The sequence below is a fragment of the Ananas comosus genome, linkage group 13 (genome assembly GCF_001540865.1).
Source record: "Ananas comosus cultivar F153 linkage group 13, ASM154086v1, whole genome shotgun sequence".
NCBI classification, from domain to species: Eukaryota; Viridiplantae; Streptophyta; class Magnoliopsida; order Poales; family Bromeliaceae; genus Ananas; species Ananas comosus.
The window spans coordinates 206,401-313,769 of record NC_033633.1 but is presented as its reverse complement, the minus strand read 5'-3'; the positions used below and the strand labels follow the sequence as shown (position 1 = coordinate 313,769).

The window sequence follows — 107,369 nt, the reverse complement described above, 5'->3', positions numbered from 1 at the left end:
AAGCCAAAATTATTACAACATGTATAGGACAACCAACGAAGACAGAGACCGCATTTAGTTATGTCCCTTAACCAATTAGACTTTCTATGTATGATATAAATAACAAAATATGCTACCCTGCTTTTTCAAACCAAAAGAACACAAAATATGTTATCTTGTATAGCTACTATCATCATGGCGTTGGGACTTGGGCATTGAGTAAGGCTCGCATTTATGGCTGTTTACAGCTAAAAGGCTTGCACACCACGTGGGCATGGGGGCTGAGCTTCATAATCTCCATGCCTTGTTGTTCCCTTGCTTGCTGCTGCATCTCCATCTTTAGGGACAGAAGCAAACATACCCCATGAGTCCTTTTTTTTTTTTTTTTTTTAAGTGTTCTTGCCTATTAATTAGTTCTACAAGCCCTTATTCACAGGTTATCTTATATATATAGACCAACATTACAGTGTGCAGATGCTGCAGTTAATAGGAATAAGATTGCTAAGATCTTAATTAATTGCCAGAACCCCACTAGTCCCCTCCTCCAACATCTTTTCTTCTCCACTAAAAAGGTGAGGGAAAGAAAGGGCCATGTATTAATCATCTTTCTTGCGGTGCTCTAACTATATATTGCTTGTCCAGCAATGTTGTAGGGTGCGCCGTTGTTTAATAAGATACTGTCTGATAAAATCTTTTTTTTAAAAGAAAAGAATTACATTAATTAGAGTACTTCCAAATACAGCTCTCAATTGCAGTAAAAAAAAAGAAAAAAAGAAGCATTAAATTAGAACTTCTACATTCTATCAAAATCTAAGATCACTGCCAACAAAGAAACTATTTTCTATTCTCTTATTCTTGACGTACGTGCTGCAGTTAAAAACGGAAGGAAACTAAATAGAGTACTTGAACAAGGTTTTTATGCAATATCCTTTCTCATGCTCTTTTGAAAAATTTACTACTCTCGGGCCCATTCATGGTGAGCCATGGTGGGCGGACCGCGAGACCATTAACACTTAGAATAAATTAATAAATGTGTAGTTATTAAACTGCTGCACATATGTACAGCTCGTCACGCTTTATTCCTTCCTTTCCATTATTATTGCCAAGTATTAATTATCAGTACAGTGTACGTACCTTTCCATATTGAAGGCTACACAAAGTGATTTGTAGTAGTCCACATTTATACGTGACATTTATTATAACAGGAGAGGCCTCGTGGGGACGATGAAATCGTCCGTGTGTGTGTGTATATATATTTAACGAGTATAAGGAATAAAACCACACGATGGATCTAGGGAAAAGTTATCCACATACATATAAGCATGCACCTAATTGAATTAATGTAGAGAGAATAAGTACGTAACGGAGAAATTGGCGTGAGTGGGCTTTTATTAAGGAAGCTCACGAGTTATACGTGCTCTCTTGTCACGAGGTAATAGTGACTCTTGTGTATGGATAGAATTAATAAACATCCTCAATATTTACACTTTGATTGTGATCCACTCCACATGAATGATTCAAACGATCAATCCAAAATGTGGAATTCGTGATCGACGTTGTGAAAATGTGCTTGGAAGTAGATAAGAATATATTATGAAGCAGGATTAAGGACACAAATTTAACTCACTTATAATTAATGTTTGATTAGTTTTTCTAAAATCAATATCTCTTAATTGGCAAAACTTTTTATTTTACTTTTTCATGAAATGATTCCTCAGCAAACTTGTGATGATGAGCACATATACGTACACCAAAATTGTTGCTTTTAATGAGAGTAATTAATCACACTTTGCAATTAACCCAAAAGAAAAACTAATATACATTACCCAAAACAAAAAGACCTTACTTATAGACTAAACAACTACTCTTTTGCAAAATCCCCTCTTTCATATATATACTAGTAAAATACCCGCGCGATACTGCAGATATAAAAATATTTTTATAATAAATTTTAGTTTTTTTAATATTTTTATATAGTTTTATAAATCTAATTATTAATTAAATAAAAGTTATATAAAAATAATTTAATAGTTAAATCTATTTAAATAAAAGTCATTAAAATTGGTATATGCGCAAAGTAATTTATACAATAGTTTATTTTATAAAAAATTATATGAAAAGGATTTGAGATAAATCTATCAAAATAATTTTAAAAAAATCAATAAATAGAAGGAAGAAAAATTGTTAAAAGATAATTGTTATAAGAATTAATGTTATATATTACACACATACATCTATATTTTTAAGAACTTTAAAATTCGCGTTTAAAAAATTTTTTTTTTATTATACAAGAAATTTACGTGATTAACATCTTCATCTATTGCAAATTAAGATTTTAAATTATGCGATTTATATGTTATTTTATAAATTAATTAATTATATTGTAATAATGAAACTAAATTAATTAATAAATTAATTAATTAATTAATTTCATAGAGTTTAGAGATTTAAAATTTAAAACATTTGAAGCTTAAAAGTTAGAAATAAATAATATAACGTAAAACATAAAGATTTAAAATTTAATATAATGAAATAGAGAGAATTGAGAGATTGAAAAAATTTGGAGTTTAAAAAGCTTAAAATTTAGAAAATAAATATTATAAGTAAAATTAAAATTTAAAATTTAAATAAAAAATATAAAATTAGAATTTAAAACTTTAAATTTGGATGTAGTCAAATTTTAATATTTTGATACAAAAAATTAACTTTATATATATATATATATATATAATATTATATATATATATAGAGGTGCAGAGAGAAGGGGGTTTGGTGGGGGCACCAGCCGTGTCACCGTTGTTGGTCCCCCAAAACCCTCCTTTAAATTAGCTAGATATATATATATTTATAATATGTACATATATATTATTATATATTATATAATATATAATATATATATATATGTATGAGCTAGAATTTCAAATATATGCAATCCTGTGCTTTGAGTTTATAGCCACTTTAGATCTACTGCTTGAATTACCTAATAACATTTTGGATCAAACCTATTGATTCCACTCTGCTATCCACTTACCACCATCATACGTCAACCTACATTGTTCATCCAATGGCTAAAAAAAACTAAACAGCACCTAAACCCCTTGTACTTCTTGAGATATTCTAGCTTCAGTTCTCCTCTCTCTCTCTCTCTCTCCTCAGTCTCCTCATCTCTATAGTATATATATATATATATATAGTTGAGCTGGAATGCTATCAGTAGAAAACGAGTTCTGTTGCTACCTATTTGTTTTCGATGATGGAGCCTTCAAATCAACGATCGACATCATTGAATATGATGTATATTACTTAAAGTATTTAAAAACCAAATTTCATATTTTTTTGATATTATTTTCTTGTCCATTAAGTGGACGTAAAAATGAATGGTTGAAAATGAATATCTTCTAAAAAATGATGATAGAAATTTTGTAATCAAGATCGAGAATATAAATCTTATTCTAAATAGTTTAAAAAATTTTCTAACCAAAATTTAATTAATTTGGATAGTTTTATATCGTTAAACGAAAAAACGTTTCATATCTAATATTAAATTTATAAATTTTGAAACTTTTTTATTATAATTAGGTCAATGATGCCGAAAAAAATTGAAAATTTGTTTCTAAATGCTTCAAATGGTATATATTATGTTCAATGATGCCGATCGTCTATTTAAAAACTCTATCATAAAATATAATTGAGTGGTAACAAAACTCGTTTACTATCGGTAGTACTCCAGCTAAACTATATATATATATATATATATATATATATATATATATATATAATATATATATTATATATAATGTGAAACACTGAAATTGCCAAAAAGGGTAAAAAAAGATGGTGCCTTAAAAAAAAAAAAAAAAAAACATATCCTGCTCCTTGTAATCAAATAATTGTTCTCGCCATTATGTGAAAAGATAATTTAGGTACACCTACTACTATTGAAAATCAACAATAAAGTATAAAAGATTTTACATACGTCTAACGTCTTATTCTTAGCCATCATATCCTAGTCTCCTTGTGATTCGATTGGCTAGTGAAATTGATGACATGGTAAACTCGGTGTAATTATTAATTTAGTTTTAAGTTAATGCGCTTGGACCTAACTAGATTTAGTCACGCATTCGAGTTGCTAATAATTTATTTATTTATTTATTTATTTTTGGAGTTTTCTTAATTGGTGGCCGTATTTTTACGAAATGAGCCGTGGCGATTCAAAGCGCATGAGCCGGGACGCTTAGAAACGTAACTTTGGGATCTCGTGGATTCCCTGCAAGAGGGATTGACTGTTGATGTTCGACCATCCAAATACGTGGCTTTGCCTTTGTAACTTAAATTTTGTGCTCTCAACTTGTGAAATAACTGTTGTACTATAAAAGTTTAAGCTCCCCCTCACATCTGGGCTCGCCACTTTTTAGTCGGCCCATGACGTGGGCTTGATAAATGGGAGAAAATTAATTATACTAGGGGTCTGGTATGACTTGAACTCAGGACCTCCTGTTCTGATACCTGTGAAATAACCGTTGTACTCTAAAAGCTTAAGCTATTAGAGAACGGTATTTAAACATTTTTATATTTAACACAACTTCTTCGGCCTTTGATTAATTTAAATACGTAGTAATAGGAAGTGTAATTAGGCCTACTGGGAGATTTTTTTTTTAAAAAGTATTATAATTTGATTGTAAATTAAATTTGATAAAACTAAAAATATTAGTTTTATTGTCCACCCCAATAATTTTAAGCATGTATGTAGTTTATCAATATGTATATATATATACATATATAAGTATTTATTATTTTTATTAGGGTTAAATAAATATTTTGTTGTGGGTAACAATGGAATTAACAGTTTTACTGATATCAAATTTAGTTTATAATTATGTCAATTGGAATATCTTGTACTAGATATCACACTAGTAAGTAATTTTGCCGTAATAAAATATATACTTATATCTATGTATGACATTAANTTTTTTTTTTTTTTTTTTTTTTTTTTTTTTGGGTCTGGTAATAGACTACTAATAGTAGCAAGGAGAAATACTGCTGCACCGACAGTTTCATACTTACGACCGAGACTGTAGAGAATCCCCTGCTGCTTCGTTCTTCGAATCGTCGTATGCTTCTGTTTCAACCTACCAGTGGTCCTTTCGCCAGGTGTTATGGAGAAAGAAAGAACCACACAAGACAAAGAGAGAATGCAACGGTAATATATATATATATATATTATATATAAATATAATACGTACACGCACACATAACAGTAACATACAGAGAGCAAAAGGAGAGAAGCAGAATACAAATAAAAAGAAAAAGCAGAGCACAGCAAGCTAGCCAGCAAAAGGGGGGAAAAAAAAAGAGAAAAAAAAGAAAAAGCAGCAGCTGCAGCAGCAAAGAAAGCAGAAAAGTTAAGTAAGAAAGGTTGCAGCAGGAAAAAGGGAAGAAACCTTGGATCTGCAGAACACATACATACATACATACATACATGTCCCCCTCTTTTTCTCTGTCTCTCTACTTCATCATTATTTGAGCTGTAATTTGCTCGCTCGCTTTTTGCTCGTTTTAAAATCCTTTGCTCGGGTAATTAAGTAAGGAAGGAAGGAAGGAGGACGCTCGTGTTATTGTTGGCTTGTTTTTGTGAACGAATTCGGCTACGAATGGGAGCTCGCTGCTCCAAATTCTCGCTCTGTTGGTGGCCTCCCCACTTCAAATCCTCCGTTCTCGAATCCACCGATCTCGGTACTGATCTCTCCTCTCTCCGTTTTGGTATATCATCATCTGATGGTGATGATGATGATGATGATTTTTTTTATTTTTTTTTTATTGTTTGGGTGTGGGGTGGGGTGCAGAGAATGGGGGAGAGGGCGATGCGGCGGCGGCGGCGGCGTTCGCGGAGTTCGGGTTGGACGAGCTCCGGGCGGCGACGGACGGGTTCTCGCCGGAGCGAATAGTGTCGGAGCACGGCGAGAAGGCGCCCAACGTCGTCTACCGCGGCACGCTCTTCCACACCGGCCGCGTCGTCGCCATCAAGCGCTTCAACCGCGCCGCCTGGCCCGACGCGCGCCAGTTCCTCGTACGGCAAACCCTAGCACCGATCCTTCTCTTTCTCACCTTGTTTTGGATTTTGATTTTGATTTTTTTTTTTTTTGAAATTTTTTTGTGGTTTCGATTTGGTGGCAGGAGGAGGCGAGATCGGTGGGGCAGCTGAGGAGCGAGAGGTTGGCGAACCTAATTGGATGCTGCTGCGAGGGGAATGAGCGGCTCCTCGTCGCCGAGTTCATGCCCCATGAAACCCTAGCTAAGCACCTGTTCCACTGTACGAACCCTGCGTTTCCCCAGTTCTTTGTTTCCTTCCCATTTCGCCTAATTGTCTGTTTGATGATCCATTTTGAGTATCATGCTCCCGATTATTATGTAAGAGAATTTTATTGCGTCTGTCCTTCTATGATGCTGCTGATTTATATCAGAGTTGTCTTAGCACTTGCGGTTTGCATTCTAATTAATCGTCCGCTTAGTCGTTGGAAAATGGTAATCGGTGGTTTAAGGATGGTCTTCGGCGGAAGTGGCCGGTGTATATGACGTTCTGAAATGTGGGAACTGAATAGTGGTAGGTTTAGAATGTAATTTGATGGGGTTTTCATCGTCATGATTATATATGATTTATGGCAGGGGATACTCAGCCTCTGAGTTGGGCGATGAGGATAAGGGTTGCGCTGTACTTGGCGCAGGCGTTGGACTATTGCAGCAGCAGAGGGAAAGCTCTCTATCACGATCTCAATGCGTACAGAGTGCTCTTCGATCAGGTTAAGAATTTGTCACTGTTCAGGGGAAATTTTGGAGTTTTTTCTTAATGGGCTTTCTCCATTCATGTTGAATTGTATCAAATTTGGACAGGATGGTAATCCCAGGTTGTCCTGTTTCGGCCTCATGAAGAACAGCAGGGATGGGAAGAGTTATAGCACTAATTTGGCCTTCACGCCTCCAGAGTACCTTAGAACAGGTATTCCTTAAGAAATTCATAGTGTAGTTATTCTTTAGTTTTTTATAGTTTTGTTTCTCACTCGATCTAATTCGCAGGGAGAGTGACACCAGAGAGTGTTGTGTACAGCTTTGGGACTCTTTTGCTTGATCTTCTAAGTGGAAAGCACATTCCACCAAGTCATGTGAGTTTCTTCTTGATCTTCAATTAATGTACTTTTCCAACTATTGTTACCTTTGTTCTATTTTTTCTAGGAGAGCTGAAACATTGGTATACGAGATTTTCTAGATCACATCCTTGCTCAGCAGTAGTAGTAATGGATTATAGTTCTTGTTCAAATTTTCTGGTAACTCACTTTTAATGTAAGAGTGCTTTTGCATATATAAGTGCTGTATTGTACTACTGCACTACATGTAGTTTCCCTCGTGCACTTACATCATGAATTAACTAGATGTTTCTCAGAAATTGTATTTCGCCTGTAAACACTTTCATGGTAAGGATAGTTATCCTAACTGAATTCTCTGCTTTAGCAAGTATTTTCTTTCCTCTGAAGGACACGGTTGGTCAGACTTGTCACTGATTTTTGGTGTGCTTTCTTTGTTAAATTCAGTTCTAGTTTAGGACATCATTAATGATTTGGATGCTGTTACCTTCTTAGACTTGATCTTTCATGGTATCGTTGTTTTGCCAAATCTGTTTTGAATAGTATGTGTGCAATAACACTGGGAATACGTCGAAGCAAAATGGTATGTTCACTGATTTCATCACAAAGAAAAAAGAGAGGAAAAAAAAGGACCCGTCCTTGTTTGCTAAAGCTTCATTCATTATATAACGAGAACACCATTTTCTCTATGACGTGATTTGAGCATTATCACACTTGTATTTTGTTTATCATTAAATTGGCTTGAATTGTTTCTCTGCAGGCTCTTGATTTGATCCGTGGTAAGAACTTTCTTGTACTGATGGATTCTTGTTTGGAGGGGCATTTCTCCAGCACCGATGGAACTGAGGTGGTGCGATTAGCTTCTCGCTGTTTGCAAATCGAACCTCGTGAGAGGCCAAATGTAAAGTCGTTGGTGACTGCTCTCACATCTCTTCAGAAAGATGCAGCGGTAATCGCTTACCACCTAGCTGCTTGTTTAGGAATACTAAGGATCTCCTTGCTGTCGCATAAATAAAAGATCTCGAAGCTTTCCTGTAGATGTAAACTTGATATGTAATGCAGTTCACTTCATGTTGTATGTTGTTTGTTGTCTTGTTGTGCTGATTCTGATTTCTTTATAGTTGAAACTTTGATGATGCCATAGAACTTAATTTTTAAATAATAAAAATTTGTTTAGACCTTTATAAGAATAACCCAGGATTAAGACTTCTTAAATTTATTGGGTAATATATTATCCTTTTCACAGCAGGCTTATTGCATTTCTCTATTTCTGTCTATGTTGTTTCTCATTGCCAGTGGACAATCCAATTCTCAGTCAATTTTATTGAGCAGGTTCCTTCATATGTAATGATGGGAATTGAACGTGCACCTGCCACCACAGTGCAAAGGCTTTCGGTATCTCCTCTTGGCGAAGCTTGTTCCAGAGTGGACCTTACTGCCATACATGAAATGCTGGAGAAAGTTGGATACAAGGATGATGAGGGAGTCGCCAATGAGGTAAGATAAGATAGTGCCTCTATCTCATTTCTCAAATTTTTATAGATTATTCTTGCCTCATAAAGTAATGTGAGATCCTCCTGATATTTCCTAGCTTGCCTGAAAGGATACATGATGACTAAAGGCAGAACAGCTCATATTTGTAGATACACGCAAAATGCATAGCATTTTCTGCAACACTTGTTCTTCTTTTAAATTTTATTATCCACAGTATCGACAGCAAAGTAATCTCTTTCGTTTTGAAGAACATACAACTGTAAATAATCAGATTAGTATATGCACATTTCTGAACTATACTGGGTCAAGTACGCCAAGGTTGGGGTTTGCATCATGTCGGGTTTTCAATTCCGCTGGACAATGTTACCACTAAGCTAAGCCAAAGAATTCTTTACCTATATTACAAGACGACTGGATGAGATTCTTGTAGAGAATAAAAGGGGGTAAAAAAAAAAAAGTCAATGCATTCATTGCTGTTGGCCTTAACTTCATTCATTAATCAGGTCTAGTTTGGCTTGAAAATGAAGTGCCACTGGGTACTGGCTTCCTAAATGCATGAGAAAACATTGATTTCCTGGAATGCAAGTGTACAGTTACTCTCTTCATTTTATTTTTTTACACAAAATTTAGAAGTGAAAATGGATTTCCTTCCAATTGATGCTACTATTTTTATGCCACTTGTTTCATTATCTGATTTATGTCTAAAGTTTGCGCTACATGCATCATTCCAATTGCAGCTATCTTTCCAGATGTGGACCAACCAAATGCAGGAGACTCTGAATAGCAAGAAACATGGAGATTCTGCTTTCCGAGCTAAAGATTTTGGAACTGCAATTGAGTACTACACTCAGGTTTGTAAAGGCCAACATTGAGATTTATCTTCATGACTGACTGAATATAGTTGACAACTTGTTATTGGCTTATCCTGTTTTTCTGTTGACGATAGGGATGCTGATGGCCAAGGCCTGCGTTTCCTAACACAGGAAACTTTAGATGATTATGATTGCCTGTTTTACTTACCTCTTAACCTTTTTTAGTCTCATATGAACTGACGAAAATGTAAATTGTTTCTTTTCTCAACTAGCTTTTAAGTGCTGACTTCAATCACTTCTTTACCCTGTTGGCCCTGGCCCTCTTCATCTTATGCATAGAATTGGTAATACAAATGTTTGTTTGGTTTTTTTTTTTGGTTTGTTGCAGTTTATTGATACTGGCACGATGATTTCTCCGACTGTATTAGCTCGTCGCTGCTTGTCTTACCTAATGAGCAACATGCTTCAAGAAGCCCTAGGAGATGCAATGCAAGCACAAGTGGTATCGCCCGAGTGGCCGACTGCTTACTATCTACAGGCGGCGGCGCTTCTCAGCCTCGGAATGGAGAGTGATGCCCAAGAAATACTAAAAGATGGTGCTACTTTGGAAGCCAAATTCAACAGCAGGAACAGAACTGTATAGCTCTGAATGGTAGATTTTTTTTTTTTTTTTTTTTTTTTTTTGGGTTTATATCAGCCCTCTTTTGGGTTTTTCCATGGGTTTGCCACCATGTAGGGCTGTTTATGGGTTCTCCTTTTTGCTTTATTTCCTGTTGATTTGTCTTCAAGGTGATTTCAGCTTTTGCTAAATGAGCTTGGTATTCTAACACACATCCCTTGTATGCAAAGTTCTACAGTGATCAGTAAAACTTATCTCCACTATGCATTTGGGTCCAACACCGTACAGATTAAATGCTCGCCCCTTGTGGAATCTATAACTCTATATGAATTCCCAATAAAAATGATGACACGGCAAATCCTCCTTTTTTTAGATTTTTTATATTTTTTTGCTCTCTTTGAACCGACCTCTCCTCTTCCTTCAACCGTTTCTCTTTTTAATATGACATTTTATCTTTTGCTCTCTTTGAACCGACCTCTCCTCTTCCTTCAACCGTTTTTCTATTTCATATGACATTTTATCTTTCCAATGTTACTGTTTCTCTTTTCCATATGGAAGTTATCTTCTCCATGCGACTATTTCTCTTTTCCATATGATAATTTATTTTTCCGGCCATGCAACCGTTTCTCTTTACCATAATTTCATATAATATTTTATCTTTTCAATGTGACTGTTTCTCTTTCCCATATGAAAGTTATCTTCTCGACCGTTTCTCTTTTTCATATGACAATTTATTTTTCCGGCATGCAACCATTTCTCTTCACCATAAGATATGGTTTCTTCTCCTGCTTCTTCATTGCCATTTTCTTTACCACCTTGCCTTTTTTAGTACAGATTAACCAATTCCCTACTTTTATTTATCTATAGAATTCTTCAGCATATTTAATAATATAATCTGTACATTCTTTCATGTTGGATTTGCACAATTGTATTGATTTTTATTTTTTATTTTTTCAGTACCATCTTGATGTCGATAAACAGCCTGGAGTTACTAAAAAAGTTCAAGATGATAAGCGTGCGGCGGGTATATATATATATATATATATATATATATATATATATACATGTTTTATGATATGAAATTTTTTATTAAAAAAATTATTTCGTTTTTTGATTTTTTTTGTTTTTTAGTTTTTCAAGCTGTCTTAGTGCCTCCTTTTACATGAAAACTTTTTACTCTTTGGAGACAAGATTTAATAGTCATGTTGAAGACCATTAAATATCTCAATGCAAGTTGTTGTTCATTATGAATATGATTTTCTTTTTCTCTAAAATTATTTATCAATTATTGTTTGCAAGTTTTGAATTAGATTCGATAATATTCAATATCGGAGAAAGATCATTTTTAATTTAGTTGTTTCACTTAGAGAATGAAAAATAATTCTTTTTATTACTATTCTTATTACATTATTCCTTATTATTAATTATTATTAAAATTAAATATATATATATATATATAATATATATATATATATATACTATATATAATTATATATATATATAATCTAATTGTTTTTGTGATAAGTTTTATTTTCTTTTTTTTTATTGATGGATACTTTTTATTTTTCATTGGTATCTTTTATAGTTTCCGTTTGCTGCGGAGCGGCGGGTGTCTTCACTAGTTTATATTATTAGCTATTAGTCAATTAGTGCTCCACCTCTATTGTTCCATCTGGTAAAAACAGCGATGCGTTAAATCTAAATTTCTACAACCTAAAGTGTGGGATCAAAGTTTGCAGATCCAATCCCAGAAAAAAAAAAAAAAAAAAAAAAAAAAAAGTAAGTCAACTATGGCCTTTTTGTGAATTTTGGGACCACAAATATGAACACGGGTCACAGGTCTTAAGGGTGCCAATTCGTGCGTGGGTCTTATGGGCCCATTTCTATGGGATGGCACCGCCCAATTAATTCGTTTGTTGGGCCCTAAAAGATTTATTGGGCCGAGTTTGGTTTCAGTTTCAGGCCCGGCTTTCCCGTTGAAAAGTCCACTTTTGGTCTGTTTCGTTTCGTTTTTTTACCAAAAAAGGTAAAGTCTACTTTTGCTATGTTTCGTTTTTTACCCAAAAAGGAAAGTTTTCAGTTTTTGACGGTCTCACTCTAAGTTTTGGGGGGGCGTGGGCCCAATTTGGGGCCCCCGCATCGGTGGGTCCCACACAAGGTTCATAGTACGACGAAGCCCCTTTATAAATACTAAAGCCCGGCCCAACTCTATCTTTAAAACTCTCCATTAAAAAACGACATGCTTGCACATGTTGTACCCAGAGAAACGGGGCTCTCTTGGGCCTTCGTACGAATATATAAAAATAATGGCATGATGATGCCAAGCACGTAAAGGAGAAAATACTACGCAACAGTAGAGACCAGTCATCTAAAACAACGATTGGATTCATAAACCCTTGATAATTATATATATCTTAACACACATGACTAATTTTTCTAGTTCAAACTAAAATCCAAGTCAGGTCCAGATTGATGCCTAACCACTACTGATTTCGCCAACAGTTAACGCCAAATACGAAATGAAACATTTTAATTTTACAACGCAGATTAAAACGAACAAAATTTGAGGTGAGTGCCACCAAAGGACAGATGAAGTTTAGGAACGCTATTGCAAAATCAACTGTAGATGAGGGGGGCTACATGCATTTTTGAGAAACAATCAAATCAGTTACATCTTGGATCATTTCATTTCATTGTGTAGTCTCCAGTCGGAAGCCCGACCGGTTCGTGTCGCGAGGAACAGTGATCAGAAACGCCAATTGTTAAGAAGAGAAGGTAACAATCTGCTATGACGCTGCAGCAGCGACTTCACAGCGGTGGCCGATTGGAGCCAAGCAATTGCCCAATTAGATTGGTCACCTGAAAAAAATAAACTCAAGGAAAATTAAGTCCCTTCAATTAGAATGGCACATTAAAAACAAGTTCCGATATGTGAGAACACATGATGACTATATTTTGTTTCCGACAAAAGACGGCAGCTAGATAACAACTCTACAAGCAGAAAGAGCACTGCCAAGTTTCAAAAGTTAACTTCTGATTATGTTTTTCCAGCTATAATATCCAAACGACTATTCCATTAACAAAAACACACATAGGAAAAGGAGAAAGAGAGCTGCTAAGAGGAGTAGCAAGAATAATATAATGGCATTTCGTATGCGGTATAAACAAATCTTGCAGAACTTGTATCCTTTTCACCTAAATCTATACGTTGAAAAAGTGAGCAATGCTAATTATATATAGCTTGATACCAAGAACTTCTTATCGATGTTAATGCACTAATCCTCAATCCTTTGATCAGTCAAATAGGAAGCCGAATTTCTTATATCAAACAATTTATAATGCACCAAGCATCATGCTTGACGATTACAAACATGGATATATGATTCCCAACTATGAATTTCATGAGAAGAAATTTCCAATGACTTGCCTGCCAATATTTTGAAACACAGCGATCAATGCAACTGTTTTCACCCATATTAAGCTCAGATTCCTTATACCTAAAGGGGGAGAAAAAGGAGATATAAGATGAGTTCTCCGATTTGTATCCGTAAATTAAAAAAAAATCTTCAAAAGATAGGTCCATCTTATCAAAATCAGTATAAGCTCGGGCACATAAGCCATATAATATGTCCTAAAAATGATCTGAAATCAATCTAATGCAACTCTCCATATCTTAAACAAGGAAATAGAGTTAAAAGAATGAGGAAACTTCGACAAACCTTTTATCAATACATTTATCGAAACAGATCTTTGTAAGCCTGCATAAAATTTTAAAGTAAGAACTATTTGTCAGCTTAGTTATACATGTAATCCTGCCAATTAACTATAATACACTTCTATTTTTCATAGCAGAAGAGCGAAAAAAGCATGGAGGTCTTTTTTTGCGGCAAATCACGAGCTTATTTGAACTCTAACAAGAAACACTTCTGAAAACAATCCCAGCACAAGTTTACGACGCAAAAGGCAACTAAAAGGCAAGCTACTTAAGATCAACAGACCACAGAAGAAAAGTCCAATATATTAGATCTACACATGAGAAAATCGCCAAAACATGCATTACTGCTTGCAACAAACATCATCACCCTCACAATTATCCAACTTTAGTAAAGAATGCACGATAATTTGCTACCACAGAAGCCATGAGTTTGATAAAATCATATGATCTCGCTTTCGTACGCCCAGCACAAGGGGAGAAAAGGTCTTACCCCACCCTCTTTTGAAATTAAAGACCTCTTCAAGAACATTGCAACCTGCACTGTTTTCCATGGCAGAATTTCATATCTTATAGAGATTGCTTTTGCGAATAAATTGTGCAATCATGTGTATTTTGTGGAGTTTTAAGCTATCTACAGGTGGAAGAGCCTGAGGAAAAAAGGGAGACCCCATGAAATATATTAATAGCAGGTTTGTCCCGGCTGTAAGGTTTTAGTGCTGTTCGAGTAATGCTGTTAGGAGAAGCAGTAGTAGCCTCAAAAGCCCAACAACCAATGACAGATATAGTCCTCATAAATCAAAGTGAACTTACCTGTTGAAGAGATCAACCCTGTACTCCATCTCTTTCTCCGCCATCCCAAAAACCTGCTTAGAGTTCACGGAAAAGTCAATTATAAGGCATCAAAAAGGAATGAACAGAAAAAGCAATGTGAGCCAAAATCTACACAAAGATCATAAATAGAAAACCCAGTGACAATAGTACTCAAACTACGACAGATTCAAAGAGAGATTAGAGGAGATATTCAAATTATGCTGTAATTTTTCCGCAAGTTTTGTAAATTGTACTCGCAACTACAGATCTTCGACGCATTTTGAAATAAGAGATACGCATGTGCAAACTAAAGCATTATATACAAGGAAGAATTATTCGATCCAATGAAAATTGTTTAATTTAGGTTTAAACTCTCTCAAATTGGTGCTTAATATCTCCAAAAAAAAAAAAAATGATGCTTACAGTAATTACCTGCTCTTTTTCAATATCCGTCGGGCCATTTTTAGCCGCCATTGCTACAAGTCACCTGGAAAAACAAAAAAAAAAAAAGGAAAAAAAGACGAAAAATATTTAGCACCTAATAAGGGATGAAATTCTCATGCGAGTGGTTCCTAAAAACCAAAAATATAGAAAAATCAAAAAAAGATACATCGAATGTACGGGATTATTACGAACACAAATAACAAGAGAAATTACGACATGTTTTAGGTGGCAAAAAAGAAGAAGAAACAAACGAAAAAGAAAAAAAAAATCATACCACGAAGAAATTGCAGAGGGATAAAAAGCGGAAAAATTGAGAAGAGAGTCGAAAAACAGTGAGAGGTTTTTAATTCTAGGGTTTAACAGAGGAGCGTGGCGTGGAGATCGGGGACCCCGTGCGGGGACCGGTATTGCCTATTGGGCTGGAAACGGGTCCACATAATTGGGCCGTAGAAAAAGTTGCGAGGCCCAGTAGTAGACCGCATCATGGGCTTTGCAACCCAATTAGACCCATATACGGTCCATTATGTATAAACAAAACAATATAAACGCACAAGGCTAATGTAGGTGATCTGGAAACAAATCCCTCAAGTTTATTTTTATGAATTGCAAATCTCCAAAAAGTTCTACCTTTTGATTTCAAAATATTCCGACCTATTTGGAATAGAATACTCTGTAAATTAACGAGATGTTCTGCAATTATTTAATGAAAATCTAAGTTGATCAAAATAATATTAGTTCAAGAACCTGTTTCGAAATAACCCATAATTCGAGATTCTCCATGCATTCTTTGCTTATGAACAAAAGAAAGGATCCAAAAAAAAGGCGGCCTCTCGGTTTCCTTGTCTCTGTAATGTTTCAACAATTTAGCATTGAAACCACTCATTTTGCTAGCAACAGAGCATGAAGTATTATTGCTCAGAGAGAAACACAGTCACAGTACTGAGGAAGACATGGAAAGAAGAACAAATTTATGCCGAACAATTAAGTTAACAAAGATGTGTCATAAGCACTCCTACATTCAGAAGCAAACAAATTGAAGGCTCGAGTTCGGCTCCATTTCTCATGCTCATCTCCAGCTTGATCACGTCTCTTTTGCCTCATCTTCTCTCTTTCCGTAAGAACTATTTGATTAAAAGATGCCTCCGCTGTCGATTGAGGCGCCTGATTTTCTATTGAAGCTTTTTCCAACCAGTGAAGGTGGTTATTAAAAGAAGGGAACGCTCCACCAAAATTCTCCAAATTTAGCCTGGGACATTGAAATGAAAGAGCCAGGAGATTATAAAGGCGAAGACCAAGCAAGCGAGGAGGAAGTTGAGGAATCGGTGGCCTTGCCAAAAGGGGCGCGCTTCAGTTGTTGATGCAGGTGTAGCCGTGGCATTATTTGATTCATTCCACTGCTCGATAAACTCGGTCTCGCCCGAACCGACTACATTGCGAGCAATTGTCCCACAAATTTCGCAGGTTCTAGAATTGGAAAACAGAAAAAAGGATCAGATAAAACTTTCTAGAAAGTTAGAAGTTGTAGTGATGTTATTCCAAATAGAATACAAAAGAGGAGTAAATGGCATCCACTTTTAATTAGAACTAAGCACAAAAATTATTGACCACAGTAAATCAGTCCTAGATTCACTGATTTATAGATCATCAACACCCCATGAAGGCAGAAATACCAAACAACTTCTTGAAAAATTAATACCAACACACATCCTCGTATTCATATCCTACAAATCTAGGTTTCATATCAAGAAAGACAGCTTGCAAGCGTCAAACTGATGTTCGAACTGACCCAAGTACTGAGCAAAAATTGTATCAACTTTCAAAAAAGCTACGTAAACGTGAACGACGACAGGAATTTGGATAACAAGGTTTTTCACAATCAACAATAGTCCTTCATAGAAATTTAGGGGCCCCAGAAATATCTTCTCTTAGACATGGACCAAGAGATTGATTTTCATTACAAATGAATTATAAAGGTCAGTGTCGAAACTAGGAGTTCAATTACAACCGGCCAAAACAAGTTGACGGCCTCATCCTTAGTGTTTATAGAATTATACCAAGGTAAAAATGATGCTTTCACGATTTTAAGCTCCGTGAGTGTGAAGAAAATTCTTTCTTCGATGATTTATGATTAGAACAAAAAAATAAATAAATAAATAAATAAATAAAGCAGGGCTTGTTAAAAAGACCAGCCAATGCTAATTTTAGCTTATCTCCACTTCCCACGACTACAAATAAGTTATAGTCATGCGATGAAAATTGTCAAGCCAACATCAGACTGACATATAAGTAATGGCCATGCAATGAGATATTAACCATGCTCGGCAGTCCGCACGCACTCCCTTCATGTCTAGTAGTCATGACAGATCCAGTGAATATACTCATTTGCATGAAATCATGGCCGACGAAGGCACCAAACTCCTCACAAAACAAACAAAATAAGAAACCAAACCCACAAATATGATCCATATATCTTCATATTGCAGGACGGATGACTTTTCCAATCAATGAGTAATCTTATATTCTTTGGAGCAGGTGAGATGGCGGTAAACAAATTGGCTCAGTATATTCAGGGAGATGCTAAACAAGAAGAAACTGCTATTACTAGTCCATACTAAATGATGCAACGACATCGCTCGGATAAGTTATTCCTAAGAATCCGAGAACAAAATCAAACGAAAGGAGGCGACGACACTACTCAGCATAATCTTCCTTTATTTTTATCAGTTCTCGCAACTTTTCCACATTTAAGAAAAAGAATGTGCACTCTTATTTCGGCTCCACGACCATTCGTGCTTTTTAATTCTAGACCATAAGCTAACAACTCACCAACTTAGAACTGGAGCAATTATCTAATTATTAAACCTAACGCCAACTGAGATAACGCGCACGACATGTAAAACAACAAACAACATCGAAACACTGGTAGTTTCGACAAAATTGAGAGAAACAAATGGCCCGATTGAAATTATACTGCGGCTTACTTATTTCCTCTGATCTTGAACCAAGTCTCGGCGCATTGCCTGTGGGCCGCGCCCAAATCATCCTTGCAAGAGCAACCCAACTCGATCGCCAAACCCGATTCCGGGGAAGCGCTTTCCAAGCCGAGGTGGCAGATCCTACAATCTCTCTCCGCCGCCGCCTTACTCGGCTTTCCCTTATCGGGCTTCTCGCCGCCGCCGCCGCCGCCGCGCTTCTGGTCGATCTCGGAGAGGGCCCCTATCTCCAAATCCTCCGCGTCGAGGGAGCCCTCGGAGACGCAGCGTTTCGGAGAACCCTCCTCAACTCCGGCGGGCGAGCCGGGGAACCGGCCGACCTCGTGACCGGAGCCGGACCGGGAGCCGTCGCTCTCCGACGACGCATCGGCGCGAGGCTTTTCGCCCTTCGTTACCATTTTGGCTGAGAAATTTAGGCGTAAAAGCCACCCCGAAGATGCGATCTTTTCGATGATGGTTTTTCAAAGGGCTTCGAAAATAGGAAATGCCCATAAAAATGGTGCTCCTCCAAAGAAGCCCTAATTGAGCTTCTCCTCAGCGATTTCTACTCGAAAAAGCTCTTGGAATGGGAAATGGGAGCAATAAAAAGTTTAATTTATGTAGCGATTGGGAAGTTTGTAAAAGAGAGAGGAGAGGAGAGGAGTGAGGATTTTTAGGAGTAGGTGCCGAGGTGGTTTCTTTTCTCCCTCTTTATGTCTCTCTTTATGGGTCCAGGTCCACTGATGTGGCCTATCTTAATGTGACTAATTTGCATCAGGTTTGTAATGAAAAGATAAAATAATAATAATAATAATAATAATAATAATAATACTAGTTAATATTTACATAGGATAGGATCACCTAATTTTGTTCTTTTGTGAATAGCTATTTGAATTTTTAAAAGTTAACTTGAAAAATATATGAATTTTGTTTTATTCTAAATGCTGTATTAGATTTTTTATATCAGTTTATAAAGACAAACACGTGTTAAGTTTTAGAAAAGAAATTTTGAAAAAAAAAAATGGAGATGAAATTGTTAGAGGATGTAAGGGAAAAGGTTGCGAAATTGTCATTTTGAAAGGTTGTTTTACCTAACCATTTAAAGTCAAATTTGGTGGAACCTTATAACCTCCCTCCGCCGATAAAAAACAAAAAGAGAAAAAAATATATATTATCTCTAACAAAACAAAAAAAACGATGACTTTAATTGATTTATTAAAAGTTCATAATTATCTGTAAACATGATAAAGTTTGATTGCGTCCTAGAGAATTACGCCTATATATGTTTTTTTTCAAAAAAAAATAGAAGCCTGATGCGTTGCCGTACAATTGGAGCTGTCCACGAGGAACTTGTATTTATTTATTTTTTAAAAAAACATTGGGAGAAGATAAGAGAGTGCTATAGTCCTTAACTCTGTTAATTGCTACTTAAATTCTAAGGAAAGGAACTACATTATTGTACGCTATCACAACGAGCCAGATAAGCTACCAATTTGACCTGAGAGGACCTTAGAGCTTACACATGTTGGGAACTAGAAGATTGGAAGAGAATTAAATAAAAGGCAAATTGCACCAACCATGCTTGTTACCATTTACTGTATTATTAAATAAATAGCTTAAAGGGAGGTGTTTAATTGCTCTTTTATTATGTGTTTGCGTCCTTCATAAGCATAAGCATCGCCATTTACGCAAAACACATGAATGAGAAACTGAGATGTTCTTCTTTTTTTTTTCGCACTTCATTTATTTTAAAAATGAACTTAGCTAAAAAATTAAGACTACTAAACCTCAAAAGAGGGAGAAAGATAGAGAGAGAGATAAAAAAAAAAAAAAGTTCTACTCAATATCAACAACTTTCTGTCCATTGCTTCACCAACTCCTTACAAATTCTAGCAGCCTCCAATAGATCTCCTCTAATAGATCTGAGCTCAAATTTTTGAAAATAATATTATTTCATTGTCTCAGGAACAACTAAGATGTTCTTGTTAAAACGACTTCAGTATCATTATAAACTGACTGTCCTACGAGATCTCTTTCATTACTTTCTTTCGTATTAAAACTATTTTCGATTAAACTGTCTCGTTTGTCCATCCCTTATCCTATTACTTTGATCAAATCACACAAATTTAAAATAAAAAGAAACTTGATAGATGAGCATCGAAATTAACATATGAGATGACGATACAAGGATATTTTAGATTCGAATGTACCAAACAAATCCAATAAATTTTGCGAAAGGAGAAGATCCAATCAACCCTCGTGATTCATACTTTTGATTTTTGCGTGAGATTCACGTAAAGTGCACGAATCACTGGGCGGACAAGATTTAATTGGATCCTCTTAATATATGCAAATTATTATCTTTTAAATGGATCAACAATTTGCAAAATTATTTTCAAAATTCCTCAAAAGAGAGATTAGCTCTCTTCTGTTTTTTCCTTTTTGGCATTGTGACAGAAAATACAAGATTCCTCGATACAAGACCATTTTCACTTCTACATCGCTTTGCCTAACAATTCCACCTTTTCTAAGTATCATTTTTTTTTTTTTTGAGAAAAAAAAAAACACGCTATCCGCTTCATTTATTTAGCAAATAAATTTAAGAGTTGAGGTAACACAACCTCAAAAAATATTAAAGACAACCAAAGCAAAAAAGAGAAATAAAAAAAATTTATAGAAAAATTGATAATTCTATTTTTCACTCAAAATCAAGTCACTAAAGTGCTGGTTTTGAGCGTCGCTGTTAGCTTTATCTAAATAGCCAAGATGAGAACTTAATTTAAGCCCCTGGAACGGAGAATCTTTTTGTAGTAGCAAACTATAAATTTAAAGCGGCAAAATTCTTTATGGTATATGTACAATATTCTAATCTCCCACTACAATGTTTATAACCAATGAAATAACTAATGATCCGAAACTAAAGGATTTATTTTCATTTATTTTAGTCGAAGAGCACCACTATATCTATTAATTTGGTTGATGCAAAGTGGGACGTAGCACCTATAATTATGTTATTTGATGGGAAACATGGACTAGTTTTCACCCTCAACTATACTCAGATGTTAAATCCCAACCACATAATGTTGCCTAATAAATAACTAGGTCTCCTTCACCAAACAACAGATTAAATAGAAAGGAGAAGCCAAGATGGTGAAAGAAATAACTGTTAAACATTAACTTTTTTTTGTGTGTGTGTGGGGGGGTTAATACGGATTCAATTAATTTGCTGTTACCTAAAGGACCAAATAAAATTCACACGATTACGTACCATAGGCTACTTACAAGGAGATTTACCTATTTAATAAATGAGTTCAAAGGCGCCATGGAATTAGTAGGAAATAATAATCTACGTAATCCAGAAAAAGACACCCTAATCTCTACTTGGAAATAACAGCACCATAAACAATAAGCACCAGAAAACGAATGTTGATAATGAAAAATTTTCTAGTAGTGTAGGAGAGTTTGTCCTATACACTAATAAATTGTAAAGGTTAGATGAAAATGCAATCTAGCTAATATGAAAACCACTAGGAGCCAAGAACAACAAAGATCTTAATACACCGAAGCTACTATCACTCTAGGAAATTGATGATCCTCAAAAAAATTTCCAAAGTGATGATCATATCAAAAAAAAAAAAAATCGGAAGAACAGTAGATCCGCGAATAGAAAACAAAGATCAATTCCATCAGTATCAAGCAATCGAATGCTATAAATTTTGAGGCTCAGAAAGGCAGAAGGCAAGTAAAATGTGAAAATTGCCAAAAGGGTAGTCGCTATTACAATACTACTACATGGAATTAAAACAAAAAAAAAAAAAATGCAAACACAAGTGGATTCGAGAATTTCTAAGTTCAGAAATTAACCAACAAATCACAAATTGACAAAAATATGAACAGAACTTGATTACTTTCAAACCTATCTGCAACTTCAAACTTGGTTAAGTCCCTTGTCCTCATGTTATTATCTAGAAATTTAAGTATCTAAATAGCCAACTAACTCTTAGAGGGTAGGATGATCGACTGCCAGATGTAATGCTGCTTATCTTTCTTTGGAAACTGTACTGATCATGACTACCAAATGACTATGAAACTATAGCTCGCACGCTAGCACACAACCATCGTACCATTAACCAACATTATCAGTATGCATTTCAGGGATCTATATAAGATAACTAATGGTTTGTGCCACACCAAGATACAGTAATCTAAAAAAGAAGTCATCATCTTCATTTATCTTTTCTATATCAATTAGTTCTATTGTTTCGAATCTTAAACATGACACACTACATGTTCATGCTAGCTTTTGCCCTTGCTTTCCTCGGATCCTTGGTCGATGCTGCAATCGTCGAACGCACTTTCCATGTAACCAAGTCCAATATAAGCTCATTAATTTTCAGTTCTTTCTTTAACAAAGTTCAATTATTTTTCATTTCAATCATTACAAGTGTCTCGTGCATGGGTGGTAGAAATATGAGAATAGTTTGCATCCTTGTTCCTAGCTTCACATGTAAGCCCTGTTTCTTACGTTAACATATATGATTCTCACAGAATAAACCAGAATAGTGAACTCCATGCATTGTTCTTTTCATTTGGTAGGTGTCCAAACTTCAACTGTTCTGACAGTAATGAATCATAAGTTGGACATTTTACTTTAAAGGTCCACACAACCTTACCATTTCACATATAGTTTTACTATCTCAGATTGTGATCCAAGTAGTCGCTCCTATGCATTTACGAGATTCTTATAGCTACGGAAACGTCATTAGCATAATGGTCAGTAAATCTGTTGATCCAACAAGCTAATTTAATAATATTTCGTGCTATGTGTAGGTCGGAAACATGACAATAACCAAGCTATGTCAAACCAGAGTTATCACAGCCGTAAACCAACAAATGCCAGGTCCCACACTAGAGGTTAGTGAGGGTGATAAAGTGATAATTCATGTCCTCAACCACTCACCCTACAACATGACAATCCACTGGTAATATAGATTAATTATTTCTCAGTACTCATTTCCACACTAATATGCTATCTTTTAAAAAGTATTAACCATTGGTGGGCCACAGGCATGGGGTTTTTCAGAAACTAAGCGGATGGGCCGATGGGCCCAACATGATAACCCAATGCCCGATACAACCTGGAAACAAATACACATATAAGTTCAACATTATAGGTCAAGAGGGCACACTCTGGTGGCATGCCCATGTCTCCTTCCACCGAGCCACCGTCTATGGAGTGCTCATCATCCTGCCAAGAGAAGGCCCTCATACTTACCCTTTCCCCAAGCCCCACCATGAAGTCCCAATCTTACTAGGTAATAATAATTTGGAACTATTTATTGATCAAATTATCAAATAATAGACATTAAGAAAATAATTTATTTATGCAGGTGAGTGGTGGAATGCTAATGTGGTCGATTTGGCTGATGAGGCTTACGTGAAAGGTGGCGCTCCAAACAAATCTGATGTGTTCACTATTAATGGAAAACCTGGTGACTTCTACAATTGCTCAGAAAAAGGTACATACCTATAAGCTATTTTTGGAAAAAGGAAATAGTAGTAGAACAAGATCTATAGGACAATGGACACGAAATACCGAATAGCACTTCAAACCAAACTCAAAGTGTGAGTGCTATTCAATGTGCTATACCCAGCTCTCCTCCAGGATGAATCCTCCTGCTTTTTTTTTTCGGTCTCATATCACTGTTAATAAGTCCTACACTGACAGTATATGGTTTTCCCACAGACATGTACAAGTTGAAAGTAGAGTATGGAAAGAAATACATGTTCCGGATCATCAACGCTGCCCTCAATAGCGAACTCTTCTTCAAGGTAGCCGGTCACAACTTCACTGTGATGGCTGTGGATGCGAGCTACACAAACCCTTACAAGACCGATGTCATCGTGATCGCGCCTGGACAGACAGTTGACGCCCTAATGGCAGCCGATGCCGCTCCAGACAAATACTACATGGCGGCTCTCCGGTATGAAGCGAGTGGTGGCGTCTCCTTCGACAACACCACCACAAGAGGCATTGTCGAGTACTACAACACCTCACCAACTTCGCAGCCGGTGATGCCCACCATGCCGGCCTACAAGGACACCCTTACCGCAAACAGGTTCTACACCAACTTAACCGGCCTTCTCAGACCGGGCAAACCCACTGTTCCTCTCACTGTTAACCACCGCATGTTCGTCACCTTTGGGTTCGGACGTGTAAAATGCGAGTCGGACCAATTACTGTGCAATCAGACCACAGGAGCGCTCGCCGCGAGCATGAACAACGTCTCTTTCCAATTCCCTTCTAGCGCCTCGCTACTTGCGGCGCACTACAAAAATTTGAAGGGAATTTATATGCGGGGTTTTCCGGATAAGCCCCCAGTATTCTTCGATTTCACGAACGAATCCATGAACACTGACCCCGCTTTGACACCGTTAGTGCACACATTGAAAGGGACCAAGGTGACGAAGGTGAAGTACAACTCAACTGTTGAGATGGTGCTGCAGAACACAGCGATTGTGGTAGCAGAGAACCACCCGCTGCACCTTCACGGATTCAATTTCTACGTGCTGGCACAGGGTTTGGGGAACTACAACAAATCAGAAGCGGTGGAGAAGTACAACTTGGTGGATCCGCAGATGCGGAACACCATCGCCGTGCCGGGCGGCGGATGGGCAGTGATCCGATTCAAGGCTAATAATCCCGGGGTTTGGATCATGCATTGCCACCTCGACGCCCACTTGCAGTTTGGGTTGGCCACGGCTTTCGAGGTGGAGAACGGTCCCACGCCCGACACCATCCTCCCTCCGCCGCCGCCAGATTACCCCAAGTGCTAGCGTGTTTAGAATTTTACCAGGTTAAAGAATGAAAACCCACTTTAACTACTCTATGCTTGTATTATTGGTTGGGATTCCACTATTTGTTGATATGTGTTGTAACATATATCTCTTAGTAATTTCTTGAAAGAATGGATATGCAAATTTACTGGCTGCAGACAATAACATGTATAAATAAAAATACCTGGATATACAAGGAGTCTGTCAGATGGTTCAGGCTTGTTTCTACCATGTCATTCCTTAAGGCATAGCTCAATCAGAGCCATTCATTTTCTCTTAATTAATTAATTATAAACTAGAATTGAATAGGGTGGAGTTTCTTATTGGAAATAATTTGTCATATATTAAAAGCTAAATCTGGAATAAATGTAGCATACGAAACTTACTAAATGCTTTGACTTAATCAGTAACTCTGCTGACAGTATAAGAGAAAGTAGTCAAAGTTACATATAGATATTCATAAATAATTTAGAGGTACACATTGTTACGGGACATAAATTAATCACCAGGTCTTCTATCATCGTAGAAAAGTAGGATTTATAATATATTTTACGTTCTTCTTTAGTTAATTTTGTACAAGTAGAAAGAGTAATAAGACTAACAATTTTTTTAAAAAAAAGAAGAATAGTGTTGGAAATAATTGTTTATGATGTAATCGCGACCAAACACATGTTAGATCAGGATCTCGCACAAACCTCTACTGCAGCTATGCATACCTTTAAATAAGCATGATATATTTCCACAAACAAATGGGGGTTAGAAGAATAGCAGCATTGTGCATATCCTGTCTGACATTCTCTTTGACATGCCAAGGTTTTTGCTGCTAACTGTTGTGCTTGCTCTCGTGGCATTGGTGGCTAACGTGCCATCGTCAAGCACAAGTTCCATGTAAATCACTTTTATACACTCATTGATTTCATTTTTGAGCTATATTTTCTAATTTTGTCTCAGTTCATTATATCTTTGAGAGTAAAATCACATTATACATTTTCACTAAGATTATTGTTCTTTCTACCAGAGTTCCATGGTTTCATGTACATCCTACAAATGCTCACTCCTTATACCATACACAATGTAACTCAGGGGATCCCATCAACTAATTCAAAAATGTTCTATACCAATCCAAATTAGAACTTCGAAACTCGATTCAAATTCAATTCGATCTAAGAACTTAAGCATGTGGCTCATATCTAGTATACAACAAATATCAATCCTCCCTTCAATTATTATTTCATGGCACTAAACCTATCTAGTATACGTAAATGCAGGCACGGGATATTCCAGCGCTTACTACGTAGTAGGTCAAGAGGGTTGCTCCATGGTGGTATGCCCATGTCTCCGTCGTCCGAGCCACCGCCTCTGTGGCGCACTCATCCTACCTCTTCCCTAAACCCTACCATGGAGTCACAACTCTACTAGGTACTAAACCTTGATCAGACCCTCTCTTTACTAAGAAATTCGAACAAATATTTGATGTAAATGCAGAAACCTACGAGCTCGAAGTAATGTAGAAGCGAGACGTACCTGCTCCGCGTGATCAATGCCGCGCTCAACGCCCGGCTCTTCTTCAAGGTGGCCGCCCACTCCGTCGTCGACGACGACGACGACGGCGACGGCGACGATCGTCGTCGCCGCCGCCGCCCTCGTCCTCTCCCCGGGCCACATCCTCGATGCCCTCATCCGCTCCACTTCCGGCTCTTGGCCTCTAGGGCTTACGTCAGCTACCATTGCACCTACGCGGATTCAGCTCCGTGCTCGCGGTACCCCGTCGGGGGATGGGCCGGGATCCGGTTCGTTAATCCAGGTGGGTACTATTGGGCTTGGAGGATTGGGCCCATTCTTTTATTGGGCCAGGTTTTGCTTTGTCACCTATTCGTTGGGCCTCACTATGGTTTTCGAGGTGAAAATGGGCCGGATTCGGACCCGGTTCTTCCTCACCCACCTCCGGATTATCCAACTTGTTCGAAGAGGCATTTTGTAAGGTGGAAAATGCGAAGGAAATGCTCGATCCGTTTGGTCTGAGGATTTGCTGTTCAGGTTCAATGCTGCATCACTGCATAATGAACTCTCCCGTAACCTTTTCTTTCTCTGGGGATCGAGACTTCGAGTTTTTTGCACTCTCAAATGGATTGTATACATAGTTTTGTGTATCATCCAGACGTGATGTGGGATATTATCTAAATCCAATATTTCGAAGTATGGATCAGTAGTCTCTTCATGGACCATGAAATTTATTAATATAATCTTAATTGGTTTGTGATTATAAGGAGGTGGTGTTATCAGCAGAGCTGATTTTGTTATTTGACACCAGATTTATTGTCGCTTACTAGATTTGACTAGATTCGGTGAAAGCTAATCAAGCTCTGTTAATTTCATTCCCTGTTAGCATGAAGGTAACAACACCTTTGTTCATCCTTCAGTTTATAGTGTTGAACACTTTACAGTATATTGATGCGGACGATCTAGCCTTATGATGCGTGGAGAAGCAAGATGGAGTAAAATATGGTCGAAATAAAGCCAATTGAGGCCCGTTTGATGGGATTCTGATCTGGGTTCAGTAAAACTGTCATAACTTTACACCCTTTTCAACGTGCAATTCTTATTCGGAAATAGTTTATTGAAATATACACTTCGAATTATTTTGCTATTCTGGCTCAGTTTTACACCCAAATTTAATCATTTAGACCTCCGAATTTTCAGTTTTAGGTTTTCTTTAATTAAGTTTGAGGAAATTAGAGTCAGATTTGATTTAATTTCATTTTTGAGTGTGCTTAGATGAGCACCTCTATATAAACGCCGATTAGGGTTTCGTAAAGGGAATATTTTGTAGGAATAACAGCTGTCTTTTTTTTTTTTTGAGAGATAGGTAGCACACTACCCGTTTCGTTTATTTCATTTAAAAATAAACTTAGCTGAAAATATGAATCAATTAAGATTTAAACAGCTGTCTTTTATTTTAGAAGAGATTCCTCTTTGTCGTCCGTCCTTGTGCATGCATTCTTTCATCTTAAACACGGCAACGGCTGTGTCATATACGTATTCTGCATAATGATTACAACTCCATTCCTTGTGGTTTGTTATATTTCATCCTCTCTCTCTCTCTCTCTCTTGTATAGATAAGCTTATCTTCATCAGTTAGGTGCAGGTTATTTAATTGATGCACCTGCCTCTTCTAAATCATTTACTAGAGATTCTTGGTTTGGACTCTTGTTCTTTGACAGTAATCTACAAAGGAATAGAGAGATCTCATTTGGATTGCGCAAAAGAGTGCTCAAGGAATCCACCACATGCATCGGTTTGTCAACAACAGAAGCGGACAACGCGGAACGATACCAAAAACACCTAAAGAGAGGGGAAAAGGAAGAAAAAAGATAGGAATACTTGCTCGTACATGAATATTTTCTTATACATGTGTCGATTTCATATTAAGGGTGTGGATCACAAGGTCTCTAAGGAGAATTATTAGAAGCTTCTAAGGCATCTTAATTATATCGCAATAATGAGTCGGAGAAAGGAAGATACTCTAAACAAGAGGCCACTTTGAATTAAATAGAGTTAAAGGTGTTTCATGCAGATGAATAAATTTGATGGAAATTAATGGTACCTTTACATGTAGATAGTGATGAAATTTTACGTCATTTTCAATCAAAATTGAATGGTCCATCCTCTCAAATGTCACATGTGTTTGCACCCACGTACTGTAACCAACTCTAGTGCAAAAATGGACCACATTCCCTTTGGGTGGAAGGCGAGCGACTGCAAAGCACATCGAGTCGAAAAACATACCGAACAACACCCTCTAGCTGAATCCATTTCAGTTGTCTTGAACAATCATAGGAATCCTATTTATTTAGAAATGTTAAAATTAAGTGCCACTTGTTAAATTTTCTGTGAGTTTTTTTAAAAAAACTCTTTTTTGATCTTCAACATTGGAAAGTTTTTAGCTTACAATTTTGTTTGATTTTGCATCAGATCTCTACCTAATTATCGATTCTTGTTACTTATATGGCAAGGAAAAAGGAAATTAAGTTATGTTCCTTTGCTATTATTCCTTCTGCAAGGGATGACAATGAGTTCATTATGTTGTTTTATGACTATTTCCTTCTCTAACACGTATCTCAGAAACTCGGAATGTAATATGTGATTAGTTTCACGACGGATCGACATAAAGATTGTTATACTTATGCAGCTGTAAAACAAGAACATGTAAAGAAATAGCTCTTACTAAACTTATCTAGGCAACATCATAATTTATTGTACAAAGAGGCCTAAAATGCCATATATAAAGCATGGCATCTAAGAGTATCTGTGGTGGTCTTCTACCAAACACACTCAAGTAGGTGGACTTTATGCTCTTGCATGTGGAGAGGGGGGAAATGAGGTTAGTACCCTGACCTAAATGGTGTGTCACATGGTGGATCCTTGTTGGTATGGAGTAAAGCATTGAAGGGTTAAGCACTTAGTGCTAATGTAGTTGGGTGACAAAATAGGGGTGGCACACCAACACTTATGCCTAGTAAAAGAGGCAACAAAGCATTAGTGATGTGCCCTTGTGATGGCCCAAAAGTGTACTGTGAATCTTCGGTTTCAAATCGCACCCCGACAATGTCGACCTCCACCATTTATGCTGCTTCAATGCTTCGACCCCATTTAGGAAGCGAAAGAAAAGTGAGAGGGGAAAGTCATGTCCTCAAAAGCTCTTTCAATCTCAATTGCAATCACTAGAGAGTTTGGTGGAAGCATTCCATTGCACATCATGTGTATTTAATAACACTAGATGCGCTAATAGATCTTTGAACCTTTCATATTATAAAGAGAAAAGCATATGCATATAATGAACAATTTTGAATCTTTGTTGTCATATGCTTAAGATGGTAGATAAAGCATTCCTTGCGTAAATTTTTCTTAACATCTTATCTGGAGTTAAATTGAAGTTTGAGAGTATTATATTGTGATTTGTGAAGAGTAATTATTCAAACAAGTCATTATAGTTAAGTACTCCTTTTTTAATATATTATGGCTAAAAGATCCCTGTTTGTGTGCAACAAAGGCTATATATGTACCACGCCTCTAGTGGGTACTTTGTGATACAAATGTATGCAAATGATTGGGGTGGATATAAAGTTTCCAATTATTTTTTCCTACACATCAATTATCTAATAAAATATGATCCATTGTTGCTTTCCAAAATCCAAACCTCTTATGTACAGGTATGCAATTGTACTGTAAAACATATCATATGAAGCACCATTCAGCATGGTTACCAAATCGTGGAGCTCGTATGATTAAATGATTAAACTGATGAGTCCTTGTCACCGAATCTCTGAATCTACTGCTTCAAGATTTGACTACCACCTTTTCGTTCAAACTCTCCTTGTTTTTTTTTAAGAAAGCAAAAATGACAAAACTATCTTATTTCAGCTGTCCAAATGATGTTAGTTTAGACGACAATGATACAATCAACAAGACTATAGTTATTGCAATGTTAGTTACAATTCGGTAGCACATTTTGCCGCCGTAAATGGAAGCATTCATCAATGAATCTCTATTTACCAGAAACCCACAACTTATATCCTTCATGAAAAAAATTAAGAATGTGTGGGGATAGTATTGTTTTCACTATAAATTAGTCAAGCTTTAGGTGAACTCTGTTGAAATCTTGTTGTGCAGGGTGTCATGTGTGTACCAAAGTGTGTTTGTGTGTGTGCGTGCGTACGCACGCGCGCATGTGTGTGAGAGAGAGATCTGTTTAAAAGGCGCCATCTTTCCGAATGACTTGAGTGCTATAACAAATCATCCATCTACCTTGTTGTGCTATGTGCTGTGGACCTTTTCTTAGAGAGAGAGAGAGAGAGAGAGAGAGAGAGAGGTTGTAATCGTCGACGTTGCACCAGTGGCTAGAGGAAGCATCCAAAGGGATCGCATTGATCCTGTTCCGACCGAGGGATCAAAGAAGACTGGATCATGCGATCCTTTCGGATACTTCCTCCGAATCATTTCTTTTACATGCCGTCGAGCATATCCTTCTGCACCTTCTTCTCTCTTCTGTCTATGAATTCAGCAAATCTGCCTTTCATATCCTTCCTCTTGGTTGTTTTTATGTGTTTCTTCTGCCTTGCTCAATTGCAAGTTAATAAAGGAACTGATTCCTTTTTTGTGCAAAATGAAGTCAATTTTTACAGATTCATTTTTTCATCTCCTTTCCAGAAAAGATGAGAACTGCACATACAGATGAGAAAATCTAGGATCACTTCTTCACATCGATTGTCGCAGAACGTGTAAGCATCTTTATTCTTTTTCCTTTTTTTCTTACATCTTTATAGTGTGTTCTATCCACCATCTCTTGCTTCTTTACAGGGATTAATGATGATAATCTGGAGCACTTAGAAGAAAAGTATGGTGAATCCCCTAGTCGAACTGTACGAAAGCCACCGAAGGTGATCAGAAGATGAGAAATTTTACTTGAGATATTATGCAACATGTTGGTGATTGCTACTGTTTAATCAGGTATTAGTATATGAACAAATGTTTATCTCATACACATTGCTTCTTATGTTCTTGCTTATAAATTAACTTGGTGGTAAGAACAGTATCAGTGATGTATCCATCTCGGTTGTAAGCAACAACCTTCCTCGAAAGGTTAGATATAAACCGACGTGACGAAATAAAATCTCTTTGAACCTCAATAGCCTCAAGTAATTTACTCTTGTGAACCTGCTAATCATGAGCAATTAGGCAAGTTGCCGACTTTCCCCTTTTTTTTAGATTTTATATTTCAGAAAGTTATTTAGTTTGGATGGGGGCCTAGCAGATCCTTACCTGATTTTTCATAAGATATGGTTCTTATAATAATGATTATGATAAAGATGATAATGATGATGATGATGTTAAGCTGATTACTAATTTATTGTATGCAGAGCAAAGACATATTCTTCTCACCAAACTCAACTTAACACTTCCCAGAAAATTATAGTAATACACCATATCTTTAATCTGCTGATTATTCAGTTATTATAATATAACTTAACATGCGCAAAATAAACTAATAATCCTAGCAAAAGTTTTTCTAAGTATATATCTAAAATAAATAAATAAGTAAATTACATCACTGGGCAGGAGGTGAAGCCATGAAACCTGGTGCAGATCCTGAACTCAAGAGCTCCACCATTTCGCGACGAGGGCTCCCATGATGAGCCGAGCATAATTCGGCTAGGATTATACCTGTTCACATCAAAATCCTTTGTTTAATCAAATTTTGTTCCACTGGTAACATTCAAAGAGGAAAAAAAAGAAAAGAAAAGAAAAGGGGTCTTGTAGTATCAATGCAGTGTATTTTTATATTCTAAAGTAGCTATTCTGGTTCGTGGATTTGTAATCTAAGTCTAATAAGTGGTGCAAATACTAATTGGCCCTGTTGTAACTGTGGAAATGGACTTTGCCACACAAATCTCAATATGAGCCAAAAGGCCCATATTAAACTATAGCCCGCAAGCCTTGTTGTCCAAGTTCTCTTAATTATTTATTTATTTATTGAAATTTGAATAAGGTCCAAATAAATTGATTCCTTAAATTAAACCTTTTGAAGTTAATTAAAAGGGAAACACGAAAGTGGACAAAAGCTCAATTCACAAGAAAGTAATACATGTATTAAACCTGCAGTTACCCTTATGTGTAGTGCTTATTAATTGCCACATAAGTATAACCGATTAAACTGTCACACTACGTACTCTCACCTTCCCCTGCAGCAAGATTGGAGTGAAGGTCTACAACGTTGGGGCAGTTATGGTGGCAGGCACCGGAGCACAGCTTCCGGATGAAGTGCCGGTCGAGGAGGGCGTCGGACGAGATCCCGACCGTGTTGCGGTCGAGCCCGCACACGCGCACGCAATGTTCCGTCTCAATCCAGTCCGACATGTGCGTGACCACCACGCCCGAGGTGTAGCACTCGTACTCTGTCGGCCCACCGTCCGTGCGCGGTGTGCTCTCCAGCACGCACCGCTGGGATGCAGAGGAGATGGCGAATGCGCATAGGTCTTGCGAAAGCTCCTCGCATATCACTCCTGCTGTATACATATAAAAAAAAATTCTTTATTTCCTTTTCTTGAGAAACAAAATTGATGAGTACTTAGAGTGTATTTATTTCGCGCTAAGATAAGTGTAACAAATAACGTACCGAGGGCGCGTGGGAGGAGGAGAGAGACGGAGAGGACTAAAGAGAAAGCTACGGAGGAAGAAGACGAAGCCATTGTCGACAAACTGTCTCTCTATCTCTCTTCCTTCATTTTCTCAACACAATGTTTAGTTTGTTTCTTGTTTACTTTAATCAGGTAGATAAATAAAGAGAGGGAGAGATATTTAGGGAGCATAAAAATTTCTAATTAATTGAAAGGGAGTAATAAATGTTATAGAAACTGCAACAACGATAGATAGATAGATAGATAGATAGATAGATAGATGAGAGAGAGAGAGATATATTCTTAATCTTGGTTCAAAAAATTCCGGGACCACTACTACAAATGATTATATTTGTGTACACAATGCAATGTAGAGCCACAGAGCCCACCTAATTTAATTTGGAGTTTGACTGATTGACTCGGAACTAAGTTGACCTCTTACAGTGTGATCCACGGCTACAAAAATCTGTATAATTCACTAGTTAACTATTTATCTATAACAAAATGCATTTTAAATATCAACATACAAAGCAATATGCTAGGTGCACCATAATCATGTTAGTCATATTAGCTTAAACATTATTTGAAATAATTTTGTTTTCTTTTTATGTTATGTTATAATTAAATATAACTTCTACTGTGATAAATTAAGTTTATTTTATCGTTTTATCATAACTTTGCATTCAATTATGTTCAAGTGTTGCTTTAAACCTTCATAATAATTATATTGATGAACCAATCGTCCCTAGAGTAAGTGGCAAAGGGCTTGGTGATTAGTACCCGAGACCAAAGTTTAAATTCTAGTTGATTCACATTTACAGATAAGTTTATTTCTAAATGAAATATACGAAGCGGGTAGCGTGCTACTTATCTCTAAAAAAAAAAATAATATTATTAACCAAAAAAGCATTATATACATAGAAACATATTTTGCTATTTTTATGTATTAGCAGAAATGATATTAATACAAATCATTACCATATGTATAATCTAATACAAATAAAATAGCAAAATATGTTTCTATGTATATAATGCTTTTTTGGTTAATAATATTATNCATATGTATAATCTAATACAAATAAAATATTTTTTTTATTGAGCTATGTAACGTATTCTTTTCATAATTTCACAGGAAATTTATTCATTTGTGCATATGCAAATATTTATATTTAATCATCTATAATATTGGATCATCTGGTTCACGGGAACCATCTAATGCTGCAATAGCGCGTGGAAGTTGAGACGCGCATATTAAGTCAAATAGTAAGGCCCCTGGTCGGAAGAGGATTTTTTTTTTTAGATAAAAATAATATACTTTCTATTTTATTTATTATTTTATAATTAAATTATGCTAAAAATATGAATTAATTAGATTTTCAACTTAAATCCTCGAATATTAGTTATCAACCTTTTTGTCGCTTGTATTAGAAAAAGTTAACTATTTTGGATGAAAGAGTCATGTAATGGAGAGGCGATTGGCTCACTAAGTCGTAAGTGCATGCACAGCACAGTTACTGTAGAGAAATGCATCAGTTCCACAAAGAGTACACAGGTGATTGAGAATAAAAAAAAATGTATGATCCTCTTATATCTGAAATCAAACAGATAATATGCTAAGAAAATGAAAGGTCATTTATTTATTTATATTAAATTTTTAATCTACTTATTTATTTACTGATTTTTTTTTTTGAGAAAAAAATAGTATGCTATTTGTTTTGTTTATTTACTGAATTTTGTTAAAGGAACTATGCCTATTTCTATCTTCAGTCCACTGGCTCAATGATTGAATCCTATGCGCCAAAATGAAGGGTGACACCAAGTAAATGTGAAAGAAATCTGTTGTTGACCGCATCTAACACTAGATGGCAAAGAAGTAAAATTTTAAGGTGTTGACACTGGACTTGTAAATTTGGAAAAATTATTGGCGTCAGCATTTATTTCGACAGCGAAGTTATATGATCGATTTTTTTGACTTCGGCAGGACGGAATATTAGCATGAGAGCGAGATCGGATCGGGTCGGGTCGGGTCGGGTCGGATCGAATCGGATCCGACTCAAATTCACCATTATGCACGCGCAGAGAAAGCTGCGCGCGCTTTAAATGCAAAAGGCACAAAAGCAAAAAGACAACTGCAAGTTGCGTACCTTTTCCCGTATTCGAACGAGCAATTATTCATAAATAATAAAAACAAAAACAATAATTAAAATACAAGAAAAAGTTAGATGCAATGTAAAATGCTGTGCATCTTTTGTTCTGTCGCCTGCTATGCGTGTGATCATCCGTTAATCCTATCACAACCGCCGCCACCTAATCCACCCGCACTAGCAACCGACGCGTGTCCGGCGGTCAGAGGGCCCCACGCAAGGTCGTTTTCCTATTGGCTCGGTGCACGCCTGACGCTGTTCGGTGGCGAACACTCGATCCTCGCGAATATCGCTGGCACTAGCGTGCGTATTTTATGGGGAATTGGGGGGATTTGCCTCCCCCGACGTATACGATAAGTAGCCGTCGACCGTCCGATCTCGCATCGGACGGTGGATGTCGTTTCGTCGGAGACCGGGGCCGAGTGGTATGCGACTCTCGCTCACTTCTTCGTTTTTTTGACTTACCCAGTAGTTTCCCGAAGTGGGGCTGCAGGGAAAGGAACAAAAGAAAATTAGTAGCGAGGACGATCACTCAGATCCTCCCTCTCCTCCTCTTTCCTCCTCCTCCTGCTGCAGAAACCCTAACCCTAGAACGAGAGGCGAGAGCTCTACCCCATCCCTCATCCCCCAAAACCCTAGCACTAGATGGGAGATTGTAGTGCGAGATCATAAGAAATGGCCGCCGCGTCTCGCGTTCACCTCCTGGCTTTTATACTCTTCTGTGCGGCTCGTCTACTAGCTCGCGCGAGCTCGGGAGGTGAGGAGACCCCGTTCTCGTTCTCGTTCGAAGCTTTTGAGAAGAACCGGGGCTTTGGATCGAAGATCGCGCTCTACGGGGACGCCGAGATCGTCAACTCGACGGCTAGGATCACCTCCGCGGCGAACTCGAGTTCGGGGAGGGTCGTGTACGAGAAGCCCGTCACATTTGTCGGTAGGAGCCCCGGGTTCTCCACCTACTTCGTCTTCTCCGCCTCTTCGAGCAATGGCGGGGGCCTCGCCTTCTTCCTCACTCCGAGCAGTGCTCAAATGGGCTCGGATGGTGGGCTTCTTCGGAATGGGCTCCCGCCTAGTGTTGTTGCTGTGAGTTTTGTCGCCTCGCACGATCCAAAGATCGGAAATTTGGGCGAAAACTACGTCGAAATCGATGTTGGGGGTGAGATATCGATCAAAAGCAGCGACCTTTCGAGCTCCAATTTGAGCCTCAGCGGCCGGGAGAAGCTGCATTCGTGGATCGATTATAACGGGACTTCGAATCGATTGGAGGTGCGGCTTAGCATATCTAGGGTTTCGAGGTCGAAGAAGCCCTCAATTTCCTACCCTATCGATCTCTCCAGTATGCTGCGGAGGGAGAAGATGCTTGTGGGCTTGAGCTCTCTAAGTGGAAGTGGAAACTCCACTCAGAACACTACTCTGTATTCATGGGCCTTCTCCGTGTACCATGGAGCTACCTATTTGATGCATTCAGAGCCGTTGGATCCGGATACGTTCTTGGTTCGGCCCCGCGAGAGCCCTCCTGCAGCTCACATTCGAAGGAACTACCCATGGGGAATCCTAATAGCCTTAGTGTTCGCCGCCGCGTGCGGAGCCATGGTGACCTTCTTCACGCTCTTCGTGTGGTTTGCGGTGGTCGCCCACCGTCCGATCGCGCCTGTGGAGTACCCTGTCCATCCGTCGGAGGTCGTGTATGAGAAGATTGTGTTGGTTAAGGTTAAGGATGCAACGAATGCTAGCAAGTAGGGGATCATGGATCAGGGGGTGAGGGTTTGTTTCCTCAGTGTTGTACATTTTGTGGTTTGTTGGGTTCTTCTCTTTTTTTGGCTACTTTCATGTTGTAAGTTATGTAGAAGTTGTTGGTGGAAACTGTAGAATTTGTGGCTAACTTCTACAAATCCTCCCGTTTCCATCAAGAAGATATCAAGTTGTATGTGATGTTGCCCTGTTTTACTGAGTGAAGCAGGGGTGAGTGTTATATGGTAGCTTTACCTTTCAATCTGTAATGGAAACAATTAGTTTTGCAAAATTTGCATATGGTTGCTTTACTTTTGGAATGTTCATGTTACTGTCTTTAGTTTTCTATACATTTCAGAGATATTTGACTTCTCCCACTTTCTAAGACTCGCACTTATTAGCAATTGTATCTTCGTTTTGTTTAACGGTGTTTCTTCGATTGGCATGCTCAATAGCAATGGTATATCTTCTTTTTGTTTAATTGTACACCACAAAAAATAAATAAATAAATAAAGAGAGAAAAAAAAAAAAGAAAAAAAAGAGGAGTTCTCATGACCATATGTGCAGCACTTACTTGATATGGAGATCATACATACAGGAGTTGTTGTTGATACATAAAAATTGTAAACCTGCACAGTTTAAACATACATTCTGACCAGATCTTCAGCTTGGGAATTTTACATGATCTAGCCAAGGACTGTTCCGCAGAGCTTCTCCCTGTTGGGACCTAACAGTACACACATTCAATTTCCTAGCTTTTGTGAAGGGTCCATGGCCTTAAGGGATAATATAAAAGTGGTGCGCCAAATTCTCCTTTCAACTCTATTTGCTGAATATTAAAACATGATCTGGTATAATCTCACCATGCTTAACAGATTTCATGTAAGAAGGATCAAACAGTGCAATCTCATCTATAGTCATCAGTTTTTCTTTTTTTCTTTCGTTTCGTACTGGCGTACCATGATTACATTTCAAAGAAAAGCTACTGAGTGGTGCCATCACAAGTATATTATCGTCCAGCAAACAAATCGACAGAAACTTACATCATTAACCAACTTATAAACTGCTACAGAGGAGGAATTTTTTGAGTACTGAGAAATTAAGCATGCTATGAGAAGGAGAAACTCTGACTCACTAAATACAAAGTTTAAACATCATTTGTTAATCGTTATTACTGTGTACATATGCTGCTGCTGGTTCTACATGATAGGGAAGACTCAAACTGAAGAGAGTAAAAGAGAGCATACCAAGTATTGTCCCTGGACTTCACAAAATGCTAGCACTTTAGAAACAAATCAAAATGAACAGAAAACAACTAGCTTCACAAAATGCTAGCACTTTAGAAACAATCAAAATGAACAGAAAACAACTATCAACATATCAAGCAAAACATACCAAGGAATGACGATTTTAAAACAGAAGATCAAAAAATACACAAGCTAACATCTGAATAATGGTGCAGACCATTCAACAGAGGGGAGAACACAAAGCAGCAAAAGCTTTGATAAAGAGAGATAAAAGAATATGCTCAGTTCAAACTAAATGGTACCTGAATCATATGTGGTAGAAGAGGTTCAGCTATACAAATCACGATTAAGTATACAAAACCATCCTGGCAAAACAATGAGTGCAGTCTCAACAAATCATAACATCTAAAAAATCACACAAGTTGCCGCACAATTCAAGGACAATATAGTTCAAGCATTGCTGCAACCACGAGACTACTATTCTCCAACTCAAAAACTAGCCAGAAACCAACTTGACAAGAATTATGATAGCATTTAGAATTATTAAAGGAACCCTCAGGTACTGGGTTGCATAAATAAGTCCTATGAGCTGGCCCTTCAGGGTCTTTGCCCGCCCACCCGATGTGACCTCAGAGAAGCTCCATCCTCTCGGTGCAAGGAACCGCTCCTCGTTCAATATGGCTAATGCATTCGCTATAAGCAAAAATCCCTCGAGCAGCGTCCACAAGCCCATCAAAAAACTACCTCCTAAAATGCAACAAATGATTGTCAAACAAGTGCATACTGTTCTTGAATAGGTAAAATGTTATAGTTTGGTTTAATTTCACAGCAAGCACAACCCTGGAAGGCATAGATTCTATAGTAGAAAGACAATTTTAGCAGGACGTAGTTATAACACCCAGATATCTGCAGCAGTAAATCCCACTCTACCTACTAGTACTACCATTTTAAATGAAACACAACCAACACAATATGTGAAAATACAGCATTCCTCAAGAAATCCTACCGAGCAGTTTGCACCATTTAGATTCTGACCGTCAAATCAATAAAACTCAACCAAGGAACAAAGTATACTGATTAATCTATGCTGAACAATATCTACTAACTAGTTTTATACATCAAATCAATAAGAGTCAATCAAGGAACAAAGTATACTCATTAATCTATGCTGAAAAATATTTACTAACTAGTTTTATACATCGAGAACCTAGATATGAAACAAATACATTGTAATAAAAAGGCCAGCTTAAATTTTCAAGTAAACCATGAGTATAAATAGTAACATAATATAATGCCTCTCAAACTATCACCACACAGGATTGGCCACACCGTTCCTTCCGTTATACAAAGCATGGCTAATACATTATGTTTGTGGTTTAAGCATTCTCTTCAAAGAGAGGAAGGAAGAGACGCTTACACTCTGCAAAATTTACACAATAGCAATTTTTACGAAAAATATAACAAGATTCAAAATAAGTTATTTATGAAGCGTGCATGACATGTAAAACAGGACCAACTGATTTAACGAGTCTTAGCAACATAAATTCAAATCGCCGAGATTAAAACTTAAGGTATCAGATATTTGGATACTAACTCTGCCAAAAAACCTTTTTAAAGAACTTCAAATAATTCTCTTCCATTTCAGAAGCTTAATTAATTTCTTTGCCGGGAAATCAGAGATCCAAACTTTCAAATTTTGAAGGGAGCAGGAAAATTGAGGATTTTATTATCCCTCATCAGCTTAAATCATATTGAGTAGCTAAGTATTATCACTCAATTGTTATTTCTTTAATTTTATCCATTATTTGCCAAAAAAAGTCAAAAAAAATCAGAGTAAAAAGAGTATGAAAAGGACTAGTTTTTCTTAACCATCTTAAACTGCAGCTAACGAGTATTTCTTCAAACAAAGTAAGATATAACACCAATTTACGCAGAAACGAAGAGCAAAGCATATCAAATTACAATTTGTAGTTGTAAAGAAGAAAAGAAAAAGGGGAGGGAAAGGAGATAGAGGGAAAGAAAACCTATTAGGGTTTCAGAAAAACGAAAATAGTTAAAAAAAAAAAAAAAAAAAAAACCTCGGAGGGGATCGGAATCGGAGGAGGGAGAGAGCTTCGAGGTCGCGTTCGATCGGGAACGGGAACGGGATCGGGATCGAGATCGAGATCGCCGGTGCGGGGGAATCTTTTGACGAGTGGGCGATGTGCGTTGCCGCAGTACACGGACTAGGCAAAAGGGTTTACCGTGGACCTGGCGCTGCTGATGGGCTGGGCCTTTCAAATCGAGTGCCTGGGCCCTTTGGACTACTGGGATAATATCGCACGCGCCCGGTGCACAGTGCACCACACAGTGTACTTGCTTATTAAGTGTTAGAATTAATTAATATCCAGTGCGGAGACGAAACCTATGGCGTCTGATTCTGAGCTGCCTCTGCTATTCCGAGACAGATGTGTGCGCATCATGGCCCATAAATATTTAGAAAAAAGGATTGCACATAAAATATCATAAAGTATTTTTTTAAAAAAAAGTCAATTGCATATAAGTTTTTTTTTTGTAACCATAGCAATAATAGATTTATTCCTACAAAAATTAATTTTTTATTTTTATTCTTGCAAAAGTTCTAATATATACTTTGCTGTTAGGATTCGTTAGAAAAATATAATTTGTCATAAATAAAATACTTAATCATAATTGGTAAATGAGATAAATAAATCTTTTACCTCTCGTATATTGTAATAATTCTATTCATTTATAAAATAAGAAAATGTCTTTTGGAATAATATTTTTGTACAATTCTATTAGTTGGGACTTTTGAAAAAATATATTTATAACGACAAAAATGTCATTTTACTTATTTGCTATTAAACTTTATAGGAATATATCTACTGTTCGATATGTTTACAGAAAGCTATATGTAATTCACCCTAAAAAAAAAAAATTACTTTATGAGGAAAGAAAATAGTGTAAAATCTTTTCTTTTTACTTTTATTTTTTGTAATAAAAGTCATTTGAGATATTTATACTAATGAGGTTTTGGTGGTGTGGTGCACAGTGCCTGGTTGGTGCAACCGGTTTTTTCTTTTCGCACTAGTAGTTCCGCAATGGTTTCTACCCTTTTACGCCGTTGCGACGAATTTTCCGTCCCCTTGCTCCTCTGAAGAACTCTCGCGCTCGTCGAATCACAGAGCTCAGTAGCCTCCATTAATGGCGGAAACGAAGCTCCGGAATTCCCCGAACCACCTCCGAGTGGGCGGAAGAAGTCGACTACGGGGACGACCCCCCGTCCCCATCTCACCTGAAAAAGATCTCCCAATCCAACAATGGCTCAACGTAGTAAAACGTATGCTAATAACAAAGAAGTAAGTAAATTACATCCGTTCTCTCAGCTACGTGATTGTGTATTGTTCGATTAAATTGTTCGATTTATGGAGGAATTATTATGGTTTTTGTATACCAGTTAGTTTAACTTGTGGTAAATTACTAAGCACGTCAGGAATCGTTGCCTATGCTGCTTGTGAATCTGTATATGAAGTCGATATAATCCGTATCTGCTTATTCATTTTGATGGTTTGGGATGATGGATGTGAGTCGTATTCCAACTGTTATCATTTGGAAGATAATTCGTAGATTATAAGGTAACAATACTTTGTCGTTACTCTTGAGATGATAAGTGAATCTGTAGATAAATATGTATAAAGTACAAATTTAATCCTCGAATATTGTCATTTGTAAATAAACAAGATTTGCTCATACATTATTTCGATCTGATGCCCTTCATTCAGAATAATCTGGGCTTAAAAACGAATCAAATGTAATGAAAAGGAACAAAATAGTGTGGTCTAAGTAAACGAGGCCGTTCAGCCCGCTGCTCTCTGACATCACGCGTCTTAACCTTCTGTAATCTCTCTCTATATGCCTGCCGAAGCTCGATAAAATTAAAAGAACTATACACATTGTCAACCTGTGGGTGTGACGGAAATTCGGGAACAATTCATTGAGACGTTTCTGTTAGGCACGAAGTCACCGCTCGCGTGGAAGAAAACTCTGTTGGTTTCCACATTATCTCTGTTGAATTCGGCCTTGTCCTAAAACAGTAAGTTTTTTTTCCTTTGAAAGAAAGAATTTTTTTTTTTTTTCTTGTCATTGCTTCTTGTGTTGTCTCCTGCACAAGCAGCCCGGAAGAGGGTTTGCATAAAAGTACTCTTCTTGCCTTGCACTTTCCCCACCTTTTCTCTCATACGGACCTCCAAGCCTGTTAGCATGATATTTCCTCACCTTACTTTTGAACTCTTCCCAAGTTATAATACCCTCATCCATCTCGTCGATTAGCCTCACAATTATTTGCCTGTAAAATATAAGATAATTCGAGTTATAGAATGTGGATAGATTGAATGATGTGAATTTATCTATTGTACCACCAAATTTACCTATCTGGATTAATGGTCTTAAGGAATCCTTCAAATCTTCTGTGGCCCTGCACGGCTTTAGCCATATTTCCATCGTAAGTGTACACGAAGACATCACTGTTGAGGGCCACTATATAGTCCAAAGCGGCAAGGCGGTTTTGGTACAATTCGAGAGGCTCTAATTCGTCAGCCGTTGCTAGGGAGTGATGCGTATAAACATTTGGGTATTCGGCCCTTAAAGCATCCATGCTGTTGACACCGTAGATTTCCCCAGCTACGATGAAAATGTTTGTATCAGAAGGATAGCCCATGGCCTTAAGAAAAACAGCCGCCTCTCGTGGGGTCATGGGACAACCTCCTTCAAGTCGCCTTTCCTTGCTATTGATTTCTTTCTCTTTCCAATGTTTCACTCTATATCGCATTTCTCGTAGCTCTTCTGCTTCTTCAAATGTTAGGTTGTGGCTGCAACCAGTAAATGAGAGCATGTCCTTCTCGTATCTGTGATTCCATAAATATTTTGTGAGGTTAAAGCTTTGTGCACTCTATTGTTTTGAAGGTGCAAGCATTGCTTATTTTCATAAATGAGATCTTAACATTTATAGTGCCCATGCAAAATCATCGGTTTCATATCTAACCCGGTAAAATCTGAAGTCTCATATATGCCCTCCAAAAGCATATATTCTTCTGTACAAACCTCTATAGTTACAAGCGTCCGTCTTTGAAAAGCTTGTCCTTATAGAAAAACTAACTTAAAATACATTTAAGGAACTATATTTTTGAGGGGTATATATGGAAATTCATATTTTATTGGGGCGCCTATGTAAATAGGTGATTTTGCTCGGTTATATAAAAGCCCCTTGATAAATTAATCAGCCATGATTACCTTAAATGAAGTGCAATGTAATGGTTACTTCCATTTCTAAGCCTTTCAACAAGGGTCTTTCCCAATTCTTCGATCTCCAGGGTGTATCGAAGTGCTTTATAGTTTGCACGGCATCTAAGCCTCTGGATTGAAGGCGGGAGTCCGTTGTTGATAAGCCGAGCATCTGTGTGGGTGAATTTCACCACCTTATACCTCTTCAGAATTTTAGAAAAGTCTCTGTAGTAAGAAGCCTGTAGAAAAGTGAGACATATTGTATAGCTATTTCTACAAGCAATTCAGAATTAATACTTAGTTAATCTTGGATGCATACCTTTGACCAGGAGGTTGGTGCCCTCACAAAGGGCTTTAGTCTTGCATAAGCTGGTGGGAGGGACTCCACTGTCACTATGTCATCTCTTAGAACTTCCATGAAATGCTTCAAGTCAAATATATCCTCAAACTCACTGTATGATTTAGACTAGGTAAAGTCATGAGACCCCGTTATCTCATTTAATTAATCAAAGATATTCAAATAACAATGGTCTCCTCATACCTTGGATCTGTCCAGAATGAATCATGATCAAGGGTAGGGACGACTAGTGTCGCATTCATTAGTTTTGCCACTGCAACCATATCGCTTATCTGCATATAAATAATTAGGAAACTGAGCTGAAAATGTCGCATGCTCAACACATAAACGCCTGATACACAAAGCAAGTTGAAACCATGGAGGTGATTACTTACTCCCATCCTCATCTGATTCAATCCACCATTAGCATGAACTAGGAGATACCCTGCTGTTGCATTGTTGGTTCCTGCCAGAAACGATCAATAGAATAAAGCATTTAGAGTTAGGAAATTGCAGCTAACATTGGATGGCTAAGATTTAACAGTGACAGGGGACAAGAGTTTACTGTGTTGATTTCTTGGGCGTTCAGTGCATTGACTATAGCCATCACTGTAAGGTTTCAACCAAATTTCGGGTATCTGTAGAAAGCAAAAAAGAGGAGTTCCTCAGGTAAAACCCATTATGCTACAAAAAGTTGGTTATTAATGCTAATATTTCTGGAGTAAGGATGTAGAAGATATGAAATTCAGTTAACAATTGAGCAGCTATCTCATAATTATATTTCTGGCTCATAATAGAACAAGTAGTGATGTTATCCACTTTCTTGAAAAAAAAAAAAAAACAGAGATGTCGTTGGACAACCGTATGATGTCAGGATATGCAATAAAACGTAAGAGAAAATAAAAACAACTTGATGGTATTTCTAGTTGATCATGTTGAAAATCACAAAGTAACTTCTTCTGAAAAACTTACAAAGTAACTCTTTCCAAATGATCTTAATGTGTTTATGGTCTATTTATCCTTGTTCTTATTTTGTTCTTTATTTGTCCTGTTTGTGCCATTTCGCTAATGCTGGTTTTGTAACATAGTAATGTAATATTTTGACCGGTTTGAGTGAGGCATGGACATGACCGTTACTGTATTTTAACATTTTACTCCTTTCAAGTTCTTATTTTGATCTTTTCATCATACCTTTTTTTTTTTTTTAACTGACGGCTTAGGATGAGAAGGACAAGCAAATAAGAATGGTCCGATTAATCAACCAAGGCTACAACTTTGGACCCAATACGCTTCAGTTGCTACTTCCGCGGCAAGGTCGCGCCTTTCCTCTTTCTCCTTTTTGTTTCTCTCTTTTCGCCCCCATCAAATATTTATGACTAGAGGCTTTGGTGCTGTTGTAGTGGTGGTTGCAATTGGGAATACCATTTTTGTCTGTTCCTAAACATTATCGCAGTACTCGATATAATTTCACAGCAAATTTGGTATGCATTTTATCTTATCCTTCTCCTCATGATTATCTTTCTACGTTACAGCTTAACATCCTTCTTTAGTATGCTTTTTCAGAAGTAGAACACTATACTAAACTCTCTTTTTAATAACAGGGGCATCACACTGAAAAGGTACCATGGCTATGTTGAAGGACTTGATCATGAATTTTGTGGTGCAGGGCGTGGTTCACGCACTGACTTTTCGATGCGAACGGTCGGCCAAAGGCTCTGTTTGCAGGTGTTATTAGCTATTATTCCTATGAATGTGACAAAATGAGAGGATCTGATTGTACCGCGAAATGTTCCCATCCTTTGCTCGACTCTTTTTAGGCCAACAACTGTGGTTTTCTAACACGGACTACTCGCTTCAATTCCTGCTGTACATACCATGTGAATATTGGAAAAGTTATTTGCCTTTAACTGCGTCTTTAAAGAGTTGTTATAAATGATGTTATCTGGGACCAAATTTAGACCATTACTGGCCCACATAATATGATTAGTTATTCGAAAGTAATATCATTATTATTCCACCACCATATATTAGAATCATGACTATATGGCACCTATACAAGTTTATGTCACTGATGTTATTCCCCCAAAAAAAAAGTGAAAATTGCCATGTAACAAACGACAAAGAACACAGGCGAATTGTTCTAAGAAGCCTTTTCAGTGCAGGCCGCAACAGAGAGAGAATAAGATGTTAAAGAATAAGACTCCATTGATTCATTTTCTAAAAAAAAAAAAAAAAACGAAGAGGCTAATAATGTGGTCCAAACATTTCAATCCAAAAATTCAATGAAACATCGGAACCACCGAAATAAACAAATTAATTTATGGAACATTGGCGACCGGAATAACCATTAAACTTTTTTTTTTTTCGCCACATGTCGAGGCCGTACTGCCTCATTTATGTAGCTTAATTCACTTTCTTACTGAATGAAGCGGACAACGTACTACCTTCCCCTCAAAAAAAAGAAAAAGAAAAAAAAAATTGGATATGAAAAGTCTACGAACTATTTTTAAAAGACAATCCAACAACTGTTCACGATGGGTATATCCGAGATCTTACTGTTTTTGGTATCTAAAATTTTCAAAGTTTAAAATCTAATTATTTTATAATTTTTATTATGCTTATTTTTAAAAATAAATATAGTAAATAGTATGCTACCTTACTTTCAAAAAAGAATTTGGATCAAAATTCAAACAGAATTTAGAATGTTTTAAATTCTAACGTACCGGCGGGTCGTGCCGTCTCACAGGGCTGGTCAAATTCTCCCGGGTCCAGCCCAACGCGGCTTCACCCCCTCCCCCTCCTCCGCCCTTCTGCACCAACCTCGCCCTCTCACCGCCGCCATCGCCATCGCCTTCGCCATAGGCGCCGCGGCCACCGAAGTTCCCGATCCTCCGCGAACTCNGCCGCCGCCGCCAACTCCTCCTACCTTCTGCACCAACCTCGCCCTCTCACCGCCGCCATCGCCATCGCCTTCGCCATAGGCGCCGCGGCCACCGAAGTTCCCGATCCTCCGCGAACTCATAAACCCGGTCACCGCCACGAGACACAGGAGCCCCGCCACCGCCCCCCTCATCCACGCGTGCCCCACCACCCCACCTCTCGCTCCCTTCCAATTGGCCCGGCCCAACAACAGGCCCTTCAACGGGTGTTCCCAGGCCCCGGCCTCGTCCTTCTCGTCGTCGTCGTCGTCGTCCGAGGAGGAGGAGCAGGGCAGCGACCGCTCGAGGTCGCCGTTCGGGTCGGTCGGCCGCCGACGGGTCGGGCCGGAGGCCGCAATTGGGCTGAGCGTCGAGACGGAGGCGGCGGCGCCCGTCGTCGTCGTCGTCGTCGTCGTCGCTGCTACGGTGTGTTGGGCCGAGGCGACCGTTGCCATGGGCCGTGGGAATTGGGCGTGGCGAGGGGGATTGGAGTTGGTTGGGTTAGTTACTTGTGCCCGAGAATAGGATCAAAGGAATCGGAGAGAGGAGAGAGAGAGAGAGAGAGAGAGAGAGGGAGGGAAGTGTGTGTTTGTGGGCAGAGAAAAGCCCGGGAAAGTTAACGGTGATGAGGCGTGTTTTAACAACAACCGTTTCTCTCTCTTTCCAGTCTCCGAAAACTGAGGCGAGGTGGGGTGGTGAGGCACAACTCCTCCGTTTTCTCACATGTTCTCTTTCCGAGTTCTACATAATACATATATATTATTATTATTATTGTTATTATTATTTTATTATATCACATTAAATGTGAGATATTGAATGAAAGGTAATAATTGGGTGAAATAGCACAAATACTTGGTGAACTTTTAACTACTTTAAAGCTTGATTATTTAGGACAACGGTTTCATTAGTACTCCCATACGATGGGCTGTGAATATAGCGTTTATTGGTAGCTTCCGAAAAATCACGTTATTTCTTTCACACCAGATCAACCACCACGTAGCTACCACAGTTATCTGAGCTTTTGCAGTGTCAGTCAGTGACCCTTCCCTGACAACTCCTCCTACACGGTATGCAATAATTAGCCAACTCTTTCATTAGTACTCCTAGGCGGTATGCAATATATATCATCGCCCGACTCTATAGAAATTAGCCAACTCTTTCATTAGTACTTCGATACGATGGGCAGTGGATATAGCGTTCATTGATAGCTTTCGAAAAATCACATTGTTTCTTTCACATCATATCAATCACCACGTAGCTACCACAGTTATCTGAGCTTTTGCAGTGTCAGTCAGTGACCCCTTCCCTGACAACTCCTTACAGACGGTATGCAATAATTAAATATCTATGGAACGCAATAAGTAGTATTTATTTTTTTTTCCCTAATAATACAAAAAAAAAAGAAGACAAAAGTGGTAGTTTATATTCTTTTAAGTTTAAATTTGAAAATTTAAGAACTAAACTGAAATACAATATTGAGAACAATTTATCCAAAAATAATTGATTGCACTACAAATATATATTTCTTCAAAACTTTTCTTAATTAATCATTATTTTTTTTAAGAAAAAAAACAAGGATGTACTGTAGAAAAGTCAATTGCGTAGGATTGTTAGCAAATATCTTGCTAATTAATTAATTAGTATGTGGAAGTACAGTACCTAATTGTGATATTGCACGCTTGCAATTTGAAGTAGAGAATTGCGTTTTTTGTGGCACAAACAATATTGGTGTCGAATTGTTATTGGTGGTCCTGGTTTTAAGTTATGAAGTCCTCGTTGGACTTTAAGAATTGTGACAGGGACAACCCTAAGATTCCATGATGTGAAGTGATTAATTTAGTAGATGTCAATATCTATCCGTTTTATATTAGCCTTATTATTATTATATATATATATAAGGTAGTTAGCATTCCATTTCATCAAATTAATGAACAACCAAATGGAACTAGGTAATCACAACATTGAGAACACTCATACCAAAAAAAGATTAATTAAGAAAAACAAATCCCCGTTGACACGGAAACGGTGAATTAAAAACGCCTAGCGAATTAGGAAGCAATCTTTAGCCTTAGACATTGCTTGGGAAAGAAAAAAAAATTCTCATTACTGGGCATCCTCATTCGTGTACGCGATTAAATGATCTTCTGAACATTAAAAACCAAAGAAAGAACATAAATGATTGGTCTCAACTTATTCACGTACTCCATTTGATTACCTTTTAGAAGATAGCTATAAACAATGTCATTTTTTAAAGTATTTTACTGCTTTATTCGCAAACGATAAAATATTATTTGAACCACAAGTATTCATACATTAAAAACTAAGACACTAAACATCCTAATTAATAAGTTGGCTGATTTCTAACTTTTGTCGGTGATTCTTTTTTTCTCTCTTTCTTCTATACTTTGCATTGTTTCACTTCTTTTTATACTTTATTATTTTTTTCATTTGAAGTCTAGTTGTCTTATTAATGAAAGTTAGTACGTATTCTTAATAAATGAAACGTATAAAATACCATTCTTCTTTAAAAAATAAAAAAGGTTAAGATCCATCGTAGTGTACAATATGGATATATTTATTGAAACTGAGATAATTATTTTGCTTATCCAAGAGTTGATTGGTCCGTAAAGGACACGCTCTATCACTAATACACGACAAAAAAGATAAAAAAAAAAAGTCCCTATTATTGCTTTTGGTCTTTTCCACGTACCGTCACACGCTATATGTGGAAGTGGAACTTTCCGAGTACGCCGTGCGCGTGTGGCGACGTTTAAGTTCGCCACCTCAGCGTGTCAACACGCTGACGCGTGGTTTGTATCTCGTATTTTTCCAAATCCAAATCCAATTGGAGAGTTTATCCTCTTTTTAGGTTTTAGCTTCACCCTTTACCAGGATTCATTTTTTTTTATACTATCTGCTTTACTTATTTTATTTAGAAATAAACTTAACTGGACATGTGAATCAATTATGATACGAATTTGGGTCTCAGGTACCAACCACCAAATTCTTTGCCACTTGCTCTAGGGACGGCCGGTATTAATTTATAATTTATAAATTGTAATTAATTGCTTCTCATTTTTTGCTTTTTTTTCTGTTTAATGCAATATTTTAAAAAAAAATCCTGTAATAAAGTTCAAATTTTACTTGAAAAGCAGCATATTTTATGATGAACGGACAAGAAAACTTCAAAATTTTAGTTTTAGTGTATTATTAATTTATCTTATGTTTTGATTTGATATGAATATATTTCTATTAGAATCAACGGTAATTACTTCGCCCTGTTTGAATTAATTTTGGGTTAAAAAATATGTCATTAATTAATAAAATAAACTATATTTGTTTTGGCGTAAGCCATTAAGTTCTAATCATATTCAACAAAAACTTTTTAAAATAAAAAGTTAATCTACAAAAAAAAATTTTAATACTTGGGCGCTCATTTGAAATACAATATACTTCCTTATAGCTTTATATAGCATTAGTGTCAGGGACTTAGAAAAATTCCTATGCAGCCCGGTCCCTGGCCCAAATCTGCTTAGCGAGTTCGGGTTGAAAACGGGTCAAATCGGGTTGGCAAGTAGACCCAAACCTAACCCGCTGTGGGAAACTCATGGGTTATGAAACTCATGGGAGTTATGGATGACTCTTGAGCTTTTGGCATTTATGAGGGCTCATTATGTAGGCTTGCCGAGGGCGACCGCGTGATGGTCAAGCTTCATCCGCAGCAGTTCAAAGCCTTGCGGAAGGTGCACAAGGGACTGCTGCGCAAGTACGAAGGCCCATATACCGTCGTCAAGCGTGTGGGCAAGGGGGCCTACAAGCTGCAGCTGCCCGCAAACCTCAGGATCCACCCTGTTTTTCATGTCAGCAGGTTGAAGCTGTACAACGAGGACGCGGAGGATCCGAGCAGAGGAGTGTCGCAGCGAGCGCCTCCGACCATGGTGACTTCGTTCGACAAAGAAGCGGAGTCCATCCTGGACACTCGACTCATTCGGCGACGTGGGGTCGTGCCGAATCCTGAGTACTTGGTGAAGTGGAAGAATCTCCCATTCGGCGAGGCGAGTTGGGAGAAGGCGGACACACTTTGGCAGTACCAAGCGCTCATCGACGAGTTCCAGAAGCAGCGCGCGACGAGGACGCCTGCGCATTAGGTGGAGGAGGGTGTCAGGGACTTAGAAAAATTCCTATGCAGCCCAGTCCCTGGCCCAAATCTGCTTAGCGAGTTCGGGTTGAAAACGGGTCGAATCGGGTTGGCAAGTAGACCCAAACCCAACCCGCTGTGGGAAACTCAAGGGTTATGAAACTCATGGGAGTTATGGGTGACTCTTGATCTTTTGGCATTTATGAGGGCTCATTATGTAGGCTCATTATGTATCTAATAATGGGAGAGTTATGTGGTAGTGGGTGAGTTGAAAAGGCACCTTTGGGCCTATAAATAGTGGGGTTGGCTAAGGCCATGACAGACAAGAGAAAGTGTGTTTGTATGCTGTTTGTAGGTTGTAATTCTCATTTTTAAGTAGTGTAGTACTTAGTTTTTTGAGAGAACCTCTGCTTCTTTCTTTTTGTCATTTCTCTTTGCATACTTAGTCGTAGGACGCGAAGGTCCGGACTAGTAACAGGGACAAAGGCTTGTCCATCTTCGAGCAGGAAAGGTAGGCGCCGCACGGGCTTTGCGAACAAAAACGCTAAGTCCGTGACAATTAGGCACTGAATAACGAATAATATTGCTAGAAGTAAGAGTCTTGCGCAGTTTTAAAATTTATATTTATGTTTTCGATCTCAAATTTTTTTACAGTGAGTTATTGGAGAGGTTAATTTTGTTAATATATATCTCTTTTTTAAAAAGTAGGTGATATAAAGCCCCGAAACACTTAAAAAAAAAAAAAAAAGTTTTTCATATATTAAGAAAAAATTTTATTATCTATTAATAGGAGAAGAAAATGTTAAATAAAAGTGTCATAAAATTGAACATGCCATAAAAGAACAATAGGACAGGTGGCAAAAGATCATTGGAGGAGACCGATGCTATGACTCCGTTGGTGCGCGTTGACCAACCCGGGGAGTTCTGGTGGTTGTCATTCTCTTCTAGTGGGTTTCCACTAGCTTCAGGTCAACTGTCAACTTCGCCATAATAATTTCCTCTTACTTTAATTTTTTTTTTTTTCATTATCGTTTTTCATTCATAATAATTAAAATAATATATTTTTTTAAAAAAAATCCTTTTCATTCACGGTCTCATCAATCAAAATCGATCACCAATCAAAATCTATTTTACTGTTTAAAAATTAAAAATAAATTTGTGTCGCGGCTCCCTCTTCCTCTTTTTTTTCTTTTCAATTTTATGTTTTATCTTTTTTCGAAAGTCTTGACTGTTTCTCTGTGTACGTCTAGTTCATTTTATCCAATAAATAAAACAGATGACTTGCTATTTTGTTCTAAAAAAAAAAATTTGTCGCTAGGGATTCAATTTATTCAATCAATCAATTGCCTCCCATAAACGGCACGTTTTTAGGTTTGATACCGTCCTTTAAAACTGTAGTTTGCGGGATTAAATAAATGCTCCGGAAAGGGGAATTTAATGTTCAACATGGTGTTTACCGCACCAATTGTCCCTGAAACTTATTAGTTAGCTACTAATGTAATACTATGGCACGTGACTTGTTGGGACATCACACGGGAATCAGCTAATAGTGCTTAATAAAGAGGGATATGTCTCTTTATTTTCTTTCTAATGAGGTTATGAAAATCATATCTTATTCTCGGAGGCCAATCTATGCAATCGACAAAACATACTATTGCTTCTGAAAACAAATGGGATATTCTCCGATTACACTTTCCTTTTTTATTGTATGTCACACATACCTTTTGTAATATCAATTAGAACATAATAAATGGTAGTTTAACTTGAAAAATGATGCACCTCTTTATTGGGCCTACATTTAACTTGAGAAAGTATTTTTGTTCAATGGAGCAGAGTTATGGATCTAAGCCCTGCAGAACTCAAACAAGTGAGCTACAGGTTTTTGGCCCAAGGCCTAAAGCTCTCTTGGCCCAGATAATGATTTCCATTAAAAACACAGCCCAGTGAGGCCCAGTGACCTTTTAGCCCATAGGGCCCAGATAATTATGAAATAAAAAAAAATAATCGGAAGCTTTTCTCTTATCAGAGCCAGGTTTCGATCCTGGGACCTGTGGGTTATGGGCCCACCACGCTTCCGCTGCGCCACTCTGATTTGTTGAAAGATTTACTCACTTAGTTTATAAAATCAAGTAAGCAGTAAACAAATTAGCAGGGTAACTTTTGGTGCTCCAGTTTCTGACCAGCCTCAGCATCTACTTATCTGTCAGATTAACTGGGTTAGTACCCTCAAGAGGAAATGTCCGTTTGATTAGTGTAGCTACTTGTAATTAATCCCCCGTATTATCTGATCTATGTTTCAATAAATACATCATTGTGTTGTTTGAGCAGTGTCGCGATGCTCTTTATGCGGCCTAATAGTTAATCCTCAGTTTATTTTGAATCCACTGCATGCTTATCAAACATTATTTTGTCACAACCATCAGCGGTCGCGTGTGAAACTAGCCCCAGGAATAGTTTTCGAATTGCAAAAGTGTTTTGTTTAAGGATTGTAAATGTTCTTCTTTTAATTCCTTTTGTAACCAGATCTAAATTGCCTGAGCTGACCTATCGGTATTATTAACTTTAACAAATTTCGAATAAACTGCTTCTTCCAAAGTGTTTAGTAAAATCCCTTTTGTATTTGTTGTTATCAAGCTTCGGAAGAGAAAGGGCCCATATGTAGATCAATATGTCCCAAGTTAAGGTGAAGCGATGTAGAACATAACACCACCCAGAAATACGGAAACAAGAAGCTTAGTAAACAATGGTACCCTTAAACTCACCAGCTCCGGAGTCGGCTTCTCGGCTGATTTTGAAGCTGACGAAGAGCAAGACACGAAAGACAATAATAATACATCTGTAAACCAATTATAATATGTGAAAATTAGTTGCTGTTCTCTACAAGTTTCAGTTTATAGGGAATGATATTTCATACTTTTATGTTCGACAATTTGAACTGCATGATGTGAAATTAATAAAACAATCCTAATGAACTCAAAGATAGGGTCTCAGGTAACCGGAAACTCTTGTTGAAGTCTCCTTGAAGAGCCGCTCGAAGTGAGGTTTGCAGTACAAATCCCCACGGAGCGAAGAATAACTATCCAATTGAGGACCGAATGCATCAAACGCAATTGGTTAAAGACATAATGATCAATATTAGAGATTCCAAGTTTAAAATATAGTTATTTTACATTTCTAGCTGAGAGTAAAAATAGCTGGTTTCCGGCCTTTCAAGTGAGGGAGCAACAAAGAGTAAGATATAGACTTGCTTTTTGCGTAGTATTTTATCACACCGGTGAGTTGCTTATTTCGTAGTAAAATGGACACTACTATTATTTAAGGCGTGTAATCTATGCCGTATATATAATTGTCTTAGTTCCATGCACAATTAATTATAGGGCAAACTTCAAATACTATTTCTGTGCTTTTGTACTTTCTCATTTTAATATCATGTGACTTTATTTATTTATTTTTTTGTCAATTCTTCCGTTAACATTTCGTTAAATTATATATAAAAAATATCATATGCCCAACCTGAGTTTATTGAATTTTCACTTTAATATATTTTCGTTTTAACTTATTTAACGAAAAAAAATTAGTGGAAGAAATAATAATAATAAAAAAAATCATGGGCTACTAAATCGATAAACTTTAAACTATAGAGTACCAAAATAAAAACGTATAAAATCACAAGGATGGTATTTGAAAATTTTCTTTAATTACATTTTGTAAATAGAGTTATAATTTTTTCTCTCTCTCTTCCCACTCCGCGTAACCCAACTCTCCTCAACTTCACTAGTTGCCGGGATTCGATCGGGATAAGGGAATTTGGAGGAGAAATCGATCTATACAATCCTCCAGTTCACGAGAGAGAAAAGTAAAGCGGAAGTTGATTACAAAGATTTTTTGTTATAAAAAAATAATATATTATTCGTTTTATTTATTTATTTAGTAAATGAATTTAGTTATAAAGTTGAGGCCTTCAAAAAAATATTGACGACAACCAAAATAAGAAAGACAAATAAAAATAAAAAATTATAAAAAAAATTAATAATTTTATTTTTTCACTCAAATTCAAGTCACTAGAAGCTGCAAATCTCAGCTTATTTTTAGGGAAAACTTCAAAAAAACCCCTATGGTTTCATCGTTTCTCACTTTGCCCACATGCGGTTTAAAATATATCAAATTGCTCCCATGTGGTTTCGTTTTCATCTTTTCGGTAACTTTTTCGTTAATATTTCATTAAATTATATACAAAAAACTTCAGATACCCATCTAGATTTATCAAACATTCACTTTAGTACCCTTTAATTTTAACTTTATCACTGATTTAAGAAAAATAATAATAAAATTAGTAAGAAAATGAGAAAAAAGAAATCACACGGGGGGCAAATTGATACATTTTAAACCACAGAGGAGAAAGTGAGAAACTACGAAACCACATGGATGTTTTTGAAGTTTTCCCTTATTTTTAATTTATGTCCTCGATTCGTCAAACAGAGATCTAGCAAACAAGGCGAGAGACAGGGAGGGAAAAGCAGAAGGGTGGGTGAGTGATAGCAAAGGAAATTATTAATAATTTTTTAAAAACAGAAAAAAAAAAGAAGAAGAAAAATTAAGCTTGTGGATTGGGGCCTGGTGCGGCCACGTAAAGCTGAGTGGGAGCGCGCTAAGGCGCAGCCGCTTGCTTTCTGTTCAAGCTGCAATCCGAGTCATGGCCGAGTCAGCAGCACTTCGTTTCATAATCTGTCCAATTTTTTTGAAAAATAATTTTTAAGTTTATACTACCGTACGTCAACATCACATCGTTTTTAGAATTGGAGGATCCCATTTTATTTATTGACACCGGATTACTTTGGTGATAGAAACGACCGTTGGTTGATCACGACTAAACTAGATTTCAAATTTGAACTAAATTTATTATACTCGATCTGAATTCAGCAAGTCTAATAAATGTTGCATCTATGTGAATCCAAGCTTGATCTCTAATCTCATAATCGAGACGAGTAAAATAAAAAAAAAATATTAAATAGTGCTTTAGGATGGAGACCAATTCAGCTTTGACTATCTATTACGAACTGGATTGATCGACTAATTCATTTGGAAAAAATTGTAGATGTAAAAGTCGGACCGAATAAGTAAAGAAATGATCATTATGGAGGGTAATAATACCGTAATAAAATTTGGTTCCTACTTGCTGGCGCTGTCCCGTGCTCCATGCTGTAGTGGCGATCATTCAGCGAATCCGAACAATAACAATAATAATAATAATAATAATAATAAATAATAATAATAAATGAGAGAGACAGAAAGAGAGAGAGAGAGAGAGAGAGAGGTTGGGCACTTGGGCTACAACTTGCTTTCACCGCGTCCGCATCAGAAACCATCTTCTTTCCGGCGCCAATTCCCCTTCCTTCTTTCCTTTAACTCTTCTCTCTCTCTCTCTCTCTCTCTCTCTCTCTCTCTCTCTCTCCGTTTCTCCCATTTGATCGTACACCACCTTCCCCCTCTTCTTCTTCTTCTTCTTCTTCCTCCTCCTCCTCCTCCTCCTCCTCCTCCTCTCCCTCTGCGAAGAAACCCTAATCCACTGCGGAGTTCTTAGTCCGAGCACCCATTCCCCTCTCCTCGTCGCCATGGTGGCCGACCATGGCTCCAAGACGGAGATCTCCTTCGCCGGGAGGTTCGCGAGCAGCGCCATCGCCGCGTGTTTCGCCGAGGTACTAGGGTTTCTCGCTCGCTCTATGATCGTTCGCTTTTCCCTTTAGATCACGGGATCGTCAACTTTCCTTTCTCGGGTTTCCGCTAATCGTTTTGCTTATGTTTCCATCTCTTATGCTCTCGTTAGCATAGCATCTTGAGTTAATTTATAGTATGAAATTATATACTTAATCATCTCGCTTGCGGGTCTCATCCCTACCACCTGAGACCGAGGCATTTGGATTTTTCACCATATCTTGTATTACTGTTTTGCGCCTCACTTTTGTATACATGCATTAAAAGTAATTTACGATCCAAAAAGCGACATTCAGAATATTTACTTTAACAGTAGAGCTAGAGAAAATTCCCGACTCAAACTCAATATGATCTGTGGTTAATTTTAAATCTGCGAATGCATTGATTTCTGATTAAGGTTTGACAATAATTTGCTAATGCATGGATTTCTGATTAAGGTTTGACAATAATTTGCTACGGTTGATTTTTTGCAGATCTGCACCATTCCACTAGATACGGCAAAGGTGAGGCTTCAGCTTCAGAAGAGCGCGGCTACAAGCGATGCGCTTTCCGCACCCAAGTATAGGGGATTGCTAGGCACTGTTGCAACGATTGGCAGGGAAGAAGGTGTAACCGCCCTATGGAAGGGCATTGTGCCTGGCTTGCATCGGCAATGCCTTTTTGGAGGCCTCCGGATCGGGTTATATGAGCCTGTGAGCATATATATTTCTTTTTTCCGGTGTTGTTGTTCTGTTGATTGAGGAATTTTATCAAATGTTTTTTCTACAATATTGGAAATTGTAACATCTGGGCATTCTTTGCAGGTCAAATCATTCTATGTCGGTGAGAATTTTGTTGGAGACGTCCCGTTGTCGAAGAAAATTCTTGCTGGGCTTACAACTGGTTGTTTTTCTTTCTTATACGGAGAATATTTATAGCAACTAGATGCAACATACATTTTGTAATGAAAGTGGAGTAAAGTTGCTGAGATAGAGAAATTATGCTCCGCTACTTCATTACTTGCATGTAAATTGGTAACTAATAAATGTTTTGATAAAATTAGGTGCTCTTGCGATCACAATCGCCAATCCAACTGATCTTGTGAAAGTGAGACTTCAGGCTGAGGGAAAGCTCCCGCCTGGTGTACCGAGGCGCTATTCCGGAGCAATTAATGCCTACTCCACTATAATTAGACAGGTTATTATTTGAGAATAACAAGTAAAATCACCTTCGCATCATTTTTTACTAATCCGTCAATCACAAAAATTTAGGAAGGGGTCGGTGCTCTATGGACAGGGCTTGGACCTAATATTGCTCGTAATGCTATTATCAATGCTGCTGAATTGGCTAGCTATGATCAAGTCAAAGAGGTAATATTCCATTGTGTATATTTATTCCTTAATTCAATATCTATTACATTTCTTAATAAATTCATTTATTTTAATTGTGGCTTTCTATTCTATCTTCTGGTGCAGACAATTTTGAAAATTCCTGGGTTCAAAGATGATATTTTTACTCATCTTCTATCTGGTTTGGGTGCTGGTTTTTTTGCAGTTTGTGTCGGTTCTCCTGTCGATGTGGTAAGATATCTTACCAGTTATGTGTCAAGCATCTCTCTCTCGTGTTGTCTAAGTTGTCATAAGAAATTTTTCTTTAGTTGTGTTGATCACAAAACAGATGTCTACTTGTATTAATAGCTCGATTAAGAGAAAAGAAATGTCCTTTCGCAGGTGAAGTCAAGAATGATGGGAGATTCATCTTATAAGAGCACACTCGATTGTTTCATCAAGACACTGAAAAATGAAGTATGTATAACCCTTTCACTATCTTCTTAACAGTAACTCTAGAATCGGCTAAAACAAGTGCATGACATTGTGAAGAGGATTTTATTTGAAATACAGACTGTTTCTTTTTAATTCTGTGTGTCTAAACAGTCTGTCTCGGTGTTGTATTGTCATTGGCTACGATATAAACACTTTAAGCTTAATATGCAGGACAGCAGGAGTTCTATTAATCCTTCATATTAGCATATCAACAAAATTGTTGTCCTTCTCAAACGACTGCAGTTTTGCTGGCAAAAGCTTGAACATATAACAAGAATAATTCTCTGACATCATATAGAAAGACTTTCACCCATATAAGAATTGATAATCAAAACTTTTCTAGAAAGATCGGGATTTCTATTCTCACCTCAGTAATAGTTTTGTGGAACAATGGAAGTACAGCTGTCATGTTTGGTTTCCTTTTGGCAGGAGCCAAAAGATGACTAGGAATCCATGTCCATTTGAACTTCTGTCATTTTCAGTTTCCGATGGAAAATTACTGACCAGAAATTAAGTTTTTATAAACACAAAATATCTTATATAATCACAAAGTTTGAAGTACCTGAAATATGTTATCACATTAATCACACCCAGATAAGATTTTATGAGGGAGTTTGTTGGTGTGTTTCAATCTTGTTTGCTTTAATAAATAGACTTGAGCATTTTCGCTGGCTGATTAGCATTGTTTAATATAATCATGAGGGCATTATCAGGAGTAGCATAAGCAATAATCTTTTCTGCCTGCAGGGTCCTTTAGCTTTTTATAAGGGCTTTATTCCAAATTTTGGTCGGCTAGGATCGTGGAATGTGATTATGTTCTTGACTTTGGAGCAGGTAATATGAAGCTTATTGATGTATTGCAATGCTTCCTTTTCAAGTTCTTTTATATTTCTAAAACCATGTCCTTGCTCACAGCACATACATACAGTTTGTATGTACTATATATTGATCAGGGAGTTTCTTATATTTCTTTTTGTTTTTGTTGGGCAGGTTAAAAAGCTGTTTGAAAAGAAAGTGCCAAATTGATACAACCCTATATACTCGAGGAACTCAGGCAATGAATAAATTCCTCAATTAAAGTGATTTTGTCATTCTACTGGGGTAGAAGAGAAGATTTCATAGTTGCCCCAATGAGTCACACTAATAATCGGGAGTGCATCTCTCAGCTCAGAGTATTCTGATTATCGCACAAGCCTTGAACTGTTTAATTTGTCATTCTCTCTTGATATAAAAAGCTGCTGCACTGGCCCTGCTATTTTCTCTGCTGATCAGGAAAGTGAAAATTATTCGAAAGTGAAATAATTCTTTTTGTCACTGGTCTTCTTTCTTTTCTTGTTGTTGATTCCTGATTTCTTTAAAGCATTTGGTTAAACGTGTTATAATGTCTTAAATATGCGGTATTATCGCTTATGCTAAGTGTGACAACTAGTCCATTAGTCCAATACTCTGCAAAAGCCACGTACAAGAAATCTGCGATAGGAAATCAATACACATTTGCTACAGAATAAGCATCTGCATGATGTGTACTAAGAGTCCTGCTCATTATCTGCGAGCATAACCGTGAGTCTAAAAAGGAGACGGTAACCTTTTCAAATGCCTACTATTCGAACATAAGCATTTTTGGATCTGCATTTTCAGTCCGATCAACGCAAAATGGGGGTTCAAGAAACACAAAAACAGTTTAAGGAATGATGAATAAGAATTTAATAAATTGATTTGGGCATATGCAAAAGAACAACAACCCTCTACTTTTAACATTTCCCGACTATATACCCAGTAAATTTCTGTTGCACAAGATTACCCTCCACAAATCTCTCCACTCTTTGCTTCAATCATGCTGCACCCACTATCCCGCGTTGAGGCATCCAATCTCCCCATCATCTCCTTAACACGTTTCGCATTTTCGAAGTCCATAATTTCGGAATAAAAATTAAATACCTGCAAGTGAGCAGCTGCATCTGTAGATTCTACCCCTATCAGAGCTTCAGCAGCTATTCTCCCCATCTCTTCATCCCCATGAACCCTACAATTCTGTAGCAGTGAGCTCCACGCCTTTGAATGGCCACGTAATGAGGGCTCTTCCATTAACTCCATTGCCTCCTTCAGCAACCCTGCGCGCCCGAGAAGGTTTACCATGCATGCATAATGCCTTCTGTCGGGCTCTATCCCGTGAACCGCTCTCATGGACTCAAGCACCAATCTCCCTTCTTCGACGAGTCCGGTCCGATAACATCCGTTTAACGTGCATAAAAATGTAACATCGTCGGGCTTTAGATCGTTACTGATCATGGTATCAAGCAGTGCCACTGCCTCTCTTCCCATTCCGTTCCGACCATAAGCAGAAATCAATGTTGTGAAGCATACAACATTTGGGTTCTCCAGTCTTTCGAATATCAAGCAGGAGAAAGTAATGCACCCGGATCTCGCATACGCATCCATCAACGAGCAAGACACAGCCTCGTCTTTTTCCAAGCCAGATTTCACCGCACAAGAATGCAACATTTGGCAACTAAGGAAGCTCGGCGAGGCTGCAGAAGAGGCAGCCTTTATAGTTGCAGAGAGAGTGACATTATCAGGCCTCACTCCCTCGGCGACCATAACACCGAAGACCTCAACCGCAGCATCTAAAACATTGCAATGCAAAGCTGACACGATCATTGCATTGCAGCATTCTAGGTTAAGCTCGGGGGTTTCATTGAACAAGAAGAGCGCACTGTCGAAATCACGGCATTTCCCATACATGTCGATGAGAGCGGATTGCACGTGCACGCTGCTAGGAAAAAATCCTATCTTGCGAGCGGTGTTATGAATCTGAGCTCCGAGATGACAGTTTCCTATCCGACTACACGAGTTAAGAAGCCGGACGAGCGACCGGACCGAAGGCCTGCTGCCATACCAAAGCATCCGGTAGAAGTAATCCAGCGCGTCCATCAAATGACCATTATCGGCACAGACCGAGACCATGGAGTTCCACGAGATAACGTCCTCCGTCCGCATACTGTCGAACGATCTCCTCGCGCCAATCAGATCTCCTGCTGAGGAGTAGAAGTCCACCAGAGCATTGGACACAAAGATATTGGTGACGGCCCACCCCGCCTTGACGATGTGGCAATGTAGTTGTTTTCCTCGGTCCAGCTGCTTTTCACTGCTGCAGCAGCAACAGCAGAGGCCCTTCAACAGATAACTGAAGGATAGGTCATCGGGCTCTATGCTCCGCCACCTCATCTCGCGGAACAAGTGGATGAGTTCTTCAGTAAAGCCGAGATCAGATAAGCCTCGTAGAACGGCATTGCACGTCGCCGTGCTCCGATGCGGCAATTCGCGGAACAGCAAGAGCGCAAGGTCAGGCGACCCGGCGCGCATGTAGAAGTGCACTAGTGCGGAGCCAACGAATAGATTTGAATGGAAGCCGAGAGCTAGTGCTCTGCGGTGCAATTGGGGTCCGTCGTGGCGGCCGGAGCAGGCGCCGAGGATGGAGGAGAACGTGTAAGTAGTCTCCTTGACACCGGAAGTGACCATACGTTGGTACAGGGCGAGCGCCCGCTCCGACGAGCCGTGGCGAACGTAGCCGGAGATCATGGAGTTCCAAGAGACGGCGTCTCGTCGGGCCATTTCGTCGAACAGGTGGAGCGCGGCGTCCACGCGGCCGGATCTCAGCAACAGGTTGATGCGGAGGTTGTTGCTATGGAGCGAAGAAGACGAAGAAGAAGAAGAGGAGGTAGGAGATGAAGAGGACGGCGATGACATAGCAGGGCTTCTTCTTAGGTAGGGTGGTGGTGGTGGTTGGGGTTTGATGAGGCGGAGGAGGGAACCCGCTCCCATGAGGAGGTGGGAGGAGGCTGTGGACGTCACGTGGGGGGTTGGGAAAAGAATTGGAGAAAAGGAAGGAAGGGTCTTGCATGCTGCTACTTGTCCAGGAAGCATGAAGTGAGAATAATTAAACCGTAAGCCCACTTACATCATCACTTTCAGGAAAGATAGGTTTGGCACATCTCGAAACATCAATTTAGTAAAATAAATAAATAAAAATAAATGCAACTTCATCATCCTCTTTATTTGGATTGAAGATGTCTTGGTCTCAATACATTCAAAAAGGTGTTGAAATTTGACAACTCTGAACAAACGATTTTTTTTTCGAAATTGAAACATAGGATGATTTCTTTATAATATGTCTTCGTGGAAAAGAATGATAAGCACCACAGCCATCGAAAACAAAAGCTTCCCTCTTATCCGAAAAGAAACTAAGATGCTACCGGACATGCTTAAAAAGGAGAAATTACGCAATAGTGCGGAATCTAAATCTTAATAACGTTCAAATTTCGTTGCGCTTAACTTACACCTAAATTCCCCGTTTTACATCACGGTTCTTTTATTTATTTTATTTTGTTTTTACCTGCTCCAAATCAAAGTCCATCCCACGAGACATACGCTTCCTCCTACAAACACACGGTGACGGTGCATTCATTTGTATATAGAGAGAGAGAGGAGTCTTTGGTTCTGGGGACGGGGACGTAGTACCAAAGTACCAGAGAGAAGAAGAAAGGAAAGGAAAGGAAAGGAAAGGAAGGGAAGGGAAGGGAAAGTAGAGGAAGGACTCCGTTCACTGGCCGCGGCGGCTCCTGGGGACGAGGTAAACCCTGGCGCGGACTACTGAGCCATTGCTGAGCTTGAAGCCGGGCGCGACGGAGAAGGCCACCACCCAGCCGGGCGGCACCCGGCCGCCGGCGAAGCGGACCACGCTCTCCATGTAGTCCGGGTGGAAATCTGCGCCCTTGCTGGCCTCGAAGTGGGCGGGCGCCGGGTCGAGCGCGAAGGCCAGCAGGTGCAGCATCCACACGGCCTTCGCTGCCCGCAGGAATTCGGAGTAGAAGCCGGTCCGCGGGTGCGCCCCCGCCACCACCTGCCGCCGCTGCTCCACCCCGCCGAACAGCGACTCCTCCATCCGCGCGTGCACCGTCGCCAGGTACTTCCTCGCCGCGAACCGGCCGAACTGGCACGTGGGGAGGATGCCCAGCAGCTCGGCCGGCTCCATCCCGCGCATGTCGCGGAACTGCGCGAAGCAGTCGCGCCGGAATTCCGCGGGGTTCAGCAGCGACGACAGCGACCCGTCCAGGTAGAACGTCTCGTTCTCGAACCCGTCGAAGAGCCGCCGGTTCACGTACGATTCCAGCGCGTACTTCGCGTGGTGGGGGCCGACGTCGGGGATCGGCGGGTGGCGAATGTGGCGGCGGTCGTCTGCGTCGTCGTCGGCGGCGGCGGCGGCGGCGTCGACGATGGAGCGCACGGCGGCGGCGATGTCCCAGCGGGCGGAGCGCATCAGGGAGAGGAGGTGGGCGGTGAAGGACTTGGTCGTCGCCTTCACCTGCTCCATGCACAACTCGAACAGCTCCGGCGTGGGGCTCCCCTGCAGCCCCGCTGACGAAAATATGCCCTTTCCTTTTAGGCTTGCGTGTATATCATCATCATCATCACAGTTTATAATACTACTGTGCGGGGAGAACGAGTGTTAAAAAGGGTCGATTGGTAAAAGTTCGGTTACCTAGGCCGGTGATGCATCCGACCCTCTTGGAGGAGTGGAAGCGGCCCCGTCGAGCGGAGCCGCCGAGCGCGGTGGAGCTCCGGAGCTTCTCCTTGAGGCTCTCCACCTCCGTCTCCTTGGCCTTGAGCTCCCTCTTCATATCGTCCGGCGCCGGAGCGCCGGAAGCGATCGCGGAGCCTCCCGAGCTTGCGGAGCTCGGCGACGACGGCGGCGTCGGCGACGCGCATCTTGTCGGGGTCCCAGGGGCAGTGGGCCTCCTGGAGGCTGACGTATGCCCTCTTCATGGCGGAGACGGTGCCGAACACGTCCCCCATTAGGGCCTCCATTTCCCGCACCCGCCCCAATCCCGCGGCGCCCCCGCGCTTCCCCTCTTCCCAGATCCGAAGCGCCTCCTCGTCGTCGTCGTCCTCGTCCTCGTCCTCGTCCCCCTCTTTCCTCTCTCCGAACGTTTCAGCTTCGTCATGTTCCTTGTGGGGGAAATGGGGGTCTGCGGCGGCGGCGTCGTCGTCGACGTCGGAGTCGTCGCCATTGTCGAGGCCGTGGCAACCGGGGAGGCGGTGGGCGAGGCAGGAGGAACCAACGCGGTGGATGAGATCGGCGATGTTGGAAACCCTAGTCGACATCTCCCTCTTCGTCTCCTTTATCTCCTCGCTCCTGCGCGGTATCGAGTGCAGTGCTTGCAGTGGAGTTAATGTTGGGCTCATCTTTTTAGCCTTCTTTTTCTTTTCAAGTAATCGGAGTGAAACAAGAAAAAGCTGCTCGAGATTGGTTCAACCGTTTTAAGGGTCGCACGTGGTCACAAGCATCCGGCGGGCACGAATCTCGTTACTGACGAGCTCCTCTTAAAGCAATAATAATAATAAAGCCTACCATTTTGACCAAAAACAGAATTTTGCGATCCACAAAAAGGAGCAGCTCTTTTAAGAGCCACGCGGGATCCATATCTACTTGTCCTGATTGAGTGTTTTGTGGTTCCTCTAATAAATCGCTCCAGTTAATAACATTCAGAAATTTCAATTTTAAATTTTAGATTGCGTTTAAGAAAAAAAAATTATTCAAAATTTTAAATTTTATATTAAATTTTTTAACAGTACTAATTATTATTATTATTATTGTGCTAACAGCCAAAAAAGAAAAAGAAATAAGAGAGACAGAGGGAGAGTGATAGAAAAATGTGATTGGACAAGATGTTCTGAAACTAGGGCCCCGTTATGAGCTGTGGGGTGGGGACGTTGGCATAGTGCCCTGTCTATAAGCGGGGAAAAAAAAATCTAAAATATGACTATGTGATATAGTATCTTTAATCAATTAAATTATTTTTAAAATTTATTTATTTATTTTAATTTTTGTAAAACAATTTTACTGTATTTTTTTAAAAAATAATTAATTTGATATTAAATAATATAATACAATTGTTACATCGTATACTTTCTCTCCTATCAGGAGGACGCAAACAGTTGAAAGGGTGTGGAATTAGATAAAGTGGTGGTGTTGGCAATTAATGTGGCAAGGGGACGAAGGAAAAATTTAAAATGCAACGAATATATTGATGACGTGTGTAGCAAAATTAATTAAAAATCTTCTTTTAAAGATATATGTCTCATTATGATTATAAAAAAAATATTTTTATTGTAATTTTATATGAAAAGAAGAAACGATGTGGTGCAAATGTGATAATGTAGAATTCCTGGGGGATCAGAGCGTGACCTGTCTCGACGCGCAGATCGCGAAGGGAATCTCGTCGGGCTCTTGTTGTAGGAGACTGAGCGAGGCTTGAGATCTCGACCCTTCACTGGCGAAGCGATCATCCGACGGTCATCTTTCTTCTTCCTACGAAGCGAGAAGAGATTCACCACCATGGTTGAGTATCTTTCTTAGTTGTAGGATTTAAAAAAAAAAAATGAAAAAAATATATATGGTTTGTGAGAGGAAAAAAGCTCTCGTGCAGCCGTCCAGGGGAGCCAAAAAAAAAAAACGAAAAAGAGAATACAGTCGGAGATTAAAAGAAAGAAAACAGTAGAAATTAGGATAAAATTGACTGATTATATTATTTCATATTTTAGAAACAAATAGTATAGAAATTCGATGTTGAACCCAACAATATTATTTCATGGAGAAATTCCGATAAGAGAATCAAGGTTGTGGTGCCAGGTCCCTCCAAAGATGGCTCAAAAAATTAAATGCCACGATTCAATCAACTGAACACCGGCATACTACCAGCAGCCTAGCCCCTGCAGTGATGGCCTAGATCATATAATGCGCAAAATCTTAGCACCACCAAAGCAGCAGCAGCAGCAGCAGCAATAACAATAACAATAACTTCTCACCTAATCATGTACATTTGTAGTTGTCGACTACAAACGAACAAAGCACGTTGAACTCACCTCGGCTTCAGCTTCTCAAAGCTAAAGCATATGAGAGGTAGCATGTTGATCAACAGGAAAGAGAGGCACGGGGTTGAGCGTACTGCGTACTCCCAGAAGCGGCTCAATAGCCTGTGCTTCAGAGAAACTGCTTTAAAAACGTCGCCGGGGGAGCAAGGAAAAGGAAGATGTGATTTTACCTGTCATATGGATGAGGCCGCCTGGTCGCAGAGGGAGGAGGGCCACCTCGAGTCCATTGAATTGTAACTTGTTGCTAGTGCTTGTTCGTTAGTATCATACGATGAAGGAACTCAACTTTATGACCGGTACATCGTATATGAGAAATCTCAGTATGCATTTGAGTGCATGTTCCGTGGAGGTTTCCATTGGCTCGTAACGACTTTTGCCGGTCCACGATTACAGTCCTAGCCATGTTATGTGAAGCTCACACTTTGTGTTCCAGCTCATTGGCTAAACATTCATATGTTGGCTCCTAGTAGGCTGTTCAGATCTGCTACGTCCCTTTCACGGTTTGTTTGATTCCGCTTTTCCTACCAGCAATGAGAATTTCTGATAAACTATTTAGCAAGGGATTTAAAAAAAAAAGAAGAAACAACTGAAGCTTCTCTAGATGGGAACTAGGAAAGAAGTTTGAACTTGGAAAGCAGAAACTCGAATTTCATATTTCTTACTCTACTCTAGAGAAACTATTAGTATGACTTTTCTATTGCACTTTTTTCTTATAACACTCTTTCGCAACACCTAATCAAATAATAGTATAGCCTACAGCAAGATCAAACAATCTCATACTGGGCATTTGTGGAGTTATAAATTTATAATGGCAATATGGCTGAAAATGTGAGAGGAAAAAAATTTAGTTCTGCCGACAACAATGGCAATGCAAGATCCTACGCCTAGCCTTGGACTACATTTTGAATCTTGTCACAAAAGAGCAGCATCATACTTTCCCAATAAAAACTGTTCAGAATTTGAGCCCGTGTCTAGGTTGTGAATCTCCTTGACGTAATTAAGGCCAAATTGCAATTACAATAATCCAAACAACCTAATACCACATCTAGCAGCTAAATTGCAATTTCTAGAAGCAAACCCATGGAATATCTAGTTAATCATTCTCATGAAAGCTGCAATATCTTCCCAGTAATCCTACACGCTATCGACAAAGAACATGCAGTGCACTGTGACCGATGCCGAATGACAATTAATTTTCTTAGTGCCCGTCCAAGAATAGATACAGGAAAAGGGAGAGGCACACACTGATTAGTGTAAAAATATACCACAAAGAGGCGAACACAATACAATGTATATCATGAGTTATGAGAGAACATATTCAAAAAAAGCCAGTCTAACATTGAACTTTGCTCGGTAAAGGTATCATTCAACAACTAGACTACAAAAGTCCATCCTACGGCCAAAATAGAGGCTTACTGCAGTTGTATATGATTTAGTTTCAGAAACATCATTTTCTACATGTCGAACATATTCCCATCCTTTAAGCATTTGTTAATTGCACTATCATTGGTTGATTTTTGTGCAATTGAGTCCCAAATTATAGTTTATACCCAATTCTTTGGAAAATTGACTGCAACTTATTATGTTATACAAGAACCATGGTTCTCAGTTAATCGCAGGCGAGCGAGCTAGGGCCGGCTCATGTTCGGCTCGTTTAATAAACGATCCGAATACGAGCTGGCTCGTTAAAGTATCGAGCCGAAAAATTCAGCTCGTGTTCGGCTTGTTTGTTTCATGAGCTGACCAACGAACAATAAGTTAAATAAATTAGATTAAATATATATAAAAAATAAATTTATAAAATCTTACCCATTAAACTTTGATCTAATAGTTGAAATTTTATATATAAATGAGTTTTTTTATAATTGTACTCAGCTTTATTTTTTTTGCTAAAAATCAAATTATATATANTATATATATATATATATATATATATATATATATATATATATATAAAATAAATTATATAACTATGAAATATATATATTCGAGCTGTTATCGAGCCGAACATGAGCGGGCTGACCCTAGCTCGTGTTTGGCTTTTTTATTAAAAGAGCTGAAAAATTTAGCTTGTGTTCGGCTCATTTACTAAATGAGTGATTCGATCTCGACCTCATTTCAAGCCGAACAACGAGCTGGCCTAGCTGGCTTGCGAACAACGAGCTGGATTGCCACCCCTAGCACTACATAGAAATATCAATGACCCAAAGAGTAATTATCAGTGCGATAATAAATACAGGTAAACAAAATCACAATCATCAGTTCAAGACTGAACACAGTAAACAGAACCTACAAAAATGGATAACGTTATGATGTTCTCTACCACAAAAGCACTTGAAGTGACAAGGTGTGAAGTTCCCTCACAAAAAGCTGCACATGGGTGACTTTATATCTGCCTATACCAACCCATGTCTCCATAAACGCCAAAAGGTCAGTTACATGATTGCAGCGGTGGCATTGCAAAATTGCGAAAGATTAAGTAAGATGATGATAACATATAACTGAACATTTGGCAAACAAGGAGCAATAAATTAAAAGTTCAGGAACTTTTTGTACAATTAACCATTACTTCCCAATTTTTAGGCAACAAATGTTAGAAACTTCTTGTTGCTTGGTTTCTCACATTTACATAACCATCAAGGAATCTTTGTTGCTTGGTTTCTAATGTTTACATAACATTTGCAACAAATGTTAGAAACTTTTTGTTGCTTGGTTTCTCACATTTACATAACCATCAAGGAATCCTTGTTGCTTGGGGTTTCTAATGTTTACATAGCATTTGCAACAAATGTTAGAAACTTCTTGTTGCTTGGTTTCTAATGTTTCTATTTCAACAAAAAATCAACAAACAAGAAATCATAAACCAGAGAGAATCCTCATATAATAGATAGACACCTAACAAAATGAAAGATCGACATCTACTTGCATATCAATCCCGTTTTGTCAAGAACATTTCAATAATCACTATCGTTATCATTCCTACAAGCCATCTTAAATGATACTAGGCTGTTTGAAGCACAAAGAAAAAGACTCCAGAAGAACTGATAAAATTTTATGATTTACTAGAATTTATGTTAAGCATCTCCAAAATGCCCTCAAAACCCGAGATAAAGCAAAGATTGAGAAGAAAAACATTTTCCTATAAGCTATAAAAAGATAAGTAATGTGTCACCTGAGTTGTAGTTCAAGTTCATGCAACTGAGAATAGAATGTTTCTTAAGCGAGGAAATAACCTAGATAAGGTAATTAGCTGACAAGCTATAAGAATGCATGAAGATATCACATCTTTCTATCTCATCTTACTGAAGAATTTCCAATTTGTTCGTAACCATGTCTGCCAAAGTTATAAGGTGATTCAAATACATTATCCACACTTTCATTTATATCTACAAATTGTCCAAAAGTTACCATGCAAAGTAGAGCATGGTATGCAACAAATAATGACAACAACACATTCAAATCTTGCTTTTAAGTTTACCAAACAATGAATGCCGACCCTCAGCAACTATCTGTCCGGTCGTTTTGTTACTCAGTAACACATAGGTTCCAGAGTAGCCTCCTTTGTGCCCTAAAACTCTCGATATGATCTCCAACTCATCCTGTCACAGAGAAAACTGGTGTGTTCAAAGACATGGCCTAGAAAAAAGTCTTCTCTATAACATTGCCATTTCGTGCAGAAATATACATAAAAATTTTATCTTTAACATTTTTCAGCTTGAAATTGCCATATTGCACCAGATTTAACCCCCATAACAACACATTTCACAATAGGAGTGGCCCGATACAAATCTCCATGTGGAATACCTATCACAAATAAGACATTCTCACATCCTAGACACCTACGAAATTTATTTCTGATTAGACCACCCAGGCGCTGCTTGCCTTGTGATTATTACAACAAAAAATTAACTTTTAGCACTACATGGAAGCAAAGTAGTAACTGTAATAAAGCAATAGGGGTGGAGTAAGAACTAAGAGAAAGAACACATACCTCCACCTTAGCAGTGGACATGTAGGAGATCGACATATCCACAGAGACCTTCATGTGGTGGCCATCGGCGTGCAACGCAGCGCTTCCGACCTCGTCGACCAAGTTCGCTATCGCCCCCGGCGACAAATTCCCGCTCGAATCCTGCAAAAAGTGGGCAAAGAATGATCAATTTGATTAGGGTAAACCGAAAAGCAAAGCAGAAACGTCCGAAATTGGAACGTGAGCCAAAATTGGAAATTTAGCTGGCGTAAATCTTTGTATTAAATGGTGATTTTAGGGTTTTGGGGAGCTCACGGTGAGGCGAGGCGGGACTTTGAAGGAGCAGGTGAGGAGACCGGGTTGGATGTGGTCGACGCGGATGCCGCGGAGGGCGAAGCCCTCGTAGAAGCTCGCGTCGCGCCCCGCGCGGTGAGGACGCACGTCGAGCCTCGAGACCAACTCCGATGCTTCTTCTTCCACCATTAGAGCTTCCCTCGCCTTCTCCATCTCCATGTCCTCTCTCTCTCTCTCTCTCTCTCTCTCTCTCTCTCTCACTTCGCGATGACAATGAAAAAGTGAGAAGGGGCGTGGTTCAAGGGACAGGATCTAACGAATGCTATAGGTAACTTTTGCAGTAACGACTTCGCAAGATGTGCGTGTCAAGTCGTTGCCGGAACCGCAGAATTCGCCGACTTCTTTTACAAGGCAACGGCGACGAAAGCGCTCGTTTTGCCGAATTCAATGTTGTAGGGAGATCCGCATCAACAACTACTTCGAGTTTATTTTAATTTGACAATCCTTCCCTAGTAAAACGAAAATAAATGGGAGTAAAAATGTATAGAGGTCCACACACTCACTATGTCTGGACTTTATTATTTTTAAAATTAACACCATTTATTTTATGTTTTTTTTTAGTTTGAATTATTTTACTCAGATGAATTTAGATTAATCATATCAAAATTAATAGATATATTGACAATAAATCCGATTTCATTGGCTAAAACGTAACCAAAGTTTTTTAAATTAATCATCAAATTTTATAACACATCGAATTATCGTAACCATCTCATCACTCTTTTGACACATGAAAAAATATGATATACTCCATGCCATGAATACAACTCGTTGGCTACTAAATACAATAAGATTATGCCAAATTAAGGTGCGTGGCTACTTGAGAAACTCCTTAACGGTCCACGCCATGGTTGGTGGCGTGGGCTAGCCGTTCCGGGAGGCCGCTACCGGAGAGGGTGGAGGCGTCGGTGCCGCCGCCTTGGTGAGGACGTTCCACCGGGGGCTGGTGGCCGCTAGTGCCGTAGCCCTGCAACTTGTACTCCTCCAGGTCGTTGTACCGCACGTACGGGCTGCTCTCCATCGGCAGCCGCACCGCCTGCTGCTGCTGCTGCTGCCCATTGCTGCCGCCGTCCTCCGCCTCTCGCCTTTCTTTCGATGCTTCCATTGTTGTAGATGCTCTCAACGTACCGTTGTGGGACTCATACATGCAGCGTTAATTAGGTTATATATATATATATATATAGAGAGAGAGAGAGAGAGAGAGAGAGAGAGAGAGAGAGAGAGAGAGAGAGTGCGGAGGTCGCTCCAGGTAGCACGTAGGAATAGGTCCTTCTTAAAACTCGGCACATGGAGCGGATTGGGAGGAGCACATTACTTGCCCCTCTGTGTGCAAGGAAATTTTGCGACACAGGATAATTTTCGTAGATAAAGCGGTAGGATTGCACCATGCGTAGAAACTTTACGTGTATGAATATGTTACGAGAAGACGTGCCCGTAATGCCTGGGGACTATAAGCTCTGACAACCTAATTAACCAGGCAAGGCAAAGATGCCGTAACAAATACATTGGCCAAAGTTCCAATCTTTCGCTTTTCGCATGCCCATTAATTTTAGAAAGAAACTAGGCGAAACAGGACACACTGTTGATGGTCTGTACAAGGCCCGGAAAGCTCGTCGCGACGCTATAATACTTAGAATTAGATTAGATAGGATAACACGAAAGAATAATGTTGAATAGAGATTAGGAAGAGAATACAATGGCTTCGAGGCATCAGGGGTCCTAGGAGGCCATGATTATCCAATCCGATTAAGTTAAATAATCCTACTAGAATAGAATAATCAAATCTCACCAAAGAATTTGAGATTAAGCTAAGATTGGATTCGAAAAATCGGAAACTTATCATGGAGAGCCTCTCACTCTGGGTGGGCAAAACTTGTTTCTTGCTGGACTCTTCGACAGCTTAAGAATTCTAAGCACATCAGGCCCAAAGAACCGGAACTTTGGGTCCCCCTGCTCTAACTGCGCTGCATAACCACACAATTCAATGAATGATGGACACTGCCTCAGCCACTTACCACTATCTCCTTCATTGACACGTGGCATCACCACATCACCCTGCTTATCATCTAGTTCACTCTCCCTCTCTCTGTGATTGCCCGCGCTTCTTTTGTAGCTCCTCCCTACTTTTCTCACTTGGCTCACACTCCCTTCTCGTGAGCATGGAGGCCGGAGTTGCGAGTTATGCTCGCGGTGCTGTTCCGAACAACATACTGTCGCGCCCACGCTTAGCTGCACCATCCTCTGCTCCACTCTTCTCGCGATCACACAAGAGCCAGGTAATGACATTCAGATTAACTAGCTTTGGCGCATAAATTCCCAACAAATAGTATGTGTTCAGATTTTGCGTCGTAATGACGTAACAGGGCACTAAGTCAAGCTCGCTGTTCGGCGAATCCTTGCGGGTGACGTCGAAGAGGTCGCAGAGGACTTCGAGAGCTGGAGGAGCTGCCGCCCTCGTAACCAAGTGCGAGATCGGAGACAGTCTGGTAAAGTTTCTGATGGCAACTCAAGAAAAGCATGTGATGAGTGCCTATTGGTTTTGTGTATGGATTCGACGTTCTTATTGAATTGGTGCAGGAGGAGTTCTTGACGAAGGCAACACCGGATAAGAACCTCATCAGGCTAATGATGTGCATGGGGGAAGCACTGAGGACCATCTCCTTCAAAGTCAGGACAGCTTCTTGCAGCGGCACTGCATGCGTCAACTCGTTTGGCGATGAGCAACTCGCTGTCGACTTGGTCGCAAACAAGCTCCTCTTTGAGGTAAGCAAAAGATTTGAATGAACAACTTACTATCTATCCAACGAAGAGAACACCGTTTCCTTCGAATTTCAATTGTGACTGGTTTTCGTTCCTCGGAGATAAACTTTTCCTCCCTGGTCAAATTGTTTGTTTTCTTGTGAAGTTTAAACATATTGGTTTAATTCGAAATTTCTCTGTAATCTCCAGGCTTTGCAATACTCCCATGTTTGCAAGTATGCTTGCTCTGAGGAAGTCCCCGAGTTACAAGACATGGATGGACCAGTGGAAGGTACCTATAAGCGCTTGTTACATGTTCTTCTGTTTCCATGCTCATTCCTAAAAACACTCGTTTACTATTTCGTTCCTAAAAGAGTACTCCTTAAATCTTAGACTCGTCTGTAAGTTACTACAGAGCTATTCAAAGCCATGAGAAGTGAAAAAGGGCAACTTCTCACCAAACTTTGATGCACAGGTGGGTTTAGTGTGGCATTTGATCCCCTCGATGGTTCCAGCATCGTCGACACCAACTTCACTGTTGGAACGATATTTGGTGTCTGGCCTGGTGATAAGCTGACGGGGGTGACCGGAGGCGATCAAGTCGCAGCCGCGATGGGCATCTTTGGACCTCGGACTACTTATGTTCTCGCTCTCAAAGATGTCCCAGGAACCCACGAATTCCTTCTTCTCGATGACGGTTCACTCCTTGAATCTCCGTTGATCTCACCCATTATCATGGAACGGAATTCTCCGCTCGCCTAATGGCAAAACACTGCTTTCTCATACATAATTTATGCTTCAGGAAAGTGGCAGCATGTTAAGGACACTACATCAATCGGGGAAGGGAAAATGTTCTCTCCTGGGAATTTGAGAGCTACTGTTGACAACCCAGACTATGATAAGGTACTGCTGCATTCATGTATTTCCTGCATTGGCATATGATGGTGTAAAGCATCAAAAGTTGAACTAATGGCAATGTAAACATACATGATCAGTTGATCAACTACTACGTAAGAGAGAAGTACACATTGCGCTACACCGGAGGAATGGTCCCAGATGTCAACCAGGTAAAAATCTGTCTTGCTTATAAAAGCCCCACATAAAGGATGAGCTCAGGTGCAAGCTTTTAGGTGCTACAGCAGCCCTTGATTTGCTGATTTATGTACTGCAGATCATAGTTAAAGAGAAGGGCATCTTCACCAATGTGACATCTCCGACCACTAAAGCGAAATTGAGGCTTCTCTTCGAAGTGGCTCCCCTGGGGTTCTTGATTGAGAAGGCGGGAGGGTACAGCAGCGACGGCAAGCAATCTGTGCTCGACAAGGTGATCAACAATCTCGACGAGCGAACTCAAGTCGCTTATGGCTCCAAGAACGAGATCATCCGGTTCGAGGAGACTCTCTACGGTTCATCCCGGCTCAAGGCGGGAACGCCAGTGGGGGCTGCTGCCTAGACTGGCTTATGATCATGTAAAAAGGTCCTCTCGTTATCGACATCACGCTGCTTAATTTTCAGTATGTCAAATTGGATGCAACCATTTCAAGGTCCGAATTTTTATCGATGTGACCAAAAGGGTGGACCAAAGTCGGAGTTTGTAATAGGTAAAGCTCTCCTCGAATGCAATTTCAAAGTACGTTTGTAGCAAGCACGTTTCTTTCTTTCTGGTGCTCAACATATGTGATATTCCGACAAATATTTTGATATCATGGTATACCATATTTTGCACATCTATGGAGTGGTAAAGAGAATGTTGGACTTTTTACCTAAATACTTTAATCAGGATTGGGAAAATAAGAACGTTTTTGAATGTTCCGTACCTGATGCAACTTATTAATGAACCTCATGGTTTTCTTTATTTAGTTTATTTGTAGCACATTAAAATTATATAAGCGAGATTAACACAAAATTTGCTGGAATGGACTTGGTAGAAAAAGAAAAAATAAGGAAAAAGAATAAAGGAAAACTCTTAGCTAAAGAATGAGAAGCAATAAGCTGAGATGCCGATCCACTGATTAGAAAGGGTTTCTTAGCATCAGAGCTGAGAGATACATTAAAGGAGGGTTTCTGAGCATACCTCCCATGCATGGCCATTATCTGCATTAAAACCATCAAGCAGCTTCTGTTGGTAACACATGACAAGTTGCCATCAATATACTGCAAAAGCTGGGAACATAGGCAAACTAACCATGGTACCACACTATATATGTATACGAAGAAGGGCAGTAGTATTTTCTAATTTTTGCTCTTTTCATGAGACTATTACAAAAATAGAGGAGAGCAGTTTGGACAACTCTTCCTGAAAAATAACTTTGTTGTCAAAACATTTCATGACCATATCTGTCATTTTAACTGGGGACTTGTTCATTATAGACAGAAAAGATTGAATAAAAATGAAGGAAAAAATCTCCAGCTCATCTTCATCTGCAAGAGTTACTATTCTTAAAAAAGTCATCAACTACGACGAATCTTCACTTCCCCCACACTCGTCACCAATGGTATATCTAATTTTCAAGGCTTTTGAGCATCAGCAGTAAAATAGGGAAGAAAGGAAGAACATAATACAAACTTTGATATATTCTAATATTTAAGTAGCATACTCGCCTCTTCACTTGGAAAACTAAATTGCCCAATAAAACATCAATATTTGGGAAAAATTAATCTAAAAATCAACAGTTGTTAAGAAAATCACCCAAAACTATATTCCAGATGTATAGCACTTCTACACAACATCTCAGAAACTACATTAGCATCTCCAGATTCTCAGATCTGAATCAGCTAGAAGAAATCACTAAAAACGTTACAATGCAGGAAAGGGCCACAACTGCAAGTTGCAAACTCTGGATAAAATCAGAATTTCAACACTTTTGCCTGGGTTCAAAAGGAAATCCTCAACTACTACTCCTCGCTTTATAGTAGACTTCTTGAATTCCCCTACTCATTGAGATGTTTCAGCATCAACAATTTCGGCTCCATGCATCATATTAGGAAACGAGATAATGGAACTGTAATGTGTGACCCAGACACTATCACAGCATAATAAGATCACTTCAACGGTGCAATTGTTTCCATAAGATGTGCAATAATATTTGGATTATTGCAAAAAATTGCATACGCTTTGCTTGCCAAGTTAATCTATTGGAGGTAAGCTGCTTGATCTCTCCACCCATGGGTTGTTGCAATAAATGCAGCATGCTGTCCTTTAGTTCCTCAATGTCTCTCTTTTCAACTCTTTTTGCATGAATCTTGCAGATTGGTGGGTCATGTTTTAAGAGCATCCAAAGATATCTTGATGACCAGCAGCAGAGTCTTTAGGTAAGTGGACTGCACCGATTTGAACTGAATGGATTGATGGGCCCAATTGTTGTCTCTGGGGACATGTAGGTCTTGTTCTCTAACATGGTGAACACCTGAAGGGCCCAGTATTTGTAATTGAAGTCCAAAAGATTGGAGTAGGTGGTCTTCCTGAAAAGAATCAGATAACATTCATCCTCTAGCTAGAACAAGGGATAGTTATAGCACGGATTTTGGGGGGAAAAAAAAAAAAAGGACTGGACAAAGAGCACCAAAGGGTTTGAAAAGTTATTCTTTGGTACAGAGAGAGCCCTTTAAGCTGAAATAAGCACGGTATTGATCAAAATGTACAAAGTTCAAGTTACTCAACCAAGATAGTTAAAGAGTATGAGTGTTTCCATATTATGTTTCAGAAAGCTAGTAGGCAAATAGTACCCTGGAACTATAGGACAGGCTCAAGATTAGGAATACAAACTAAATATGGTACAACAAGACGCATCAACTATTGAAAACTACTGCTAATAAGTTGAGAAGAGCATATGAGAATGGTGTAGCTATGTTCATCTCAGAAAGACAGTAAAATGATGAGCAAAGTATGTACGTCTATCATAATACAATAGAAACAGATGCTGCAGCCAGAGCAAAGTATGTATGTCTATGATATGAGCAAAGAGCATATCATAGCATGCCAGGGAATCACCAACTATTGCTCATTTAATACAAACATATGTGTTTGGAAACCATATGCATATGAAGTGAAGCCAAAAGGCCATTTTCGAAGCTTATTTGTCAAGAAAAACTTCCTTAACACTGATTAATTTCATAATGTGAAGTTTATAGGACATAATGCAAGATCCTAGTTGTGCGAATTCAGCTACAATGACAGTTCACTCAAATTAGTACAGTAAAAAGAAGAAGAAGAAGAAATTGTTACTATCAGAGTGCTGGGAATTACCGCATTAAAAAAGATGAAAACATATAAGCTCATAAAACTATCATCCTCCTCAAACTGAGCAAAAAGAAAAAGAAAAACAGATAGATTAGCTTTCAAACCAAGGAAGAAAATGAACCTGTATCTAGCCAAATTAGTGACTTCAATACAACCGAAGCATGCTCCTTGCAGAGGAATGAGAGCCTACAGGCCTCCCCTTCCCGGAAACTCCATTCCTCCGTCCACTTCTCATCGGCGTCAAGTAAAACCGAAGCATCCCATTATCGACCCGACCCGGAGAAGAATACCTAGCACTCCTATTCCTCTCCAGCACAAAGTCATCCCTCCTCTTCTTCGCATGACCATTGCCCTCTAATCCTATCCTCCTCATGCTTCCAAACTCACCATTGGCACTAAACGAACTCCTCGCGCTCACACTGCTAGTGCTCCTTAGCATCTTGCCGTTGCCATGCCCCCTCGAGAAAGATCTATCGATCGCATTGGGTCCTTCCTTGCTGCCGCTTCTACGGTATATAAACCCCCAAATGTTCCACGCTTTGCTCCATCTTCTGGACTTCTTCGCATGCGTCCCTTTATGATGGTTTGTGAAGGCCGATTCAAAGCTCTCCGAGACGTCATCTCTCAGAGAGTTGGAGCTCAAATTCAACTCTCTTGAATCGCGATCGAGCACGGCCGCAGCATGGTGGAAGTGGTAGAACTCCGCACCACCGGGCGGTGACGCCACCCTGGCATTGGCGACCACCTCAGCCGACGCTTTGCGAACAGAATTGGACCGCTCGAAGCTGCGGCGCCTGCGGTTGGAGTCCGAGTAGTAATCGCGCGTCTGGGCGGAGCCGCCCGGGATGCTCGCAGCGGCGGCTGCGTCCTCCTCGACGGGGATCTGACCATCCGATCGGGGGACAGCCGGTGCGGCAGAGACGTCGTCCTCGGCGACGGAGAGCATGGGGGGGAGGCGCGCGAGCACGGATCGGGCGCCGATGAGGTACCCGTCCCACGAGGCGCGGGGCTCGTCCCAGGATGCGCGGGGGTCGTCGAAGGAGGCGCGGGGCCCCGCGTCGAGGGAGAAGCGCGGGTCGGTGTCGCAGGACCTCCGCCCGAGCGCGTCCCCAGCCGCGACCTCGGATTGCGTGTCCCGGAAGCGCTTCTCCCGGAGCCGCAGCCGCGAGGACGAAGAGGGCCGAAGGGGCTTCTCCCGCTGCGCGGCGGCAGAGGCCGCGGCGGCGGAGGCGGCGTTGGCGGTCTTCTTGAGCTTCTGCTTGCGCCGCCACTTGTGCCACTTGCGGCTGAAGACGGAGGCGGCGAGCCAGAAGCTCCCCGCGATCTCTTTTAGGTCCTTGGGGGGGGCCTTCCGCGACTTCGACTCCAGATCGATGTGGATCTTCATGGGCTTCAGCTCCGGGGTCTCGTTCCCTTCTATCTCCCCCGAGCTCCCCAGGACGAGGACCGGATCCGACACCCTAATCTCGTCCCCCGCCTCCTCCTCCTCCTCCTCCTCCTCCTCCTCCTCTTCGCGGGTTTCGACCACGCACGGAGGGGGGAGCCCTAGATCTAGGGGGCGCTCCACCTCGATCTCCCCACCGAGCTCCGCCGCCGCCGCCGCCGCCGCCGAGGAGGAGGAGGACGGGAGGAAGGGGTTATGGACGGCGCCGTCCCTGACGCGGTCCCTGTCGTCCTGGTGGAAGAGGGTCCAGAGCGTGCTGCGGCCGCGGACGTCGCAGGAACGGCGCTGCGGCTCGAAGCTCGTCGCCGGGGCGCCGCCGCCGCCGCGGCCGCAGGAGAACGACTTGCACCGGCGGAGCTCCGGGCGGAGGAAGGCGGCGCTAGAGCACGACGACGACGACGGAGCCTGAGCTCCACCGCCGCCGCCGCCGCCGCCGGAGACCTTGGAGAAGAGGGACTTGAGGGCGGATGTGGACTTGCGCCCGGGGGCTGCTGCGGCGGCGGAGGCCGAGGCGGCCGCGGCGTCGAGCCCGGCGAGGCGCTCGCGGAGGCATGAGGCGCAGAACCCGGTGACGGTCTCCTCCGGGTGGAGCTCGCAGCTCGCTGCGGCGGCGCGGAGGTGGGGGTGCGGCGGGGGAAGAGGCTCGCCGGCGATTCCCAGCATTATGCGTGCTTCCGTACCGCTCCCAAAACCTCGCCTTTGCAACAAGTACGTATCCTTCGCATCTTACCACGCTTCTTCCTCACCACTCCTTAGTAGAGCTCACTACGCTTACTCCACTCTTTCTTTCTCGCTAAAACCAATACAACACAATGCGGGTAGAGTTAGGAGGGGGATTTGAGAGTGAGGAATACGCCAAGGATTTTTGGGACAGCGGGGGGAAGAAGAGGAAGCAGAAGAAGAAGGGGGTGAGGCGGGGACTGCAAAGTGAAAAAGGAAAGAATAGAGGGGGCAAAAGGTAAAAACAAAAAAAAAAAAAACATAAATAAAAACTGGGAAAAAAGAAAAAGTAGAAAAAGCGAAAGTAAACACGGCCTACTAGTCTCGTCCCCTTACGCTCTCTCATTCGCTTTTTCTTTTTCACTTTTTATTTTCCGCTTTGTTTTTTAACTCTTCTTTATAGGAAAATCCACTGCTCTTCTTCTCGTTTTATGCTGGGGCGATTTTTGTTCCCACTTGAATATTTTTTATGTCGTACCTATTCATTTCTTCCTAGGATTCAAGTTATTATAAAATATAGGTTGGAGTGGTACGTTACATGCCCATGGTCTCATTTGGGTTTTAACTTATGTTGCATGATAAAAAATAGGGTTACAGGGTCATGATTTATGAATTTTAATTGCATGAGGACATTTTCAGAGTAACCTGGATTTAGCTCGATCGGTAACAAGCCAAACATTACCCCACAAACCCCTATATCCTCAACCTCAATAATAACAACTTAAAAGTTAATTTGTAAGGATGCCTACAACATACGAATCACTTCGAGTACTTGGACCACATAGATGTTAGTTGAACTGATATGAATTGTCATCTTTTTTTCTAATTTAAGACACAATATGCGGATGTTATTGTTTTTGTTCGTATGATTATATTCTCTTAAATTATGGATCAAAGTATCTATCAAAATATAAATAATGAGTCAATATACCTAAAAAATTATTGGTTTGACCGGACATAGCAACTAAGAGAGACATCAAAAAAGAAAAACAAAAAAAAGAAAATCTAAGGCAAGTACACACACTATCATGTGTTTGATACCTCGCATCAATAATATTTTACTCTTTCTTTACGCTGCCACAACAAATGCTACGTTAGCAAACTCGTGTTGTTAAATAAAATAGGCAGGGTTGTCACTATGTCATGTGAGGGTCGGGCTTCTGAAAGCAGGTATCGGGGGCCCACTTGAATGATGGGTGCTTAAAATATTACTCCACGGGCCTGGTTACGGCTCTTTCACTGTTTAGAGATAATAATGTGCAAACACAAAAAGCCACTTAACGTGGCTCATGGCCACTGGTTTATTTGACGGATGACGTGGTGGACTAGGTCTAGGCAATAGGGAGCGTAGCAGCCCATAAATCTGTTTTCTCGATTTCTTTTCTTGAGTTTTTTTTTTTTTTCTTTTTGGAAAGAGGCTGATGCCCTCTATTTGGGAATGTCCCAAAATTTCTAAGCTTTAAAAAGCATTTAATGAATATTTTTTGAAAAGATAAATAGCTCTCGTGATTCTGTAATAATTTTATTAATGATGTATGAGCGTGATTGGGCGAAAAAGGTTTGAATGAGGAGTACTTTATTATTTTTTATTAGGCAACTCCTCAATTTGCTGTCTAAAATGATATTGATATTTAAGTGAAAATTATTTAGATTGAAATAGATCATAAACATTCAGATAGCAGATGAATCATATGACCTACCAACCTATTTCAACGAGATTTCTTTGAGGAGAATTTCAACGCAATCGTGATCTCGATATGCAGCCATTGTCATTTTGATTTTTCTTAAAAGATTTTCAGATTTACATATCCAACGCAAGGAAGAAATTGTCAAGCGTGAATCTAGATACGTTCGTAGTCCTGGCACGTGGACCCTGCCTCCATATCCGGGTTAACAAATCTACATGCTCTGCTCACATTTGTTGTGAACTCCCCATTGTTTGGTGAAGATTCTGATGGTCAAAGTGTTAGCTTGTGTATAGAGCTCTTTTGTAGATGTGGGTGTGAACTTTCCCTTTCTATGCCTTTCTTTTTTGTCTCTACATCTTTTGCTTCTTTCTCTTTTGTTATGTTCCTCATTTTTTTAATCAAAAAGAGGTAAGTTCTTCTTGTAGTTTTAAATCAGATCAGCAACAGAACAAAGAGAACATCTATGTAGTTCAGATTTGTCCTACTAGAGATAGTAATAGTCCAACTAATAAACCAGGGGGATCAACAGGTTAAATAATAATATAGAGGCACATGATACTTGTTTAAGATGTCTTTTCCTAATATTATAAATGACAAATTAAGTTCGCTTGGATACTTCATTTCTTCTATCATGAGATTTGAATGTGCTTATGTGGATTAAGGATTTAACTCATCTAACCAAGAGTCGGTTAACTTTCATTTTCTTGTCTTGTTTGTTAGTAAGCTATGTATGGATTCACAACTAGAGAGTAGTTAATACAAGTTAGCTCACTGAACGAGTGACAATTAGTAGATTGTATATGCCATATTTAGCAGATTCCACTGAAAAAAAAAAAGTGTTACAAATCTAGTAAATTCTACCTGCTTGTTTTGGCTGAATCTTCTTCAAAAGTGTTTTTTTTTTTTTTGAGAAATAGGTAGTAAGCTACCTGCTTCATTCATTAAGCAGGTAGGCTGAATCTTCTTCAAAAGTGTTATACGGGCTAAACTTATGTAATTGCTCTCGTTTCTCATCATGAGATGTCACATAAGAATTTTTGCAATAGCTAGACAGAATAAATGATTTAGACTGTTGTTTTATGCTTCAAATGCGGCATATGCTAATACTTTGTCTTTGCCATGATAGAGTAGGGTGCCTGATCCCCACAAAAATGGGGTCCCCATGGGAACATAAATGGGGCAAAGCTCTTTTATTTTGAGAACCTTGGGATTTGTCATATCTGCCAAAGAGGGTCCCCATCACAAACATTTTGCAAGGCTTTATGTCAGCATTTTGTCTAAGAAAGGCAAAAGGCAAACATCTTACATGCATAAAGAGAGCAAAGGGAATTCGATCCCATGATTGCCATGCCATGTGAAGAATCTTTCACCCCCCTCTTGATCCTGTTGAGTGATTGAGAGCTTGCTTTTCCTTGAACAAATTCACACTCACTAAACACACCAAATAGTTTCTTGGAATATTACAATCTCTATCAAATTACAAGGATCAAGGAATCATTACATGCTTAAAAAGCCACCGAAAAAATAAGTTCACAGAACTCAAATCCCAATAATGTAGGGGAATCCCAACGAAGGAATGTATAGGCCAGCTGTCTATGTCAATAGAGGGGAACAAATACAATATTGCGTGGTATTAAGTTCACATAAAATGAAAAATTATTAGGCCAAACCTTCTTTTATATGGATTTACATTGCATTATTCCAAGGAGATCCGTGGCATGGGGCTATAGATTGGATCAACTGCAGTGCTCAGTGCATATATGCATTGGAATTCACGAAGAGGTCCCCCTTTTTTTAAAAAAAAATTTGTGTTGCGCTCATTTTTATCATAAAGTTGGAACGGAAATGCATGGATATCATCACAATTGCGGGTTTAAAGGTATTCCAAGTGGGAGAAAGCAAAGATTACACCTACCTTTATTTGCTTCTTCTTTTTTTTTTTTCCTTTGCGATGGTAAAGTGGTATTAACTAAGGAGAGATGTACGTATATATCCTAGCAAAGCAACGTAAAAAAAAAAAAAAAGGAGAAGCTGCATGATCACAAAGGATACGGAGGCTCTTTTCATCAGCACTCATACCTTATGATTTGATGCTATGATCATGGCTTTACATCTAAACAACTGCCACCTATGCATGGTCCAGCGCATTCCTTCAAGCACACTCGTCTTACAATGAGGTTTGGTCTCGCTTCTGATGTTGCTTTCGTTGTAGCTACTAAAATATTCGATATTCAGCTTTGCCAAATGTCACAAGTATGCAGAAGTTCTAATTTGGAATTTTGGTTCATGTTATAGAAAGTTGCCGGTGGAGAAATTTAATGCAAGCTCTATTTAGCTCGTTATTTAGCAAGATAAGAAATGGGACCAAATATCATGTCATTATAAGAAGAGTGCATCATACTATAAACTTCACCAATAAGGATAAGATTAGATTGTTTCTTCCTAATATCAAAAGCGAAAACACCAGTTCGTTAAAGTGCATCGTACGGTCGTACCTTATAGTTGGGCCTATCCTGGGAAAGGCATTGGACCGCAATGGGACCACTAACACAATAAGGTGATGCGGCCCATATCCGGCCCACGGAAACCCAATGCGGAGCGCACCCACAAGCATTAGGGTTTACTACGTACGCTTCATCTTCCTCTTCCCCCGTTCCCTCTCCCTTGGCCCCCGCAGCATCCGCCACAGATCTTCTTCAACGTCGTCGTCGTCTTCTTCTACGCTCGAGGGACCATGTCGATGTCGACCCCGACCGCGTTTCCTACAGCTCTATGATCTCGGAATCGCTTAAAACCAGGGATTGGACGATGCCGCTAAACTGTTCGACGAAATGCTTGAAAGGACATGGATGCTTTGCGAGGTGATCTTCCTCTTTCTTTCCACTAATTAAATGCGCGCTCTTCTTAAACTATTCCATGTTCTTGCTACATTCACAACATTCTAGCTTATCAACTTCCTATTAAGGACTAATGCTATCAAATGATGATAAGTTTTTCCTTTCTATCGATGACCAAATGATACCACACTGGAAATAAGAAATACATGATTTTTCGAATTCTTATTGCGCTTAACTGTTAAGAAGATATATTTTTGCTCTATAGGGTCTAAGTGTTATTAGAAGCAATCCTTTGCAACCAAGCATCAAAGTGTGTACTATGTTACATTGATTTGGCGCTTAAGATATAACGCCAAGGAATTTTTTGATGCAAAAATAAAGGGAGCTCGGTGCGTATCAGGCCCCAGATGTGAGAATTCTGTGGTTTATATCACCGAGCAACATTCAGCTTTGCTCCGAAGTCGTTTTATTTTTTAAAACTTTTGTTCTGAAAATGCTATACAATCTATACTTAAAAGTACTTACATTTACAGCAAATTGAACAAGGAATTCCACTTCCATCACTGCCTTCCGCTATTTCTTTTCTTCTGTTTCCTCGGTTTTTGACGACAGGCTCTGCTCGTAGATAAGCTGCGCGAGCAAACCCACGAAAATCAAGCCCAGTGCTGCGATTTTCCGCCACTCGACTTCAGTAGTATTGAAGAGGCCATCAGCTATTGCGACGGCCAGCAAGGACATGAGCACAAGGTATATATTCCTCCTAAGTTTTGACCCGGCGTTCTCCTTCGTAATTTCTTTTAGCTTCTGTGCTTCCAACTTGGCTGCTGCTTTGTCTGTCGGCTTCTTCTCTCTCAGATTCTTGAAGAACAGCCCTTCATTTCTGTCCCTCTCCATCTGGTCCTCAAACTCCTCCAAAACCTTCTCATTTTTCTCGATCTCTTGTCTATTAACTTCGGCCGTCTCCTCAAAAGCCTGCATCCTACTTTCCAGGTTCTCCATTATCTGCTACATCAAAAACAGAGGAACTAATTATTATTTACACCAAGAATTCTTCTAGACAATATAAAGGCTCGCTCTCTTTTGGGACTCAAGGATTTGTTTGGCTGGCTTTTGGAACATGTCTTCTTTCTTTTCTTTTCTTTTTTAACTCCGATAGGTAGTAGCCAGACATCAGGCAAACAAAAAAATATGAAGCTTTTTTTTTTTTTTTTGGTGCCAAGAAGCTGAAATGAGCTTAAAAGTAAAAATCTCCAATTTGGAGCTTCCACTTCAGCTGCAGTTGAAAGCTATCGAGTAAAGGTTGATGAAGTAGCTGTTTGTGGTTCTTCTAATTGCTCTACTCAAAATAGCAGTTGTGCAGTGTGCAGGGCAGTTTCATTTCGAGTTACAGACCCGAGAACCGGCTTCGTCGAGCTCTTTGAGCGCGTTCTGTCCGATCTCATCAAACTGGGAATTCGCATCCTCCGCAAACTTGGCCAGGTAGTCGGCGCGTTCATCAAGGAAGTTGGTGAGGCGAACCTTTTGTGCTTGTAACATCGCGATTCGTGCGAGGAGTTCCTGTTTTCTCTTGTCACCACTGGATGGAGAGGAGTCAGATCCGTCATCGTTTGAACTGCAGAAACAGTGAGTAGATTTATTCTTATCCTTATTGGTGAAGTTTCTTCGGCAGGGAAAAGATTGGTGCAGTGTTGGGATCGATGGTTGAATGGCTTTAAGGGTGATCATTATCTTGATTGCGGGTATGGAGAAGGGGGAGAGAATAGAGAGGAAGGTCCTTTGCTCTTTCTGTCTGATGGTGGTAACTTTGCACCTCTCGTTTCCAATTGGTGAAACAATATCCTTTGTCTTTTTAATATAAACTGAAAAAGAATTAAATGTCTCATCTGACCCTTTTGTCCCACTGTTTGGATATGTCTAATCCCTTTTAAGATGTATGTTGGTTGCCTGTTGATATGGCTTCAAAAAAGTTGGACCAACTGTCTGATACTGGTGTGATTAACTCTCTAATCTGTATGCTTGTGTGTGTCAAGAATCCAAACTACATTTTCAGACAGTCAGCCATTTGATTTTCTGACCGTTTATTTTATATTCATTTTGACGAATTTTATTATAAATTTTAAAAATTATTAAAATTATTTTTTAAATTTTTTTTAAAATACTTTAAATCATATTCGATCATCCAAAAGGATTTATGAGTACGAGGGCTACCGTTCTATTGTAGTATAATAGGAGAACTCTCTCTCTTTCTCTATGTATATAAATTGAGAAAATAAAGCAGTTCTTTTATCCGAGATAAGTAGGGAGGAAGGTACTTTGATATCCCATCAAGGTCGAAGGATCTTCCTTTCAAATGCCATCTGATGAATTGCTGGACTTTATTCATCAGAATCCATCACCCTTTCTCTCCTGGCCACAGTCCAACCAAATTAAGAACTAAGAATCCATGCAAACTAAATTTATATATCTGAAAAATAATGTTGATGCGAACACAGTTAAATAAATAGATAACTAAAAAAGAACCAAATAGAACGACAAGAGATGCACTACTGATCTTTGTCAACACAGTAACGACTAACCAATCCCTTCACAAGCAATTTCTTGTTAACTAAAACAACTAAGGGGATCATCTCAACCACTTGGTTCCCCATCGTCGGTGACAGTCGCCTTGTAGCTGTACCACTTTGCAATCCAGAGGTAGACAAAGAAGTTCAAGAGGCTAAGCACGGCCAGGAGCCAGAAGAAGTAATCCAGATGCCCTCTGTTCAAATTATCCGGTATCCACCCGAGCTTCCCGTTCTTAGTAGTAATAGCAGTCACAATGGTAACAAGAAGTGTGCTCAAGTAGTTACCAAGAGCCACGGTCGTCAGCGAGAGCGCCGAACACATGCTCCTCATGGCGTCTGGCGCCTGGTCATAGAAGAACTCCAGCTGCCCGATAAATGTAAACACCTCTGCCGCCCCGACAAGAAAGTATTCCGGTACCTGCCAGAATATAGAGATCGGCACGAATCCGTTGTAATCATACAAGTTATGTCTCGCCACAACACGAAGTCTGACGACTTCGAGAACGCCCGCAGCAAGCATGGCGAAGATGGAGATGACGAGGCCAATGCCCATGCGGGTGAGCTGGGTGAAACCTCGCGGACGGCCAGTCATGCGACGGGCGAGAGGGACGATGATGCGGTCGTAGAGTGGAACCCACACAATGACGCTGAGGGTGTCGAAGATGGAGAGGGATGCAGCAGGTATCTTGAAGTGCGGGCCCATGTGGGGGTCCAGGGTGTTGCCTTGCAGGACGAACATGGTGCTCATTTGGCTGTAGACGGTCGAGAAGATGATGCCGCTCGCCCATACGGGGAGGATCCGGACAATGCTCTTCAGCTCCTCCACTTGGGTCACGGTGCAAAGCCGCCACGGGTCAAATGGTGGGCCAGTGGTGCATTCCTCTGGAGTCATCACTGCAGCCTTGTCGAAGAACCTGATGATTTGTTTGAGCAAAAATGCTGAAAAATTAAGCAATAAGATGATCGTTGAAGCGATGTAAAACAATGTCATGAAAAATGCTCTTTATTCAATGAATATGCTTGGCCAGTTTGATACACCAGCAAGCTTTCGAAAAAAATAATGTCATGAAAAATGCAATCTTTGAAAAACGGGACCAATCTTAAATCATATTATTATCTTAAATATGTAATGTAAAGTATTTTACGATCTATTCAGTCAAAACAAAATTTAACCTATTATTTTGGATTAAAATTTGTGTATAACCTAGTATGATGCTTTATTCTTACATACTAGGCTCTGTAACTACTATACTTCTGTGATTATGATTTTAATTTCAATATTTACTTCACTACTAGCAATAATGAACAAGCCTGGACCATCAAAACAAAAAAAGAGGAAGAAAAGGTCTTATCCAACTCATAACAAGTTACTGTGCACAATCAAACAAGATTCAGAAATGGTTCCTACACTAAACAAGTGAAAAATACATCAGCGCAACAACTGGTTTAAGATGCAGCAGACTTATTGTTCAGAGAGTATAAATTAGATTTAGCTGCATTCTAGTCAATGATTAAGGATGGGCATAACAAAAGCATGCAAGCATGAAAGATTTGAGAAAAGATGAAGAATAAGAGATCACGAGTCCCAAATATTGTTGCTACTAATACAGTTTCATTTTTCATAGAGCACATGAAATGAATATCGCAAAAGAGGATTAGTACACTTACTTAAATTCATCCGTGTGCTCAAGCTTACGACTACCTTGTATCGCCGATTCCTTGTCCGTCACTTCATAAAGTAGAGAACTATCGCTTGTCACCTGTGCACTAGATTTCCTAAATGAAGCCACAATAACTTGCGCAATTCTCGTATATGGACTTCCGCCAGGTTTCTGGTGCCTGTATAAACGCGTCCCCAGGAAGAAACTCGCAACCGCAATAGCCATCACCACCGCAGGAATTCCAAATCCCCAGCTCCAACCCACATTCATCTGTATCCAAACTAGCACAGAGGAAGCAACCAAAGCCCCAATATTAATGGAGAAGTAGAACCAATTGAAGAAGGAGCTCTTTCTTTTCTTCTCGGATTCGTCAGTCTCATCGAATTGATCAGCCCCAAAAGAAGAAACACAAGGCTTGATCCCTCCAGTTCCCAATGCAATAAGATAGAGTGCCAAGAAAACTACTGCAGTTTGCGCCGTTGTTGGGTCACAAACACCATTTTGACAGTTTGGTTTTAGCCCTTTGACGGATGCCGTCATTGTTAATAGTACCAAACCCTGTAAAAGAAGAAATTAGAATGTTAGTTCCTAAAAGTTTGACTAGAAGTAGGAGAATAAGGAAGAATGATCATATATATATAAATATATATATATATATACTTACAAAGATATAGACGATCATAAAAGTAGCAATCGTCCAATATCTTCCCCAGTAAGCATCAGCTAAAAAAGCCCCAAGCAACGGCATGATATAGCATGTTCCGGACCAGTTAGTGACATTGTTGGAAGCTGTAGTATTTCCTTGATGAAGCCGATCTAACATGTAGTTCACCAGATTGGTGCTCATCCCGTAGTATGCCAATCTTTCACAGCATTCGTTCGCTGTCGAGATACAGCAAAATAATGGTAATCAGATGGCGGAAGAAAGAAAGATTGAAAAGCTAGAAGCTAATCAAAGATGATAGGCATAAGAACTAGCCAAGAATGTAGGGGCAAGCTCTCCAATTCCCAGTATCCTTCCTTACAGCAGGATTTCCATGGATATCTGTCGTGCCATCTTTTGTATACTTATCCGTCGCTTCCTCCATCGATTTGAAAGTTAGCTGATCACAACTGCTTTCTTGGCACTGCATCAAATATTTCGGCAAGATAATTTCAACAAAAGATCGCAAGGCACTGCGAACTCATTAGGTCCAGTTTCTAACTTTTCGTAGCAAATGCAAGGCAAATCAAATGTCAAGTAGCAACTGTCGAATTGTTCGCAGGGAAACAAAAACAACCGTATTAGCCGAACGGAATCCTCAAGCCAAAGTGAGCTTGTCTTAACCATTTAGCTTCAACTCAAATTTGCTGCAAGTAAATAGCTTAACCAACTGATTCAAATCGGTCCAATTTGCTCGAAGTTTTCGATCACACAGTGAATAATTAAAAGTTACCAACCAACCAAATTTCAAGACAAGGCTTGATATTATAAGTTGGACAGAGACTGCACCATTATTCACTCTATGAAGTAACAAAATCATTTACTTACAGAGATTATATACAAAAGGAGTTGATATCTTTTTCTCTTCCCCCGCCGCCCCCCCCGCCAAAAAAAAAAAAATTGAACAGAAAAGAACAAAATTGTGACTTATTCAAATATGTAACAATTGATCATGTTGGCAACACAAACATAAACTAAGAGAAAATAAAATGCGAAACAAAGCAAAAGGCAATCTCAGTTCCATACATTATGTATAACCCAGTAATGTGCTTGCCCTTTTACCACTAGGAATCTAATAAACTTTTTCAAAAAACTCGCTTTAATGCGAAACCCTTGATTTCCTCTAATCTAATCTGTTTTGCAACCTAATGTAAAATCAAAAAAATAAAAAACACCTATAAAAATATAAAAAAAAAATAAAGTCTAGAAAATAGATCAACAAAAAAAAGGGGAAATAGAAGGAATTACGAAAAACACAGTACCTTTGGATTTTGAAGGAATTACGAGAGAGAAATACAAGAGATACGCGATTAATTCCTAAGAAATAGAAATTTATGATCTAATTTCTATTTGGTGATGTTGATGGGCTTGATAGAGAGACGAATCGGCCCATAACAAATTCTTACAAGGAGCGAAACTACTACTCTATTGAAGCGGGAATGAGTAGATATTTTGTGATCCTACAATTCCTGCCGAATCGTCGTTATCATCGCGGATGTTGGACGGCTACAGATGAGTTTCCCAAAAAAAAAAAAAAAAAAAAAAAAAGGAAAAATATTATTTCATGCACCTGGTGCACCGTACACCAGAACTCTCGCGTCCTCGTGTACAAGTCTCAAAATTAGATTTTGATTTTGGACACTGATACGTAGGTTTCTTCAAAATTTATGATTTTGAAAAACAAAGCTTTAAATGTTAAAAATTATCAGTACTTCGAATAGATTTTGATTTTGGAAGATTAATCGATAAGTATCGAATGCGGTATATATAAGAGATGTACTGAAAAAAATTTGAAAAAATATTATGAAATTATTTTCGGCCAGATTCAATATATTTAATTATAAATATTATTTTTTTGCGGCCCTTTATGATCCTCACATGGGCCTTTTCACTGTTTGGCCCCCCGGAACATTCCTTCTCAACGAGAGTGGAGCTAGTACATCCATATTTATCCATATTCTATATCTACTTTCTACAAAACGAAAATTCCAACACTCAAAATAATAATTTTACAGGATTTACACTCAAGTATGTAAACCAAAAATCCTAAACCCTAATTAAGCTCTGAAGAAACAAAAGAGATATTACTTGGACTGCTCTACTCGGCCATACCTGAAGGTGCGCGACACCGTCAACAAGAATACAGTCAAAATTAAACAAGTGCTCATCGCAGGTCACTGAACTTATAAGGTGGCTGGTTAATTAAGCTCATATCTTTAATTTTCTACAATGGAAATTGTTAGCTGTAATGTTACAAATTTTATTCTACTGAAAAGATAAGTAATAAACAAAGGAGGTTACCGAAATTATGCAGGAGCACTATTAGAGGCAACTATTTATTTCTATTTTAAATGGGATTGGCATTGGCTATTTGGCTACAGCCTGTTTTAGTTGCCTCAAATGAAGAGGCGTGTAAATTAATGCCGATCAAAATTCAAAAGAGGTAAAAGGGTGGAGATTCATTTAGAAGTTATTGAAAGGGGAGCACTGGAGCACTTATATGTAGCAAGGAGCACATGATTCACTTGAAGTAATAATAGAGAATTATTAGATGTAATATGTTAAGTCCAAACTGTCAACATATATGGTTGGTAGTGATAATATATTTAGAGGGAAAAATTCATAAAAAATAAGAGCTTGCCTCATGATTACGCTTTGAGTCCAACTGCATTCGTACATTAAAATTCCTGATATATTTTTCCTTTCTTTTAATGAGTCGATCGACAACTATTGTTGGTCCCTAAACAATTCGATTTAAGAAGAATTAAGTTAAGGTGGCAATATCTTGGATGCAACAAGAAACATATCCACTCGTGTGCTAGAGTCCACTACATCTTAACGACTTCTCTCTTACAAAAAACCTACATGTTAGCGACTTGCCTAAGTGGTACGATAATAGGTAATTAGTGACCCCACATTCAATATATATATATATATATATATATATATATATATATATTCTAAATTAGTTTTTGATAGAAAATATTGTAAACTATTTAGATCAAAATGAATAATATTGATCATGAATTTGAGAGTTGTATCATAGATTTTTAGAGGCCTATTTATTTTCATTTTGTGGCTGCTTTGTGAGCTAGAAAATGATTTCAAAAACTAATGAAGCTTTTTTTATAAGATTTAAATATTCTATATCAACTTGAACGGCGTGGATAGTTGATTCAAATATCCTATCATCGAAAATTATTCAATAATACTGAAGCCCGAATACTTGTATTAAGAGTATTCTAACCCAACTATATATATATATATATATATGTAGCGAGCTAGCACACAAATTAAATTTACCAATGGCCCAGTTCTTAAGAATCACTTATTAGATTTATTGGAAAGTATCCTAGAATTTTCTAAAGCTCTGACCCACCATTTCTAACTCACAACTTTCACGTTTAAGACAACATGGGGGGTTTTAGTTTTTTCATGTTTGGGACAGATTATTAGTCATCAATAGATCAATTGTTAGCTTACTCTCAATTACAAACAAAATCTCTTGCGATGAAGTCACGCTTCAAACGGGAACATATGTATGTTCCTGAAAGCCTACAGATCGGGTTCATGAATTAATAGGGTTTTATATACAACTTTACCCAATCCGAACCCAAGTGTTTTTTCTTTTTCTTTTGAGTGATAAGTAGCATCGTATTCGCTTTATTCATCTTTTAAAAGTAAGCTTAATTAAAAATATAAAATAATTAGAATTTGAACTTAAAATTTTGAGTACCAAATATTTAATTTTTTACCATTTGTGCTAGAAAGGTTCGGTGATCCAAAGCCAAGCTGGGTTGGCCCATTTGACAAAAGCAGTGAAGTACGCGCACTACGGGGTTGAAGTAGAGCTGCTACCGTCTCGGTAGCTTGGTTTTCAAACCAGGGAAGTAGCCTATCCACTCTACCGTCGAAAAGCACTTCTCACCCATATTTTAACATGCACTACTGCGACAGCTATCAGAAGCCAGATTAATTCCAACCCATAGTTTTGATCATCATGAACTCAACTAATCAACTAGTTTCAACAAAAAATAAAGGAGAAAAAATTTAACTAATTAACTATTTGCTTCATAGATGGCCTATTTGATGTCCTACCCAAATTACAAATTCAGATTGGTGGGTCGTGTTTGTGTTCAATAGCTCTGTGCATGTCAACTTAAAATACGTATCTACAGATTTATAACTTGACTTACGATATCTACAATATAATTTACATGATAATTAATTAATCAGACTATATTTTGTCCTTTTTGGGTTAGACATGGTTTGGTATTATATCAATTATACAAGTTTCTCTTAGTAATATTTTCAGATTGCTTATTTTAATGTCGGTTTTGTGTTTGGGACGAGCCTTACGGATATAGCTAGGGGCCTGATAACTACCATAAGGTACGTATTTTTGGCCTTAATTAACCAATATGCACCGACCGTTCCTAGCGTAAGTGGCAAAAAAGCTTGATAGTTGGTATTCGAAACCCAAGTTCGAATCATAGTTGATTCACATTTTCAGCTAAGTTTATTTCTAAATAAAATAAATGAAGCGGGTAGCGTGCTACCTATCTCTAAAAAAAAAAAAAAAAAACCAATATGCCATCATTCAAATTAATAATTATATCTTCAATAAATTTAAATTTGGACCAACATATATAGAACTACTTGTGCTTTCACATTCACGTGTGAAAAGTAAGTTTGTGACTTTTTCTTCTTTTTTTTTTGCTTGTAGTGTTTAAATTCTTGTGATTACGCAAGAAAAGGGTAGCAACATGTATCTACTGTGTAAGAATTGATGTGGGTTGATTTTTTTGGTTTTGTTGTTGTTTTCTCAACTCACACTAAAGCCGTGCTAATTATACCATGTACATTAACTCAAACATCATTTATAACTAATTAAATAGCTGGGTTACTGTGGGTGAATTAGATATTTTAGAACTCGTCTAGAATAATTCAATTAATCATGTAAATATAAGCGCCCTTGTCATTTCACAGTAATGCGATGGCTTAATCTCAGCTGTACGAAGCCACCTATTAACGGAGGGAAAGAGACATTGCGCTTATGGAAGCAGGTTTCGGATCAATTTTATAATTCCCTTTTGGGGGATATATGAGCTTTATGTGGGATTCAAGTAATCTAGAGGTATAGTGTGCGGTTATTCTACCAAATCCTTGTTCAGTAAGGCTCCCCTACCTAAAATTAAAAACGACTTGGCATCTAAATTGTTCTCCCCATTATAAGGATGCGTTGCCTAGATAGTTTATTCCATGCATGCAGAAACATATTATCCTACCGTGCTAAGAGTTGGAGAAGTAGATCGGGAGGGAGAGAGAAGAGAAATTAAGAAAGAGAGATTAAGGAAAATGGAGTACTCATGGGTTCGTGCTTTGGTGTTAGTGATTTGCATGTTTCCCTTGCTTGTCGATGCGAGGACCCGTCACTACAAGTTCAATGTGAGTGCTTGACATGTGTAGAAAAAATAATTATCTATCTATCTATCTATCTATCGATCATATATGCGTGCTTTACAAGTGATAGAGTTGCAATAACTTTGTTACAACCTTAATTAATTAAGATTGGGGTAGTAACTTAATATATAGCAAGTATTTTTTGACTTAAAACGAGTTAATCAGTAATTAGTTGGTCGTGGATGCAGGTGGTGATGAGGAACATGACTCGGTTGTGCTCGACCAAGCCGATAGTCACGGTGAACGGCGAGTTCCCGGGCCCGACCCTCTACGCGAGAGAAGGCGACAACGTGCTGGTCAAGGTCGTTAATCATGTGAAGTACAACGTTACCATCCACTGGTGCGTAGCCCACATCCGTGTATCTCATAATTAACTCCTCATCAGCATCAACAATATTGCTAACAACATCTGGACAAACAAACAACAAATAATTAATTAATTCCATCATTTTGCACACTTTCTAAGCAAAGTCAATAATCATTTGTGCAATCAATCATAGATCTAAAAAGTACAATACATCAACATGACATCCATTGAAAAGAGTAGGTCAGTCTTAGCTAGCTTATAAATAAAAAAAATTATTAAAAAATGTTTTAATATAATAATTTTTATTTTAGATAATATTTTATTAAATAATATTACATGCATCTTAAATAATAATATTATAGTAAGCTCTTTAAAGAGAGTATACTTTGTTCACTGTAGGCATGGTGTGAGGCAGCTACGTACGGGGTGGTACGATGGTCCGGCGTACGTAACACAGTGCCCGATCCAACCGGGACAAAATTTTGTGTACAACTTCACCCTGACCGGGCAACGCGGCACGCTCCTTTGGCACGCTCACATCCTATGGTTGAGGGTCACGGTTCACGGCGCCATTGTCATCCTACCCAAACTTCGGGTTCCCTACCCCTTCCCTGCTCCCCATAAGGAGCTTGTCGTCATCTTAGGTACGTCATGTGGTAATATTGTTTCTCTGTTGATCAAGAATTTTAGTCATTCGCTAAATTCTAACAAATAAGAGCCTATTTTTGCTTGATTTGTGTCCCCCCCCCCCCNCCCCCCCCTAATTTTAGCATTCAGGAGCAGTTCTTAATAGATTATCTAGCAATGAGAAAACAAAAGGCAAAATAAATCTATAGCTTCTGGTGCAGCACAAATTAAGCCCAAAAAAAAAAAAAAACCAAAAAACAAAAAAGGGTACTGCTTGCATGGCCAACACTAGTGTAGCAAAGAGTAATTAATATATATACTCTGTAGCAGCACGAAGCAGGGCTCGATCGAATATGTTTGTTTATGGTACTAATTTTATATACGAGTAATTAAAATTGCAGGAGAATGGTGGAAATCAGATACTGAGGCAGTGATCAATCAGGCGATGCAAGCCGGGCTGCCGCCCAACATCTCTGATTGCCACACCATCAACGGCCATCCGGGCCCTCTCTCTACGTGTGCTTCTTCTTCCCAAGGTACATATATATATACACTAAAGCAATTCGATAGAATTAAGTTTCCTTCATGACCTTCTAATTAATTAATTAAACATCAAAAATACGTACGTACGTATGTTAAAACAATAAAGAGTACTGTCCATGCACACAGATGGATATAAGCTACAAGTGGAGAGCGGCAAGACCTACATGCTCCGGATCATCAACGCTGCTCTCAATGAGGAGCTCTTCTTCAAGGTCGCCGGCCACAAACTCACCGTCGTTGAAGTCGACGCCATCTACACGAAGCCGTTCACGACCGACACGATCCTCATCACCCCGGGCCAGACCACCAACGTCCTCCTCCCCGCCGACCAAGGCGCGGGCCGCTACCTAGTCACCGCATCACCATTCATGGACTCCCCCATCGCCGTCGACAACATGACGGCCACTGCCACGCTACACTATGCCAACACCGTCTCCGCCTCCGCCGCCCTCACCACCACGAAGCCGCCACCGCTAAACGCCACGCCCGTCGCGTCGAGCTTCATCGACTCCCTCCGCAGCCTCAACTCGAAACAATACCCGGCCAAAGTCCCGCTGAAGGTGGACCACTCTCTACTATTCACCGTTGGGGTCGGGGTGAACCCGTGCCCGACGTGCGTCAACGGGAGCAGGGTCGTGGCTGATGTCAACAATGTGAGCTTTGTGATGCCGCCGACGGCGATCCTGCAAGCACACTACTACAACATCAGCGGGGTGTTCACCGACGACTTTCCCGGGAACCCGCCATTCACCTTTAACTACACGGGGAGTGGGCCGAAGAACCTGCAAACCATGAACGGGACGAGGGTGTACAGATTACCGTATAATGCAACGGTGCAATTGATTTTACAGGATACGGGGATAATTGCGCCGGAGAACCATCCTATTCACCTTCATGGGTTCAATTTTTTCGCTGTGGGGAGGGGCCTTGGAAATTTTAATCCTAAAACATCTCCGAACAAGTTTAATCTTGTTGATCCGATCGAGCGCAACACTATCGGAGTTCCTTCCGGGGGATGGACGGCCATTAGATTTGTCGCAGATAATCCAGGTACGTACGCACATAACTACGTACGTACGTAATAAAACTTTTTTAAATGGTTTTAATTAATATTGGATGAGACATTAATTTCCTTAATGATATATAAGTGAAAATAAAATGCATATATAGTTCGTGTCCATATAATAGCACAACATGAACTGTGTTATTAAGATTTAAAAGTCCGAACTTTGCCCCCCCCCAAAAAAAAAAAAAAAAAATCAGAAAGTTATTTTAGTGAATTATATATTTCTGAAAAAGCTGAAATTGTCATTAACATACTTGTACAAAGTTGAAATAAATATATATACTAATAAGATCAAAATATTTGAAGTTCAGATATTTATTTCAAATACTATATAGTATGGTTCGAGACGTATAACGTTATGCAGTTTTGTGGAATACATGTTTATAATTAATCAACGTTCTGAGTTGGTGCATGTAGGGGTTTGGTTCTTGCACTGTCACTTGGAGGTGCACACAACGTGGGGACTAAAAATGGCGTTCTTGGTGGACAATGGAAAGGGTCCCAATGAGTCTCTGATACTACCTCCAAAGGATCTCCCTGCGTGCTAAATATACATACGCTAGGATCGAATTAACGTAATCGAGACCGAAGATTAATAACGCCCTCTTCGTTCGAAGGAAAAAGGAGGAGACCCAATGACCAGAAGGGGCGTCGTTGGATTTGCATCCATATGCGCGAAGAGAGAGGGTTTGTGACTGCGTGAGGAGTTAGGGTTTCCGTTTTGTTCGTTTTGTTGTTTCTTGGGAGTGCTTTTCTATATATTTTTGCTTCTTTCTTTTGGTAACATGGAAATCTCATGTACATGAAAATAAGTGAATTGTTGTTCTCACTGGAAAATTAATGCTGTTTGAAGTAATTTTGAAGAGTTGTAACGGTTAGTAGTTACAATTTTGTTCTGTACATGCATATGAGAAGCACCTCACAAGTGAGAAGAAAATTACTGCCGTATCTGCTGTTTTAAGATTTGAGTTGATAGAGCGGATAAGCGATAAGGATCCCCAGCGGACCATATATAGACAGGAATTGTACTTTGCTAGGGAAAGTTTGGTTGCAACAGTGTTAATTAGTGGGCTTGATTCAAATCAGGTTTGAATCCGACAAAAGGAAAAGGTCAATTTAATAATGACTAGCAAGTTCACTCACTGTATCCTATATATTTTGGTGTCACCACGACTAACTAACTAGGATAATAATTAGTTGGTACCCTTTCTCTAGTCATTATAAATAATTTTTATTTTTATTTCAATAAAATATGTACGTGCGTGTGTGTGATTTATAGACATCTTAAAAAAAAAAATGAGCGAGCGACATGGCCTTATTATAGTGTCAGCTGCAGCTTCCCCACTCACTGGTAGGCTCTTAGTGGGCATGATGGGCAGCCCGAAATATGAATTGGTACTATACAAATAGTTGGGCCGTGTATCTGTGTTCACGGCCAGTTTATATTAGACCCAATTATATTTGCAACCCCAAACAGCAAATCGAGGCCGTTGAATCTGCGTGATCGATCGAGGCCCCATCACGCTCACAGTGGTAATGTAGGATTTTAAATTTTAAAAAGCATAAAATAAAAGTGAGAAGAATCTGTGCTATCGTGACAACAATAAACTACAGTACAAAATAGTTCGCAGCTGAGCTGTTCTCAGAGCTCATTGGTGAGCAATCCAATATAAAAAAAAAAAAAAGGCTCCATCAACCTTTCATAAAGGAGCAATAAGGTTTTTATTTTTTTATCCTTTGGCCCAGGCTATGTCCTTTGGAGTGGCCAGTGGGGGAAATCATAGAGAGAGATCTAAGAGAGGACATGCATGATGCATGCACCTTTCCACAAAGAGGCAAGTAGGCAACAACCCCACACTTGGGAGAAGTACTTGCATGGACACGGTCCATACATGTCATCCATGGACCGTGCAGTGATCGGCCCTTATTATCAGTAGCTTTTCTTAAATGTTTCTGACACATATTATGAGATCTGCACCTGAGCAATCTCATCAAACCACCTGTGATAATAGAGATCAAATCAGGAGCAATATGCCAATTTTAACTTGAAAATATGTAAAAAAAAAAAAAAAAAACAAACAAACTTGTTTATGTGTTTTTAAGATGGCATTGTTTGATTGGATGCCATTATACTATGTGAAACAAGTGGCGCATAGAAGACTTTCCCCCATCCTTTCTCTCAAACTTTACTTCGTTAGATAAGTAGCTTTTAAAGTTGAATAAGGCTGTGTGCAACTGAGATGGAGGATTTGGTGGACCATGTCCACGCGATAATTTCCACACGCACCATTCCCATAGAGAGGGTACCACCATATATACCTAATAATATAACTGAGATGAAAATAAAGGGTGTATGGCCCCCTACTCCTCGGATCCCCCTTCCTAATGGTGCTGAATATACTGATAGCAGTGGTGGTCTCCCCCCTCGATCATAAATATCACAAAGCCAAGGGGCAATGGAATCTCTTGCACCAAATTAAAGCACCATCCCATGCATTCCCACTTTGGGTCTATTAATTAGTGGCCATAAAATGCTAGCTAGTGCCTATTCACCCCCAAAGTACCCCAAGGGGGGGGGGGGGGGGTGAATCTTCTCCTTTGGGTTATAATTTTACTTTGTTTGATGTGATGTACTTTCCTCCTGGCTTAATGGAGGGTTGACATGTTGTTTTGATATTAAGTGGGCAATAGTGATCATGGCTTTGGAGGCACTACATCGACAGCAGTGGTTGAGAGCAGATGGGGTGTTGGCTCTTGCATTAGCATTTACGCAAATAAATTAAAAACTGGACTGCCTGTGCCAGCTGATCGATGCTTCTGCAACAAAATAATATTTAAATTGCTTATTCAAGCATGGTATATGAATTCCTTATTCAACCGACCGTTCCTAAAGCAAATGGCAGAGGACTTGGTGGTTGGTACCCATGCAGTTTAATATTTAAGAGGGCGCGCATCCTAAATATATCTTGGAACTTTATACATACGGTAGACGGTAAAATTATCATATACTGAGAAGCCTTTCCACGACTATCTTATAATGATAAATTAACGACAAAACTTTTTAAACACTTTTAAGTATTTCTGTCCTCGGACAGAACAAGCAGATTGCATGCATTCAAAAACTAGCTAGACCAAAAAAAAGGCACCAACAATTAATATACGCAATATCCAAATAGCTATTAACTCCTTTGTATCAAGATGGGAAGCTTCAAATTCAAACGATTTATTTGGAATTTAGAAAAATTATTTTTAACTTCCTCATGCAGCAAAAAAAAAAAAAAATTATTATTTTACTAGAAAACAAATAAAATTGCTCTAAAAGTTAGGCTGAACATGCAGGGTTGGATATATACCGGAGGAAAGGAGCGCCCCTGATCACTGTGCACCTATCATTCGGTGGGCTATTTTTTATATTAATTATTGCTCTAAATAATGTAATGGTCCACAGTCTATGGCCTTTGGCAACTTTGGTAGCTGAGTCCCTTGTTCGAGAATGAATTCGCCCAGCTATCTAATTTTTATGTTGTTGCTTTTGCCTTGGTACTTTTATATTATTATTATTTTTATGTAGAAAGAAAGGTAGCATGCTATTCGCTTCGTTTATTTTTTAGAAATAAATTTAGCTGAAAATGTGAAGTAATTAGGTTTCGAACTTGAGATCTCGGATACCTATCATCAAATTCTTTTAAAATTTTAGTTAGAAAAAATTATATTTAGCTATTACATTATTTCAAAAAATTTAGAGACAATTAAATCACATGTAGAGGTACTGAGACAGTTCAGATATAATGAGCACGAAATCAAATTTTCAGTTATTATGCATTAGAGGTACTGAATGTGAGAAATAATTACTAAGAAAGAAAACGCTAGCAATTTGATACAAAGTGACAACTACTATGGGTTACATTTCGAAGAGATCTTGCTAATGACATAAACATCAAATGAAGTTTTTAAGCAATCACATGGCAATTTTCGATGAGCGATTACTCTCTGAAGAGATTTTTATAGAAGATACTATAAGAAAAGATTAGATACAATTCATCTGATCAGTGATATATATAAATAAATATGCTTCTACTATTTCAAAGTACAAAGTTACAATGAATTTACAGCGCATAGTGTATCTGACTCCGAAGCCATTATATTGTGTTAGGAACGAATCATATAGCTGGATTATGGACACCAAACATTAATGGGGATTCCACCAGTTGACCTCTTAATTTGAGAATTTATTGCCAGAAAAAAAAAAAAAAAAAAAAAAAAAAAAAAAAAAAAAAAAACTTGTGTAGAAGAAATAGAGGCTGATAGAAAAGGAACCAATCATAGGTCTCCAACCATACTCCCCCTCAGGAAAGACAAACAAATAAGTTATTAGAGAAAAAAATATATAGCATCTAAAAAATGTTGATTAAGTTGCTTAAGTTCACATAATGTATATGTTGTGTTTCTCTCTCTCTCTCTCTCTCTTTTTTCTTTTGAAGGTGACAACGCCTGTAGACTTATCTGTATCCTCCCAACCCAAAAGTGGAGATTCCATTTTAAGATTTCGAACTTGGTACTTAAAATTACCAACTCTAATGACTTATTCTAAATAAATTTGACCTCAAAATTAATGTGATAGTGTCACTTTGCACCTCTAAAACGTGTTAGAAAATGAGCTCACTCCATTACGTGTTAACCATTCTGAATTGATTGAATAATTAATAGACTTTCTTTCTTCTTTTTTTTTTTTTTTCGGAGTAGAATTAATAATGTGGTTAGTGTAGAAATCCACGTGTTACACTTTAAATGCTCTGAAAAATTAGGCCCCATCTATCTAAATAATTTGTCCCTAAAAGAGTGAAAAGGCCACCAATTGTTAATTAAGTGGCACCGTCAATGTTCTTTTTTCAGTTTCTTTTTCCCCATTAATGATCATATATAGTCAATTTTTTGTTTTAATTAATTAACTAACTAATTAATTCACGCTAACTTCTCGTATTAGGGGGTTCAATGCGAAATCGACACGTAGGCACGTTAAACGAAATAACTGAGCATTGGAATGAGCGATGACAGCACACAACGGTAACGACACCGATAAAGAAAGAGAGAGAGAGAGAGAGAGAGAGAGAGAGAGAGAGAGAGAGAGAGGTGGGGGGTGGTTGTTGGTCGCATCAAACGGTGGGGACCGCAGCGTGGGGATCTACACTGCGAACAGTCTCCGTGGGGTCGGAAAAAACTTCAGTAGGAAGCTTGCGTGGAGACTTTTGGTTCCCTGTCATATATTAATTTTAAAAAATTAAAGACTACTATTCTGTCCCATATCCGGAGGTCAAATTAGATCGACTAACATTTATAAAAGTCGGATGAGACAGAGTTATGTTCAAAATGATATAAGGCTGGTTCGATGGAGTTACAATCGAGATCCGTGAACGCTGTATTTATATGCTTTAAGTGAATTGGTTGAATTTTTTGGATTAATGATTATCGCCAACAATCCGACGTCACGTATTAATTTTTAAAATTTAAAATTTTATTAAATATTTTAATATTAAAATTTAAAGTATTTTTAAATTTTAGAAATTTTTTTTTTTATATTTGAATAGAGACAAAACTTATAAGTTTTCAATAAGGCGTCGTTGAGGAGTTCGTCTATACTAGAAAAAAAAAAAAAAAAAAAAAAAAAAAAGAAGAAAAGCTTAAAATGAAAGTGCAAAGTAAAAAAAGGTTCTCATTTGACTCTATTATTATACTTTGTTTTGTTTTTAAAAAATATCAATTATATGTAAAATTTGATACTAAAGGTTCTAAACTATCAACAAATTTTTTATTTTTTATAGTATTTTAATATAACTTTTATTCTATAATAAGAATTATTATTTATACCTAGTTTATTTGTATATTTGTATATTATAAATTCATTTATCCTTAGTTTACCATTTTAATTTGCAAATAGATAAAATGCCAAAATATATATTATATATTGTTATAGAGAAGGAAAGATAAATAAATATAAGGAATATAAATAAACGAAAATAATAATTTAACATCAAATAATAAATATAAAAAATAAAGTCTCTCAAGCTAGGACACTTGTAGTGCAATCAATCAGCTTCCAGGTTCTTTTATGTAATTATTAGGTGTTTTAGGATTCTTTTCCACCAATTATTTCCCCGTACATATTTTGTCCTTTTTTTTCTTCAGCACTACCATTTGCGTATATTGTTCGCACTATAGGCCAAATTGCTCGTAGAGATTCCAAGGAGCACATAAAGGAGGAATTAGTACATTCGTAGTTATAAGGTGTATTGTACGAAAAAATCTATATTGTCACATTTATACTATATTATTTATTTTCAGCCAATTATATTTTTTTTTTTCGAGATCAGTAAAATATAATAAATTTTTTTTTCTAATATCTATGATGGGATAGATAAATTCAAAGAAATGAATATGATTAGTTAGAGACGCCACATCAGCAATATAACTGATGTATTTTAGACTTTTTCGCATTGTATATGATTTATAACATAACATGAAGAGCCGAGAATGTTTATCAAACTGAATTTTTTAACTTCTTATTTATATATAATAAATATTTGAAACAAAAACCTGCATAATGTATGAAATAGCAGTTTGCAAGCCAAAAAAATAATTATTTATTTTTTAATTGTACTCTCTTAGCCTAACTTATATCAACCAAAGTTTTTTAAGAGAGGAACAAATTGGAGGGCGAAATATTCATACTACACAGTGGTATCAAAGTGGTAAATTTCGATAAATATAAAGACTTTCTAAAAATTACCTAAACAATAAAGATTATATATTTTTTAAAAAGCAATGTTAGCTTATAAGTACACACTTTACTATTTTAAGTAATAAATTTTGGTGAGTACGAGTACTCGACAATCTAAAAAAAGTATTTATATTAAAAAAAATATTATTAGCTGAATTAAAGTTATTAGTGCTCGTAATTTTTCGATTTTTTGATGAAAATTTAGAGAATTAGAATAATAATGATCTTAAGTGGGTGATTAGTTAAATAACATAATTAAAAAAATAAAATTAATTAAAAAATAATTTTAATAATAAAAAATTATACGTATTAAGTATTTNCTTTTTTTTCTTTTTTTTTTAAAAAATTTCTCCAGCCTGTCTATTTCATTACAGAGAAGCAGAGAGAAAAAGCACTTGTGAGGTTTGAGTGGCATAAAAAAAAAAAGACCACAAACTCCATCACGACCCAATCAGAAACCGCCACGCGAGTCGTCCTTTAGATCCCAAACAATGTAATAAAAAAAAGGGAAATAAAGTATATAAATATATAAATAAATAAATAAATAAATATATATATATATATATATATATATATATATAGGGTGAGAGAGAGAAAGGGGGAGTAGTAGTAGATATGTCTTAACTTTAATAAGTTTGTAGCCTCCTCTCTCTCTCTCTCTCTCTCTCTCTCTCTCTCTCTCTCTCTCTCTCTCTCTCTTTCTGCTCTTCTTCTTCTTCTTCGTCTCTTAATAAAAACAAAATTTCTCTATTAATTATCCTCTCTTTGCTGTATACTATCTACTCTATCCCTTCATACTACTCTTGTGTACAAAGCAAGGAAAACTTAAAGATCTCAACTTGGGTCCTTTATCCCCTAATAATTAAGTATTAATTAAGGTTTTATTCGTTTCCTGGATCCCTCCTCCACTCTCCTAGATCTGCCGCGGCTTTTAATGGGTATTAGCATGTGGCTTGCTTCTACTCTACGCTCGCTGTTTTGAGAATCAATCCCCCCCTCTGTGGGTTTGGGCTCGATCTCGATCTCGATCTCGATCTCTGAGTAAAGATGATGATGCAAGAGGCGTGGATGGAAGTGCTTCCTCCGGCGGCGGCGTCGTGCTTCCCCGCGTCGAGCTTGTTCCTCTCCGAGATGGGGATGGGGATGGGGATGGGGATGGGGAAAGGGGAAGGGAGGGGGAAAGGGAACGATTGGAGCCCGGAGGAGAACAAGGTGTTCGAGGAGGCGCTGGCGCGCATCGACGGCGACCGGCCGGACCGGTGGGAGAGGGTGGCGGAGATGATCCCCGGAAAGACGGTGGCGGACGTGATCAGCCAGTACCAGGAATTGGAGAACGACGTCAGCTACATCGAAGCAGGGCTGATCCCATTCCCCCACTACGATTCCTCCTCCAGCTTCGTCCTCGACTGGGAGGGCGGCGCTCGCACCAACCATTCCTATTGCTGCGTCGGCACCGGCACCGGCACCGGCACCGGCAAGAGATCCGGCCCCAGAGGATCGTCAGATCAGGAGAGGAAGAAGGGGGTCCCTTGGACCGAAGAGGAGCACAAGTACTATCTTACATTTCTCTAATTAATAATGCATTTTCCTAATTTTCATTTCCTTTTTCTTTTGTACGCCGCCGATTAATTTAATTGGTCTTCTTCTCTCCTGCCAATTGCCGTTGTCTAATATTTGCGGTCTATTTATGCTATCTGTTCTTCGTTCTTACTCTTGTGCCCTACCAGTGATCGATTAATCCTCCTCCCCCTCCCGTTAATTAAATACATGCATGGTAGGTTCAGATGATGACCTCTCTGAAAAAAAAGAAAAAAAAAAAATGAGTAATTTGTGCTTCCAATATATTTCAGGCGGTTTCTAATGGGCCTGAAGAAACACGGTAAAGGAGATTGGAGAAACATATCCCGGAACTTCGTCTTCACGAGAAATCCCACGCAAGTGGCTAGCCATGCGCAGAAGTACTACAACAGGCTTAATTCCGGCGGCAAAGATAAGAGAAGGTCCAGCATACATGACATCACGACCGTCAATTTGCCGGACGATCGTCCTCCCTCGCCGTCGCAGTCGTCGTCGTCATTGTCGATGCTTACTCCGCAGCCTAGTACTGGTAACGCTGCCGCCTCTCCGTTGTCCGACCAATACTCGGCCGTGCTCGATCCGAGTCGGCCTAACGAAGCGGCTAGCGCGTTCAAACTGTCGGAACAGCATCCTTTTCAGTTCGTGCAATCACCTCTTGGTGCGGCTCCTTACGGCACGGTGAAGATTGCGAGAGAAAGTTCGTACAGCACCCCTCCCCGTGATGCCGCGGCTAATCGCCAGAGCGTGCTGTTTCAGGTTCAACCATTTCGATGACCGCGCTATGGATGCACGAGGGGCAGATGAGTCGCGCTTATTGAAATCAACAAATTGAGATTTGCTGTTGATGATCTCCGAACGAAAGAGCACAGAATGTGTTAGCATCATGTTCTACACATGCAAGAAGGTCGATTGCGCATTCAGAAACTTCTTGCTATGTTAAGGGTTCAAAAAATGGTTATCTATCTTAGATCTTTGCCGTTGTAAATAATATCCGATTCTATCAATACAGGACTTGAGAGTATGCAGCAAAGCTGAAGTTTGGGTTCGGTCGGTGACTCCTATACTCGCAATGCGATCGTAATGATACCGAGTTCAAAGCTCTTATGAAGGGTTTCCATCCGCCGCCGTAAATGATTAGGTATACTGGCCGGACTCTGAGAAAAAATATGCGTATTTCCGTAGTGTACTCTTCTCGGTGATCGAATTGAGGAGCCATAGTAGTAGTCATTGTCTTTCAGCTTCCTCCAGATATTTGAACTTGATTTGTGTCGAGAGCTGTTCCTGCCTCCTGGAGAGCTGAAAAGTTGACGGATTGACTTATTAGCTGTTTATATCAAATCTTACTTCATAAGTATACTTATTTGCAGCGGTCATGGCTCGTTGACCCTCGCGTCATTTCTGTGTACTTGTAATATTCATACCGTGCTTTCCCTTAATCAAATAAAACATCGACGTATGGATATTTCTGTCTTTGTATATTTCATTTTCGTTATGTTATGTTCAATTATTCGTTTCGCAGCCAGTGGTTCATTGTGTTAGATGCTTTCCTTTCCTTTCGATCAGAGTCAAATGGCATCTTTCGCATTAATTTTGTGCAAAATTCGGTGTCTAGCTAGTTTTCTCCTGCATATTTAGCTTAAGATGCTTCGAATTCCTGTAGGATTCGATTTGACGATGAGCATTAGTTCAAAAAGAAAAGAAATAATCGAAGATGTGTCGGAGTTCCACTTTCCCAGCATCACATGCCTCAATCTTTATTCTCCTTTATTGGTTCCTCCTCCGCAAGAAATTAATGTACCCTTAGATGCATAATAATAAACTGTGTGCGCCACATTATAAATACTGCTTTCCTGTGGTTGC

At 39.1% G+C, this 107,369-nt stretch overlaps 19 protein-coding genes, 2 long non-coding RNA genes and 1 other non-coding gene across 33 annotated transcripts; 8 read left to right on the top strand and 14 right to left on the bottom strand.

The window, feature by feature from the left end:
* LOC109719537 (probable serine/threonine-protein kinase At5g41260) lies at nt 5,283–10,318 on the top strand. 2 transcript variants are annotated; one of them, XM_020246281.1, is made up of 10 exons: nt 5,283–5,712; nt 5,823–6,046; nt 6,154–6,289; nt 6,643–6,776; nt 6,868–6,973; nt 7,051–7,136; nt 7,876–8,064; nt 8,448–8,612; nt 9,347–9,460; nt 9,556–9,793. In XM_020246281.1, the coding sequence occupies exons 1-10, from the start codon at nt 5,631–5,633 to the stop codon at nt 9,562–9,564; spliced, it is 1,245 nt and encodes a 414-aa protein (XP_020101870.1). In that variant the 5' UTR covers nt 5,283–5,630; the 3' UTR covers nt 9,565–9,793. The 2 variants fall into 2 exon arrangements, with proteins under 2 accessions (XP_020101870.1, XP_020101869.1); XM_020246280.1 differs by lacking the exon at nt 9,556–9,793 and adding an exon at nt 9,810–10,318 and having other exon boundaries at nt 5,286–5,712.
* LOC109719390 (mitochondrial import inner membrane translocase subunit TIM10-like) lies at nt 12,408–15,413 on the bottom strand. Of its 5 annotated transcripts, XM_020246032.1 has the most exons (7): nt 15,284–15,413; nt 14,998–15,052; nt 14,566–14,618; nt 14,246–14,295; nt 13,760–13,798; nt 13,468–13,537; nt 12,408–12,899 (listed from the first exon to the last, which is right to left on the bottom strand). In XM_020246032.1, exons 2-7 carry the CDS (start codon nt 15,037–15,039, stop codon nt 12,896–12,898), a joined length of 258 nt encoding a protein of 85 aa, XP_020101621.1. In that variant the 5' UTR covers nt 15,040–15,052; nt 15,284–15,413; the 3' UTR covers nt 12,408–12,895. The 5 variants fall into 5 exon arrangements, with proteins under 5 accessions (XP_020101621.1, XP_020101619.1, XP_020101622.1 ...); XM_020246030.1 differs by lacking the exon at nt 13,468–13,537; XM_020246033.1 differs by lacking the exon at nt 14,246–14,295 and having other exon boundaries at nt 15,284–15,411.
* Nucleotides 15,818–18,702, bottom strand: LOC109719389. The gene is made up of 3 exons (XM_020246029.1): nt 17,991–18,702; nt 16,342–16,473; nt 15,818–16,255 (listed from the first exon to the last, which is right to left on the bottom strand). The coding sequence occupies exons 1-3, from the start codon at nt 18,398–18,400 to the stop codon at nt 15,991–15,993; spliced, it is 807 nt and encodes a 268-aa protein (XP_020101618.1). The 5' UTR covers nt 18,401–18,702; the 3' UTR covers nt 15,818–15,990.
* On the bottom strand, nt 21,716–26,444 carry LOC109719392. Its single transcript, XR_002218672.1, has 2 exons — nt 26,343–26,444; nt 21,716–22,335 (listed from the first exon to the last, which is right to left on the bottom strand). It is a non-coding gene; the product is annotated as an uncharacterized LOC109719392 (long non-coding RNA).
* LOC109719388 (laccase-7-like) lies at nt 22,128–26,387 on the top strand. 2 transcript variants are annotated; one of them, XR_002218671.1, is made up of 6 exons: nt 22,128–22,343; nt 22,812–22,963; nt 23,049–23,296; nt 23,372–23,500; nt 23,728–26,237; nt 26,304–26,387. XR_002218671.1 is itself a non-coding variant. In XM_020246028.1 (5 exons), exons 1-5 carry the CDS (start codon nt 22,257–22,259, stop codon nt 24,816–24,818), a joined length of 1,707 nt encoding a protein of 568 aa, XP_020101617.1. In that variant the 5' UTR covers nt 22,128–22,256; the 3' UTR covers nt 24,819–26,333. The 2 variants fall into 2 exon arrangements, 1 of the variants encoding a protein (XP_020101617.1); XM_020246028.1 differs by having other exon boundaries at nt 23,728–26,333.
* On the bottom strand, nt 31,775–33,207 carry LOC109719239. 3 transcript variants are annotated; one of them, XM_020245791.1, is made up of 3 exons: nt 32,992–33,207; nt 32,546–32,878; nt 31,775–32,039 (listed from the first exon to the last, which is right to left on the bottom strand). In XM_020245791.1, exons 1-3 carry the CDS (start codon nt 33,062–33,064, stop codon nt 31,924–31,926), a joined length of 522 nt encoding a protein of 173 aa, XP_020101380.1. In that variant the 5' UTR covers nt 33,065–33,207; the 3' UTR covers nt 31,775–31,923. The 3 variants fall into 3 exon arrangements, with proteins under 3 accessions (XP_020101380.1, XP_020101379.1, XP_020101381.1); XM_020245790.1 differs by having other exon boundaries at nt 32,546–32,881; nt 32,992–33,204; XM_020245792.1 differs by having other exon boundaries at nt 32,552–32,881; nt 32,992–33,199.
* LOC109719730 (L-type lectin-domain containing receptor kinase VIII.1-like) lies at nt 35,538–37,184 on the top strand. The gene has a single exon (XM_020246523.1). It carries the CDS (start codon nt 35,812–35,814, stop codon nt 36,871–36,873), a length of 1,062 nt encoding a protein of 353 aa, XP_020102112.1. The 5' UTR covers nt 35,538–35,811; the 3' UTR covers nt 36,874–37,184.
* On the bottom strand, nt 38,380–40,383 carry LOC109719113 (immediate early response 3-interacting protein 1-like). The gene is made up of 2 exons (XM_020245646.1): nt 40,190–40,383; nt 38,380–38,858 (listed from the first exon to the last, which is right to left on the bottom strand). The coding sequence occupies exon 2, from the start codon at nt 38,842–38,844 to the stop codon at nt 38,608–38,610; it is 237 nt and encodes a 78-aa protein (XP_020101235.1). The 5' UTR covers nt 38,845–38,858; nt 40,190–40,383; the 3' UTR covers nt 38,380–38,607.
* LOC109719759 lies at nt 41,206–45,661 on the top strand. The gene is made up of 3 exons (XR_002218769.1): nt 41,206–41,470; nt 44,949–45,209; nt 45,330–45,661. It is a non-coding gene; the product is annotated as an uncharacterized LOC109719759 (long non-coding RNA).
* LOC109719758 (uncharacterized protein At1g04910-like) lies at nt 41,764–47,383 on the bottom strand. Its single transcript, XM_020246571.1, has 9 exons — nt 46,631–47,383; nt 46,452–46,535; nt 44,294–44,366; nt 44,124–44,194; nt 43,933–44,021; nt 43,711–43,843; nt 43,401–43,630; nt 42,539–43,015; nt 41,764–42,456 (listed from the first exon to the last, which is right to left on the bottom strand). The coding sequence occupies exons 1-9, from the start codon at nt 47,099–47,101 to the stop codon at nt 42,252–42,254; spliced, it is 1,833 nt and encodes a 610-aa protein (XP_020102160.1). The 5' UTR covers nt 47,102–47,383; the 3' UTR covers nt 41,764–42,251.
* On the bottom strand, nt 52,805–52,876 carry TRNAM-CAU. The gene has a single exon. It is a non-coding gene; the product is annotated as a tRNA-Met (tRNA).
* LOC109719084 (mitochondrial uncoupling protein 1-like) lies at nt 56,097–59,613 on the top strand. The gene is made up of 9 exons (XM_020245607.1): nt 56,097–56,480; nt 56,970–57,188; nt 57,300–57,378; nt 57,539–57,672; nt 57,747–57,845; nt 57,951–58,055; nt 58,206–58,280; nt 59,046–59,132; nt 59,289–59,613. The coding sequence occupies exons 1-9, from the start codon at nt 56,397–56,399 to the stop codon at nt 59,322–59,324; spliced, it is 918 nt and encodes a 305-aa protein (XP_020101196.1). The 5' UTR covers nt 56,097–56,396; the 3' UTR covers nt 59,325–59,613.
* Nucleotides 60,096–62,222, bottom strand: LOC109719648 (pentatricopeptide repeat-containing protein At5g27110-like). Its single transcript, XM_020246431.1, has one exon. The coding sequence runs from the start codon at nt 62,220–62,222 to the stop codon at nt 60,096–60,098; it is 2,127 nt and encodes a 708-aa protein (XP_020102020.1).
* LOC109719375 lies at nt 62,504–66,373 on the bottom strand. Its single transcript, XM_020246003.1, is given in 5 exon segments — nt 62,504–63,713; nt 63,838–63,980; nt 63,982–64,491; nt 65,545–65,667; nt 66,222–66,373. Coding segments are annotated over 5 exon segments (1,635 nt in total). The 5' UTR covers nt 66,266–66,373; the 3' UTR covers nt 62,504–62,898.
* LOC109719181 (acyl-coenzyme A thioesterase 13-like) lies at nt 69,498–70,795 on the bottom strand. Its single transcript, XM_020245725.1, has 3 exons — nt 70,516–70,795; nt 70,222–70,362; nt 69,498–69,829 (listed from the first exon to the last, which is right to left on the bottom strand). Exons 1-3 carry the CDS (start codon nt 70,711–70,713, stop codon nt 69,686–69,688), a joined length of 483 nt encoding a protein of 160 aa, XP_020101314.1. The 5' UTR covers nt 70,714–70,795; the 3' UTR covers nt 69,498–69,685.
* On the bottom strand, nt 71,216–72,279 carry LOC109719751. The gene has a single exon (XM_020246558.1). It carries the CDS (start codon nt 71,699–71,701, stop codon nt 71,387–71,389), a length of 315 nt encoding a protein of 104 aa, XP_020102147.1. The 5' UTR covers nt 71,702–72,279; the 3' UTR covers nt 71,216–71,386.
* LOC109719750 (sedoheptulose-1,7-bisphosphatase, chloroplastic) lies at nt 72,714–75,061 on the top strand. The gene is made up of 8 exons (XM_020246557.1): nt 72,714–72,830; nt 72,918–73,040; nt 73,132–73,317; nt 73,504–73,585; nt 73,769–73,990; nt 74,096–74,196; nt 74,289–74,360; nt 74,465–75,061. Exons 1-8 carry the CDS (start codon nt 72,714–72,716, stop codon nt 74,744–74,746), a joined length of 1,185 nt encoding a protein of 394 aa, XP_020102146.1. The 3' UTR covers nt 74,747–75,061.
* LOC109719813 (UPF0503 protein At3g09070, chloroplastic-like) lies at nt 75,967–80,210 on the bottom strand. Its single transcript, XM_020246631.1, has 2 exons — nt 77,655–80,210; nt 75,967–76,755 (listed from the first exon to the last, which is right to left on the bottom strand). The coding sequence occupies exon 1, from the start codon at nt 79,638–79,640 to the stop codon at nt 77,679–77,681; it is 1,962 nt and encodes a 653-aa protein (XP_020102220.1). The 5' UTR covers nt 79,641–80,210; the 3' UTR covers nt 75,967–76,755; nt 77,655–77,678.
* Nucleotides 84,498–86,074, bottom strand: LOC109719816. Its single transcript, XM_020246635.1, has 2 exons — nt 85,615–86,074; nt 84,498–85,224 (listed from the first exon to the last, which is right to left on the bottom strand). Exons 1-2 carry the CDS (start codon nt 85,945–85,947, stop codon nt 84,796–84,798), a joined length of 762 nt encoding a protein of 253 aa, XP_020102224.1. The 5' UTR covers nt 85,948–86,074; the 3' UTR covers nt 84,498–84,795.
* LOC109719091 (protein NRT1/ PTR FAMILY 8.1-like) lies at nt 86,657–90,585 on the bottom strand. 3 transcript variants are annotated; one of them, XM_020245616.1, is made up of 5 exons: nt 90,413–90,585; nt 89,427–89,574; nt 89,112–89,329; nt 88,455–89,005; nt 86,657–87,700 (listed from the first exon to the last, which is right to left on the bottom strand). In XM_020245616.1, the coding sequence occupies exons 2-5, from the start codon at nt 89,533–89,535 to the stop codon at nt 86,851–86,853; spliced, it is 1,728 nt and encodes a 575-aa protein (XP_020101205.1). In that variant the 5' UTR covers nt 89,536–89,574; nt 90,413–90,585; the 3' UTR covers nt 86,657–86,850. The 3 variants fall into 3 exon arrangements, with proteins under 3 accessions (XP_020101205.1, XP_020101206.1, XP_020101207.1); XM_020245617.1 differs by having other exon boundaries at nt 89,427–89,550; XM_020245618.1 differs by lacking the exon at nt 90,413–90,585 and adding an exon at nt 90,177–90,348 and having other exon boundaries at nt 89,427–89,550.
* On the top strand, nt 94,410–98,034 carry LOC109719100 (laccase-22-like). The gene is made up of 6 exons (XM_020245629.1): nt 94,410–94,598; nt 94,802–94,953; nt 95,320–95,564; nt 95,949–96,083; nt 96,217–97,140; nt 97,574–98,034. The coding sequence occupies exons 1-6, from the start codon at nt 94,413–94,415 to the stop codon at nt 97,702–97,704; spliced, it is 1,773 nt and encodes a 590-aa protein (XP_020101218.1). The 5' UTR covers nt 94,410–94,412; the 3' UTR covers nt 97,705–98,034.
* On the top strand, nt 104,802–106,987 carry LOC109719492 (transcription factor DIVARICATA-like). 2 transcript variants are annotated; one of them, XR_002218719.1, is made up of 3 exons: nt 104,802–105,481; nt 105,782–106,413; nt 106,519–106,987. XR_002218719.1 is itself a non-coding variant. In XM_020246214.1 (2 exons), exons 1-2 carry the CDS (start codon nt 104,979–104,981, stop codon nt 106,281–106,283), a joined length of 1,005 nt encoding a protein of 334 aa, XP_020101803.1. In that variant the 5' UTR covers nt 104,802–104,978; the 3' UTR covers nt 106,284–106,987. The 2 variants fall into 2 exon arrangements, 1 of the variants encoding a protein (XP_020101803.1); XM_020246214.1 differs by having other exon boundaries at nt 105,782–106,987.

Coding starts and splice junctions, on each gene's coding strand:
- LOC109719816 (XM_020246635.1), bottom strand. CDS start 85,947: ATGATCACCCTTAAAGCCATTCAACCATCGATCCCAACACTGCACCAA. Junction 85,225..85,614: donor TCGACGAAGCCGGTTCTCGG/GTCTGTAACTCG, acceptor TTGATGTAGCAG/ATAATGGAGAACCTGGAAAG.
- LOC109719648 (XM_020246431.1), bottom strand. CDS start 62,222: ATGCTTCCTGGACAAGTAGCAGCATGCAAGACCCTTCCTTCCTTTTCT.
- LOC109719730 (XM_020246523.1), top strand. CDS start 35,812: ATGGCCGCCGCGTCTCGCGTTCACCTCCTGGCTTTTATACTCTTCTGT.
- LOC109719390 (XM_020246030.1), bottom strand. CDS start 15,039: ATGGCGGCTAAAAATGGCCCGACGGATATTGAAAAAGAGCAG. Junction 14,296..14,565: donor AGGGTTGATCTCTTCAACAG/GTAAGTTCACTT, acceptor CATGGAAAACAG/TGCAGGTTGCAATGTTCTTG. Junction 12,900..13,759: donor GATAAATGTATTGATAAAAG/GTTTGTCGAAGT, acceptor TATTTTTTTCAG/GTGACCAATCTAATTGGGCA.
- LOC109719813 (XM_020246631.1), bottom strand. CDS start 79,640: ATGCTGGGAATCGCCGGCGAGCCTCTTCCCCCGCCGCACCCCCACCTC.
- LOC109719389 (XM_020246029.1), bottom strand. CDS start 18,400: ATGGTAACGAAGGGCGAAAAGCCTCGCGCCGATGCGTCGTCGGAGAGC. Junction 16,474..17,990: donor TTCAAGATCAGAGGAAATAA/GTAAGCCGCAGT, acceptor TTCCAATTCTAG/AACCTGCGAAATTTGTGGGA. Junction 16,256..16,341: donor ACTGAAGCGCGCCCCTTTTG/GCAAGGCCACCG, acceptor TCAATGTCCCAG/GCTAAATTTGGAGAATTTTG.
- LOC109719751 (XM_020246558.1), bottom strand. CDS start 71,701: ATGTATGAGTCCCACAACGGTACGTTGAGAGCATCTACAACAATGGAA.
- LOC109719181 (XM_020245725.1), bottom strand. CDS start 70,713: ATGGAGATGGAGAAGGCGAGGGAAGCTCTAATGGTGGAAGAAGAAGCA. Junction 70,363..70,515: donor AAGTCCCGCCTCGCCTCACC/GTGAGCTCCCCA, acceptor CACTTTTTGCAG/GATTCGAGCGGGAATTTGTC. Junction 69,830..70,221: donor TGTCCACTGCTAAGGTGGAG/GTATGTGTTCTT, acceptor TCTCTGTGACAG/GATGAGTTGGAGATCATATC.
- LOC109719388 (XM_020246028.1), top strand. CDS start 22,257: ATGACACACTACATGTTCATGCTAGCTTTTGCCCTTGCTTTCCTCGGA. Junction 22,964..23,048: donor TACAACATGACAATCCACTG/GTAATATAGATT, acceptor GGTGGGCCACAG/GCATGGGGTTTTTCAGAAAC. Junction 23,297..23,371: donor TGAAGTCCCAATCTTACTAG/GTAATAATAATT, acceptor TTATTTATGCAG/GTGAGTGGTGGAATGCTAAT.
- LOC109719537 (XM_020246280.1), top strand. CDS start 5,631: ATGGGAGCTCGCTGCTCCAAATTCTCGCTCTGTTGGTGGCCTCCCCAC. Junction 6,974..7,050: donor TCCAGAGTACCTTAGAACAG/GTATTCCTTAAG, acceptor TCTAATTCGCAG/GGAGAGTGACACCAGAGAGT. Junction 8,613..9,346: donor ATGAGGGAGTCGCCAATGAG/GTAAGATAAGAT, acceptor TTCCAATTGCAG/CTATCTTTCCAGATGTGGAC.
- LOC109719239 (XM_020245790.1), bottom strand. CDS start 33,064: ATGGCTTCGTCTTCTTCCTCCGTAGCTTTCTCTTTAGTCCTCTCCGTC. Junction 32,882..32,991: donor CCTCCTCCCACGCGCCCTCG/GTACGTTATTTG, acceptor ATATGTATACAG/CAGGAGTGATATGCGAGGAG. Junction 32,040..32,545: donor TGCTGCAGGGGAAGGTGAGA/GTACGTAGTGTG, acceptor TGATGTGAACAG/GTATAATCCTAGCCGAATTA.
- LOC109719113 (XM_020245646.1), bottom strand. CDS start 38,844: ATGGGCTTGTGGACGCTGCTCGAGGGATTTTTGCTTATAGCGAATGCA.
- LOC109719758 (XM_020246571.1), bottom strand. CDS start 47,101: ATGGCAACGGTCGCCTCGGCCCAACACACCGTAGCAGCGACGACGACG. Junction 43,016..43,400: donor TACATTGCACTTCATTTAAG/GTAATCATGGCT, acceptor ATGGAATCACAG/ATACGAGAAGGACATGCTCT. Junction 42,457..42,538: donor AAGACCATTAATCCAGATAG/GTAAATTTGGTG, acceptor TATATTTTACAG/GCAAATAATTGTGAGGCTAA.
- LOC109719091 (XM_020245616.1), bottom strand. CDS start 89,535: ATGGAGGAAGCGACGGATAAGTATACAAAAGATGGCACGACAGATATC. Junction 89,330..89,426: donor AGCTTGCCCCTACATTCTTG/GCTAGTTCTTAT, acceptor GTATCTCGACAG/CGAACGAATGCTGTGAAAGA. Junction 87,701..88,454: donor GAGCACACGGATGAATTTAA/GTAAGTGTACTA, acceptor ACAAATCATCAG/GTTCTTCGACAAGGCTGCAG.
- LOC109719100 (XM_020245629.1), top strand. CDS start 94,413: ATGCATGCAGAAACATATTATCCTACCGTGCTAAGAGTTGGAGAAGTA. Junction 94,599..94,801: donor CCCGTCACTACAAGTTCAAT/GTGAGTGCTTGA, acceptor TCGTGGATGCAG/GTGGTGATGAGGAACATGAC. Junction 95,565..95,948: donor GGAGCTTGTCGTCATCTTAG/GTACGTCATGTG, acceptor TTAAAATTGCAG/GAGAATGGTGGAAATCAGAT.
- LOC109719492 (XM_020246214.1), top strand. CDS start 104,979: ATGATGATGCAAGAGGCGTGGATGGAAGTGCTTCCTCCGGCGGCGGCG. Junction 105,482..105,781: donor TGGACCGAAGAGGAGCACAA/GTACTATCTTAC, acceptor AATATATTTCAG/GCGGTTTCTAATGGGCCTGA.
- LOC109719750 (XM_020246557.1), top strand. CDS start 72,714: ATGGAGGCCGGAGTTGCGAGTTATGCTCGCGGTGCTGTTCCGAACAAC. Junction 72,831..72,917: donor CGCGATCACACAAGAGCCAG/GTAATGACATTC, acceptor ATGACGTAACAG/GGCACTAAGTCAAGCTCGCT. Junction 74,361..74,464: donor TGGTCCCAGATGTCAACCAG/GTAAAAATCTGT, acceptor TATGTACTGCAG/ATCATAGTTAAAGAGAAGGG.
- LOC109719084 (XM_020245607.1), top strand. CDS start 56,397: ATGGTGGCCGACCATGGCTCCAAGACGGAGATCTCCTTCGCCGGGAGG. Junction 56,481..56,969: donor TCGCCGCGTGTTTCGCCGAG/GTACTAGGGTTT, acceptor GATTTTTTGCAG/ATCTGCACCATTCCACTAGA. Junction 58,281..59,045: donor TCAAGACACTGAAAAATGAA/GTATGTATAACC, acceptor TTCTGCCTGCAG/GGTCCTTTAGCTTTTTATAA.